Consider the following 144,179-nt stretch of genomic DNA (forward strand, 5'->3'; position numbering starts at 1 on the left):
TTTAAAAATTTATAATAAGATTTTGAAGTCCATGAAATTTAATGATTACAAAGTCATTGGAGATGTTCAAGAATAAATTTGGTTTCTGTAGCATAGTGGATAATAAACTAGTTTTGAAAGTTGTATGTGTGTTTGTAGTATGTCTTCACAGTAAAGAATTAGAAGGAGAAAGTGCACTTGAGAATTTTAATAGTAAAATGGAGAAAGATTAAAGACTGAGTTGATGGAGTTGTAGGTCAAGGGAATATTTTCACGTCATAAATCTATTAAGATATTGTTATATGTAGTAAGAGGAGAGATTGAAGAGACAAGCAGAAAAAATTACATGAGCACAAATAAGGAGCGTCTTCCCGAAGAGGTGATATGAAAGAAGGTCAAAAGAAAAAAACAAGAAGCATATACAAAGAGAAAGTCTTACTTTAATGCTTCTTTTCAAATTGCATTTTTGACAAAATACTGAAGACACAGGTTTCAAAATGAAAAATACAATAGCAGATGTTTTACAGATGCATCTTATATCCATTCACGAAATACTGATTAAGTGTCTGCTGTATGCTGGGCCCGGTTCACCATGAACTTACCTTCCTGGTAATGACTCTGTGAGGCAGTTATTTCAATCTTCACTTTTCCAGTTAGGAAACTGAGTCTCATAAGTATGTCATTTTCCGAAGGTCACACAGTTAATGTGAAATTCTCACCATGCCTTGGAGAAAGAGGCTGCATGGGGGGAAACGGGTTTTAGATTCTATTTTGCCTTCTCAGTGCAGTTCTTTCTGGAGCCACCATGTGGTATTGTTGTGCAATTAAAACAGCTGCTTCTTTAGCTGTCTGGCCTTGCCTTTTACTAGTTCTAATCTAAAGAGTATCTTTCCTGAATCTTATCTGCCAGTTCTGTAATAATTGCTTATATTCTCCCCCAGACGTGGGGCTTTTTAAATGTCTGTGTTCTCAAGTTTCTCTTGAAGCTGAGGACGACGGCTGGCCAAATGTGTTTGTTCGGAAAAAGCTGCCAGGGCACATCTGCTTGTGTCACTGCTTCAAGGAAGAGGAACAATTCTATTCTTATTGGCTGCCACTTTTTATCACAGGGCCACATGGAACAGCAGTGCCTGGCCCACAGGCCCCCAGGCTCCCAGGACCCCATCAAGAGAGACCCCATGGCCTGTGCCCAGATCGCACCACTCGGACACAATGGCCAGAGGTGGTTCTTTGATGCTCTCCAGCTCTTCCATCATGAGAGCCACATAAAAGCACATGAAAAATTAGGTCTCACTTTATAACTCCCTAAGGAAGAAATATTGCTGGGGGAAGTCAGTGCAGTAGAATGAGCACACTGAGCTTTGGAATTTGCATTAGAAGTCCTGGCATCTCCTTGAAAACCTGTGGGAAATTCGAGGTCTTTAATTTCCCATCTCTACTTGAAGGATTATTATTCTTGTTACCCATGACAAACATCATCATTACTAATTATTACACTTTAATTGACTTTTTTTTTGCCATCATATCTGGGCACCCTAAAGGACCATTGCTCAGATACCATCTAAGCTTGTTTTGAGGAGAGATAAAACCTCAAATCAATTGGAAAGGTACACTTAAGGCAAGTAGTCATAACCCTGACTAGTTTTGTATTATTTAGGAATTTTCACAGTGCTTTCTCATACATTATCTTATTCATTGTCACAGCAACTCTGTAAGGCAGGTATTGTTAACAAGAAATCAAGAAACAGAACTCCTGAGAGGTTCAGTGAGTTTCCTCAAATACAGAGGCAACTCAGTACATTGTGTTTCCGCTGCACCTCAGCTTCCTAAGCTAAGTGGCAGGATGTACCAAGCAAACGCATGTCCAGTTAATGGAGTTTGGGATAAAGGACAAGGACAAGGGACAGGGAACTGGGGAGACAGAGGACTTCCATGAACTGTGTGAGCTTTTAATAGTGAAAATGTAGTACATACTTTGAATCCTTTAAGCATAATTCTTAGAAAATTGTTTGGTAGGCGACAAGAAAGTCGATTCCATGGCTTAACAAAGAATCCATCTCTCATCAGCTAACATTTGTCATGATGTCTTTCATTTGAAAATGTGCTTTGCACATGTGAATACCCAATAACTGCTAGTTGCTAATGACACTTAGACTGATGAACTGAAATCACCTTTGGCACTGAACTTGTCAGCTTTCACGTGAGTAGCATACGACGAAGAATGCTGCATCCCATTAATAGCTTGCTGAGCATTTGTGTCTGTAATAGTAACTTTTTGAACCCACCGTGGTGGGGGTGTAACGGCTGATAACACTAGACCCTATATACACAATGCCAATCATTCCGATGAAAACTGAAAAATTCAGTCAATCATCTGGGGATTTATCCACATGACACCCAACATCTGGATGACTGAGTGTTTCCAGTTTTCACCAGAATGGTGCCATGTAGATGCTTAAGTCTACTCTTAAGAGACTGGTGATGCTCCAAGATAAACAAACTTTTACATAGCATGGCACATTTGGGGCCACAAGAGTATATTTCATTCATTTATTCCCCTGGAAAACACGTTTGTGAGAGAGAGTACTGTGTGTCACCAGTCCCTCTTTTGGTACAAGAGGCCAGGCATGCACAGAGTACTCACAGTCTAGTGGAGGAAAATAGTGATTACAATGCAAGATAGTAGAGATCATCAAAGAGGCATAAATAAAACTTTAAGGGAACACGAAGCAGAAATGAACTATCTGGGCCTAAGAGAGTTTACCAAGCTTCATAGACAAGGTAGCATTTGAACAAGGTCTTATGATACACAACAGAGTAGGTATAGATGTTCCATGTGAAAAAGACAGGCGGAGTGATGTGTGTGTGTGTGTATATATATGATACTTAAAAAACAATTTTTGGGGGAAAAGGGGAAATTAGGAAGAGGGTAAGAACACAGGGTGTATTGGCTATGCCTTCCTGAGGTCCTGTGTATTACAGGACCAGGCTTCAGCCCTTCTCCAGCTACACACCTTCCATGAAACGAGAAGTTCATGAAAGAGAAGGTACACCCACCCAGAGCCCGTACCGAGCTCCCATTACCCTCCTTTCCACCCTTGCCCTTTGCAGACCCCAATCTGGTTTCCAGGGATCCAGAATTTGTTGCCCAGATGGCCCCAAACCTGCTTGAGGACCTGCACAGACCTTTTCCTCAAATTCACCTTCCCAAAGGCAGATCACACTGCTGATATGAGCTTACTTACTCTGAGGTGAGAATTTATGTATGTGTGGATGTTTGGATATGTGAGCTGGTCCACATAGCATGCATCAGACTCCTCACACTGTTGGCTGGGGCTGGATACAGTAACAGAAGAGGGGCAGGCTGTGAGCTTGAGGCTGGGAGCCGGCTGTTCCCACTCCATCATGTTCACGAGTGGAACTCCCAGGAGTCCAGGAAATCTAAATTAGAACCTGGCCTTCCAGATCGTTATAAAGATAGGATAATCAAGGTAGGATAGTATTATTGAACAGTTTATTACCTTGCTTTAAAACTTGTAAACACATGGTATTTGAGCCTCCACTGATGCTCTTGACCTGAGTTTTATGAGTTTCTGGGACAGATCTGTATTGGGGGGAAATTGGTTAGAGAAGAAGCTGGAGAGAAAGGTTAGGACTAGACTGTGGAGGGTTCTACGTGAGTTTAGCATAGACATTTCTAAAAATAGATATGTGAGATGTTAAATGGCTCAAATCTTTCCCTTTAACATCTTCTCCAACTGCTCCTGCCTTGAGATTCCTTTCTTTGATAAGCTGTTATAATTATTATCCACAGTATATAATTTAGCCCTTAATTATGGAATATCTAATTGAATAATGAAGATCACCTTAACTCCCCAACCAGACTATAACCTCTAATGTAAAGTAATACATATCTTACATTTCTTTTTTATCTTCCTTGGATGTCTTGCAGAATTTTAGAGTGGTGATTTTTCTAATAACTACTTAATGATTCATTGCAAAAAGTTGTTGACGGAAGGCGAATTTCGGGGAGCTATGTCACAGCTGAGCTATGTTCTGATGCCAATCCTTTTGTAGTCCTGTATCCTTTTGGAACTAACTAGATAATTTGCAGCACCTGGTGCAAAATGAAAATGTGGGGCTTCTTGTTTAAAAATTGTTAAGAATTTTAGGAAGGTGACAATTGATCATTAAATGAAGCTTGGGACCCTTCTGAGCATGGGGTCCTGTGTGATTTCACAGGCCTGCTGTTTACTCATTTAAGACAAGATGCCTTTCCTTAGGCTTTGAAATGACCATGAAAATGGTCTTTAGAAGTCTTTCCCAAAGTGTGGTCCAGTGGTAGACAAGATGATCTTAAATAGTATACAGATGGACATTTTTTACTGTAATAGTTATGTACCAATGTGTTATAGTATATGTAATAGTTACACAAATGTGTTTTAGGGAAATATAATTTGCACATCAATCAATAATTTCATGTTTATTATTGTTTGGGACAAGGCTAAGTTAAAAGTGGACCAAATTAAAGAAAAAATATTAAAGAAATAAGAGTACAGATGGTATACAGATGTTATAGAAAATATAATATAGTACTTAAATGGTCGAGGTTGGAAACAGTGGAAAAACCAGATGGTTAAGGTGTCTTAATGACTTTAAATATTTGGATAGCATTCTTGGGCCACATTTGATCTTTGATTTTTTTGTTCTGGCTGATCCCATGTTTGTATCTTTCCATTAGGCTAGTAAAAGATTTTCCAATTTTGAAAAAGAAAGGCCCCTGAATCTGGAGCCTTGCTGAAGTTAGTCAGTAGAAATCTCCAGAATCTCAAAGTCCATCAGCCATTTACCATACCCATTCCTGATCCTATTCTGCAGATGGAGAAGACTCTTTACTAGGGACAGAATACTTGGAACTAGCCACAAAACTCTTACCAGTTTCCCAGTCAGAATTCCACCTCAGTTTTGGCTCTTCCCAATATTATACATGAGCACACAAAATAACTGGCAATATTATTTGAGGTAATTGCCTGAATTTATTCCTCTTACTTACCTAAAGTGTATAAAAGGGTACAAAGTGAAATTCCTAATCTCACTGGAGCTCATCAACAATTCAGTGAAATGCTAGCCTTTCCATACTGCCAGTGGCTCGCCCAAGGCTGTCTGGAGGGCACGTCTCTGAAGGAAGGTTCATATCTAGCTCTTGCCAATTTCCAAGTTCAAAACATGTTCACTGAGCTTTGCTAAGGCGCTGAACACTGGGAACCCAGACTTCCATTTATGAATGATGTTCCCTCCTAAGTTCACCAAGGACTACTGCTTTAAATTCCCAACAACTATTAATCTTAGGATTGGGGTACAAGAAATTAGAATTCCTGGGAATTCTTGTGAATTTCCAAAGTCATAAGTTATTCTTAAAAGACTTTCAACATTCTTTACACTCTTTATTTTTACTGTGGATACCTAAAACATGTTTGTTTGTAAATATATTTATTATTAATTATTATTTTATTAATGTTCATTATTAACAAATAGTAGATACTAAGTTTAATAGTACTAAAAAGAACTATAGGTTATAGCAAATATTCAAACACTAGAAAACATTATTGGGTGGGATTTAAAGAATGTAGGAAATAATGTAATAATAATAATAGTGTAATAATAAAAATAATGTAATTTAGATCTTCTAACAAGGTTAACCTCAGTATACAAAATCACACGTCAATTTAAGGACATATTTTGTTTCTAAAACCTGTTATTTCTAGAAACACTACTCATAGCAGTTGTATAGAATATTCCACGTGATTAAACTTGCCATATTTTATTTACAAGGAAGACTCACTTTTAACAGCACACAGGGCTATGAGCACACAGTTCTGCCGTGGTAACAGCTTCAGGGAAAACTGTTAGCTTGTGATCCCGCCTGTGTGCCCCTGTCCTGGTACCAAAGCTGCTGACCTTAAACTTCCACTCCATATGTCTCCTGAGGTTCCTTTAACTTGGCAACTTCTCTGTGTTGCTCATCAAGTTTAATTCTCTCAGGAGACAATATTTTTTCTTCTTATTTCCAGAGTTTGCTTGGGATTCAGAATTTAGAAAAGAATGTAAAGGTGAAAGAAACGCGGGGAGGAAATAGCCACGTGGAAACACTGCCTCGGACAGGCAGCGATCCGGGATCATGAGCACTTGGGTGGAAGAGTTAGGCCAAATTATCTGTGTTCCAAGAAAGAGAAGTGCAACAACTAAGTAAGGTTTTTAACAGCACTTCCTCCTTTTTGAAATAAAGAGCCTTTTAAACCTTACATTAGGTACTGAGTATTCTACATGGATTTAAAATCCACTGTCTTCCCAGGAAGAACTATTATTTAGGAGTTAATTGCTAGTTACTTGTTTAGTCTTTCTGTGGCTGTCAGATTATTGCTGAGTGGGGGCCTCGTAAACAAGAAGCTTCCTAGCATGTCCTCTCCAGACCAAATGGACATGTGTTTCCCATTTAAACATTTCATTGCCCCAACTGAAAACAAATCAGCTGTGTCTTTGGGATGTTAAGGGGAGAAGATTGGGATTTATTCCTGGACAAGCCTGAGGAAAACATTACCCTAATGGATGAAATATGTCTGTGCTAAAGACTTCTTAAAAGTGTTGAATTGGTCTTTCCCAACTTGATCCCTCCCTTGAAAAGAGAGAGTAATCCATCAGTATTATCCTGGCTTCATCATTAAATGAGGAGTGATGGATAAACCTTGCTTTGGTTTAGATAAGCATCAAAAGGACTAGTCACTGCCTCTAGAGATTTTCGCCCACCTTTGACAACGTGGTTGAGAAGTCCTTCTCTCTTGACCTCGTACAGCAATAGAAACCCACTTCCTGTTGTCTAAAGCCAAATTCCTTCTTCAATTCAATTTTTCTCAAAAAGGCGCTCACTGATTTCTCAATGTTCAGTGTGGTCAGCAAGAAAATTGGTTCTGGAAAAAATATTTGACTTTCTGCATTGAAAATAATGGTCTCCTTAAGACTGCAAGCCCACTGTGGAGGAATTTTGGCTTATTCTATGTTTTGTACCCTGTTGGAGCACAGGAAATAGGAAAACAGATTATTTTCCTTGGCAAACCTGGGATGTACTTGGTTTAGCAGTTGAACAATTTTTAGAGTTCAAGCTGGGCAGCACAACATGAAGTGACTATCAGAACTGCGTGTCAGGTTTCCAAGCATAATTAGGAGAATTCCTCAATACTAATGACTTTATTCTGAAATCTGTGTGATAGGACTGCCTAGCAAGCAGAATATGTGAGGGTTTTTTTTTTTTCTTTTTTGAGTTTAATTTTGCCACGAAAGGTTTGGAAACTCAGACTTGAGAGCTGGCATTCTCCGCAGTGTGCCCAGGGAACAGCTAGCTAACCAAAAGCTGGCATCTTGCTCATATTGGTGCCATGCCACTCAAGCATTGAAAATGCATCAGAACAGTGTAAAAAATGTATTTAAAAAGTATCCTCATATAGATACCTGGTTCAAAATCATGATGAAGTGTAGAACGCACTTTTCCATCACTCAATTTGGTGGGTCTCCATCTGGGGAGAGTGCAATATATAATTCTTCTCTTAGGCTGGCTCCTGGAACCAACCTGACTGTGTCTCAGCAGAGAAAATGTTAGCATGAGGGGTCAGTCTGTGGCTTTACCTAAATTACCATCCGGCTTTCATATACCATAGTTTGGGGTCCGTCTTTTTGAGTTTTGATTTTTTAAAGCAACATCCCAGGATTTCCTTATAATTGCCCTTCTGTGATATAAAATGAGGCCTTACTTGACAAAATGATTTACATTCATGTGAAATGTTAAGCACATTATCTCATATTGGAAAGCCATGTTCAGCCTGTATTTAGTTATCAACATTATTATCTTCCAATAATAGATTGTGTTTAAATTTCAGGAAACTTCATTGTGATCATACAGGTATATTACTCACCAAGAGAAGTACAAATATAATAAAAAGTAATAATTAAGATTTTAATAATGGTTATTATTACCTGTTTGCAGAGCCTAGTCCTTTAGGCCTTGAGGGCAATTCTGAATATATAATTTTCTCTGAGGTCATAGTGGAGTTTTTTTTTTTTTTTTTGGTACCAGTGCCCAATTCATTGAATTAACCAACACATACCAAAAGTTTATTCACTGTTTTGCAGCTCAAGCCATTGATTAACAACTGTTCCTAGATCCTACTTCCTACAACCTAAGCCTTTCACCACAGGTCATTCAAGGAGCTTCTGTTTCTACTAACTACATGCTTTATTGGTATCTCCAACTTCTTCTTGTTGTATAGTCATACAATGTTTTAATCTTTATTGAGGGATAATTTACATACAAGAAAATATACATATTTTATAAGTATGGTTTGATGAGTTTTAACAAATTTGTGCAGTCATGTAGCCATTACCCCGGTCAAGGTAGAGAACTGTTCCATCCCTCAGGAAGATCTCTTGTAACCTTGGCAATCAGCCCTCCCAAACCCAGCCCTAGGCAACCCGCTGAACTTCTGTTCCTATAGATTAGATGTTGTCTTTTCTAGAATTTCATGTAATGGAATCAAACATATATACTCTTTGTCTCTAATTTCTTGCACTCAACATAATGTTTTTGAGATTCATCCATGAATCAATAGTTTGTTTCTTCTCATTATGGAGTAGTGTTAATTGTATGAGTAGACCACACGTATGTTTATTTATTTATTCACCTACTGTGAGCACTTAAATTATTTCCACTTGGGGTTATTATGAATAAAATGGTTATAAACATTTGTGTATAGGTCTTTATAAATACAATTTTTTTTTCTCTTGGATAAATATGTAGGAGTGGAATTTCTTGGTCTTATGTCAACTATATTTCCAGCTTGATAAGAAACAAACTGTTCTCTAAAGAAGAGATCATATCATTTTTCACTTCCACCAGCAATGTGTAAGATTTCCAGTTGCTCCACAGCATATTTGCAGTATATTTTTTTTTCAGGGGAGAGCATGAACACACTCCTCAACTACCACAAGTTATGCAGCTGAGTTTCCCACATTTGGGGAAATCATAGGGTCAGCACATCCAGAGTGCAATGGATAAGCCTCGCCCAGGGAGAACCACCTTTGTGATCATGGTATCCTCCCTGCCAGTTAAGTACTGCAGTGTAGTTTTTTTTTTTTTGAGGGGGGACAGTAATTAGGTTCACTTATTTATTTACTTATTTTAATGGAGATACTGGGGATTGAACCCACGACCTTGTGCATGCTAAGCACATGCTCCACCACTTGAGCTATACCCTCCCGCTGCAGTATAGTTTTAATCCCACTTGATCGTCGGCAATTTATTTGGTGTTGGGGTGAAATGGAGAAGGAGGTGCATTCTTTCCCTGGGAGGCAGAGGCTGAGTTAGGCACCTAGTGACAGAGACAGCAGGGGCATGTGAGAGCTAGCCCAGACTTCAATGTTTTGAGGCTTGGAAAAGGACAACTTCATAATCATTCACAGGCCTCCGTGGGGGATGCTGCTTTCCTCACTGGCATGGAAACAGTTAACTTTAAGAACACTCACTGAGAAGGCACCAGGAGACAACAAGGGAAAGGTTGGGGGTCAGGAGAAATAAGGCGTGATGTCCAGGCTGAGGAAAGTTCTCCATAGCTAACTGGCGCAAAGCACGCCGTCCGGAACAAGAAGGGGCACTGCACACACAAGAAGCAGAAGCAGAAGCAAAACACTTTGGGGACTCTGTCTTTACTCAAAAATTCTCTCTGTGTGCTACCGCTTTGGGGCTGGTCTATTTTGTGTTAACGAAGAGGAAAAAGAAATTCATTGGAACGCTCCTCACTCTCACTGTTCTGTAGAATTTCCAAAGGGGTGGGGGAAAGGGGCTTCTAAACTTTGAGTTTCACTTTTGTATCCAAGTGTGTGTGTGTGGGGGGGGTGGGGGCGCTTCAATTTTAAGAGTAGCTAGGCAGCAGGAGAAACATCTTGTGTACACTTCCGGGAAGACCCGGGCTGTCGCACATGTTCTGTACACTGCCTCTTTTCCTTCCGCATTTCCCTCCTCCTCTCGCTGCCACACTTCCCTCATGTTTGAGTTCCTTCTGCTATGATGCCACACAGAGAGCCTGGGCCTCCTAACCTACCGCCCAAGACTCCCTCCACTGTATGTGAGCTACCCCTTGGAAGTATGGAAGGAACAGGAAATCTACAACATGATTCAGGTAGTTACATTAATCCTTTCGGTTTGTTGTCTCCTTTAATCCCTCCACCAACCTATGGCGTAGGCATCACTTTACAAAAGAAGAAAAAAAAGGCTCATTGGGAATAAGCAACTTTCCAAAGCAGGGACTGGAAACAAGGTCCATGCTTTTCCCATTACATCATGTTATCCACTAAAATTCCTCTCTGTAGAGTTCCCGTCAATGTTTGCTATTCTGCAGCAGGACTCCCGTACCCCACACACATGCTTCTCCTCTGCCCCCATCACATGCACCAGAGCTATGTCCTATGCCTTCAAGACCATGCAGGAGTGATAATGGCTAATAATAGCTTCAAGGTATGGGTTACTGCATACAGCCCAGATAATGGAAGACTCCTGGAAACCCAAACTGTGAAGGCAGGAATTTAGGTACAGTAGTAAACCAGGGGAGATGTTTTTGGTAGAAATCTTTCAGAGATATTGCCTCTTCCATGCCTAGAAGCTTGACTGGGTGAGTTAAGTTACACACAGGATTTTTTTTTTTTTAGTCTTCTTAAAAATGTATTATAACATCTTTCCTTTCACCTTGGCTAGAGCAAAGGCTAGGATTACACAGACACACTCACCACAATCTTGCATATCTCCCTGCTGAGGTTGTAAGATATACATGTGCATTCTTTTTTCCCCACATTTAACAAACTGTGAGATATAAGAAGCACAGAAAAGTACAGAGATCAGTATCTTGCACATGCTGTGCTTGCCATCCAGCTTTTGTCAAACTTCAATATTTGTCATATTTGCATCTCATATTTTTCAAGAAATGAAATATTTAAGATGCATTTGAAGCACCCATCACACCCTTCCCAACTCTGTCCCATACCACCTTACTCAGAAATTGCTTTTTTAGAAATTAGTATTCTGAAATTGTTTTTCATTTTATCTTTTTACCACATGTATATGTGTTTATAAACAATATATGATTTTAGTGTGCATTTTAATGTTCATATAAATAGCATCAACTTATTTATCCTTCTGCAACTTGTTTATTTTTTCCCCTCAAAATTATGTTTCTGAGAGGTGTCTAACTAGATATATGTACCCATGTTTTATTCATTTTTAATCTCTGAATAGTATTCCATTGTATGAATATAGCACAGTTTGTTTACTCTCCCTTTGATGGACATTTTATTTGTTTCCAACATTTTATTATTGCAAACCATGCTATAATGAACATTTCTGTTCCCGTCTTCCTGTGCACATGTGTGAGTTTCTCTGGCTGCCCAGGGTTGCTCGCCTTATTTTACCTCTGCTTAACTGAGTGACACTAAGTAAATAAATATGTGACTTTAAGGAATAGTTTTCAGATGTCTTCAATTTGTAGATGACCTAGCTATCTTACTTTCGGAATGCTGCCTTTTTATAACTAGAATAACATTTTGAGATATTTTCCAGGAACTGCAGAGTGTCAGGAACTAATCTACCGAAAGTGTTACTTAGTGTATTCATTTACAACAACATTTAGTTAATTAGGTATTATCCAAAGGGCACAAGAGGGCACAAGACTTTATAATATTCAAATGTCCAATATGGGAGAGTAAGAATGTTTGGTGTTGCAAAGCAGTAAGTCCATGAGTTACAAGGATCTTGAAATGCATGTGGTATTGAAGGAAGGAGAGAAGGAAAGGGAGCAAAAATGGAGAAGGAGGTATATTAGGTTGGGTTGCCTTGCAATTAACAGATAAACCTTGTCATGTAATGCGTTAACAGAATAGAACTTTGTTTCCCACCATATATCACACCAGAATGGTTCCAGGTGAGTGAGAGTTGCAGCTTTGCTTCCTGAAGTCACTTTTCTGGGCCGCAGGTTGACTGTTGCTTTACTATCCTTAAAATGTGGCTCCTAAAGTTGATCAGAGGCTGTCATATCATTCAGCCCGAGGGAAGAAAGAGCAAGGGAAAGCACAAATGGGAGATATGAGTCAGGATGGAGATTGTCAAATTCTTCTCACATTCCATTGACCAGAAATTAGTCACAAGACCACACCTCACTGTAAGAGATGCTGGGAAATGAAGTCTACTCAGGTGCCCAGAAAGAAGAGTAAATGGACTTTGCCGAGATGCTAGTGGCCTCTTCCACAGGGAAGAAGAAAGGAATTGGCACGGTTTTCACTGAAGTGCTTGCAGCGAACATTTGCCAACATTAGTGAGAACTAATAGTTAATACCAATTGAGATGGAAAACAATTTACAGCCAAAAGTGTTTTCTCACTGCTTCCTTGCTCTGGATAATGTGTTATTTTTATCTGCCTATGTTTCATTTCCTTCTCTGTCTTCCAGTAACAACAGATCTTCAGTATTCAATCCACATAGTTTTGGGGAGGATGTCCCTGGCAAAAGCAAACAGAGCTTTAGGTTAGTCAGGGCCCTCCCTTTCATCCCCTTGAAAGAAAAAAAATGCACAGATGGAGGTAATGGCTGACATGTAGTTAGTTTATTCGGAAAAATGATTCCAGGAGCAAGAATGAGGGGCCAAGTGAATAAAAAGGTAAAAAGGGGAAAACAACACATGGTTGCATTATCAAGGTGGCTGCCACTGCTGTGGGGACTGATGCTCAATAATTGTATGCCTGTAAATGAAAGCAGAGAGCATTTATACATTGGTTCATTGATGCTCTGGCTACAAGACTCTGGAAATATTCTGGGGACTGAGTGCTTCAGTAGTGACTAGAGCTAGAGGTGAGGACCAGAAGAGTTGCACTGATGCTCACATGGTGCCTGATAAAGGCAGACAACCTTTGTCTGGATGCTCAGTACATCCCTACACCTTTCACTCCAAGATACTGTGATTGGCTTATGAGTGTGTACAAACCAAGTCAGGACATCATAGTACTCTCCCAGGATGTTTATAAGAGGAGCTGGTTTCTCAGATATTTCTTCTAAAGCTGAAAGAATGTATGTCTGCCTCTGTCAGCAGCCACTTTCCCTACTCCGTGGAGAAAATTTTCCTGCAGAGACGAGAGAGAGAGTGTTCTGGTGGTGTCAAGTCTCAGGTCCAGCAGCTGAGGTTCTCAGAGCTACCCTGTCTCTTATAGCTCCTCCTTTCTTCTGGTGACCTACCTCCCATCCATCTAATAAACACCCTAATTAAACCACCTACCTCCCATCTATCTAATAAACACCCTAATTAAACCATCTCAACCTAATTTTGGTTGGGTTTCTGCCACTTGCAACTGAAATGTACCTGACAATACAGAAATTAATCGATGAAAAGAGGAGTGTTATTTATTATAGGACTTCAAATCTAGAACTGCATGACCTGAGGTATTTTGTGGAACTGGGGTGGAGCAGGGGAGGATCTCAACCCAGTGCCAGATCTCCAAGACTCCTGAGGGTCAGACAGTAGCCAATGGTGTGAGATGTAACAGAATTTCCCCCTTTTCAAGCAAAGTCAGGAAATTTGAAACACAGTGGAAAGTACTGGGGCTTAAGAAGAGCTAAATAAATAGCTAGAAGTTTCCCTTCTCAAGCCTCTCCGCTGTCCTCTCTCCCCACAGGCCTGATAGAAGTTATCGAGCCACATCATCCCCTGTAAAACAATAAATTGGGAGGCTGGCTGATAGGGGGCAGAATATCTCTGTTTAAAACTCTCCTGTCACCCTGTCCCAAGGAAGAAGGTTTGAAAGAAGCCTTTAAACTGAAGTCCTGCGGATGCACAGAGCTCCAAGTCCTGTTTTTAAGAGAGAGTAAACAAGAGGTCTGGGGTGGGATCAGATTCAAGATTTATGACTCAACAAGATTTCTGGCATTGATTTCTAGTTAATGGAATCTCCAGAAATTAACTCAAAAGGCAGCCAAGCCAGGTCTTTCAGGACTTTGAATATATCTTGCCCTTCCTTTCTGGTCTGTAATGTTTCTGTAGAGAAATCAGCTGTTAGCCTTATGGGGGTTCCCTTGTAACCAACTCTTTGTTTTTATCTCACTGCCTTTAGAATCCTCTTTATCTTTAACATTGGCCATTTTAATTATAAGGTCTGTTTGGGTTCATCTTGTTTGGAATCCTCTGTGCTTCCTGTACTTGGATATGTGTTTCCGTCTTTAGGTTTGGGAGGTTTTCAGGTGTAATTTCTTCAAATACATTTTGGATCCCCGTTTCTCTTTCTTCTCCTTCTGGGACCCCTCTTATATCCCCTCTTATGTATGGATTGGCATGCTTTATATTATCCCGTAGTTCTCTTATATTACTTTCTTTTTTTTTTTTTTTTCATTTGTGTTTCTGTCTGCTGTTCTGATTGGGTGATTTCCATTATTCTGTCTTCCAGATCACTTATTCGTTCTTCTGTATTATTTAGTCTGTTATTTATTGCCTTTAGCTCAGCTTTCATCTCAGAAATTTAGTTTTCTGATTTTAATTGGCTCCTCTTTATAGTTTCTAATTTCTTTTTACAGTAATCTGTATTTCTATCAATTCCTTAATTTCTTTGGTACTTTGTCATCTCCTTTTGGAACTCAAGTTCTGGTACACTGGAGAGATCCATTTCATGGTTTGTGCTTTCAGGGGATGTCTCTTGTTCTTTTAATTGAGAATTGTTCTTCTGCTTCTTCATTCTACTTATATTTCTCTGACTCTGTGTATTTAAGAGTAACAGTTGTCTACTGTGGTCCTTTTTTTATTGGGAACATCCTTGTGTAGACTGTGTGCATCTAGTATTTTTGTTGCAAGTGCTGTTTTTAGTATGTATGGCGGTCACATCTTTCCTCCATGTGTGCTGGCTATTATCCCCTTGATAGCGGGTGCAGTTGGTGTTGTGGTGACCACAGCCTGCACTGGATATTGAGCAGGCCTCCTCTTTGCTCTGTGGTTGTCTCAGCCCTGTTGGGGGCCAGGTCTGTTCTTCAGCTGTTGAAGTAGAAACCTCTAGATCTGTTTCTGAGCTGCTGTGTGAGGTAGGCAGGACGGGAGCACTTCTGCTGGGAGAGGAGCTGAGAGTTCCTCCGCAGGAGATGTCCACTGGGAAGTGCCCTCTGTGATATCGTACCGTAACCCATGGTGTGAGCTCACAAAGTACACTGTTGCTGGCACTGTCCTCAGCCCCACCTCAGCCATGGAAATGCAGGCAGCCTGCCCTGGTGTCCCTCGGGTGCTGTGCTCACAAAGCCACCAAGGCAGCTCCACTGAAGTCAGGCACTGGGGCCCGCAGTAGTTATGCAGACTCACACATCTGTATCCACTGAGGGCTGCGAGGTCAGCCCAGACCCCAGCCCCACCTCCACATGTGCACACTGCTCTTAATGCCAGCTCCTGGGGTTATGGGCAAATGGGCTCAAATTTCAGCCCTGCCTCTGCTGGGGGGCAACCTGCCAGTGATTGCGCCTTTCCAGAGCAAGCTGTAAAGGAGACTCCTATGGTAGAGTCCCACTCCTCCCTTCATGACAGCACGTTAACAAAGGGACTTTTTTGGCAGGGTCACATGTTGTGAGCTCACGGAGAAGGAGGTTGCTATGACAGTGTCCTGTCCCTCCCTTCATGTGCACCAACAATGGCGCCTTCTATGGCAGACCCAGGCTCCTTTGCACACACTGCCAGCCCCAGCATGTACAACACTCTGGCTGTCTCCACACAGTCAACCTCAGTTCTCTCCCCAGGTCTGTGCTTGAAAGCCCCAGCTTCGGCACTGAGTCCCAGCATGCACCTGCAGCCTAGTGTCTCGGGCTGGGGGCCACACAGACCCTCTGCGCTGGCTTCTCTCTGTGCTGTCTGCTGCAGGGTGGCTGCTGCGCTCTCCTCTGAGCCTCCCCTTCTGCCTCAGCTGACCCCCCTGCTTTCTGGGCTAAGGGTGCTTTCCGTATTTCACTGCTCCTTCCCTGGGAGCAGGTCCTGTCTCCTTTTTTTCCCTCCTACATGTTTATGTGGAGATTTTTCTTGTGGCTCCACTTGTGTAAGATCTTCTGCCAGAGTTCAGTAGGTATTCTGTGAGAATTGTTCCACATGTAGATGTATTTTGATTTTATTTGTGGGAGAGGATGAGATCCATGTCCTTCTATTCTGCCATCTTGAAGCCCTGCCCTCCACCAAGCCAGGCCTTAAAGGAGGCATGTGTCACTCACCCAGTGGGATGCTAGAGTGATACCCAGGCAACAGTAAAAATGAAGGTCCACATATTTGCATCCGTACATTTATGTTACAAATCAAGCTAACAAACTCGTAAACAAATTATATTCCACCTTCCTACATTGGTGATCCCTCTATAATGACCTAAAACACCAGGTTCACATTTAGAATTCTCAGACTGTTTTTTAGTTCCTTTCCAGAATGTGACAGTGTGGGGAGGGTCAGACCTGAGCCCCAAGCCAATGGCCTACCCACTTCTCTTCTCACCTCAGCCCCATTCCACACCAAAAGTTGATGTGCATACACAGGTGGCAACTGCAACACTCATATCCAAGGACCATCTACATACTCCAACCCCCACAAACAGTGGCTCCAGGAAAAGAGGCCTATGTAGACCCTGAAAATGGATTCCAGATCATTTGAACAGGAAATCCCAAGTCTTGAGTGCCTGAAGGATGATCTACAATGAAGGGTGCAGATTCCAAGCGGGAACATCCAGCTGGTTCTGTAGACTCTTTTCCCAGGGGAGGGGCACAGTCAGAAGAGTGATGGTGAGACCCAGGGCAGGATGTGTGGACCTTGCCTGGTCTAAGGCTATGAGCCTCATTCCAGGGTCTGGGATTCCCACAGCTGCTCTGGCTCCAGTGGGCAACCCTATGGTTCTTTAAATAAAGCCTCTTATGATTTGAACTAGTTTGAGAGGTTTTTGCCTTTGCCACCTGCAACTAAAAGAATCCTTATTAGTACGCTTTTAACATCAAAGTCTCAAGCAAGTGGTCCTTAGCCAACGCTTCCATTTTTTAAAGCACTTATTCTTACCATCACTTCCCAAAGGTACCTTCTTCTACCAACGCTCTAGTGCCCTGTACTCTAGAAAATTGCAAATCCAGTGTCCTTCTCTCCATCCCCAATTAACTAGTCTTCTTTACAGCATTTGAGTATACTAAATATACCCTTCTTTTTGAAAAATTCTCTTTTCTTAACTCAGGGATAACAAACAAGCTGACCTCTCTCCTATTTCTCCAACAGCTGTTTGTAAATTGCTTTCAGTAGCTCTCTCCTTAATTATAGATGTTCTTCAAAGTCCTATCCTTCTTTCTGGACTCAACTACTTGAAAAGCCATTTACTGAAGTAATCATTTGAGTCATAATGACACTCTCTCTTCTCAAAGAACTTATATACTTCTGTGCCTCAAGGTGTCACCTCTTTAAAGATGAATCCCAAGCTTCTGTCTCCATCCTTGACTTTGGCTTCCAGCCCTACTTTCATGTCTTTACTTACTGGACACTTAAATTTTGGTTTTCAAACAGTGTAACACATCTAAAACTGAAATCATCTTCTCCTGTACTTGGGTCTCTCCCATTTTTGTTCAGTTTTGTCAGCTTTTTGGTGATTCATTCTCCTAGTCCCCAGGTTTCAAATCAGTGTTATCTTTGACTCCATTCTCTTTCTCCTGCCATGCAGTCCTATTGACTCTCTCCTCCTTGCAAGATGTGTCCTATTCGTCCTTTGTTTTTTGTTCTCCTTCTATCTGTTCTAGTTTATCTTCATTCTTTTACAACAATAATCCTGCTAAAGTAGTATTTTTTGCATGGCACTTTTTGTTTTTCCTGCTGATAACTTTCAGTGGACCTCTATGGTCTGACACATAACACCCTGTGAGATGAAGACGCAGCTTCAATCTTCAGTGTTTTCTTCCACTCTGCTTCCAAGTAAGCTCTCATTCCCTCTGTGCCCAGCTTGCTGTGCTCCTGAAATACAAATTCCTCATTCCTGTATCTCTGCCTTCATCCCTTCTTCTTCATACTGCACCCCTCAACTTGAAAGCCATCACCTCCTCTTCTCCTGCCCAAATCCTTGCTGATGAAACTCAAGTCCCAGTTCCTCAGTGAAAACTTCTCCCACTCCAGCTCACAGTGTTTTCTTGCTGTCTCTTCTGAACTCCTGTTTGCTTGACATATTAATTTACTGACTTGAACTGTTGCATAAATCTGTTCCTGCTGCAGTTGACTTTTAAATCAGATTTTAATTTGTATGAAAAAGAACCCTTGGCTCCCAATTAGGTTTTTCTACCTCCCCTCCCCACATACCCAATTCTATAAAAATAGGTGCTTAAATTTTACTTTGTTAATTCTTTTTTCTACAAGAAAAAGTTATACTTCATATGAAGTCTGTTTTGTCCTATCGCTGTTATTGTGGATACTAAAGATGTGGGTAAAAAAATAGCAAAACTCTCCTAAAATTCCTGTCTATACTTACCTATTATACTAAAAAAGAAAAAATCCTCTCTTTCTCCTACCATAGTTTTGGTTTATGAGGAACAATAGATTTTCCTTTCTAGAAATGATTATTACACTCTGATAAAGGTTCTCTTGTTCATAAATCCCTCTTATCTTCACTTTTTTCTGAGTGCAGCCTTAGATTTTAGCAGACCTGCTTTTGAAGTTCAAAGAGAGAAAAGTCAGCAGCCTCCAGTGTATATAACAAAAGACAACGCAGTAGTATCCTTCTTTCTTTTTATTGAAAAGGAATCATTTCTATTCTAGCGCAAACAATGTATATTTTACATCATAAAGCAAGATATAATTTACATATTACATTTCTTACGAGATCTTTATATCCTAAATGTCATGTCATTCCCTTTTTTATCCGATCACCTCTTCTGGTTTGATTTAACCTGCCAAGTATCTTACAAGTCAGCATTTTGTTTGGGGAGGGACTGGGGACACAGATAGACAGTTCGTAAGTATTCATCTGTTATCTGGGTATAATGATGGTGATGAACAAGGACATGCCTCTGACCTTTGTGGCTCTGAGGCCCTCTATTGATACCTGGCTTAGGAGCCAGAAGGCTGCTCCTCCAAATCACATCTCAAACCCCTATTTTTTAAAGAATCAATAACGAGTGAACAAAATTGAGTGCTTGTACCCTGTGCGCACTTCTCCATCGGGTGCTTAGCTAACAGATGTTGTGGTATTGGTTGGCAGTAAAAGCTCCTGTGGCTGACAGCATTGGTTGCTCTGTGATATTCCCAGACAGCACTTGCCCAGGCACTGAGTTAAACTGCCTAGTTTCACCGAGCACTGGGGCTATGGAGTCAGACTTTTCTGTTCACCACTGAAAATGAGTATCAGGATGAAGTTCTCAAATGGTTTGGTTTTACATGACTCTTACTCCCTCTTCTAAGATTCCTCGCTTTTGACAAAATCCTTTCATGTATGATTTCTCTCCCCTGAACTATAACTCAAATTCCTCGTTTAGCTTTTCTCTCCAAATTCCAAAATCTCAGCAATTTCTTGGATTGCACTCTTTTCACAAAGAGTGTTTTAATCTGTTACAATACACTTTCCTTTGAAACGTGATAATATGCATCAGCTAGTGGGACAAAAGAACTAGTTGAAGAAAACTTTAGGGAGCAAGTGATGTGTGTTGTTCAGCCAGGCTACAGAAGCCATTCAGTAAGAAGTGTTCTAATAGTTGACTAAAAGATGAGGGAATCAGTTGATGAAAGCAAAATGCATACAATGGTCTTCCTTCTTATTAAGAGAAGTACGAAATCAACATTTGAAATACATTTTCAGATTGCTGGCTGTTTGACTGAAAAAAACACCGCCATTAGCTCAATCTGACATGCCGGGGGAAATAACAGACGTGTGCTGAGAGTGCATCTTAAATCCCAAATCCTCGTCTGTCACTTAGAGTTGCCATATTTGGCCAAAATCAGTCTAAAGCTTTTCAATCACTGATAACAGAAATTATTAGAACCCAAGTTGGTCAGGATGAAAATAAAAGTCAAATAAATGTCTTAAATTAATTTTTGATCAAATGATGTGATTTTTGAGAGGTCTGAAAATATAAACCTATTTCTCATTTCCAAATGTAAGTTTTTACAGCAAGGTAGCATTTCCTTGCTAGACAACAAGGCTTCTGGGTACCATATCCTTCTATTAACATTGTATACTTTTATAGTCCCTTTCCTCCCATGGCTACAAAGTGCTGGACATACAGAGAATACAGGAAAGGACAAAGTAGCGAATGATTAGAGCCTCACAACACCCCTGTGAGGTAGGTATATTGTTTAAACCCATTTTACAAAAAGGTAAACCAAGGCACAGCATGGTAATGTGTTTTGGTCAAGTCTACCTGACAAGTTACAAAAGCACGGCCAGAAACAAAGAGAAAGAAACAAAGAAAAGGTCAGTCCTGGCTCCCAGCCCTAGATACTAAACTTTATTTCAAAATATTAGGAAACAAAAACAGCCCACAGTTGGCTTTTAAAGGTTTAGAATTTAGGTAGACCTTTAAGAATTCCACTTAAACATGTGTCTTGCAGATTCCTGTTGAGTGGGAAAAGGGTAGATGACTACCCTCTTCTAAGTGTAGTTCCCGTGATAGATCAGGATGCATCAGCATTCCGCCAGAGCGTGGGCTTCAGGCTCAAGGACATTTTCATAGCCTCAAATAGTTTCTAATTTATTTAAAGCCCTAATGTGAAAATTAGACCTGTTCTCAAACAGTTGCCGTATCAATTGCTCTGTGTAGAGAAAGAAAGGAAACAGGATCCCTAATAAAAAGTCTCATCACTGTAGAGATAAGGATGCAGGTGATGGTGTGAAATTTGCTCTTTGTAGTGTTTGAAAGACTGCAAACTCAAGCTTGCAAAAATATTTTATATCTATATATAATATATAAATATATACAGTATATATATAAGTGTGCATCTGACTATCCTTAAGGCACCAAAGAGATGTAGGCCATGCCTTTCACAACTCAGTCTTTGTTTTCCTAGAAAAATGTCTCTTCCTCTCTCAAGTGAAAAATATTTCTTCTATCAAATAGCCCGTGACAGTAAATCCAGAAACAACAAATATCTTTAACTTAAGATGGCTAATTGTTTGGATAGGGGAGAAGGGTTGGTGGTGATGGTGATATTATCCTCTATAGCTTACAGCTTAAATCTAGAGCTTAGATCTAGAGCTTAGAGCTTAGAATTAGCCAGACACAGACAATGACACTGGATCAGACAGGCCAGCCACCAGATGTTGTACACAATTGTTTCCCAGTAGCTGATGGGAAAACCTTACCATGACCAACAGAGATGGAGGCAATGAGAAAGGGAATTATGTCTGGCACAGATTTTTCAGAAAGACTTTGGCTTTTCAGAAGTTCCTAGAGCTTCTATACAGAGAGCTGGGAAGAAGGCTAAGGTAAGGCACTGAGGTTCAGACAGGTCAATGAGGAGACTATAGGCAATTATTCTGGTTTCTTTGGCTGCTGTAGATTCTTTTAAAACCCATGTAATCATGGGGGTGGGTGGGCCGAACTTAACTGAAGAAGCTCAGAGTATATTAAGCAAAGCATATGAATAGAAAGAAAAACAAAATTAACACACACAGAAACAAGTGGTGGTGATATCCCAGAGGGAGGAGGAACATTTGTTAACTAATTTTCATTTTGCTCCTCTCCTGCTTTTCTCTGCCATGGTCCCAATAGTTTAGTTCTGTTTTTTGTTTGTTTGTTTTTATTTTTTTTTTTCCAGCAGATGAAGAAATGACAGAGCAGGATAGGTGTCTTATGGTTTTTGCTTTCTTCTTAGGCCTGTTTAATTATTTTTTTCCTCAGTTGACTGTTGGCACCTGGTTCCTCTGTAAACTATATTCCTTGGCCTTCAGTCTCAGGTTGGCAATGCTGTTGGCCATGTTGATGCCCTGTGCAGGGCTATTGTTGGCACATGTGGCAGAATAAGTAGCCATGGCGCTGTAGGGACAAAGGAGAGAGCAGGGAGAATAAAAGGCATTAGTTTCACAAAGCTGCAAGTCTGTGCCCCAGATGGCTGCAACTCTCAGGATGGGGGCAGGTCGGGGCAGGTGGGTTGGACTAAATGACCTCTGAGGTCCCTTACAGCCCCAGATTTCCATTAGTCTACGGCACTTGGAAAAGGGTGGCAGTGTTTTGAAGGGCAGGGAAAAGCAGTGGAGAGTGGAATAAGGCCAGGGAAGAAGTACTTTCTGTGTCGGATACAGTGAGTAATGATTTATTTCAGGGGTGAGAGAAGAAAGTTGCTTATGGTGGATAGCAGGTGTTTCATCAGCTGATCAATTAAAACAGTATTTAATCTCATCCTGCCTACGTCACCAGCTTGTGGGAGCAAAGAGGAGGAGAAGAGGGTATCTGAAAAGAAACTAAAGGGCATTTTGCCTTCCTCTCTCTAGGTAGCTGACTTTAATTCTAACACATTTTAGATAGTCAATAAATACCATATTGAATAGTGTACTTGGAGAACCAGTTAAACAGCCTAAGATGACTTTTCTACCTTTCTTGATCCACTGGTTGATAGTAGCAAGCATTGCCAAACCAAGAGTTTCCATCCTGATTGGCCTTGATTTTATAGCTTTTCTTCAAATGAACCTGAGTCGCTCACGCTGTCTTTTGGATCAGTTATTTTGGAAATGTTTAAATCTCCTAGATAAACTAGAGAAGGCTCCAGTTTCCGTGTTTCTGACCATTCTTATTGTTGAGAAAAACCCAGACTTGTTTTTCATTGTCAGAAATTGTAATTAAGACCTGGGACTACCACTGGGGAGAAATTGTAATTGGTGGTTTTCTGTTAATTGGATCCATGCATTTCGTTTAAAGGAAAAGTAATGGTTTCTTATACTTGGATGCAAATTATCCATTACTTTATACTAAACAGCTAAAAGGGAACTCATTTTAATTAAATGAAAATGTTTCTAGTCATTTCTAAGATTAGCAAAATACCTTTCAGCTAAGGGCGGGAATGAGATAGACTTATAAATGGAATGACATGAGCTCTTCTGGTGCCTGCATTCCTGTGCAATTTTGTCAGCCACACAGGAGTTTGTGGTTCTGGGGATCAAGTGACAGACCAGAAAGAGAAAAAACTAAAGCTACTCTACAAATAGAGAGATTATATCATTAATACTTATTTGGGACACCACCTAGTCAAGACTTAACAGTCAAGACTCACAATAGCCTATTTCAGCTCAATTACTAGCAATTAACCCAGGAAAATTGGGTTAAAGAAATATAATTAGTCCCACATCACTAGATCTTTCCAGAAATACAAATCCACAGTGTATTTGTGAGTGTGTGTGTGTGTGTGTGTGTGTGTTATGGAAGGAAAAAGACTCAGAAGTGTTCTAAAAGAATCCTATACTCTTTTCTGTTTCATTTTTGTGTGCTTCATGCTTACGCCCATACTCATTTCTGGATACGTGATCTTAATTGTCTGCACAAAGTTAGGTTCACCTATAGCACCCTGTACTTTTCCTTTTAGCTCTTATTTTAATTCCTCGGCTATAAACTCCATAGATACCATATCTGCCTTGTTCACTGCTGTGCCCCAGGAAGTGCTAACACCATATCTAGCCCATATTCAGCGTCCAAGAAAGTATTTAATGAATAGATAACAAACTGAGAAATATCTAGATTTAGTATGATTAAACCGATGGCTTTTCAATATCAAAGATCTCTGTCATCCTGCTGTGAGTAATGATTTACAAAAATATTTTACCAATATGCTTTTATTTTAAGGAACCAGTTCTTCCCATTAATTCTGCTATCTTAACAGAATGAGTAGAATCAGAAGAGACATGACAAAAGCAGCGGTTGATGATTGCATATTCTTAATTCATCACAAACAGCTTTTAACAATTAAAAAAAGAACAAATATTGATGCAGTTTAGATTTACCGAATACACTATTACTTCTACCACTGTCTATCAAAAGACAAAAGCAGAAAAAGAATCCCCAGTTCAGGTGAGTTTCAATTAGGAATGAGATAAATAATCAGAATAGCCTGTCAAAACAGGACAAGATTTTTTTTTTTACAATGTATCAAGAAGTCTCACTTATTTTCAAAAACCATGGACGTATTATCATTTATGTTGTATATGAATTACATGCTTCTATTCAAGATGTTACTAGAAATACATGGATATCCATAAATCTCATACTCAAGAAATTGCTAGGATATACTGAAACCTAAGATTTCAAAGAAAGCAAAGTTCTAAGTAGCTAAGAAAAGAGACAACTGGATTTGGGAAATGTACCTAAGTTATAGATCATGAAATCAACCAAACCAGCCGTTCTCAGCAAGGTTTCTGTGAGAAAATTAAGCCCTAAGGAATTAAGCCCTAAAATGGTACCATTTTAAATGCATAGAACAGAAGCTGGAAATTTGAATGATCTGTATCATTTGTTAAGTACTGAGAATAAAGTTGAATAGCTTCTGAAAATAGGAGGCTAAAACTTCATGAGAGAGAGAAAAGAAAGAAAATTCTCTGATGGCAAACTATAGATTGTCATGGAGTATTGTGCTTTTAAGTATTTGGCCCAATTTTTTGAGCGATATGTTTTCCATCCTTTGAGATTCTGGACAAGCCGAGTCCTGTTTGATAGAGATTCTCTCTTTCTCTCTCTCTCTTTTTTTTTTTTTTGAATGATCAGAGGTGTGGTCCATTTTCCTTAGCAGACAAAGGGAATTAGAACCTTGGGGAATTATTTTAGTTTACTGAAGGTACTGTTAACTGTTTTCTAGTAATGTCTACTATGGTTGTGATTCCATGGTTATTATATAACCATTTTTTGCTGTAGTTACTTCATAGTTTACTAATATCATCTGGTTTTCTAGTCTGAAGACTCAGGATGGCAACACATTTCTTGGAAATACTGAGATTCTCTAAGAAGACCAAATGTTAATATCCCAAATGAGATGAATATTGATCCATTTCCCATCGCAAAACCAAATTAATAAAATTAGAGCTCTATTTTATACAGAAGATTGGATTTTCACAGAGACATTTTTCCTTCAACGGCAGCCTGTGTTTGCAGAGTTGAGAACAGCATCCTTGTCTAATTGTACTGTGGTGCTGTTAGAAAGACACCACTGTGTTAGTGAGACCATGACAATGCCTTACAGGTAGCTCTCAAGTTAGGTGTGAGAATAAAAAAAGCAGTTGATGTTAAAGAGTGAGTTTTGCAGTTCTCTAGACACTTGATAAGTGATCATGTTTTCACTCAATAAATGTTTGGAAAAGTTATAAACTTTCAAAAATTGGTCTGACTTATTTCAGCATTGCAGAGCCACAAGAAATAGGATAAAAGCACAGAGACGGTCTTAATTCACAGCCTCTAAACACACGTGTAGAGTACATAACTCTGTAGGTAGAGATTACAGTGCTACTTTGTGCACATACTAAACAAAACAAATCTGCTTTCCCTCCTGTAGTTTGACATGAGTTTAGTTTCTCAACTAAAAGTGCCTCTTAGGCAAGTAGGGACCAGTCCTCTGACATACCAGTGACAAGAGAGACATGTTATGCATCAGAAAAGACAGAATTAATCTAAGAGCAGCTTAGTCATGCTTTAAAAAGGCATGAGAAGTAAAGTGGAGAGGACCCACTTCCAAAAGTGACAACAGATGCAAGAGAGACTTGAGTGGCTGCCAGTTTGAAAGATTGTTCATGACCACCTGTTTTCCATGTCATCAAAGCTGTTAGAGCTCTCTGTTAGGAAAAGAAAGAGAATCCTGAGATTTTTTTCACACAAGACAGAAACCAGTGAGGTTAGTAAGCTGTTGTCAACCACTTTTTTTTTTTTTATAGGGCCATTCAAACCATGTAGAATGACCACTCTTCCCAAACAGGATTAAGCTTCCTGGGATAAAAGGGTGAAGTTGAAACTAAGTAAGTTGTACAGAGTAGCACATGAAAACACGAAGAGCCTGCTTACCAACACCCAGAGACCCCGCCCATTGGTCTTGCCTTCTGAGTTAGAACCACCCATCCCTCTAACAGGAGGCAGACGTGAGATGAGCACAGCAACTGGGCTTACCGGGTTTGGCCACAGTAACATTTCTATTTCACTTTTAAGAATGTAAAGTTCTTTGTGTCCATGACCAAGAAACTGCATTGCTAAATAAAGGGTGTTAAGGAATTAAGAGATGAAAAAGAAATGCTTGTATCCCATCTGTTGATTCAGCAGATCTGCTCTGGGACTTGCACAGAGCTGACACATTTAAGTAAGCTTGAAATTTTTCCATCTCCTTATTTGGAGATCCCTAACAGATGGAGTTCAGACATACACAGCAGAATGCTAACCACTGGCAGGGTTAGAGTTCTGTTTTCACTGGGGACAAATCATTTTTGATAATTTCAACCTACCTTGAAAGGATGTCGAGAGGAAGAATGTGTTAAAATGACTGCCAAACACCAAGGAAGTATGGAAAATACTATACATGGGGTGGTTCTAAAGCCAAGAAACGCATGAACATCTACCCCTCGGCTTTCTAATCACCCAGAGTGCAAATCCCACAAATCACAAGATAATTGAGGAGAGCTGGGGGGAAAATAATACCTGACTCAGTTTTCAACTCTAACTTTGTTTTCTATTTGGCCCTTTTGGACAAATGATGACAAGCTGTTGAAAATTTCACCCCAAAGACAGATCTGTCAGCCCAAGAAGTCCGTGTGTCTTCCTGAGACCCCAGGGCTTCCCAGCTCGGTAGTTTTCCCAAGACTGCAGAGCCTGAGGTTTTCACGACCCTGTCCGTGATGTGTAGAGGTTGGCGATCATCTTTGGTTTGTTCTTTTGTCAGTGCAAGAACACTTTAGGTGTACTTGCTTCATGTAAGAAAATTCAACATGAGTATTCCTAGCAAAATTTACTTTCAGACAAAGACCTGATAAATCCTTTTAGAAGTGATCTTTTGTGATTTAAATAATTATTTTCAACTTCTATTTTTAAGATTCAGAAGTTGATTTTTTAAAGGTATATGTAGCTCTGAAAGTGGACACATTTGGACTATATTTCGTCAGAGAGCCTTCAGTTTGCACTGCACATTCAGTGATCCCTCTGCCATCCTGAACTTTTCTTCCTAGAGATGTTTTATGTATGAAGCCTTGCATCTTTCTGTTGTTTTAATGATTTTTGTATTTCTTTTTTTGAATTGCACATTGCTTACCCATTGGTTCCAAATACCCCTGGTGAGATATCAAATAAGGAAACTATCACTAGTTCAATCTTAGATACAAACCTACATAAGAGACTAATGATCCAACTGGCCTGGGGAGCAACAAGAGCCAGGACAAGAACATCGTTCTTCTGACCTCTGTCGCAAATCCTACAGTCACCTAAAGCCTCACGATTCAAAGTATGTGCCAAGTGTCAACAGCATGGGCATCACATGGGAGCATGTTAGAGGCACAGATCCCAGGTCCTGCCCAGACTTACTGAATCTGAGTCTGTGTTGTAACAGAATCCCGGTGATTCATATGCCCACTAATCTTTGAAGAGCCCTGCTTTAGGCTATCAGACTACCCTTAACTTTAAGGACATATTTTCTTGCAGCTCTGGTTTCCAATAGTATTCCCCACTCGAGGACCTCACTACTTTCATTTCTACTTTCTTGAACACACTTAATTCCCACTTAAACCCTACCCCCAGCAGCCACCCTCTTCCCCCTCTGACAAGTTACCTTTTCAGTGTCTTCCGTTAGAATCCGTTATGAAGCCCCTCGTGTAAACAACATCTTGGGAGGGACGAGGATCTATTTTTGAAAGTGTGAAAGGGAGAAATGAGCCAAATGCGTTCAGCAGATGTCAGGCAGCACCGTGACCACGATCAAATGAGGGGAGGAGAAGGAGGAGAAGGTTGGGGGAGGGAGATTGTGAATAAGGATCGCTGGCCTCTCTTTCTTTTGTCATTAGTTTTCTTTGAAGCCCAGCCCTCCCTCTGGAAATGGCACTCCAGACCAGTACTGCAGAGCCTGGTCGTTCTTTATCTTTCATAGGAAAGGATATCTCTGTGGAAAGATTTCTTGACTACTTCATCTAAAACAACAGTCAAAAGTCCAGGACTTGGTTAATCACTGCTACCCAAGAGGAAAAGCACTACAAGATAATGAATCTTAGTAACTCCGGTGCTTTTGTGCACTTTCATTTACCTAAAGGAACAATTCTGAGCTAAGCAGTGAGCATGGATGCCAAAGACAAGCTTCCTTCAGCTGGCTACGGGTAGATAAAAAAGACACCTGCCAGGACAGTAGTGTCCGTGTTAGAGGATGCTTTGCTCCTTCTGGTGACTCAGTCGCCTGCCTGACATCATCACTTCTAACATGCTCAAGGGAATGATGGAGGTCAGGACATGCTATAAATAGAGTGAACCATATGTCTCAGTTTGCCAGGGACAGTCCTGGTTTATGCCTGTTGTCCTAGTGTCATTATTAATAGCACTCCCCTTTTACTCTCAGAAGTGTCCCAGTTTAGATGATAAATTATACAGCCATCACTCTGGATATAAAAGACACCCAGAAAAAAAATGTGTTGGCTGTTTCCCATCCCGTAATTCTGACCATATGCACACTGTTGCTTTGAGTCTTGGTTTCCTCCTCTCTTCTTTCAGGGGAGAGCTGTGGAAGTCAATAAACTGTCCTCTCTGGCAAAACTGTCTGCTCAATGAACATGGATTGCATGACCAAGCCACATCACTCATCCCAGGGGGCAGCCCACACACCCCAGTACATGGACCTCAGGCACAGGCATGCTTGACGGATCTGAGACAGACCCTGAATCAAACAGGCATGTTTACGTAGTTTCCCAGTCTTATGAACTTTTTGCTATTTTCAATATCATGTAAAGTTTAATTTGAATGAAAACATAGTTATGTGGCCTAACATGTTGGACAGAGACAGGGATCATGAGCTCTGGCTCTAATTCTGCTTACTGAAGGCTTAAACTCGGGCAAGTGTTCAGTCTCTTTGGAACCAGATCAAGGACAGAGCTGCCACACAGGAGCATTAACCAAGGATTAACCAAGAGAAATGCCTTTTAATGAATGTCACATGTGAGATAACTAACTTGACATAATGGTACCAACAGAAATAGCGAGTTACTTTTCCATAACACAAAAGGTCTACCGTTTCCTTGGCTTTTCACCACTTGTTTTTTTTTTATAGTTCCTCAACAAGACTTGTATTTCCTACCTAGCTTCAAAATATGAAATGATAACGTATTTTGGTTCTAAACATAGCAGAAAACTCTCGAAGTAACAGAATAGCTTTTTGCCACTTTGAGAAATTAATCAAAATATAAACACTTCAGTCAACATTGGGTCAAAAACATTATTATTGATTAAATTACTGCTTAAACCACCATTTTTCTACTTAAAGCTGGAGATTAATTTATTCTTCATACAGAATATGAACAATCAGATTCTATGAACTTTTAATTATTTTTTACAAACTCTGTGTCTAAGAGAGAAATGATATAAAAGTATACCATAAAATGAGTAAGTACTAGGTTATATGATTTTAAGTGAAAAGAGCAGAATACAAAATAGTATATACACTAAATCTGTACTATAAAAAATACTGAACTCTAATTGCAAAAATAAACAAACTAATTATCTCAAGATGGTGGAATTATGAATGTTTTTGAAAAATGTACCTAGTATTTCTACATAATCTTTCAAATTAAAATAGAACACTTCCCCAAAAAGCACACATAAATTGCATGTTAATAGTTTCAGGTAGATGCCCATATACAAAGGATAAATGATGCAGGCACTGGGGCTTGAACTTGTGCTGAGGTCCAGGGAATCTAGCCAGTACTGATTCAGGAAGGATTTCATCCCTGCTTATGCAGTGTGTTGCCCTCCGCCTCTCATTGGTAAGAACCACATGACAGCTATCTGGGTTATTAGAGCTGGTACGGAAAGTTCCTCACTAGGACCCAGGAAGAAAAGTAAGCAAAACTTGCTGATTGTGACCAAATTCAAATCAGAGGCCTTGAAACATCAAGCTCCGAAGCATATCCATTTCCCAAGCCATTTAATGAGTCTGTGAACTATCCATATGTATCAGAGAAACAAAGCAGTCTTTCACGTATTTCAAAATTTAAAGATTACGTGATTTCACAGTGGTCTTCAAAATGTGTTTTTAGTAAATTCTATGGAAGAGGAGACTAAATTTTAAATAGGACATACAGATTGACTAATCTTTTTGAAATCAGCAAGGCATATTCTATCTGAGAGCAATAGAAATTTCCAATTTCCTTTGCATAGGGTTTCTATGTACAAAGACCAAAGTAATTCAGGCAAATTTTACAATAGGGGATTAAAAAAAAAGTTTCCAAATGCATTTATGGCGTTTCTTTCAAGGAACTTATTTGAAACAGAAAGAATATTTAGGTGAGGCTTCTTGGCTTTGATTAGAGCAATCAACTTTTGGAAAGTATTTACATTTCACAAATGTTGTGTTTCATAGCAGGAGTTCAGCCCCAGCTGAGAGATAATCTCCTACAATCAGTTTAAAACCTCTCTTTAAACCCTTAATTAACCTTAACAATAAAAAGGTAAACAGAAGCGTAATAAACGAATTTGTGAATAGTTGGCCTTCCACTGCAATGGGCCAGAGAGTTGAGCCTGGATCTGGTTTCTAAGAGTACTCAGGCTGAGGTTTAAAGAATGACACTTAAGGCTGATGACATTGCCCTAGGCACGTGTGTCTCAGCTTCCCTCTGGCATTAATCTGTGTGTTCTCAACAGCATAATAAATGGAGGTTAAAAGCCTTTCCAAGTGCTTTTTTTTTTTTTGAAATAGTCTTCTATTTGCTTTTTTAGTATTTTTCACCTTTTAAATATAAAAATTTAGTGTAAATTATACTTTGTTTTTATATATATTTTTTAAAAAACACACACAAACTAACTCCCAAAAAACTTCAGATAAGTAGGTAAGAATTAGCAACAGAATAGGAAGCATCTTGGATCATAAGACATCCCCACCTACTAACAAAGAATTGTGGCCAGGAACAGGATCTGAGTGACCTTGGACTTTTTTTTTTCCCTTCTCAATCTCTCTCTGTCTCTCTCCTTTTTTCCCTTTCTTCCTTTTTTCCTTTTCATTCAAAATCAGTTTTACTGTGAAGTTTGCCTTTGGTCATACACTTAGAACCTTGTGTGTTAGATTCCTACTTAAGCATAATAAAACAAATCTATCTTAAATTTAGAAATGGGGTAAAATTTTGTTCCAGAATGATTGCAAGAGGGACTCTGGGCAGAGCTTAATGATCTTTCCTTTTAGATTCTTCCCCATCTTTGAAACCTTTGCAAGAGTTCCTGAGTCCAAGAGGAGATGGCTGATGGCCTGTCCCTCTCTCTTCTGCCCCACACCCTGCTCCTGGGGCAACTAGCAATCTCCTGTGAAAATCTGGGGATGTCAGCAAGTTGAATGTCTCTGAAGAGGGTAACCCAGTGAGAAATGTCAGCCAGCTGCACAAGCAGCTTTGAACGTGACCGACCGCTGAGAAACGTGTGGAAGTGGAGCAAGGGAGAGTGGGCCAGTCATTCACCTGTACGGAGAGGCCGTGCCCCAGGAGAGATAGTCGGTGGGTCTCGGAGCAGGACGAGGTACGATGGGCTGCTCCACAGCAGTCACGTCTCCTGAGTACGATTTGAGGAGGGAAGCGTTTTTATTGGCCAGCATGGCTCTCTCATTCCTGCGGAATTTGGCTCTTCGGTTCTGAAACCACACCTGGAAGATCGTCGGGAGGAGAGAAGGGCATGAGGAGCGAGAGGAGAAACAAAGAAGAGGTTTCATGAATCAAGTCCTGGTTGGTTTTCCTATATCATGCCTTCCCGAGGGAAATATAGGCTAAGTATGGAATTCTTTCTAGAACCGTAGACATATGCCGTAATCTTTCCCTAGTGGGCCATGTGAGAGACCTGTTAAGGACAAAGACTGTTATGACAAGATCATGAGGTACTTCCCCACATCAAGCCATCTTGGAGATGGGCTCCATGGCTAACTCACGTGGTAGCAAAATACGGATTATAATCCCTGCTGGAATTGTAATTTAAAAAAGAAGAAGAAGAAGAAAAATCTCACTAGGTTTCTGCCACAGATACAATGACATTAATTTTTTTCGAAATTCTTCAAAATGCCATAACTTCATCTGTTTTCAAAATACTTATTAGATATTTAAGGAAAATTCTCCATCTTCCCCAAAGTAGACCCTGTGATAAGGATTGAAGAAGCAAATAGTTTATTTGGGAGGTGCAAGGAACACCAGTAGGAGAGTGAGGAAGTAGCAACGGAAGAGCAGCCTCTAGCTTGTGTGCTGCTCAGCCGGCTCCCTGGTAGCCCAGTCCTGCAGGGACTCAAAGGACGAATGCAGGACACACACCTCCCACCCGAGGGGGAGAGCGCTATGGATTTGTATGCTGGCTTCTGTCAGTCGTCGGTTATTAGTGTTCCAGCACTACTGGCATGTCTCCTGAAGTTCTAGAAAGAAATTTGTGAAACGGAAATGCAGATACTGAAGACGGGAAGTTGACTGGAGTATGTTTAATTTTAGGGTTCCAAGGAAATAGGTGGTGCTGACATCACTGGCTACAGCTCATGATAAACCTACCATTTATTAAGTGCTGTTAGGGCTAGGAACTTCTATGAGCACATTCCATACTATGTTGCTAGTTCTCAAGACAATTCTACAATTAGATTTTACTGTTTCTATTTCAAAGTTGAGGAAACAGTTTCAGTGAGATTAAGTAATCTGTTGACTTCACACAATTAATAAATGGCTGTTTCTGAGCTCAAGGACATCTGACTCATGATCATACAACTCATCCAGACTGCTGTGGAATTTTATTCATTCATTTACTCATTCAAGAAATCTTTATGGAGTGCCTGCTGTGTTCCAGACCCTGGCTTAAATACTAGGAAGGGAGCAATGAGACATTCTCAGTTTGTAAGCAGCTCACCATCTATTAAAAGAGGACAGACATATACATTTGAAAAATGGCAAAACAGGAACTAGGTGCAACTATGGGAAAGCATGGCAAGGTGTGGGGGAAAGAAACCCTATGGTGTGGAATGGGACAACTTCGCAGCTCTAGGGGGCAACATTCACATAAGATAACCATGGAAAGCACGTGGAAGGCAGGCCAGGGTGGAAATCAGTAGAGGCAGAACCTTGCCTGGCTTCACAGACTCTCTAACGTGTCTTCCACATTGCTATTAAGGTTATCATTTTAAATGCAAATATAATTGTATTAGTGCTTCGCTTTATGTCATCACTGACTCTCCATCACTCACAGAATTAAATCAAAACGTCTTACCATAGAACACAGACTGTTCAAGAATTAGCTCATTGTCCACCAATCCAGCCACATCCTGTGTCTCTTGGACCTCATGCACTGGCCCTTTATTATTCCAAATCCTACCCTAGGCCCAAGACTCCCAAAATGTATTCAGTTATTTTCCCCCTACGTATATTCACACCGAGTGGTCTCCCTGCCTGTGATAGTCTCCCACTCTGTCCAGGTGTCAAAGACATGTTTTCTCAAGGTTTAACTTTAACATCACCTTCTTTGTGAAATGTTGGAGCGGAAAGAACATGGCTTTAACAGAGTTGGATAAAAATACTGGCTCCACAATTTTAAGCATTTGCCCTTGGGTAGTTATTTAATTTCTCTGATCCTTTGTCTCCCAGTCAAATGAAGATAATAATACCTATTCATTATTGTTGTGAGAGTTTCACAGAATGGCTGCGTAATGCGTACGTATTCTCCCTCTTTTTCCCTGGACAGAATTAATCGTGCCTTCATCTGGGCTGTCACTAATTCTCGAACATTCCCTTAGTGTAGGAATCATTTTACTCTATATTAACAGTAGGATGTGCCCATCTGTCTTCTCTGCCCTTCAGAAGAGGGCCAGTGTCTTACTCATCCCCAGCAAAGCAAAAACAGCTCCAGGAGAATAATAGATGCTCGATAAATGTTTGAGGGGAAAAAAGGACAGGAGAGGAAAAAAAAGAAAAAGAATTTCTCAATGATGATAAGATGTGGCTTCCATCCAGGAGAACTTCACAGTCTAGTTGGGGAAGTTGGCCCACATACAGCTCAATATAATACATGTCATGTTGTGGTAAATGCCATAAATATAAAGAAGGCCAGAGTCAGGGTGAGGGGATAGCTCAGTAGTAGAGTGCACGCTTAGCATGCATGAGATCCTGGGTTCAACCCCTTGTACCTCCATTAAAAATTTTCTTTTAAATAAAGAAGTCCAGAGTCAGAGGGAGTGGTTCAGACTGGGAAAGGGTGAGACTTCACGAAGGGAGAAGAAAGGTCATGGAGGGAGAATTCTTTCCTGCTCACATAGGAAGTGCTCTCAACTCTAAAAGACTTTAGAACATAGTAGGATGGAAAAGGTGGAAGTTAAAATAGTTTCAACAGATAGGAAAGTCATCTGCTTATTGTTGTGATGGGGCTGAAATAGTTTCCCAACCCAAAATTGCTCTTCCACATCTTAAAAAAAAAAATTCCAGCATGGCCCTGTCCAGGTTTCTTTTTTTCAAATTCAGATCACCATGGCAAAAGTGGTACTTTCAGGGACTGTGGGTTATTGGCCTAAAATTATTTATTATACCACTGCAGGCCAAGCCTGAGGCATAAAAAAATATGGGGGTTTTGAAGGAGAGAGGGAGGGATTTAAGAGTAGAAAAAGAGTGTGTTTGGAGAGCTGTGGTAAGCAGCACGGGGGAAGAGGATGTGGGAAGGCAGACCTCAGTGTTCTGCTTGGGACGGCAGAGCGGAGAGAGCACGACTGAGCTTTGTGCCTGTGGACCACTGTCACCTGAGCCCTGAGGGACTGGAGAGCAGTGATGTACCACGTAACGTACACATAGTCGTGTACGCCTTCTCCTAACCTATCCTTGGAGGCACCACGGTGCCCAGGCAACTATCCCCTTTTGTCACTGACATTGTTTTCCTCCTACCTGACCTCTTCTGGGTGAGGACCCTGTTTCCCAGGGTGAAAACCCTCACACACCTTCTTTTCAGGCTAAAGAGACCTCGAGGACCCTGTCCCTCACGTTAACAAATGTCTCTCACAGTACAGGGTGTTGGATACAGTTCCTACCTTCCCAGCCCTCTGAGTCTAGCTCAAGCCCCCATCAGGAGGGTTAGTATCTTCAGAAAGAAATCCTTCAAGCCCAGACTGAACACAGGTATACAAACAATAATTTCGTGAGGAAGACAAGACAGATTTGACCCACCTCGCTTAGCGAAACAGCAGCCTACCACCAGCAATATGGAAGATAATAGAATCTTGACTCTCAACAGAGACAGCAAAGCACTACTTGGAAAAAGCATTTAGCCAGAAGACTCATTTATTTAAAGTCTACTATCGTGCTAAAAAGCACGAACTCTGGATCGGCATATCCATCTCCAAATCTTAGTTCAGCCACTTCCTAGCTATGTGACGTTGCGTGAAGCACTTTAACCTCTGTGTCTCAGTTTCTTCCTCTGAAGATGAGTAATACTGTCTACCTCGTTGAATTGGTGTGAGGATTAGACAGATTAGTTTATGTAGCTAAGAACACTCATTGGTGAACAAGGACCCAGCTCGTGTTACTGCATTGTTATCGTCATTGTTATTCCTCATCCCAGACGGCACTGTTTCTAGGTGTCTGACTTGGATTTGCTGAGTCATGGCATTCATGTTAGAGAGAACTGCTGTCCTCTCTTTACCCTGTCTTACGTGTCCCTACCCTTCTTCGCTTCGCAAAATCATCTACTCGAACGTGCTCTTTATGCAGTTCCTAAGTGGAAGGTCTTTGATGCGTTCATTTCCCACTCCCATCCATGTCCATGCCTGGTATGTGTATACTATGTTTCTTGAAGATTTGTACAGTCCCAGAGTCGGGGAGGAAACCTGAGGGAGGGGGACGGAGAGTCCATCCCTTTGGCCACCCTGCAGCTCAAGTTGAAAGCTCGTGGGAGAGGGGTGCAGAGTCACCTGCTCAGATGGACAATGTTTATAACATGAATCTGGAAGGGTGGGAAGCCCTGGGGAGGATGTGCAGCAAGGCACATTCTGCCCTACTTAAAGGCGTTCACTTTGATTTTTAAAAATACCGTGCTGCCAAGAGAAACACAGGTAGAAACGGATTCTGTTCTCAAGCTGCCCATTTATAATCCTTATTAGTACCTGCTCCAGTCTGAAACCTACAACTTGTGTTTTTTAACAGTCTTCAGAGATGTGTCTCTGAGGTGGGGAATACCCTGATTACCTGCACTCTGGCCTCAGTGAGGTTCACCCGGCGGGCCAGGTCTTCTCGCACAAAAGCATCTGGGTAGTGTGTCCTCTCAAAGACTCTCTCCAAAGCCTGCAGCTGGCTGCTGTTGAAGGTTGTCCTGTTCCTTCGCTGCTTTCTCTTCTTCTTTTCCTCTGAGTTCAGTTGGTCATCTGGAATAAAAGAAATTGATGATAAGGAGCTAAAGTCACGTTGGAGGTCCCAGATTCTACCATGAGATGGTTTCATTTGCTCATATGCTTATCAAAGTCTGTGGCTAAATGCCATTTTCACTGTGCAGATGTGGGCACTGGTGCTATCGCGTCTGTATGCCAAGAACCCGCAATGGTTCTGATGCTTCCTTGTTGTTCCTAAATCTGGGACCAGACCTGAACAATTAGAAAGACATTTCTTGCATGCTCCTTGAAGTTTGTTTTGTCAAAGAAGGCTAAAGGAAAATGTTACTCCTCCCCATATTCTCTGGACTTCTCCAGAGATGGGGGGAGAAAGGTAGGCTGCTTTGGACCTCATTTATTCCTACGCTGTCATAACCAAGAGGACCGACTATTCCCTGGTTACTTCACCTCAGCATAGCCATGTAGACACAAATACAGTTACAGAGGAAAGACCACGTTCACGCCAACTAGAGGGATGTCCACTTTGCCATGCATTTCCTGGAAAGAGCAAGTAATTGCTAACTCTGTTTGCTCAAGGCCTCATGCTGTTGCTGCAGGTTTCAGGGCCCTCAGCCAAGATCAGGGCTAGTCCTTCAACACCATCAGCCCAGCTGACACTGGCCTGGGACTCACCCTGTGAGAATTCAAGAAGCAGGAAACAGTCCTGAAAGATCTCTGAAATGGTTTCATGCAAAACTGGAGTTGTAGGGCCCTGAGGTCTTAGGAACCTTGGAGGAATCATGACCCCAAGTTTCTACCTGTCAAGATTCCTCCTTGGTTTTCTCTGAGTTCCCCCAAAGGCACCCTGGCGAGCTGATCCCCCAGCCTGCCTGTGGCAGTCGGGGAGTGGCGTGCTCCTGCCCTGCCAGCCCCACTCAGCCCAGGCGGGGATGAGGGCATGCGAAGCTGAGCAGAAGACCAGCTATGCCGCCACCACCACCAAGCTGTCCCCCTGTAGCCCAGCCACCGCAGAGCCCGCGCAGCGCTCAGAGATGTGCGGCTTGAGCTGCTGAGCCCAAGTCACATGCTCGGCTTGATGAACTGGATGAACACTTCCAATCACTCTCCCCTGATGAAGCTCAACACAAAGGGAAACACGACGAGTGAGATTGAGGCTGGAGAGAAAGAAGAGCGTGGTACTTGCCCCACATTCAGTGGAAAGTAGTTCTCAAATGTTTTTTCCAACACGGAAAGACCCCTGCTCCTCTCTGACTGACACAAAACAGTCAAGAAAACTGCTAGCAGGAATCCCGAGGTCCCAGGGAGAGTGGCACCCACCTGAGCTGTAGTATTATTATTGCAAATTGAGGGCATGTTCTAGATTTGGGTGAAGATTCAAAGTGTAGCTTAAATCCAGGGGTTCCCGGCCCACATCTCTCAGCACCTAATGGAGGCTCCAAGTCGTTCTGATGAGAAACCCCGTCTTCCTGAGTGCCCTGGGAGCTTGGAATACAGACGGCTGCCTCCCTCCTGACATTTAAAGCACCCAGTAAGTGCTTGTTGAATTTGTTCTTGGGGAAAATGTGAAACCTTTCTTGTCTTTAGAAAACTGTTTCTGTAGAATAAAACCCATAAAAACTCGACCGCAGTCCTCTAACTGAGAAGCTGCTGGCCCCCATCCTCTCAGCGTTGTGATCACCCATCTCTTCAGTTTTTTCCATCTGCGGCACCTCACTGAGGAGCCCTGCTTTGAAGGCACTGCTGTGACACTGTCAATAAGAATGTCAGGTCAGCGTTATCTTGAGAATGCAGCCAAATTACATTATCGTGATTTCTGGGATCTATCAAAGCCTGGAATGTTTCAACCAACATCCCTGATTTTACCATCCCTGATTTTAGCGATTAGAAAAATTAGTTCACAATCATGTCAACAGTGGAATTCAGACACCTAGGATCACACATTTTTCAGCTGTTGCCTTGTGTCTGCATTCTCCTTCCTATTTGAATGTTTGCAGGCGTTCCCATTGCTCCCATTCTCTTTCTGCAGTTCTGTATGGCTTGCACTTCAGGCCTCTCTAGGTCATGCAGGCCTTTCTGACAGCAGCACACCTGCATTGCATGCTCCCATTAAACACAGGTCTGCAAAGTCTTTAGCTTCCATCCCTACCCCAGAGTGAGACCAATGAGACCAACCCTAGGCTATTTTAATCATATAAAGGATATCTCTTACTAAGCCTATCCCATGATTTGCTTTCTTTCCTCAAAGAAAGTGCTTTCTCAGGTATAACCACAAATTCTAAATCCTTTATGCTGTTTGGGAAGCCTGTTTCTTCTTGTCCTGCCAGATTGTGATGGAGAACAAGAATATTTGATGTTTTGTTCTTTGTACTACAACCTGCTGCAGAACCTCTCTCGCTAGTTCTCTGAAATCTTCCACTGTTCACTCAAATTCCACTGACTGTCCACCATAAACCACCAGCTCCCCTGACGTGGGAGTAAGGGAAATGGAGAATTATAGTTTATGACAGAGAATAAATAGCTATGATGACCTGAAATGATTCCAGTGAAAGTTTCCCAGCAAATGTTCTTGTTGTTTTTAACAAATGAAAACACCAGTCCAGATCCTGCTGAAGGTGAGAAAAGACATGCAAATAACAGGGGTCCAAGGAGTCTGGGTCTGGCAAGTGTCCTGTGGAGCGCGAGTGTAATAGGAAACGACGGCGAAGGGGCAACAGAGACAGCCTGAGCGGCAGCCCTCGGCTCCTCTGTCTTTGCTCACTAATCACCACCTGTGAGCTTCCTGTTTTCCCCCCGGAACACAGAAGACTAGGACCCAGCACAGTCTCACCAGCAGCAGGAGAGGAAACCTGAACGTCGTAGAGGTTTACAAACGTGGGGCATCTGAAATACCTGGGATAAGGAATTTTATCAGATTCTGGACTCTGGTTGAATATGGGGGAGAGAACGCAGCGATGTTATATCATTGCTGAAAGCTCGTCTTTCTTGGAAAAACAGCTACTTGCAAAGGTGGATTTTGAAAGATGCTGTCCAAGGATACTGATGTCTGATGGGCATCAGAAAAGAGCTAATTCTTTGGAATTCTGAAATGGGTAGGATTCACCAAACTGCAGAATAACCACCAGGTACATGGATGCATTTTTATCAGAATGATGTTTCAAATCCAGAGTGTTTACACATTTTTACGGACGACTATGTACGTTGTGGACAACTGAGTAAATTGCAAGTATACAGTGATTGCCATGCTTTCTAATAAAAACAAGAGAAACGACCCTATTAACAGGTGAATTTTCACTTGGATTCATGAGTCATAAAATACTGGCAGCACATGAAGCCAGAGAAATTGTCTGACTTAATCCTCTTATTTTACATGCGGTAAATGAGGCCTCGAAGAATGAAGGGATTTGCCTCAAATCACAATACAAGCTGTGCCTGAGCCAGAGCTAGAAGCCAGGGCTTCTAATTCCACTCCACTTTTAAGTGCCAATGACAATACACTTGCTGTGCATGAGAGGGACGAGGATGCAGCAGGGATATACATAAAAACCCACCACCATGGGAGAGGTCTTCATGGCAAAGATAGGTTTACCCACACCAGCCATACAAAGAGGGTCTCAGGAAGGCGGTCCATGTGTATCACTGGTATCACAGGAGTATCACATGTCGTTACTCCTGCCAGAAGAGCCATTAAAAAATGCAGCCATGCTCATCCAGGAACGCTACTTTGATCCAGACGTTCTTGAATTTGCCTTTTCAGCGGCCTCTGTAAGTCTCTGTGTCATCAATTAAATATGCACAAGGTTACCTTCGCACAGTAGTGAACCCCCGGCTTCCATCTTCTCCCCACATCATATTAGGACTTCTCTTCATTTCAGGGCACAGTTCAAAACCTGTTTCCTATGACATGTCTCAATCCTACTTTCTCTAGAAAACTTTGCTGACGACGCCAATGCATACTGGTCTCCCCATACCTCAATTCCAATACATATATTAGTATAGAATCAAATACTTTTTTAAAATTATGGTTCAATTCTTTCTATGTAAATATCCTGTCACCTCTGTGCACTCAGGTATTTCTGTAAAAAAACTCATCGGGCCTTTTGATGAATTAAATGACAGTAAACTTTGAAAGAGTTCTAGTAGTGTTGTGGTACAGAAGCAGTCCCAGAAAATTAGAACCTTGGTGATGTACATGAAGTTTTCAAGGACTGAAGAATTCCCGAATTCCAATTAATTCTTTTTTAACAGTGTATAGCAAACAGTTAGGTTACCATTGTCTTTTGTCCCTGCATTATTTTACCTGTGGAGGAAAAAAATCCTTTTACCCTGTTGTTTTTTCAAGTAGGTTTGTCATCAGATTTGGAGGTGAGAGAAAGCTATGTGGTTCTCATTCCTTTGTAAATGAAGGAATGAACTCATCCTTCATTTTTGTTCCTTACCAGAAAAGCACATCTAAGATAAATGATTGAAACAAACAGGAACACACAGGAGGAAGAGACGCTAGGAGAATGGTGTTTCCAGTGGATCAGGATGGTAGAATACTTACGAAGCAGTTCTTCAGGAAAGGAAGCCCTAATTCCTGGGGAGAAGGAGACCCCGCGTGCTTTCAAATAGAAGTTGAACAGAACCATAGCTCTGTCCTTGGGTCTAGCTTGAAATTCACTCTGGACTTCACTTGCGGCTGCTCAAGTTGCACTGAAGACAGGTAGAGAAGACAGGATGGAGAGCCATCCTCCAGCGGGAGGCCCAGGCAGCGCGCCATGATCGCCTTGCACTCATCACACAGGCTCCGGTTAACTCCCCAAGACCCTGACCCTCTCCTGCTCTGTATCTTGTGGGAGAAGCCTTGGAGATTCCAAATCAGTCAGCCAAATGTAATTTAAAGGTACAGCCAAAACATATTTTAGGAATAAAATCTGAAGAAAAATCTGTTTCGTATGCCTGAGTCACATCAATTTGGGAAGAAATCTGATGCAAGAAGATAAAATGCCAGCTTCGGTAGCAGAAACCAACCACCACATCAAAGCTTGTCATCTGCCCCTTGGTTGAAAACATGGTAGGCAAACGGATCTAAAGAGCAGCCTGCTGATCATTTTATGGGCATTGAAGACTGTTTTCAAAAGAACTCACTGCACAACAACTACTTACTTTAATGGGATTTGTGTGGTTCGGGCCCTGTAACCTTTGGAAAATTGAGGGGAAGTATAATTGTAAAAGCCACTAAAAACTGTTTAGCTTTTATTGCAAGGCTTATGAAAGCAGTGAGATCCAGCTGTGGCATTCATTTGCGTTTCTTTGGTTACACTAAGCTCTGATTGTAATTAGGGCAGCGTCCTTTTAATAAGTGCTCCGATAACTGGGCACGTGAATTCCTTCATTGGGATGAGTGTACATGGCGCTTAGCACATCCCAGTGACCAAAGCCAAGTTCAGCAGCACATGCACATCTTCTCAGCAGCATGCCTCGTGTCCTGCACCACTGAATCCCAGCAACTGTCAAGAGTGACCAGGTCTCAGCCAGTACGGATGCCCAGCTGTGCAGCTGCCAGAATCTGAATGTAGCGTGATGGTCTTTCATGAGTATATTTTTTTCCTTTACCATCAACTTGGCATAGACATGGTTTATTTTCAGTCAAGCATTAGTCCTAAACCTTAGAAAACAGCATGAAGACACCTTACATGTAATATGGGGGATGTATGTTCTTTGGAGAATAAAATGCTCCACAAAGTGTGAAAGAACATTATTTTGAGTAGTTTTCACCCAAAAGATGGGTCAGTGGCTCTATGTAAAGCTACAGTGGTTTTATGCAGATACAGCTCAAACTTCAGCTCTCTCAGTATAGCCAATTCTCATTTAAAACAGAAAACACTTAAGAACATGTGGTATCATAATACAATTTGCACTGCTTTTGACTTCATCTCACACATTTCCTTTCACCTCTCTAGGACCAGTATATTTCCATAGAGTCAAAAACTTCAACACAATCTGTGTCACCTTATCTGCTTTAACTCTCTTAAGACATCTTTCTGAAGGGATTTCTGATCAGAACCTTAAGGATGTCTGACATAAAGCAAGCCTTCCCATGCCCTAGTTTTCTTCTGGGACTACCTTGATAATTTCCCCCATGTTGGCATTTTTCCATGTGACTCTGTGTCTATTTTAGATGGTAACTTCAGAGTACGAAGTTCACATGTGTGTTTCATTGAAGCTCTTATCAGTGCTCAGTAAATACAAATTAATGATCAGACATGAAATATTCATATATTGGAATTATTATTATAGGAGTTCATTACTGAACAAAACACCTCTTTGCTAAAGACATAAAATTCTGGCTTCAGATATGTAACCTACTCCCAATTTCTCTATGGATGAATCACTTAATTACTCATTTTTCAATTCATTTCTGGATGTTGAATAAAGAGGAAAATGAGAATGTTTTCATCGGAGCCAACTAAACTATAATGAGGAGGGACAGCAGGGGAGTAGAGTGGAAAGTTAACTGGCTTGACGGTCAGAATGACCTGCGTTCTCCTATAGGTCCTGCTACTTACTAGCCGTGTGCCTTGGGTAACACACTTCACTTCCCTGAGCCTCAGTGTTCAAAAAACTAAAGTAAAATAAAATGGAAGTAAGACTACCTACTTCCGGGGGATTGAGTGAACACAGAGCAGGCAGGTAGTCTGGCACACAGTAGTCGTTTTGTAAGTGTAGGCTTTACAGCTGCCACCGGCCTCTGCTGCGAGTTCTCCCTGGAGACGGACTAGTCAAAACCACGGCTGTTCTTCCTTTTTACTTCTGTTCGCTGCTTGTTGGAGTCTAACTAGTCAGTAAGATCCTTATCACAGCATAAGCGGGAGAAAGTGAGAAAGACATTCAGATATGTTGATACGGCTTAGTTAAGGTTTGATGGAGAGCATAATTAATGGGAGCTTGAAAAATGAATAAAAGCTTTTAAATTAAAAAAAAAAAACTGAAATGTGACAGTAGACTCAAAATTGCACATGGAAATCATGCATCGAAGTTTGTCCAAAAAAGCCCCATTTGGGACACTTTTCTGCTGCTAGTCAATTCCTGGCTTTCTAACAAGGCAATTTTCCTTTCTCAATTCAAATTTTGAAAAGAAACATTCAGAAAGCAGACAGATTCTAAGACTCGAAGATAGGTAAGCAACCTGTAGCTTTAAAAAGTAATCTCACTAGAATGAGTTTAAAAAAAAAAAAAGACAGGAAAAAGGAGGAAGACAGCCAAGGGCTAAACCCAGGCTATGAAAATTCAATGATTTCGCAGTCTGTTTGCCTTGGGTTGAATAATTTGGTTGCCACATGTCTAAAAACACAAAAGTTGGGTCATATTACTCAATATTTATTCAGTAACTTTTTTTTTTTTTGTAAAAGTCTGAGCGCTTTGGTGAATTCCAAAGAGATAAAAAGAAACCAAGGAAGGCAAAGTTCTCGGAAAAGAGTGAGTTCTGACTGAGATTTTAAAAGCTTTCTAAACTTGCAATATTCCAGGTGTGTGGTCCCCTTGGAAGCGCCTGGTATTTGAGTAGGATTACAAACAGAGCTCTAGAGGGGCCGTAAGCTCCTGCCTTCTTCAGGGAGCATTTTTCCTTTGTAGTGAGACTTGTTGTCATTTTGTAAAAGACACAACATTAGTCTCGACATCAGCAGTAGGAACTGGTGTCTTCAAGGGAGACAACAGCCATAAGTCATTTTTTTTTAATGATTCATTTTTGGGGTAATAAATTTTAATGTTCTCAAGAAAAGTGTGGTAAAAAAAAACAACAACCCAGGTTTAAAAAAAAAATAGCTGGAAGCAGATAGCAATGGAGGAGATGTACATAATTAATGAGTCAGCTCAGCTCTTGGAAGGACAGTAGTGGTGGAACGAGACTCTTTTACTTGGATGAAAAGACAGTTATGAGGCATTTGAAGGCTTGAGAATAGAAGCATGACTTGTGCTTCCTTATGCTTTTTCGTCTCAAGCTAACGAGACAGATGCCTCTAGAAGAGAAAGCCACAGAGAACACAGAATCAGCTTTTCATCACAATAAAGATGGAGACCAGGGTAATTGTACAGAGAAAATGAGGAGGGCTCAAGAGGTAACTGAAGCCCCTCTCAGGTGTTACTCTGGTCTCTGACATCAAACTCATATAAAGACTGAAATATGCCAAAATGGTCAACATAAGAAGCCTGGTATTTTTAAACAACCAAGAAAATTTTAAACAATTTTCAAGAATTAGAAAAGCCAAAGTATAAACAGTGGTTTAAAACTTGACATTTTTGGAGAAATAGATCATACTATAACATCTCTGGGTTTCAACTTTCTTGTCAGTAAAATGGTTCACTTAAGATATAAACAATGTATGTTTTTTTTTTAAATTGTAACAACTAGGTATACACATTTCCTTCCATTTTGCTTTAAATTCTGTTATGGAACAATTGTGGAAAGGGCTTTAGATTGGCAATCAGGAGGCTCAGACTAACTCAGTAGGATTACTGACAAAATCTGTGATGTTAGGCCTGAAGTTCTTTACTGGAAGAATTATAGGTTACATTAGGTAACTAAAGATCTCTTTCAAATCCAGCACCATGGGTTTTTAGGATTGTTTTTATATTTTCAGTATCTAGCCCAAGAGAAAACTTTCAATAATTGTTTGTTTAAGGCAATGACTGAATCATGTCATCTTGTTTGTGTTGCTGGTATGTTTTTGATTTTGCTTTGTTTTGTTCTTGTCTTTGATTTGGAAAACCTCTGGCTAGAGGATAAATTGGATGAAGACTATCCTGTAGTCACTCATGCCTGGAGGAAGTTTAGGTGATTGACCTGCTCCTTCATGCCCAGAGCACTCTGCAGAGATAAGTCTCCAATTCGAAATTAATGCGAACCTTTATTTTAAAAGAAATTAGTTCAACTATGAGCACTGTCTAGACAAAGAGGGAATCTGGTAGGGTTCTAAGAAACAGTTATTCTAGCCTTTAAATCTGCTAAACAGAAATGAGAACAATTGCTATTTCTTTCATTACCCCTACTAACTTTGACCTCCAATTAGGGTTTGCTGGATGACAGTGGACTTGAGGGACAGTTACATGGGTTGGGTGACAATGGACTTGCTTAAAACACTGTCTATATCAACCATTTTAGGCTAATTCAAAAATTGGTACCACTAACAATGGTCACACTTAACCTTGACCTTCACATCCTCTCACTATCACTGTAGTCATTTGTTTGAACATGTATTCATTGAGCATCTAATGCATGCCAGGCGAGTAGGTACCCTGAAAAATACACAAATATTATGTGTAGTCCACCTTCAAGTGTCTTTAAGACTGATTTGCATAATGACAGCACAAACACTTGAAAAGTAAAGTAACAATAGAAATAAGTTATTCCAGTAGATGGAGTGACTATCAGAGCCAGTAATGCGTGAGGAAGGAGGACAGAAACACCAAAGCAGGTGGTTAGTGAGAAGACACAGTCAGCATGAGCCTCTCTCTGCCATATGTGAACTTCAGCATCCTTTTCTCAGCTGCGTTATGACTAGTCACTCCATTTAGCCCATTCCAGTTGTGCAGCTGATGATAGTGACAAATCACGCCTTCCCCATTTTTTATTCATATTCGTCTTTGCCTTTGTCTCCCTTTGCCTAACAACATATCCTAGGCCTTTCCCCCATCCACTGACTCCTAATATTGACGGCTCCTTCTCCTCCTCCAAGTCTCTGTTAACCGTCAGCTCTTCATAGAGACTGTCTTGATTACCACAAGAAGTAGCGTACTTGTTCCCTTCCGGCATCTGAATGACCCATGTGTGTTATAACTTAGGACTATCTGTCATTATTGCTATCAGTTGGCTCACACGCTAGAATATGGGCTTCATGAGGGAAGGAACCTTTTATGACTTGTTAACTGTAGCATCCCAGCATCGAGCATGAGTTCCCAGCATACTTTAGGTTCTTTTCTTTGAGTGACTGAATGAACATGTTAACTGTGCTTGGTGAAAACGCCTATTCTATACCCAGGGTTGATTTACACTCAGTCACCAAACCTGACAGCCCTTTCAGGGGTGAGTTTCTATAAAGTCTCGGTACACAAATTTTCCTGTTTAATAACCTTAATAGGGTTACAAGGCACATGGCTTCCAGAAGCATGTGTTACACGCATCTTTCATGACTTTGCATCCGTAATTATCTCCCCAGTTAAAAGGAAGCCTTGAGGCAGGTGAGTAAGGTGTGTAGAACAGAGCCCTATACAGCTAAGCATTGGCAAATGTTAGACTTTGATAATGGTGACACATACGGAATTATTGACCATTTTAGACATGACCTGACACAGTTATTTCTGTTCCAAAATATATATATTTAGCTTTAGGTTGTATTCTCTTCTACTTCATCATTTCTAGTCACTGTGTTTTCTGTTCCCTGTCACCGGTAAAGGAACTTGGGCAAAAGCATGACTAATTCATTCTTCAACATACAAGAATGTTACTGTCTGTCAACGACACCTAAACCTTAATAATATGGTGATTTCCTCTCCAGGGATATGTGACTTTTGACTAGTAAGGAAGCTGATGCACTAAGGTCATATGAGAAAAAAAAAGAAAAGCTTTTGAGCAAAGCACTCAGAATCCACGTGGAATAATCTTATTCCACTGAATCATGTCCCCTGCTGTTGAACAGCCCTAAAGAATTCCTTGTTAATAGGTGATTCTGTCTGCCTGGAGTGGAAACCTATGAGTAATCTATGTGTCACTGTGACTCACGTCATGGCCACCACTTCCAACTCCCCATCAACTGAAAGTTGGCAAAAAGAATATATACTGCTCGACTCATGACAGGAAGGAGCCAGGATGGAGGAAAGACCTAATAACAACTTTTATTGATTAAAAAGAAGAAAGCTAGCAAAGGAGGATGACCAAGGGCAAGAACAATGGCTTTTTAGTCACCACCTAAATCATTCTCTTCCTTGACATCTGTTTCCAATGTGCTTTCAGTGCCAGCATGGCCATTCTTCCCTCCACATCCTTGGATCTTTTTACAGATTTTCCCTATTTTTAGATTTTTTTCCCCCAACTCTTAAATTACTTTCAAGAAAGGGCTTTGATAGCAATAAGTTGAACCAAGAGGAGGGACAAATCAGGACAAACTTGTGTTTAATTCCACTACAAAACCATTATTCAACCCGACAGAACTTTCGTTTGCTGGCTTTCTTCTTATTTTTTCTCTATTCCTCTGCAATTCTGATTAAAATGGCACAGCATTTGATGATGTGGTTAACTTACTGGGAAGCTGGCACCTTTAAAATAAAGTATCTCTGTGAACTCAGGGGACTCACAAAATATATATATATATGGATTAGGTGTGTAGGTAGGAGAAGAGATTTTTGAAAATCAGATTTTATAAACATGTTTGCTGTAAATCAGTTGAGGAGAGTGTGTGTATGGTAACCGATCTGGGCAAGAAAGACCATCCTGAGCTGCAGTTTTATGTTTTTTTTTAATCTAGCCAAAGAGGGAGTTACTTATAAGGAAATCTGTTCCCTTCCTGCTATTCAGTGTATTTTCTGGTCCTACTGGGCTCCTTCACTTTGTTCTATTTGGTTATTTTCATACTAAGGTTTTCTAGAGGTTGTGCTCACACCTCCCCTTGAGAGTATCATTAAACTTCTTTCTTTCTACAGATCTGTTAGTTTGGGAGCTAAGCTACTTGGCTAGAGGATTATCATGACTTTCTGTCCTGGAGACTTTCAGTCTTAGTACCAGTCCCAGCTCTTTCCAAAAGCCGGAGGGGCACTAGCTTTGTTTGCCACTAAGCCTCGGTGGTCACCATGTGACATCAGTGCAGTTAACTTCCTGATCTTAGAGAGCCTATTTTTTTTATATCAAAGTTTATCTCTAATTAGTCATACCCCAGACCAGATTTACACAATAGTGATTTTATACCCTTCCCCAGAAATCCAATATTTATAAGTTTTTCCATAGAATTTTATCATAAAGAGGGCTTCATCTACTTGGCAGGGGCTGGAGGAGGGAAGTACTCCAGTGGATTAGAAGTCAGACAACCTGGGTTCTCGACCTGTCTGGTCCTAAAAAGTCATGTGATTTTTTTTTTCCAGTTGCGTGATCGTAAGAATCTAACTTTGCCAACCTGGGTTTCCATTTCTATTGTTATCAAACAGGGAATGTTATTAGACTGTTTTTAATATCTTTTACTGATTTTAAATTATAAATTCTTCTTCAGATACTTGACCAGTGATTAAATTTGTGGCCTCAAAGAGGTATATCTTAAAGAATAATATATTTGTTCACTAATTATCTCCAATTTTGGAACCTGTGATTACCTAGATATCATGCAATTCCATGAATACACATTTTCGTAGTCAAATCTGCAGTGTTCTTGATGTTTTAAAGAACATTACTGATGATCTTTGTGGACATCAGGGTTATTTCAACATTGCATAGATGCTTGTTTTCTTTTAGATAAACTTTAAATAAAATGTTCACATATAGCAGGTATTCAAACAGTTGAGAAGAGAGCAAAGATGAAGAACCGTTTTATAAAGTTTTGGAATTTTAAAGTAATCTAACATTTAGAGATGGGGGACCTACTTATAAAACGTGTGCATGTGTGGGGGTGTGTGTGTCTGTCTGAGTGCTTGTGTAACTCAGTTCAGAGACTCTTGGGTTGAACTGTAGCCGTGCTATAAACATTAGAACCAGCAGCAGACCTAATTGCCCACAGTGGAAAGGACCAGCCTGTGGCACTGTGAAAGATTTTACTTGTTTGGGCTTTCCATGTAGCCCACTAAAACTGCTGAAACCCATCAACATTACCTAGTCTCACGCCAGCTACATCTGGTAACTCACTTTGACATATTAGTTTCTAGGTAGGAGCTCCCAGACAGTGGCTCATGTGATATCAGTGCCAGCTGGATTCAGCTGTAAACAACAAAAAAAAAGTATTTTAAATAGATACTTCATATGTTTAAATTTTAAATAAACCAAGGCAGAGTGCATACGTTTCCAAGTAAGTCAGTTGCCCAGTTGTGCTGGTTGGTACAACCAAGTCCTGTATCAGTGGGGTCTTCAACTGCTGCATCGTGCAGACAGGTAGGAAAAGTGGCATGAAAAGAGTGGGCGTGCACTAAAGATGAATCACGAAGGATGCTCTTCCATTAAGCTCTGAGAGTTTATACACTGATACCATCCCACTAGGACCCAAGTAATACGCAAGCCTTTGGAACCATTTGCAGTATATGCTTCAAAGTCCAGACCAAAGCCACTAGGTAAGTTTTATGAGTCCCTCTAGAAAAGCAGTTTCTTGTCAGGGCTGGAAAAATAATGTTACAAAGGATCCAGTAACAACAGAATTTGGGCCTGTTAGTTAGATTCCAAGTTGATGCCTGTTCCAAAAGGACAGCATCCAGAAAAACAATTTATCCCCTAGGCCAGGAGAGTGACTGTAACATTCAGGATTAAGAAGAGTTTGGTGTATAGTCTATTACACACAGGGTGCAGAGCTGTGGGGGCAAATCTGTCTACCATTTTATTTGTTTCAACAAAAACCATCATGATGGCAAGTTTCTCCAAGATCACCCCTTGTGGGGGCTCAGGACAGGAGACAGGAAGATGTATGGCACTGGCTTTCCAAAATCTAGCTTGCTTCTTGGAGTTCCTTTACGAATACGGTACAGCTGAGTGGGCAAGTTTGCATACGGTCCTATACAATGACTGCAGTGACCAATGGCCAATAAATCAACTACATCTTGTGTGCCCTATTTAACCTTTGGATATGATGAATATTTGGAGTGTGTTTTTTGTGGTCTCAAGCCAAAAGTTAACCACAGCCTAGAGATTTTTAAATCTCAGGAAAAGAACTAGAAATCTGTGTTCCCTGTTTTATTCTCAGTGCAGTTGGAGAGAACAGAATTCTGTTAAAGGGAGACAATGTAATTGTGTTCATAACGTCCGAGGGTTGAGAGGTTGCTTTTCCATGGTGCCTTTCTTCCAAAGATCATAAAACACTTCACATATGCTATTTCATTTATATTCCAAACGTCTTTATGGTGTAAGAAAAGAGCACTTAGTACAATTCTGGGAAAAAATTAATAATTTAATGCAGTTTAGCAAAACTAATCAAAGTAACATTTATTTAATTTAATACACAGGGGAAACCAATATTTAGTAACATTCAGAATGAAAAATGGTCAGTGAGTGAGTTCATTATTTTTATCTTTAGTTAAAATTTTTACTTTACTTTTCCCAACTTCTCTAGATCACATTGATTATTCTCTTTTCTTAACTCTAACTGTGTTGATGTGTTAAGTGCTTGATTCACACATTTTGTCCCATTGTTATACACTGTCATATTGCCTTCTTTGTTTTCTATGTATTGTTGTCTCAATAGCTACTCACAGGGAGAGACTGGTGTATACTGGAAATGACACCGACTGGAAGACAGAGCCCTGCTCGCCAGCCTTGTGTCTGCCCCTCACTGTCACTCAGCAAACTCACATCCTTCGTATGCTCCAGTTTTTTCATCAGCAAATGGGGGGGAAAACGTCCTCATAAATGAAACAAAATCTTAAAAAATTGTTGTGAGGTTCAAATAAGATGGGTTTTTTTTCCCCTAAAACTACTATGCATATATGTAAGACATTATGATGATTAACTCTGTGAAGGCAGAGACAATATTTTGTATCTTTCTTACCTATTTTCCAGGACCTAATGTGATGTTGTGTTAATATGATTAATCATGTCTCTTAATAACAATCACTGAATACTTACTACCTTCCAAGAACCATTGTTAGGTACTTTACAAGGAACATTTCACTTAAGAGGTTGCTACCTTAAGAGATCGTTTTGTTATTACCTTCACATTGTAGATGGTGAAACCGAGGCTTCTCCATCTGCGAGCGAGGCTAAGCGGCCTGACCAAGGGCACGCAGCTGACACTTGACTCCTGGCAGTTTGGCCACACCGACCAAGTTTTGAAACTCTTTACTCTGCGTGTCTTTCATAGAACCAGAGGTCCTGGAGGAATGCAGAGGTTACGAGACTTCCTTCTTAAAACTATTAAAAAGTGGAAGAATCTTTAAGACATGCATAGGCATTTGTGAGAGTGTGCTGGGTAAAACTGGAACTCAGAGTTTGAAATCGATAAACACACCAACTTCTTGATACATGTGTTTGGGTTGCAATCATATGATTTTCTTCAGAGGTGTTTAGTTCAGAGAAACACTTTAGAGCATTTGATTTGGCAAAATATTAAAAACTGAAGTTACAGCCTGTAAGATATTTCTATTCATCTCCTGGTCAGCTAGTTACAAATTCTTCTCAGAATCGTGGGAGCATAAATCCGATTATGCACAAGGCCAGTGGGAACAAGATAATTGCATAGATCTAGTACCCATCCATTACACTCAGCATCATAAATCACTGAACTGCCGCAGCCTCAGCTTTCTGGAATCCCTATGTTATTTGAAATACTCTACTATGGCCATTTATGGAAGAACCATATTATACTGTCTTTGCCTTAAGTGCTATCAAAATAAAATTTAAAATTCAAGTGTTTATCCTTCAGAGGGTGCTCATGGGGTAGAACAATGGAAAAGATGAGAAAACAAATCAAAATCTGATATCTTCTAACATGAATGGGGGCAAGCACCTCCGTCTAAGGAACTGGTTAGCCCCGTTAAGAAATTAAGTTGGGTAGTTCTCTTTTTAGTTCTTTCTGTGATGGAAATTAACATTTGTTAGCAGAAATATGCATCTGCTTTTCCCTCACACGCACTTCACGCACTTGCCAACTCCATAGTGGGGAGTCTGACAAATGTGTACTTCTTGAACAAAGCAAGCAAAGCATTTGGCCTGAGTAGAGATGAAATGATCAGTAGCCAACAAATTAAACTGAGTTCATGCCCAAGGCTTATGTGAGCCTTTAAACAATGGAATTAAAATTAAGTTGCAAGGATGAATCAATTCAGGTTTCCTATCTCGCATTTTCTTCTATTCAATGTAACGCGTTTATTGAACACCGTCTGGGTGGTGGGTATGAAAGAAAGGTCACTGGCCTCTACTCCCACAAGGAGCTCAGTTTAGTGGGAAAAAAAACAAAACAGATACACAAACAAGCAACTTTGCAAACATGAGCTAAGTAAAATAATGGAGGCATGCAATGTAAAGTTGTGGCACAAAGGAGAGATCAACTATATCTTAATAGATGAAAAAAGAGCCACAGAAAATGAGAAACTAATTGCACTGGTTTTTAAAGGAAAAAAATACATATTTTGACCAGGGGAGGAAATGGCTTGTTTTTGAATGGAGCAGAGTGATAGAAAGCAGTATTACTCATTCCTAATAGTGGATTTTCACTTCATTTGTTCCTCATGACAGCCCCATGGAGGAGCATGTCACTGTCCTAATTTTAGAGGTTCAGAAAAGTAGACATCTCAAGAATGCAGGGCTGATAAATGATATGATCTTGACTTTCCTGTGTTGCCAAAGCCGAGCACTGAGAGCTTTGAGAAGAGGAGAAAGATGAAGCTGAAGGGAAAGCAGGGCCAGCTGGTGGAGGGCCTCCCACGACATGCATTTGGACGGCATCCTTTAGTGCAGGGGAGTCAGTAATGAGTTCTTCAGCAGAGGAGTGGGTGACAGCAGCAGTTTTGCCTGAATTTCAGATAGCATCCTGGTAATGGCATAGAGCTTGGATTTGGCTGGGCGTGAGGCAAAACCCCAGTGCTTTATGGAGTGAAAGGTCAGTACTAATAACGGGACCCGTCCTCCTACTTTTTATGGTAAGGATGCTTCAGGCATCTCTGAGTCTTAGACTTCCACCCTAATATCTCTGTCCATCATCTCCCACTTTCTGTCTTGTTTGGACCTGTTTTTAACTCTCCCGCTCATCTTTCTTTCCATCTATGAAGTGTACGTGTATCTGAGTTACTAAAGATGCAAAGAACAAATTCACGACATGAAGAAGTACAATTTTTTAAAGTATGGCAGAGCTTTGAAGGACCTTCCAAATGGGCCAAATATATATGTCCAAAAAGTCCATGCATCCTACCGCTAGGAACCTGCAGTAACACAACCCATCAAAGGCTCTGTCTACACTACCTGGAAGTGCCCCCACCCTCCGACATTCCACTTGAGACCTACTGAGCCTCTCAGGCTCCCAGGAGCCTTACTTCAAACAACTTGATTTATAAAAAAATGAAAATTTTCAAAAGCATAGTATCAGATGATGAAATATTGACCTCAGGTATTTTAAAATTGCTAACTCTACTGGTACATTTGAAATATAATTAGATATTTATGAAAACCCCAGAAATGCATGCAATTGTACTTTGAGGCAAACTGGTATTTCTCATCGTGTTTTTTTGTGTTGCTTTGTTTCATTTTTAAAGGCAGTAATCCCAATTTAAATCCAAGCAAGGCTGTCTCCTTCTGGGCTGATAGGAACCCATTTCTCTTTTCCTTGCCATTCTCCAGCCCTTTTTGCTAACTTTCCCTTTAGTCTTGAAATGGGCAGACTCCTCAGGATCCTCTTCCCCAGTCCCATTGCTCACAACACAGTTTTCTGTGAACTGAGAACGTCACCCCCTTGCCATTTATCTGGAGGAGCTCTGTGCAAACCACAGCTCCAGGATGGAACAGAGAAAGAAGTGACACATTCAGAAACTCAAAGAATCCCTCTCTTTTCAAGGAACCCAACATTTACCTCTCTGAAAGAGTTGTATACAAGAATAAAATTCAAAAGTTAAAAAAATTAAAATAAAAGGCTTTATTAATGTTTGCTGGAGAAACAGAAAAGCTTTTTCCACAAGAAAAGTCCTTTCTGTACTGAAATTGGCAGCCAGACGGCCTGAGCATTTATCTCCTGCATAGAAAGTGCTCTGTCAGGCAAGCTGTGATTAACAATAAGCTGAAAAACACGCCCCAGACTTCCACTGTATTTTATTTGGCAGAGAGGAATTATTCCTCAGCACAAAGTATTTGCAACTGGCATCAGTTAAACAAGAAATTACAACCTTTAAAAGCCCTATTTATCATTAGCTGCAAAAGTGCAGATTTCACCGTCAATTACTCTGACAAAGGATTATAGACCATCAACACCACACACAGGGTAACACTGGCCTTGGCGGCCAGCAGGCCACTCTGAAGGGAGGATTAGAAAGTTAGCAGCCAAGAACCCTTTCTCCAGAGACCCCCCTCGACCCTTCCTTGCCCACCCTCTTCCCTTTTAAAGGCTGACTCTCCCATCTCTCGCACTCTTTCCCTTCACCTCGTCTAATAGAGGCTGGTTGACCAGCAAGCTTTCAGCAGCAAGATGTGATAGCTGTGAAAGGCATTGCTTAAGAATCCTTGGCCAAATCAAGTCAGCGGCAACTTTGCTCCAATTCTGCTCTGAATGTGTTCTGTTGATAAAAATGGAAATCACAAGATTGGTTTCTGAAAACCAAAGAAATAATATGGTCTTATTCCCCTCAGCTGCTTCATTTAGAGGCGAAATGGTCAGGAAAATAGTGAATTTTAATAAGCTAAAGGCATCTACAGTGATTCCAAAACACCCTCCCAAACCCTGAATGGTGCCTATGTATTCTTGGAAGAAGACTTTTTACATTTCACTGAGGCATTAAACCATCTTTAAATGATTTCATCCTTTAGGAAACAGAAAAACAAAGAGATGCTCTGTTTTCCAGACTTTAAAATTAAAACAAAATTTATTCTCGAGTGCATATATAAGTAAGTGGTAAGACATCTTTCTCAAGAAGCATATGTGTATATCCTTATTTAGATTTAACTTTCCAAAGAAGTGTGAGGACATTGTCAGTGTTACTGTTACTTTGTTGCACCTTAAGTTTACTTTAACTTAAAATTATAGATTAATATTATTAATTACAGATTCATATTATTATTCCCTTCAACATTTTACTTTTATTGGCTATATTTATCTTAGTATACAAACATTAGTATTTCATGAGAGTGAAGTAAAATCACATAATATATATAAACCACTTATATTTTGTTTGGTATATAGTGTTCAATAAAGGATGATGATGATGGTAGCAATAATGTTGATAAAGATGAGGAGGAGGGGGATATGCAGTATTAAAAGTTGTGTTTATAAAGGCCTTTTAATTTTATGAAAGAACACTCGTGAACATGTACATCCTTATATATATGAATGCAAGTTAGACATACGGTATATTCTTAACTATATAAAACAGTGCTCAGGGGAAAAAAAGGACTAGAGGAAATAAACCAAAATATTAAGAGTATTCACCCCTGAGTAATTAAATAATAAATATTTTTCTCTTATTATCTTTTCTATACTCTTCCCTAATTTTCTATGATGAGCTTGTCTTACATTTATTATGAGGAAAAAAATAGTAAAGATACAGGCAAGGAAAAAAATCGAAACTAGAATGTTCTATATGTAAGGTGATTGTGAATCTATATACTTTTCACATCCAATTTGATAACCCTTCAAGGGCGACAGTTGTTCCCATTTTTACAGTAAGTAACCGAGATCTAAAGAGATGAAGAGATTTGCCCAATAGAAACCAGTTAGGAGCCACAGCCAAAACTGAGACACACCTCATTTTACTTCTAGGCCTGCGTACTTTCCCTTTCTCCTGGCTGCCTCCTGGACAGGTGAGTGAGTGTGTGTGTGTGTGTGTTCACGTTCCATACCTTCTCCAGTTAACGTGCGTTTGAGAAGTGGGTCTCTTCACGTATGATGCTCCCGATCCCTCCAGATCAGAGCATGTTCCTTCACATTTGGTCTGCTGCATTCATAAAAACCATCACAAGGCTATCACTTGTGGGTGACCTCCTCCAAAAAATCACAGGAGTCTGGATGGCTTTATTTAGCTCTGTTAGGTTCAAAGAATGTGTCAGGCAGATTCTCAGTCCAAAAATAATCTCCTTTTATTGGTGCTCTAAATTAACTCACAGAGGAGCGAGCTGAGCTAAATTAAAGCTTTCATACAGCGAGGCCCCGGGATTTTTACTGAGTGGTAAACGTTTTCTCTCCCTGTGAGAACATTACTGCTTCCTTCCTCTAAGAGAGGCTGTGCTTAGATGCAAAGAAAGTAGCTCAAAGCAGATCTTGGAGAATTCGTTTTACGTGACAAAGACTCTTTAGTTTGAGTCCCCAGTGTGGAATATTTAAGATTTTATAGGTTTTCCTAGGTTTTAAGGTAACTTACATGTAAATAAAGCGATACTAATCCCTAACACAAATGGCAAAATGTGTTCTTTGCCCTTTTTCAACTGGAAAATTGCATCAGAAGAATCATTTGGTGAAGTATTTTTACTTATAAAGGACTTCAAATGGCTTGACAAATCTTAACCACATCCCTTCTGGACTGCCAGCTGTACCTTATGTTAGCTGTTAGAACACTGGGGCACATTCCTCTCTGAGAACTGCACACTAAGGAACAGGCAACATAAAACAAAAAATCTGATATTGAGATTCAAGGTTGCCTCTTTTTCTCTAGTACAGCCATGTCCCTGCTGGTCGTGACTAATGATGCATTTATCACCCTTCCTGCAGTGTGGGAGTAACACCCACTGCGTTTCCAAATAGCTCTAGACAAGCATGCCGGGCTCGTCTTACTGTCATGTGGCCCTGGGACTTTTCATGTGTCACTCTCTCCTTTGTTCCTGCCTACCTGGCACCTTGCATGAGTGACCAGTGCAGATGTGAGGTGTTGATCCTCTCTGTCTCTCTTTTGTGCTGGGTTTTGGACACACACACCACGACAGGGAGAGGAAACTGAAGCCCCAAGCCTTTTATGTTGGAAGCACCTCTCTATTTTATTTCTCCACACTGCACATCTAGAAGGTCCCAGAAAAGTCATCCTAAATTGCTCTAAGCCTGTGCTGTAATACTTTGACTGAGGTCCCAGCAAAGTTCCCAGAGAACAGAGCAAAAAAAGAGTATGTCCAGGAAGAGAAGTGAAAAGAGAAGATGCAGCTAGAATAGTTGGGGGAGAAGATGTGGATTCATATCTCTTACAGATTTCTTGTTGACTGGAGATTTGAATTTCTAATAGGAACTACTAGAAGGACTTTTTTTTCATCTTAACTATACAGAAATGTTACTTTTAAAAAATGAAATAAAATTAATTGTTTCAGGGCCTCAAGTACATCTAGTTTTATATTTTATTTTTTATTATTTATCAGTAACTATTGTTCTTATATCTAATACCAGTATGAGGCTATAAGTTTGTTCATAGAATAAAGACTTTAAAAATGATTCCTCACTAAAATGAGCAAAAAAGCACATCCACAATTATTAGTCACTATTAACTGTTAATCAAATCACTGGTTATATGTGTTGAAGATTTTATATTTAAAATAATGAACCAGCAGTAATTCAGTTGCTCTTTTATTTTAGCACAACCCAGTATCCACTGAAATGAAAAGCTGTGTGGTAAAAAAAAAAAAAAAAGAAAAGAAAAGAAAAGATAGATGAACTTATATACAAAACAGAAACAGACTCACAGACATAGAAAACAAAATGAAGGTTACCCAGGAGGGGAGGAGGCGAGAAGGGATAAATTTGGAGATTGAGATTTATAGATACTAACTACTACATCTATTTTTTAAAAATAGATAAATAACAAGTTCATACTGTATAACACAGGGAACTATATTCACTATCTTGTAGTAACTTGTGAAAAAGAATATGAAAACAAATATATGCATGTTCATGTATGACTGAAGCATTATGCTGTACACTAGAAATTGACACAACATTGTAAACTGACTATACTTCAATAAAATATATATATATATACAAAAAATCAACACTGAAAAATAAATAAATAAACTTCGTTTTGGCCAAAAAAAAAAAAAAATTCTTTGATGTTTGACTCTAGCCAGCATACAAATCCAAAAATGTTGGTGGTGATAGTCTCCACTTTCCTTTTTGAGTTTTTTATTTTTATTTATCTTCATATTGAAGTATAGTTGATTTACAATATTGTGACAGGAAGTGAATTGAACAGGAAACAGAATTGGCTGGGAGTTGGTACCTCCAAGTAAAAAGAGCTCCAGCACAGCAGGCAGTAGAAACACTTTTGGTCCTGACTCTGAAGAAGAAAATACTCTCCTCTATCGAATTCTGTTTAAGACTCTCACACGTGTACATATTCCCAGCGTGGAAGAAGGACCTTTCCACCCAAGGACACATACTCCTTCCCCAAGCGTGTGCCAACAGACAGATGACGCGAACATCGAATATATTCCAGAACAGTTTTACTAAAAGCGGGGAGGGACAATTGATGGAATGTGTAGGTATGCAGTAGTTACACAGCATGTTATTTTGAGTGGTACAGCCAGAAGGGAGCTATGGAAAAGCCACCGGTGGAACATAATGCGGATTAAACAGGAGCTCCGGTTGCCGGCATAGTTCTGCGACTAGCTAGCTGCTCTTGGGCAGATCACCTCATATTTCTAATTTTGCAAAGAAGAGGATTGGAAGGACACCCTCCCCAGGCCCTTCTAGCTCCCATAGTCCATGGGGGTAGAGTTATTGCATTTAGCCCTTCTAATATCAGGCCTCCAAAGACACCCCTTGCGTTGCCAGGCCTTGCCACTACGTGCCAAGTCAGCCGGCCTCGGCACCTCTCCCAACGCACTGGCGTGTGAGACGCGGCCAGTTCCCTGGTTTACCGTGCGGAGAGGCTGAATGACGAATTAGAAGAACTGATGCCTTTAGCCACCTCTTAGTTCCTGCATCTATTGTTATTCTAACAACAACAAAGAATCCTTAGATGTTATCGTTCTTAAAATTTTTTATCGATAGAGACACTTCAAGCACAGCTGTTACTCATTAGACTTCAGTGGCTGAAAGCATTTGGTTACTACAGGAACAGGGAAGAAGAAAAATCAGTAACATTTTACTTACAGTCTGCTTTTATTGTGAAATAATAGAAGTTCTTGAGTCAATAAAAGGATGTGCTTGGTACTAAAAACCTAAGTGTGCTTTCTTAAGAGTGGTAAACACTACGCACACATTTCCCCGATTTTAAGCACTATTCCAATTCTCTTATTTTCCCCATAAGTATGGTTACACTTCTCGGTTCATGTGACTAGTTTTTAAATAAGGAAATGAAGTTACATGGGGACTGTGCCTCTTCTAAATATATTATTATACATGCACACAGGCATACACGTGCACTAAATTTGCATACAAATTTTAGAAAGATAATTTCCACCCTACAAAGGAAACAGCTGTTCTGTGAGATAGTGCACTCCCTAGCTGAGAAAATCTTTAAGCAAGCCCTGGATTCTGTCTGCCAGGAATAGCAGAGAAGGAATTCCAGATCCCAGAATAGGTTTGATTCCATCACTTATAAGCTCTCTTTCAACCTTGAGTTTGAAGATTCTGTAAGTAACTATTTTTCCCTAAATTCATTTAAAAATTTGATCCAAGCTTTCTAGTGTGTTTCGTGTGACGGATGGTTCTACAACAAACATCAGTGAGAAACTAAAACCTTATGGTGCTGAAATTTGTATACATTCGCAGCCAGCATTCTGGACACATTTCCACCTAGAAACCAAAGTATGTGGTAATAAAACACTTTGTGGCAGCAACCTTCCTCCAAGAAAATTGCGAAGTGCTATAGAAAACTAAAACTGTATTTGCCTCATGGAATCTGTGTGTGGTGAACAATACTGTTCCCGCTTCTCACAGGCAGAAAACGTGGAAATTAGGAATCAAATGCTTGTAAATAAAATGGAATCATTGCCCCCAACCATTTCACTTTGTAGGCAAAGACTCATTAGCAATTTCCACTCTGTAGACTCCTTGCTTTCCTATTACCTCTCACTCTCCTCCAATCAGATCAAATTTCTGAGAGGATAAATTTTCCTCGATCCCTTGTTTCGTCTCAAAATTAAACCCAATTCGTGAGCTGCTCTTCTCATCTTTTTAATTCAACTTCCAAGAAATTGCAAGTAATAAATTCCTCCATCAACCCCATTACCCATCCTCCATCATACCAACCACACTATCAAATGTCTTATTCCTAAAAGTTCTCCTTTTAAGAGTCTGGCTGAGCAAGTTGTACCTGGCAATACCAATTTTCAAGTTGTTTACAACGGTGATTGTTTAGTGAAGGTCGTGGATGGGGGACGAGGGGGATCCCAGCCCAGCAAGAAAATCAACTGTTGTTCTTTCCTGGTCCCCTTCATAAGTAAGGCAGTGCTGCCATATCAAATATCCTGTTTCCTGAAAACATGACTCAGAGATTGGTATGTGCAGGAAATTACATCACAGCAGAATTCAGCCACATTGACCTCAAGTGCACCCATATTCCAGCTTTTGCCCTCTGACCTCACCTCCTTAATCACATTTGCATGCTGTCTCCACTCTTTATAGTAATTTAGAACCTTTCTACAGCATATTCTATCTTGCAAGCCATTTATCAATGCTAATTCATCTTTTCTCACCCTCATTCCTTTGAGGTAGAGCCCTGTGATTAGTAAGAATAACAAGACCATGGTATTTGGCTTCTCTATAGCTTCTGTCTCCTGAGAACTCTACAAATATTAACAGCACGCACAGCGGTCTCCCAGAATGGCTCAGGTCACATAAGGAGCGGAGAAGAATGCTATGACTAGCCTAAGTGGACTAAATTGAAGGTTGGATTGGAACTGAATCAAGATGCCGGTGTTAATATGCCCAACTATTTAGGAAAAGTTCCAGGATCACTTAATGATGAAAAGCAATAAGGCTGTCAAAATTTGCCTGGAATATATATAGGATTAGGCCAGCTCCTAAAATTTCCCAAGGTACCTCAAGGTCAAGGGCTTTCTGCAGAAGGTAAGCCTTTCTGATGATATAAAAATTCCAAAAGCCCCAGATGAAGAGAAGTGTAAGAGAGGTAGGGGTGCGTGTGCGTGTGTGAATGTGTGTGTGTGTGTGTGTGTGTGTGAGAAAGAGAAAGAGAGAGAGAGAGAGAGAGGGAGAGGGAGAGAGAAAGAGAATTAGTTATGTAGTCAAAGATTTCTTTAACTTATTGCCATGAAGTTTCTCTACTGGATCCATTTCAATCCTCAATACTTGTAATTTCTTATCTTGAAGAAAAAGATTCTACAACTAGGGCAAATATAATTCTTGAATAACAAGAGAATAATGCTAGTGACTTGAAATAAAAACAGCTTTAAATTTTCATCAAATATATGTAATGCAGAACTGAATAATATAAAGTTATAATGCTTATAATAATGTAGGGCTATAATAATATAAGGTTATCTTTTAACTACATTCTAGACGGTTAGCTACATTCCAGTGTTTAATTCAATAGTGACTCACAGAAGGATATTCCAACAGGCTTACTAACCCCTTTTCTTGGGATTTTTAAGGCTCTTCTTTTGAGTTAAACCTTTCAAGTTAAGAATTTAATCAAAAGGTTTGGAACTATGGAAGAATAATTAGATCGTTAACCCATAAGGATTAATGTCAGTCATTAGGAAGGACTTCCTGATCTTGGATGATTGTTAATATAAATGCATTATATTATAATGTAATATAAATGCATATTCTTTTCTGGAAATGTAAACCTGAATAAATCCGACTCCAATTTTGGATTTCTAAGGTTAAAAATGGCTCCTGTATCAAGTTGTTCCTCTCATCCATCACTTTTCATTTGATATATTTATTTGTGTGTTTATCTAATCTAGTGTCTAGATCCTAGACGTAGCCATCAACTCAAGTTTCTTGAAGGACAAGGAACTTTGTATTCTCAGAGTGCTTAACACAGTATCATGTACACAGTTGTGCATTAAACATGTCTTGAATTAATGTTGTAATAAGGCAGGTTTGAGTGTTACAATAAGGCATTGCTCCTCTGACCCCAATGAAATGTCACATCGTCTCCGGAAACTTGCTGCTAAGACTCTGTCAGCCACCAGAGCAGCAGGGTTAAAAACTGCCCACTTTATGTTAAACCCTTGTGACTGTGCCACATTATTTTATTTATTTTCAATTCTGTATTTGTCACTCACATAAGAACAGGGGAGGAAAAAAGAGAGAGGGGGAGGAGGAGAAAAGAAAAGGTGAGGGAGGAGAGAAAAAGAAGAAAAGGAGGGAAAAAGAAAAAGAGGAAGAAAAGATGGGAACTGGGTGAAAACTACATAATCCAATGTACCTGAAATAAAAGCAAAAACATGAGAAAGAAACAAAAAAAGAGAGGGAGGGAAGGAGGAAGGAAGGCAGACTCTTACATTTTCTGAAATTTCCATCTCTCTGAAGAGTTTCTAAGCTTTATTTATACTTTTCTCAGAATCACACTTCCAGATCTCTCTGACAAAAAATCCAGGTGACCCGTATTTAATCCATCCTGATTGCATAAAAATATCTGAATGTTTAAAGCCCAATTTCTCTTATAATTACTGTTACCTCATATATAGGAGGAGGTGGGGAGTGTTGCCAAATGTGTAGTCTCTCATACTTTCAAAGTCAAAACTAGGCTACTCATGGTAACTACCGATTTTGCTTTTGGGTACGACTGTGACTAAATGCTAAGACCCACCCAGCTTTTCTCATACCCACCACACATACCTGAACTGTTCACAGTGGCAAGATGGACTATTACGTATAATAATTTCTCTCCCCTAATCTGTTCTAAGTGATTAACATCGATTCATCTTTCGTTATGCAACTCAACTTTCGTATCTTCCACGAAGTTCTTCCTTAGCCATTGGGCTGACAGCTTCATCCTTTGTAACTCTTCTTTATCCTGCCTTGATTCTGGCTCTATCCTAGAATCCATAACATGTCGTTGATTTAGGGTTCGCATGTCTGCCTCTTCTAAACTGCGAGGTCCTAGGGGGCACCAGACTTTACATAATACAGTATTTCTAATGCATAAAACAGTGCGTGCAACATTGTAGTGCTCTGTGAATGTTGAATGAAAAGGAGAGAAGGGAGGAGGAGGGCCTTATATAGAAAGAAGTACTAATCAAAAATGGGTAACAGGAGCTACAGACCTTCTGGTAGCGCCTGTATTTTCCAAGTGAAATACTGTATGGAATCTGATGAGAAAACTGTTTCATACAGATGATAAATGCCAACCTAGTCTCTCTCAACAAAATGTAACAAAATCATTAAAACATTTTCCTTTTTTTATCTGCCTGCCTTAGACACACACACAGTATTGAACCTGTTCAGTTTGCTCTCCAGACACCTATCCTCTTTCCCTATGACATAATCCAACCTCAGTGCCCCAAACTCCCCGCATCTCACCGCATATCGCCACCTGGTGTCTGAAAGCCAGAAAAATACCTAAGAAATGAAAAGGATTTTTTTCAAGCTAATTCAGGACCCTAGAATCATATACTGAAAGTTTAAAAAAAAAATCACACGCTTCTTGGCATAGAATTCTGGTCACAAACCAAGATTAAGTGCACAAAACTCCCTCAAAGCACAGCCTTGTTTCTACTCACATCTACACACACACATACACACACACACACACACACACAGACTCAAATGCTCTCAATCTTTTCAGCTCCGTGGACCACCTACCCCATAGATTCCATGTTTTAAAAAATTTACCAGAAAATAAATTATAACTTGTTCTTTGCATTAAATAAGCTCAAAATTGTCGGTCTATGGTTCCGGTAGCCTGTGATAGCCAGGAATATCATCGTTCATTTTGTGTTCAATGAGCATTTTAATGAGTCCCTACTGTGTTCTAAGAGCGATACAAGGCTCCACAGAGTTACAGTAAACTAGTATCAGTCAAATCAAGAAATGTGAAAAATTGTTTTGTCTGTAGAGAGTTAACATATATTTTCATTAGGTGTTTCAAAATAACAAAATTAGTAAAGTTTTCTTATTACTGCCCCTAAGAAGTTGGGGAATCTGAGACTGGGTACCAGTGGATAAGGAAAAAGTGTATCCTGATGGATTCAGTACAACTTCAAATCAACAGTTCCTGAAAGAAAGTCTCAAATGTCTACTTCTAACTCAGATTATCTTTCATCTGATTTTAAATATGCAATTGGTTGTTAATGCACATTGATGACAATTTTATTGTCATAGAACTAAGAACTGAAAAATGCATAACTAAAGAACAATATGAATTTTCCTTGAACTTGAGTCATCACAAAATCATCACAGGAGTTTCAATAGTGAAATCAGCAATTATATAATAAATGCAGGAAGCAAAAAACTCCTCAATCAGAGATTCTCAGTCAACAGTCCTCAGAACAAGGACAAAGCTTTCAAGTTTCCAATACAAAATGGAGAGGGGGGGAAATAAGTACAAAGCAGTGAGTTTCTTCATAAATCATATGCACTCATCAGTTTTATTCTGAGATTACAGTCATTTTATTATTTTGATGCAATAATATGCTTTCCTTTATGAAAGATAGAGTCAGAAACGAGTAGGAGGTTTACATCAATGTCCTTACTTGGCTAAATAAGTAAGGGTACTCAGAATTTTTTTAAATAAAATTTTACAAATAAATAAAATTTCTGAAGTCTGGATGATCCTGATCGTGAATCTGAAATTAATTCTGAAGGTTTAAAAGTTGGAAACCCTTAAAACCTGACTTGATGTTATCTTTAATAGCAAATTTTAAAAATCCACTTGCTTTTTTCAAATGGACTGGTTAAATAAGAGCAATTTCTAAGAAAGACAGAAAAAAATCAAATACTTCAATTTTGGCAAGTATAGCCCCATTCCACAGATCCCTCTTAACACTATGTGACATTACATTTTCCTCACCCGCATCGCACTCTGTGTGTTAGTGTTTCCTTCAGTTATTTTACAGTGTTTACTGGGTCCAAATTCAGCTGGCAGTTCTAGGCTTTATCTCCCAAGAGCTCTAGGTTAATAGACATCATCATCATCATCATCATCATCATCATCATAAAATTTTTAGAGCTATGGCACTGTATGTAGAGGTAACTCAGCAAGTAAATGGATACATAGCCTAGATGTTTTGCCTTTTTAAAGTCACAGAATAAGCAACATATTGCTTCTCAGACAAAACATGCTTGATGCTTAGCTTCCAGCAAAATCTATTTCTCTCCCGCCCCTTCTGTCTCTCCCTCTTTCTCTCTCCTTCTCTCTCACCACAAAGCTTTCCGGAGTGAGGAGAAGTATTTGGTCACTTGCTCTTTGACCCCAGAGTCTCCCGAGAATATATATTCATTTTAAGAATGAGTCCCTTTAGTTACCTAAAGTGTCCTCGGACTGAATTGTTTCCAGATGTTTACAAATATTTCAAGGAAATACTCACACAGTTTTTATGGCTGAGTGATAAAGGACTCCGCAGTGTCTGCTCAATTGTAAAATCAGGATCGAGCGCTTACTACGAAATAACTTCCATTCGGCAAGTATTTGCTGCACTCCCGGCACACGGCTGGCCACGCTCAGCACAGCCCCTCACTGGACGCTCAGCACAGCCCTACGTGGAGGTGTTGTAATCCTCATTTCAGCGAAAAGGAAGGTGAGGAAATGGGCTACTATGCCAAGTCCAGTTCTTGGTCGGTGGGTCCTGCCTCTCTCTCAGAACAAAGCTCTTCTCCTGTTGGCTTAGCCACAGAAAAGAAAGGAAAAGAATTCACAAAAGTTGTGGAGGGTCCCTGAACATCCAAAGAAATTTCCTTTAAGAGGGTAGAGAGGGAAATTTGTAGACCAAGAGCCCTTGCTTAATCTCCATGAGTATCTCCCATGGACTTGTTCACCAAATATAACTTGAACAGACTGTAAATGTACCACACCAATCTTTTCTCATTATTTAAAAACCAGCTGTCACATGTGGGGTTTGAAATTTGCCTGTTTAGTGTTTCTATTGTTCTTCACTCACAATATTCTGACCTGTAAAAAAAAAACTCCTAAATGGTCAAGGTGACCTTTTTAAAAAAAGCTCTTAATATCATAAACACCATGCTTTGTGTTTAATTTTGTGTTACTCTGAAAAGAGGCTAGTGTTAATTAGAAAGCTTAAATAATTTGCATTTGGGGTGGGGCTGAAGAATTGTCCAATCAATTCTTTTGTTTTTGATGTATTACAATCAATTCTTGATTGTTCTAACTAACAGCAAGGCATGACCATTTACAAGGTACTCAATGCATGTTAGTTCTACTCCCCAAAACAAAAGGTAGTCCAAAAGCCTTCTGTATTTATGCTTGAAAAAATAAATACTAGTGTCTTTGTTTTCATTTACCCAGGAGGTAGACACTTCTAAGGAGTTCTGCCTAGGTTTAGTTTCCAGATGATTTGGGGTTCTCAATGTGTAGTCTGTGGGATAAGGAAATGAAATGACTCTGGCGTGTACATGTCAGAGGCGGCAACTGTAGATTCTGAAAGAATCCACCAAGTGGGAAATCCAAATGCATATGCAGGCAATTAAGAGGTGACTCTGTTTGTTCTGGAAATGTCTCTCCTGGAATTGAGCGCACAAGCTCCTGCAGCTGCCTGTCTCCTGCTGATGTTAAATGTCACCCCTCATGCCACCTCTTTCCTCTGTCCTCATCAAACAGCTACCCCCCTAAGGCTAGAATCTGAATGAGTGTCAGAAATTCCTGACCTTGGCAAGTCACATTTTCCTTAGTCCCACTCCCCAAGGCACCACAGAACTCTCAGACTTTTGACCTTGCTGAACACCCTGGGATTATTTGAATGAGAAATTCTCTTCCCCACTTCTCTCCTTCCCCTTCTGTTCCCCCTTTTCCAGGGCTGCCAGTGGCTCCTTTTAAAGAAAAGCTGGATTATAAAACGCAGAGCTGCCCGCTTTTGCCCTCTTAGGTTTTCAGTCCTCAAAGCCAGCGTTTTTTCCAAGCTGCTGCATTCTCCACTCACCAGACCATATTTTTAAAAACTATCTGGAATACAAACAGCAACTTGTTTTTTGTACCCTTGACTAAAAATCTACCAGGCTTTTTTTAAAGTGTAATGTTGTTACAAATCATTTTTAAGTGAGTTTAATGCTGGTGAAAGGTGCCCAGATTGACAGCCTGGAGGCGGAGGGTCTGTATTTTTAACTCTAACGGAGTGAAGCAGTGTTAGCTCCTGCCAAGGAAATTCACAGGCCTCACCCTTAGGCTCGGAAGGGTTCTTGTGGGATTGAACAGGTACAAGTCCATTTGAAATGTGCTTGCTCAGTATTTATATTGTTCTTAACTTACAATATTCTGACTCGAAAAGAAAATTATATATCCAAGTCCTGTTCAAATGCTGCCCCTTCCAGGAAGCCTTTCCTCATATATCCTTGCTAGTTTGAAAAATCTACCTTCTGCCTATTACCCTCCTGTATAATAGACTTTTATAGTAGTGTTGATCAGACCTCAAACCGTATACATCTTTTCTGCCATGCTGTGCCCCTCAAGACCTCATGATAAAAAAGAGAAAAATCAGGCATTCTCATTCCATTTTATAGGTGGGTAATAGAGGCAGAATTGATCTACTGATATCTAGATATTCTGATCCCAAATTCTTCTATTCTTCATCTACTAAAACAAGTATTTTTTTAAACTTCCTAGTCTGGACGAAAGCACCGTCATTCCCCAGTCATCTTCCCGCTAAATGTGTCTTGCAGATTGCCTTCATAAATCCTGTGGCTTGGAGTCAGCCTTCTGAGGGCTGCTGAGCCATGCTCTAGTCAGCTACTTGTCCAGACCTGACTCACTCTTTGACAGGACTATCCCAAGCCTGCGCTGACTCTGAACGACCTTCCCAGGCTGCAGGCTGCCCTCCGTGTCCCCTTACACCGGGAGATGCGCAGGGCTGCTTATTCTAGCCACAATAATTTATCCTGACCCAGTTTCTTCTGCTCCTTTTTTCAAATCATTAATAAAGATATTAGTAGAAGCTCAGAAGAAGAGTGAAGCCTAATAAAACCTCAAGTAAGCCCTGTTGTAAAGCCAGTATCTCAGCCTCAGGAAAAAGATTGTTTAAACTCCCTGTGCTAAGAAATTAATAAACTGTACCTGAATCCTAGTCTCGAAGTCAGGGGACTGTCATCTTGTTTCAAAGTTCGGTTTATATGAAATCCAGTTTTTCTTTTCAAATACTGAACTTCTCTGCGTGGCCTGCTTAATCGATTACATACTTGTAAGTTTATGCTGACTGTGACTTTATCACATTTGCCAAACAACTTGAAACATCATGAGAAGTGTTAGAAGGTTTAGAAGGCTGAGGAAGATGAGATCATGAGGCATTTCTTAACTCTCACGGTGCTCCAAGCTGCCCAGTGCTTGAAGTATTGGGGGTTCAAAATCATCTTGAAAAGCAAGCTGTGTCTATTCCCAGTTTCTTCTGAGAGTTCTCCAACAGCTTCTTACAGATTTGAAATTCTTCCTCCAATCTGGAATCACTTCTGAGTCAGAGAAAATTCTGTCTGTAAAAATCTACAAGGAAAGATCTGATCAAACCCGGGTGAGACAAATGTCTGCCCCGAGAAACAGGCATGTAGGATGGAAGACAGGAAGGGGCTACGGTTGCTGCTGAAATTTTGAGCTGCTTGCACCTGGTAGCTGAGGTGCCATTGAGTGATGAGGAAAAGAGGAGGAACAGGTATGCAGGATTGGTGATCTCAGGATTGATCATGTTACAATTACACTGAAGGTGAGCTGGGGTGGGGGCCAGGGTTAGATTCATCTCACCAATTAGATGGTTGGCTCTTTCAGCAAAAGCCCGGGTCATGTGTTTCTCTAGTATCCTCCAAAGTGCTTGGCACAGCGCTGAACACAGTGAATACTTATTAGACCAATGGCCGTGGTAGGTAAAATGCTCTGACTTCAGCTCATCTGAACGATGCGTACTGTTTCACTGTTTGGAGACAAGACCTCAAGGACTTCTGACCTTTGGTTGCGTTAAAGCATACACACCGAAGGGGCGTGACTCCAGCCTAGAGAATACCGGTAACTGCCCAAGGCACTTCAGTTACACGAGTCCTCACGTAACTGAATTGTGGTCGTTAGCAGTACCGCCTTCTGGTGTTTTGCTAAATTACAAAGAGGTTGCTTTTGTAGAACTTAAAACGGAACCCTTCCTTTCTGGGAAAATTACAGGCAGTACCTGAATTACAGGCTCTAACTTTTCAAATAACAAACTCAAGAAAAAAAAAATTGCTCCTATTTCACACCCCACTGCACCCAACCACCCCCTGTTGTTTGTCAACTGCTTCTAGGGAGCCCTCTGTGAAAAGGTTCGCAAGTTTGAGAGAAAACCTAGGTAAAGAAATACAGAAAAGATGAGGCTGAGAAAAGGACTACCTGGGGTCAGTCCTCCAGGTGAGGCCTCTTCTATCTACTAAGCCAGCCGGCTCCCGTCAGCCTCCCGGGCCCCTAGAAGAAGGACAGTCTGGGTGCCCACCACCACTGCTCAGCTTGTCATGCAGATGGCTGGTTCCAAACGCCATCATTTCTCATCTGGCCCAATGCTTCTCCTTTCTCCTCTAATACCTATTTTCCATATAGAAGTCATGTTGTTCTTGTAAATACATCAATCAGATTACAACCCCCCCCAGCTCAAACCTCGCCAGTGGCTTCCCACTGCCATCACACTTAGAATATAAGCCCAGCTCTTCCCTATGACCTACAAGGTCACTATCACCTGGCACCTACCTGTGTCTGTGATCTCATCTGCCAAACTCCCATCGCTTGCTATCTTACAGTCACACTGACTTTCTTTCTGTTCCTTGGATCTATCAAGCTTGTTCCTGCCACAGGGCCTTTGCACTTGCGGTTCATTCCCACTGCCTGAGAGGCTCTTTACTCTGATCTCCTCAAGGTTAGCTCCTTCTTTTAATTTACATCCTTGCTTAATAATCCTGTTTCATTTCCTTTATAGGACTTATCTTTATTTATAATTGAATCATTTATCTAGTTGTTTGTTTAATTACATATTTATTGCCTTTCTTTCCAAGGAGAATGTAAGGTTTATGAGGAGAAACAATTTGTCTTTTTCACTGCTGAATCCCCAAAACCTAGAATAGTGGTGGGCACACAGCAGGTATTCAATACACAGTTGTCAAACATGGGAAAATGAGTGAGAGAAAGAGAAAAACAGTGGAAGGGAAGTCTGTTGTGCAGTCATGACAGACTTAAACCTAGGCCTCCAACCTTGTCTTATTGGCAAATCTCAGAAGATGGGGCCTTGGGATGCTCAGGGTTTACTGAGCGTTTGCCCAGATGATGAAAATTCAGTATATTATTCACCACTAAACTTCTCTTCTATGTGTTTATCTTCCTCAGTAAGAACTGTAGAGAAGAGGGGTGAGCAGGATGATCGGGGCACACAAAACCTCAGTGGTATTCTTAAAGAAATTGGGCAATGTGCCCATGCCATAAATGATGTGAGTGCACCAGGAGAGAAGTGCTGAGTTCAGACCTTGGTGGGGTGGCAGGTGTTCAAGAAGGCTGCCCAGAGATTAAATTCATCCAGTTCTAATTTTGCCCAGCACTGGTCCTATACCAGCGAAGAGGGAAAGGCATCCCTTTCCTCCTTACAGTTGAGTCACTAAGACCCTTCTTTCCAGCTGCCTCCATGGTCACTACTGTTCATCTGTGTCATACATTTACTACTCTTTTGGAGGCTTCCCGGGAACCTAACCACCACTTATAACATTGCATCTGGAAAAATGAATTTCTGATTCCAAACAACCAAATCAGACTGACTCTTTCAAGTAAAATCCTATTCTTCACTATAATAAAATCATTTTCAGTGGGAGAGGGCATAGCTCAGTGGTAGAGTGCATGCCTAGCATGCATGAGGTCCTGGGTTCCACCCCCAGTACCTCCATTGAATAAATAAATAAGTAAACCTAATTACCTGCATCCTCAAAAAAACAAAAATCATTTCCATAGCAGGAATGAATATAACCCAACATTTTGAGCCTGTTTTGTTTCAATATATTTTGTTTTTGGCTGGGGGAGGTAATTAGGCTTATTTATTTATTTTTAGAGGAAGTTCTGGGGATTGAACCGAGGACCTTGTGCTTGCTAAGCATGTGCTTTACCACTTGAGCTATAACCTCCTTGCTTTGTTTCAGTATTTTAATCCAGTGTTAGACTTGATACAGTCTTCAATGGACTTGTAAGAAATATATTGCTATTTTTCCCACAGCTCAGAGGGGCTGGGTGCCACGTTCAAGGTCAGAGCCATGATCAAAATCAACTCCTCATCTTCAGGAAAGCTCTCTGGCTCACCTAATCTCTTCTCTAGTGCTGTCTGCCTACTCACCCCTTTAGTCAAGTTCACTGAGCCCTGTAATTAACCTCAACTTTGCTGCTTAACTGTCATTGAATTATCCAGTGCCATGAGGGGTTTTCTTTGCAAAGATGTAATTTTCTGAAAGACTATTTACTTTTTTTTTTTTATTTGTAAGCCTAATACACAGTCCAATACCACAGTTACAGGAGTCCTGTGTTCCACTGATTAAACGTCACAGAAAAGCCATTCAACTCAATCGTCTTCTTTCCAATTTTCTAGCCACTGGAGGATAAGTGATAGGATAATAGAGTATGGGGTGCCCCGGGGGTCAAAACAAGTTCTGGTTTTGTCAGGATTAACTTTGAGGCTTCAGGCAAGCTGCTCAGCCCTCTCTGAGCCTCAAAGCCCTATTTGTAAATTAGGCATGACAATATCTACCACTCAGCATTACTGTGAAAATTAAATGTAAATCACCCAGTACAGTACCTCGTCATGGTGCGTGCTCAATAAATCTTCATTTCTTTCCCTCAACTCCCTTCCTCCATTGAAAGACTCAAAGGCACTAGATGAGTGGGGTCATCTCTGAGCCCAAACACAAAGTAACATGGAAACTAATCCAAATTCCCTCTGCTAGCCAAGGAACCTTCTTTGTTATCTCATTGATACATTTTACATCCTTATGGGTTAATCAGAATAGAACCGCATTTTACAGTTACACTACAGAGGTCAGTATCACGTAGATGATTATTTTTCTATGGAAGCATTATGCTTGCTGCTTAGAAAACTGTACTTAAACCAAAAGCCCAGATGTCTTTGGTAACTGTTTCCCCCAAAGGAAAACTCATTGAGAAGGTGAGTCAGCAGGGATAACCTTCAGGACAATCACAACCAAGGCGAGCATCTGCAAGATCTGAAATATGGGATGTTATGACACTTGGTGAATTGCTTCTGACGTACTTAATTATGCAACAATGAGATCTGCAGGAGCATAACCACACAGTTCCCCTGAGGATGCCGCCAGTGTGCTCCACAAGTGATTCAGTATAAAATAAACAACAGCTAACTGTGAATTATGAAGTTGTAATTCCACTACGGGGGTTCCAGTGATGGCATCAACCACCAGAACAAAGTTTATGTCACCAAAGGATCCCAGATGGACTTAGGGGCCTGTAACTCAGCCGTGGTCTCTGCTTCAGACAGAGCTCCAGGACAGCCTTTCCCCTGGGTTTCTGCCCTTCCTCGTCTCTGCAAAGGCCCTCCTTTATTGTTCTCTTCCTCGGAGCTTTCTAAAGTCAGGCTAAGCCTGCTTTTCTAAATGTAGCTCTTTTTTAATTAAATGGTCTGTCATCTAAGAGGCTATCCACATCTCCCCACACACTCTGTGGACAGCAATCTATGAATTAGATACTTCATTAGAAAAAAGCAAAGCCTGATATTTAACAGAAAAAATCCATTTAGGGCAAAAGCCCTGGAGCGCACCTTAAAAGGAGATATTTGAGATGAAACTTTAGTACGTGCCAAGCGAATGTATGTGCCCACTAATGGAATAAATTTGTCTCTAAACACGGAAAACTTAAAAAAGTTAGGCTGAAATTTCAAAATACAACCTTCCCAAAGTCAACGTCTGAGAAAAAAAACTGGTTTATTAAACCTTAGCTTTTCTCAGATCATGTAGAAGATAAGTACACAAAACTGCATCAATATTAGAAAAACTGTATCAACCATCAGAAGGAAAGACAATACAAAACACTGAACTGTAACTTCCCAAATTTACCTAAAACTAAAGTGAAATTGCAAATCTCAGTATCTGTGTGCTAGACGGCCCCTTCTTTAATTCATGCTTTTTCTTCTAGAGGAGCTGAGATAATAATCACCGAAAATTCATCATAGCGAGGATTTTTACAACCCCCCCCCCAAATTGCCTTAAACTGTTTTTGTTTTGTGTGAAACACTAAAAACAGTGCCAGGCACCCAGGGAGTGCTTTCTGTGTGCTTTTTTTTTTTTTTTAAATCTCCCACTTGTTCTTTCGTGCATTCATTTATTCAATAACAGCTTTTTTATTAAGCCACGTACAATATGAAAAGCACCGTGATAAACGCTCTGAAGTTACACAATTTCTGCCTCTCTGCCCTTGCCTTCAAACTTCAGACACCTGGTTGAAAAGATAAGCTTGACCCTTAGGGAGACTTAAATAACAATGGAACGCGTGAGACACGGTGGATGCCACAAAGAGACACGTCATTCAGTTCCGATTACTGTGAGAGAAAGTGGTGCACATCAGTGTTTTCAAATCTTGCGGCACATAAACATCATCTGGGATACCTAAAGTGCACATATTTAGGAGATTCAGATTCCCTTGGTGTGGGTGGGGCTCTGGAAGCTGCATTTGAAGACACCGCTGTTCTTTCTGATGCAGGTGAGCCAGGCATCCCGCTTTAAGATATTCTGGATGAGGCTGTAAGCAGCTCAGAGAAAGAATCAGATTATCTGTTATTTCTCTTTATCCTTTTTTCTCTAAATCATTGGGAATGAACTGCATGTGGGAGAACATATACAGAAGAAAGAAAGGAAGAATATAAGGACCAAGGGAAAATTTTCCTAGATGAGGAAGAACTCCATGCTCTCTAAAGGAACACAGTAACCCAGTTATCTACACCCCCAGTTAGAGACTCTACATTACACTGTAAAGTGCACACAGCATTTGTAGCAAACACACACTCTTCCATACATCAGAACTGATACTCCCCACAGAGCTGTGCTCCTAACCTCTGACCAATGCCCACCAAGCATATTTAGGAGATGGTCTGTCTCTCATCTACCACGTGCATAAACTGCTTCTCCAGACTGCAGGCACACTAGTCCTGCAATAAACTGCTGTCAAAGTGCCTCAGCCACAGTGACCCGTTTTCTCCATGTGCACCACAAGCGTTAGCCATGCTGATCTGTTACCAAAGAATGCCAGAGAGACCTAATTGTTAACTGCTTGGCAAAAAAAATTAAAGAGTCGTGGATGCTTCATGATACAGAAATGCAGTCTGTATGTCTTCCAGGCTTATCAGATTTCAAAGCCATACATACAAAAGCAGGTCACATATCAAACTGAAAACAGCATGTTTATCTTACTCAACTGGTTAGGAAATCTAAGTTGGCAAAAGAATGGCAACTTTATGTATAATCATAGTTAACATGGTAAGTATTATTCCTGTAAAAAAAAATTAAATAAACTCCACAGAAATCTCAGAGGAGTGGTAAGACAGTGCTATGTTAGAGACATTGTACCACAGAGAAAATTTAATGTGTCTGATCTCCTGGAAACTTACAGGCTATGTCAGGTCTGGGATTAGAAGTCTTGACACCTGGTATCTTAAGCGTATGTCGTATATTCTTCTTTAAATTTGGTGTTAAAATTAGGGGAGGGTGTTTGTATTCTTCAGTCTCTGTAAAGTCCGCAGTGATGGATGAAGCACATGGAAATGTGAAAGGTTGGTGCCATTCCAAAGTTTTAAAAGATTTGCAATCTACTTCTTACTAAAGAAGGGGAGGGTGGCCTGAAGGAGAGGACCATAGTCAGGAATGTCTGAGCCAGACTCCTGGCTCTGCTGGGCACTGAGGGTGTGGTCTTAGGAGTGCCACCAAAAATTGTAAGGTATCAGTTCCTAACTGTAGAGCAAAAACGGATGTCTCCTTAGTCACTCCGTAAGCGACATGCTGTTACGACTGTGATTTTAGAGTATGGGAATATTCCTAATTTCAGGGACATTAAATGGCCTTAGCAATGGATTGGGAAACCACACTGAGTATGTAACTGAGCCTGAACTTGTCAGAGATGCTGTCGCAGTGGAGAACAGGGAAAGGGCGAGCATCCAGTGGGAAGGGAAGTAAGGTGTTGGGGTCTTTGTTTACATCATATCTTTATTCCAAAGAACAAACCTGTGTGACAGATACTAATGCACCAGAATTTTTACATGAGAAAATCAAGACCCAGAGGTTTGTCTAAAGTAAATTATAGAACAGCCATTGAACGTGGAATTGTCCAAAAACAAAGTAAATCGCTTCGAAGCTCCTAAGGTCCCTAAATCTAAATTAAATATTCATGCTTTTGAGAGCTGGGTATAAGTTTATTGAAATGCATTTTTGTTTTTGATCTTTATTTGATAATTTAATTTAGAAGAGTCTCCATTTGATTTCCGTTACGTGCTGTTAACGTGCCCGGTTTATAACAAAGAGCGAGAGCCAGAGGAATGAGAAGAGATTTGTGCAGAATGTCAGTGTGTCAGGAAGTGGCGTTCTGGTGTCCCTATTCCTAACTCAGTGTTGATTCACTGGAAATCATGTATATAAAAGAATCTGGTTGACATCAAAGGTGATAGGATACAGTGAAAAAAATTAAAATGGAATCAGGAGAGAAAGATTTGAGTCCCTCATCAGCAGCACACTAAAATACTCCGAGCCGCAGTTTTCTCATCTGTAAAATAAAAATAGTTATGCTATCCCCACCTTCTCCTTAGAATTGGCTTTGTGAAACGTAATAGCATTGGCAAGTGTTCTTAGAGCTTGTGCAGCAGTTTCATTGTTCTATCTCGCTTTATTGTTCACATTATTAATATTATTAATCCTTTAAGACAACGTAAGTCATCAATTTATACAAGTAATAAGGGAAAAGAATTAAGCAAACCAGCAGTCTGAGTATATTAATTCAGTTCAGTTAAAACGATTGTACTTTTAAAGCCTACCCAAACACAGCTGGAACTTCCTAACTGTTCAAGGCAGCCCTGAATCTCCAAACCAAAAACATCCAAAGCAGTGCAGACAAAAGGTATTCTTCCCACCCTGAGAAAGGAGAATGTTGGGGTAAAGCAAAAAAGATATAAATTTAAAGAACACTCCATATATTCTGAGTAAAAATGATCACACGCGGAAAAATCTCTTCCTCCCTGAGGGCAGCTGAGAACAGACTCGTAACAGTCAAACACGCAGAGACATTATTTTCTGTTTCTCTTGTCAGAAGGCATTCAGCCTTTGAAATATGCAAAGCGAAACTGCAGATTTCAGTTTCGTGATTAATGAACCAAATTGGGTTTTATTTCTAAAATGTGTTGAGGATTCATCCTGTGGTCTTCCCTCGAACTTGAGGATTAGAGCTGCTGAACAGCACATCTGGTTGTAGGCAAAGAGCTCTCTGGGTGGTTCCCTGTCTGTCCGCCCTGAGATGAGGCAACGTGGGGGAACTGCAGAAACTTTTATTGGGCAAGCGTGGCTTTGCATCCTCAAAAATGATGATTATGCTGTCCGTTCCCTCTTTCTCATGAGAAGGGGAAAGATTGTTTGGCTGTATCTAATTCATAATTTTAAAATTTTGTTCAGCATGATTTTATATCACTTGCTAATACTTTCCCTAAGGAAAATATTTGCATTCCTCAGGCAAATGTTTTCACGTCAGCTTGCTGAGGAATGATTTTTACATAGACTTCATAATAACAATTTATATTTTCTCTGTAATTATCACTTTAAATAAGGGCTAGGGGCCTGTGGACTTTCATATCTGGATAAGTGCATTATCTTTGATTTTTCTAAGTGCTTCTTCCTCTGTCAAAATACATGACAGTGTCCTGGAATATGTCACTGTCCGACCTGATCATCGTTCTACAAGGTATAGAGAAAGAAACGTCGTTTTTCTCCTCCTTTTTCTACAAAAGCACATGTGAGTCTTGAAACATTTAACAAAAAAAAATTCAAGATCCAGAGATCTACAATAGTAGAAAATTTTCAGTCCATTCCCTTAAGAAAGTTTCTCCCCCACTTGCTTTGTGGCGCTTTTCCTTACTAAATTATGTAAAAACAAATTTTTTGAGCAGTAGCTCTCTCCAACTGTGGTCTCGGAACGTCCTTTAGGTATTATGCAGGCTTTTCCAATTTTCAAAAGGAGACATGTGCTCATGTCTAGGGAAGGTTCCCAGCTAAGAACAAGCAGAAAAGAAAAAGAAACTGTTTACTCTGAAGGCCTTTACTGCTGGAAGTGTACCCACTGGAACTTGAGAACACTGGGAAATAGCTGTGATGTCACAGCTCTCATCATCCTGGGGGAACTTTTGTTTGTTTGTTGTTTGTGTGTTTAATTTTCTGATGAGAGCAAGTGGGTTCAATGTGTATATGTTTTCTTAATGTGGGGGAAACACAGTCTTTGAAAAATTAAAGAAAAATCAGTCATCAAGAATGTTAATAGAAACTGTGAAAAAAAAAAAAAAAAGAAAGAAATGCTTTAAGACCAGACCATTCAGGGTGGTGAAATATAGGTGGCTTGACTGTCCCACTTAAATTTTTAAAATGTAAAATAATGCATTTTCTAAAATGAGCACTTATTACACTTTGGTATTACTCTTATATTTAAAAAATCACTTGCACTAGAGATTGCATAAACAGTGGGACCACACAATAACCCACCCCCCCATTATCTATTTAATTTCTTTGCTTACTGCTACTGTGGAATATGCTACGCTCCCCCCCACCAAAGTATCTAATCTTAAGAAAATTCTCAAAGTAAATTAACAATGATAAAATATTTAGAAAATCATTCAGCAATACTTGTAGAGGCACTGATTATTTCTACAGTAAGCATGAGAAAAGGCATTTGCTTGGTCTGAAAGAAGCAGTCAAGGAAGGCATCACGAGGAAGTGAGAGAGGAGCAGAACTTGGAAGGTAGCATGAGTGGGTCTGCGGAAAGTGCCACGGAGCAAGGACACTGCAGGGCAGAAGGCAGAGAAGTGGAGGAGAGACTGGTGGGTGCACGGGTACTTGCCTAAGTAGCACACTGGGGAGAGGTGGGGAAACAGCTCAAATCTGCACATGTGTGTGAACGAGCTGACTCCTGGGGTAGGGGTGGAAATATAGAGTATAAAGAATGGCTTTTTTTAAAAAGAGGACAAAAAATTGGTCTTGGGATGGAAAAGAATGAAAAGCAACCGTGAGTTCTAAAGAAAGGGAGAGCCATGATTTTTTTAAAAAAATGTGTTTCTAAAAGAATGCACTAGCATTTACTCATTCATTTGGCAAATATTCCTTGAAGCTGTATTATATCCACTCTGCCATCACCTCCGCAGAGAGGAGGACAAGCATGGATGCAATTAGACCCAATTAGTTAGGAGGCTGGCTTCGCGGTGCAGGTGAGATACCATAGAGATTTATAAAGGAGATGAATTCAAGTGATTTTAGAAGGTCAACTTGTTGGGATTTGGAGATGAATTGAACAGCGGCATAAAGGAAAGAGTCAAGGATGCGTCTGAAATTTCTGAGTTTTGCACCCACATGTTGTGATATGGGAAAACAGAGAAAGCTAAAAGAGACATATGGAGGAAAAGGAACTCATTAAAGCTATGTTTTGACTGGTTTTGAGGTTGAGGCACTTTTGTGATGTTCGAATAGAAGTGTTGAGTAGGTAGCTACATAAATGAACCTGCAGCTCCAAGCGGGAGCCTTGAAGCTACATCCTGAGAATCAGTATAGAGATGGCTCTAAAATGGTGAGCCTAGAGGATCTCTCCAAGGCAAAGGGTTGAAAGTGAGAAGGGGAGGTGAGGGGGCCTAGTACTGGCACTAGGTTGTAAAGGGGATCCACAAAAATCGGGGAGCTCATTCTATCACTCATTAAGCACTTACTGAGCACAGGCAATGGTTTGGCAGCTGTGCCAGTGGTACATGCCTGCTGTCACCCAGACAAGTACTGAGGGAAGTAGCGCTGGTAGAAAATGGAAAGAAAAGTGACAATGTATTTAATTATTTAGTGTCCCCTCCCAGTCTGGATTAATGGTGATGAATGTCAGTGCCCAGGTATAAAGATTTAGATTCAATGCCTACTTCCATTGAAACTTTCAACGTCATCTGTTTATGATTACTTGAAAGAGAAACAGAATAGTAACCAGTTCCCCAAAACTCAATCCCTAAGAAGCCTCTAACTGGGCTATTATAAAATGAATTATCACAGAGGACGAATACATGAAAATACCTAGTACATTACATATCATTTTGCTCAACAGCACTCCCTCTTCTGAGGATTCTAGAACAGCATTTAGGAGGCTTCTGTGGCCTCCAGGCACCAGTTTTCCCTGCAGCTCCCAGGTCTTGGACACAGGGGCACAGGGAATGAATGCAAAGAAGGAAAAGTATGGCAGACGAGGTCAGGCCGAGACCCTGAATCCCCACCACCCATCAGGCCTGAGCCAATTCTACCAAGCCCTCTGTAGACTAGCATGAATGTGTGTGGATAAATACAACAGAAACTTGAGAAAAACCTGGTTCTCTGTATATATCCAAAGTGCTGGCTCGGCCTTTCACTTTGCCCATAGTCAAGCTGATTGAACTTAGCATATCCTGGCTCAAATTTTGATTGAGGTGGGCCTCTTGGCCTTTAAGTTGTATATCTCAATCGTCTTTGAAAAGGTTTGGCCTCCCCATGTGTATGCAGAGTACTGGATGTGCACCCGTCTGTTTTTATGCTTATTTATACTCTACTAACTTCCAGCGCTGTGAGGTCCTTTAAAATATAACGACATGACTGATGATGAAAAAGTAAGTGAATGGAGTGAATATTCTTACTCTCAGACAAACGTTTGTGGGAAAGCAACTTCCCTTACAGTTCTGGCTTCATGCTCCTGTTTTAAGTGAACACCCAAGCTCAGATGATCTTGGAAGGTATGTATTAACCACCATCAATGCTAAGACAACAAAATATTTGTTCTGTCAGTTTGTTGCTCCCAGTATCGCCTTGTGCTGTTGACCCTCTAAGGTCAGGGTGTGAAATAGACCAGGAGAGAAATAGAAAATCCCAAGATTTTCAAGGCACAGGGCAGAGGGAGGATTAACAATGTAGCCTCATCTGTCCTGTAAGTCTCTGTAAGTCCCAGGTTTCAGGCACACACAAGACTGTGGGGGCAACTACTGTTCTTCCTTTGAGAGATAGAAGCTTACCCTAACCCCAGGGCCTAACTCTAAGGTGGCCGATGTTTTGCCCTATCTAATGGTTCCGGGTACTAATGAGGGTTTCTGGAGCACTTCTGCAGCATCTCACTACTACCGCCAGCTCTCCATCTCTAAATCTGCCCTTCCTTCTTTAAATACCTGGAGATCATACACGTAAATGTCTCACACCGAACTCCACAGGGACAAACTGTCTCCTTCCCCATGGAACCCAGACACCAGCCCTAGCACCCAGTGACTCAGGGTCATCTAGTCCCACTCTCCTCCTGTCCCTTCCTACTAACCCTGGAATCCTGACCACTCTCATTTCACACAAAGCTATGTGGCATTATGTGGTCCCTGGCGTGACTTCACGCTATTGACATTTGCCAATTTTTGCTGCTTGTGTAGAGGGATCTTCCTGCATGTCTCCCTCTCCTGCCTGAGTCCAGGGGTTTTTGAAGGCAGGCTTAATTAAGCCCCCTGCCTGGGAGGGGAATGCGCCCCCTTTCGGCGGGAGAAGGCAAGGAGAGGCGCGTCGGGCAAGACTCGTGGGTACGTTCCAGACTCCGCCCGGGAGCTGCGTCCCAGCGCCCTGGGACCTGGGAGGACCAGGGCAGAGGTGGTGTGAGGCTGTTTGCATCTTTGTCCCGGCGGCAGAGATGGAGAACACTAAAATCTAAGATACTGTGGGGTCTGTTTTACAAATTAAAATTCTTCACTGAATTACTGAAAAAATTCTCCCTCGAACTATTTACTCCTTCCTCCAGGCCCCCCCGCCCCCGCAAAAAGAGGTAAGATTCAAAAAAAAAGAGGTAAGATTCAAAGACAGCCTGTAGTTCAGGCCAGTGCGATCACCATTCCTGTATGAGGGTTTCGGTATAGTCGCTCCTCGCTCAGCCATTAAGAACATTTCCAGTTGCTTGCAAATTAACTCCATGAAAGCAGACAAAATAGGAACCAGAGGACCTGTCCTTGTCCTTTCTCATAACTCGGATCTTGGAGATTCTAATTAATACACCCTTTTCAAATGCAGTCCTCATTTTGAGCTGAGTCTGGAAAAATCAATAATGGCAAAAATAAGGCCCAAAGTCAAAGTCCTTGGGAATTAGAGCTCCCTCATTACGTGGTACAGCAAAGGGGCTGGGACATCCAGTGCTCCAGGACCGCATTCTGGTCATAACTCCGACCGATATAAATTCCTGTATTTGAGAACTGCGGGTACAGCAGAATCCTTGATTCTGATTGTCCTCAGACTCTTCTGAGAAGTCGCTTGTGTATGTGATTGATTTGTTCTGACATGTTTTTTTAATTTTCTTTCACAAAATTTCCTTAACCTACCACCATTTGTGCCTTCGTGCCCCTCCCATCCCCTCAAGTGGCTATTGCCCCTGTAATCGGCTTCCCAGATATTTTTTCATCAAGGAAAGTGGTTCCAGGACAAGTGAAACGTAGTGATTTTTTGTTGTTGTTCTTAAACCTAAAATTGATAGCCCGTAATTCTCTGTAGAACTACTTCCTTGGGACTGCCTCACTAAATTAGACAAATGATGATGCCAAGAATCTACTAATATTCAGACCACGGTGGAAACTCCTTACTCAAAAGCTTACATACGTGGAAAACAAACCCCTCGAGCCTGAAACACCGACGATTGTCCCTCCTCAGATGTCTCGGCTATATATCTCCACATTGTTTGGTTTAATAACAAACAGCATTTAGGGAAAAGGAGGTTGTGGCAGTTTGTTGATATTATTGTTACCGTTGGAGATAGTTGGTTTTTAATTGAGTGTTGTTAGCCTGCTCACCAAGCTATTTGATTTTCAAGAATCCAAATTCTTGTGGATAGATAATAATGCTGTTGACAGATGCACCTTCTTTGGATTGTTGAAAAGGGCGTTGAAGGAAACCAAAACAATGGCAGTGGTACTGGCCCCGCATCGAATTAAAATGCAGAATTTGACAAAGAGCGTCCAATTGGATTACATTAGCATGCAATCCCAGGTAGTTATGTAAATGTGTGGACACCCAGTGGCAACAGAGACTTGGCTCCTTATCCAAATATTTCCTGTAAATATCGGATCTCTAGCTCGGAGCAGCACTCCGAGGATCCTGTTGGTTGAATTTAGAAATGGCTTGGATGGTGGATGCTGAATACCTATGTATTTTCTTCGGGAGGATTCTTCCCCCCAAAACTCTTCTACCCACTGCAAGAGAAAGAAAAAGCAAGCAAAACGCAAGCCTTATCTCCTCTGTATATACACTCCCCTGATACCTAAAAGTTGTACTTCCTATGGCTTCTGCTGACTCCATTTACCTTCTAAAGGGTAAAAAATAAATACATATTCTCAGAGCCATTGAAAGCTCGAACCGCCAGGAGCGAAAGGTGCTCAGGAGTGTCCGGGAACGTACAGGCGCGCACAATTCTGCAACTTCCCTGTTCCTGAGGCCCCAGGGCCCCTGAGAAGGAGAGAGGTTCTCCAGGAGCAAGAAGAGGTCTGCTTTGATGGGTTGCCCTGACGAAGGAGGGAGCGGGTAAACAGGATATAGGAGAGGAACTGCAAAAGAAACACATCTTCTAAAATAAAAATCAAATTGGTGTAGGGCTCCTCACCGTTGAAAATCTATAGATGCCATTTAAAAGTGAATAAGCACCCGGAGGTGGCTGCTGGCCAGAAACGAAGTTCAAAATTCGGATCTGACCGGATCTGAGCCAGTGGACTAGGAAGATATCTTTGGCTCCGAAATTGCTGGGGTTTTTTTCGCAGGGGGCGGGAGGGAGGTGACATCTTGTTGGTTTGGAGATGATTTATTTACTCATGTTGTAAAATCTAAAGCGACGTTCCTGGGAAGACCAAGGAACTGCCGGGACCCGTGTGACCTCCTGCTGCCCGCCTGACGCCCCTAGGCTCTGACTTGAGCTTGCCGGGGAGAAGGTTAAGGTCGCCGAGCAGAAATGCCGGGTTGCGCGACACCTAAGGTGCGGGAAAGGCGCTCCGGAGGCTTGGGAAGGGTGTCCCGGCGAAATGAACGGTAAAGCCAGTAACTCACTGTCTTCTAGAGTTGGGGGATCTGGAGGCCCAGCGCGTATTGGCAGTCAGGGCCTCGGACTTTAGAGGCTTACCTCCCGGACGCTTAAAACTCCAAGCGCCTTTCGCTCCTAATCGGGAGGGAGTCACCAGACTGTAAATTTCTCCAAAATATTAAGAGAAGGAAGCCATTCAACCCCTTGCTTCTGTATGTTAAGATAAACAGGATTCACAGCCTCTTCCCTGGACTTGACATTCGACCTTGAGGACTCAGTGGCCTCCCATGATCCTAGATTTCACTGCCTCCTCTAAAAAGAAGAAAGAAAAAGCAAAAAAACCCTCCAGGCTACGCTTTAAACGGTATATTTCGTTAGCTCCCCTTTGAATCGTGGTAATTGAGGCCCAAATTCAGAGTGGCGGCACCGGCTCCAAGGCCCCAGGGGGTGGTGCCGCATAAGAAAATTTCTGGTGCCGTAAGGACTGCAAATGCTGAGACGCCAGCAGAATTGATGTTCCCGTGCGAGTTCCACTCGGGAGCGCCCTGGAGAACGTTCCCCGCTCTCCTGAGCGTTTCTCTGGCCTAGAGAAGCCGGCGGAGATGGGCCCTGGGGAGTGTGGCAGGCGGCTGGGGCGGGTGAGTCCTTCGCGCCGCGTTCACACCTCTCCCTTTGTGACAAATCGATTTCCCGCGACGCTGTTCTGTATTTGCATCCCGCCGCGGCCCGGGGCCCAGCTGCGCCCGGTCCACACTTAGCACCGCCTTGTGAATGTGTGTGCGTGTGTGCGCGCGTGTCTAATTGACTTTCCGTCTACCTTTTTATGACTACATGTGTTTCCAACAAAAGGTCTTATTAGGACAATCTGGTTTCACTAATTTAGAGGTTGGGAACATGGAAGGCAGGCTTTTTTTTTTTTTTAAGAGTTTGCAGAAGTTCAGATTAAGAAATGACAGCGGATGCACCATCCTCCCAGGAGTGGGTCTGCCTATTTTTTATGAGTTGTTTCTCCTCCCTCTCCTGACTACCCCTGTTCTGCCACCACCCCACTTCACACTCCACATCCCCCCATTAGCCATTGCATTCCTAACCGTGTTTAAGGACCGTTTCTTTAAACACTTAAGGTATTTGAACCCAGAAGTTTGAGAAATATACTAGGCTGGGAGTATCAGTAAAAGGAGAAAGAAATCGTTCAACAGAGAGGAAAGTGGAGTGGATGAAAATCAAGGGGGAAACAGGGGAGTGGGGGGACCATCCAGAAGCCTTCACTTTGGACAGTGCTTAGCTCCTCTCGGCTACACTGGACCCAGTTTGTAACAAAAATTTGCAATATGAATGATTAATATTGCCAGTGTAAATAGAGTCTGTTTTTCTTATTTCAGCTGAACAGAAATCTTAGGAAGGATGTGTTTCTGTATAGCTCTAAGAGGAAAGGGTGTCTGTTAAATGTCCCCCATCTCTCCAAAGGAGGTTATGGTTTCTCACTCTGGAGTAGTAGACTCCCAGGAGGCTGCAAGGGGCGCCTGACTCCCAATGCCCTCCTCTGTCCCATGCAGCTCGAAGCCCAGCTCTAGTCCTCTGCCTGGAGACTCCTTTCTTCCCTAATCCACAGCCTGAGCCATTCTGTCCACTGCAGACAGGGAGGCCTAGCGCCACCCCACCGGTCCTGAATTCCACGTAGCTCATGACAGCCCTCTTGGCAACTTCTGGTGGGGGCCCAAGACTCAGGACAGGTGTCCTCTTGGACACTTGCTGTTACCCATCTTACCCTGCCCTCTTAGTCTCATCCCAGAGATGGGGAAGGAAGTTGAGGAAACATTGCTTTGAAAAGCAACTACTACTTGTTAGAATAGGCCCTGGCTGTCTTTACAAAGCAAGGCCTGTGGCCTGGCTTTGGGTGTGTTTGGGTGTGTGTGTTTTCTCAGCTACTTTCCCAGCCCCAGACGTCCATGACAGAGTCCCCATTACATCGCTCGGCATTCTGCGACCTTCTTACAAAATTGCCTATCATTCTTACTCAAGCATCCTCTCTCTCTGAACCTCAGTTTCCCTCTGGGGTTCACTCCACACTAGGCCTTAGGTTACCACTTGAAACTTCAAGATGTGTTCATGTATCTAACAGGCAGGTTCCCGCAGATCTCAACCCTTTCCCTTGGGACACAGGTCCCAACTCCAACCGCCGCCCTTACGTGTCCCCTCATGCCCCGCAGATGCCACGTGATCATTGCGGCCTCTCCTGCACCAGGTCTGGGTCTTGCAGGAACCATCCCTAGGCCACATCTCCTGGCCTCCGTTTCAGCTTGCGGGTGCTTCCCAGCCAGCCTCCCCGGCCTAGCCTCGCTCTCTACCCACTAGGAGGCCACCAAGAACCCGAGCTTCCTTCTCGTAGTGTCCGCCCAAAGTCAAACGCCAGGAATGTCAGCATCCCTCCAGCCCTGTAGTACGTGGGGCCCAACTCCCGGCTGCCTGGACCCCGGGCTTGCTGTGGCCACCGACCCCGGGCCTGCTTTTCACATTTCCTCCTCTTGCTCTTGAGGCAAAGCAACCCTGGCTGGTCTCTCCTGCCCCACCCTGGTCCTCTATGCAGCAGTTTCTTCACGACCCTGTTTTTCTGTCGTGGGTGCAGCCTCTAGTTCTCTGAACAGTGATAAATGTTATGATTAATAATTAGTCATGGAGAAACAAGAACGGCAGAATTTGCAGAATTAGTGAAGCTGGATGATAGGTACATGGAGATACATAATACTAGTCTCCGTGCTCTTGTATGTGTAAATATTCCCTGGTAAAATGTTTTAAAATAATCATATTATTTCGCAGTGCATTTACTGTAACTAAAAATGTCTACGCGAAAGATTAATTCACGCTGCCGGCGTGTGCTGTGCGAGCAGCAAACCGCTGCTACCCACCCCTGCCCTCGGACCAATAACTTCAACAAGGACGCCTCTGCCTCTGTACCTAGCCATTACCCCGGACTTGGGGACATCGGGTCTTCATTCCTCAGAGTTGGCCAGTCTTTCCCTAGTGACTGGCCAGGCCAGACTCCCCGTCGCCCTCTGCCTCTACAGAAGTAGAGTGGATTGGCCCCAGTTGACTTTTGGCTAAAAACACTGAGGGGAGCCCAGGCCTGGACCAAGGAAGCAGGGCAATGGGCAGGCGGCCTGCAGGAGAGAGAGGCCCTCCCTGCGGCCTGTTTCAGCGCAGCCCTCGGCGCTCCCACCAATTTGCACAGGCCTTGTTTCCAGCTGCTTCTGAGTCCAGTTTGCTTCGCTGTTTTCTGAGAGTCTAATCTTGGAAATGTTTTTGTTTTTGTTTTTGTTTTTGAAATCATAGAATGCCAGCGGGACCCCTGGTTTCACACCTTCCAAGTTCCAAAACAAAATAGCAGTCAGCAAATAAAGGCATAGAAAGAGATCCGCTTCACTTTAAAACTTCCAGCCACATTCTGACTCTTGCAACCTCAAGGAGGAAATATCCAATCCTATGTCACCAGGGATGAGCCAGGTGACAGGTCTGTCACAGACTCCAGGATGTATGGATACATTTGGAGTCACTTTTTTAAAGACACCGCTAATAACGCGAGGCGAGATTTCCATAAGGGCACGATACCAATCAGGGAGGGTGCAGAAGGGAGACTGTGCATGGACTTTTCTGGAAATCTTGGGGCCAATAGGGAGAGCTCCTCCAGTGTGACACCGGGCTCGGCTTCGGAGCCCGCGCTTCCCCAGCGCATCTCTGCTGTGCGGGATCATGCCGGGCGGTAGCTTGGGTTTCACCCTTAAAGGACACTCCCTTTGCTTCGCGAGAGTCTTCTCGTGTCACTCAGGCCTTTGATTCTACCGGGCGTCTCAGACCCGTTTGCAGGTGGCTGCAACACCCTGAGACAGAGAGCGGCTCGGGCGCTCCAGCCCGGCGCACCAGCGCCGCCCCTCCGGCACGCCTGGCCTCGGGAGCCTGCGCGCGGTGCGCCGCCGGAGCAGCGCGGGTCTCGCTCTCTGTGCGCGGTGCCCTCCGCCACCTCTGTCCCATAAGCCCTCGAACTCGCTTACGCCACCCGGGAGAAACCTTTCCGACCCGACTCTGCATCTTTAGCCCACCGCCTTCCCAAACAGGCGGGCTCCCGGAGTCTGCCCCGCTCTGGGACTCTTTTCCAGCCCAGCCCTGTCGCCCTGCAAGTGGGAAGATCTGGCAGCCCCGCTCGGCCGGGACAGAGAGGCAGCACAGTCGGCTTTGGGGCGAGAGTCCGCGGCGGGCAGGGTCCCTGACCCCAACCGCAGGGCCTCGGAGCCTCCCTCCAGCGTCCGCCTGGCTACGTCCTCCGCAGAGTCCTTTTCTCATCCTTTTCTCTCGTCTGCGATCGGCCCTTCCTCCGGCCGCTGCCACCGACCTCTCCCTGTTCCTGACTTTCTCCCCCTGGCCCCAGGCGGGCTCCAGCCGCCCAGCCCGGACCCCCGCCCTCGGTCGGGGACCCCCCCCCCGCGGGCATGCGCCCCTTCACTCACTGTCCTGTTGCGGGGTGTCGCTGCCGCTGGTGAGTCCCGGCGACTCCAGCAGGCTCCGGCCCGCCTCGCCCACGCTCTCGTCCGCCTGCGCCGCCACCATGTCCCCGGCTTCCTCCAGGTCTAGCAGGTGACTGACGGAGAAGTTCTTTTTCGCCTGCAGGGTGTCGAGGTTGCCCGGGCTGTCCAAGCGGCCGCCCAGCGCCGGTTGCCGCTCCAGAACGTGCCCGTAGCTGGAGGTCATGGTCTCCCCCTCCGATCCCACCCACCCCCCTCTTCCCGCTCGAATCAACACCAAACGCTGTGGGCGCGAGGGGGGAGAGGAGCCGAGTGGGGAAGAGAGAGGGGGGAGTGGAGAGAGAGAGAGAGGAGGAGAGAGGAGAGAGAGAGAGAGAGAGAAGGAAGGAGGGGAAGAACAACAGCAAAAAAGTGGAAAGAGGGCGGGGGACCCCCTTCTGTAGCAGAGCGTTCTGCACCAGCAGCCTTCGACAGCCTCGGTTGCTTTCCTGAGGCCAAGTCCGGCGCCGTCCAAAGAGATAATCCACACCAAAAAATAAAATTAAAAGTCACCCTATGTTCAAGTCAGGAGAAAAAAAAATCCCTTCCAGCTCTCCAAAGCGTCCACACGCACACACTAAAAATAATAATAAGGGGGAGAGAGGAAAGGGGAGGCCAGCAGGGGGGGGGAGTTAGGCAAACAGAAGAAGAGAGAAGACGGGGTGGGAGAGAAGAATCAAAGTGGGTTTTTTTTTAAGGTTAAAAAAGTTATTCCCAGGCAAGAGTTCAAGCACCAACAGAAGAAGGCTTGTTCCAGCTTTAAAACATCTTCAAGAAAACGTGTTCCCCCTCTCCGCACTCCTGTGGATTCTCAGGAGTGACTAAAGTTTCAGGAGGAGAGGGTGATGTCTTGCAGATGTATTGGAGAGCAGGATTCTCACTTTACTTTTCGTAAGAAGGAAAAAAAAAGGGCTTCAGGAGTCCGAAGGAGGGTGGTGGTGGGTTTCCCCCGTTCCCTTCGCTTTCTCCCCCTCTTCTTGCTGAGCTCCTTTTTCCTTCTCAGTTGGATCAAGAAGCTCTCTGGCACTTCAAAAGGCACAAACTGGCATGCAGAGGAGGCTTTGTAGGGAATACAAGAAAATTGGAGACCCCTGGGAGGGCAGATCTCGACTTAATAGGAGCCTGTAATTACGTGGCAAAGCCTTTGTGCGGTGCCTGACGTTTTACAGACCCCTTTCTCCATCACAATCTCCTTCTTCCTCCTTTCCCTCGGACCAAAAAACAGTCTGATTAAGAAAACCCCCTTTGCCAACTTCTGAGCAAGAGAGAAAGAGAGAGGGAGGGAGCGCGAGAGGGAGAGAGGGAGGAGGGGAAGAAAAGGGAGGGAAGAGAAAGCGAGAGAGCCCCTTCGGATTTTTTTTTTTAAGTAAAGGTCTAATTATCATTCCCCTGCAATAGTATCACGGGGAGAAAAGACAAACTGAAACCCACAGTCACTTCAAATGAGTTGATTATTTTGCTTCGGCATTAACTCCTCCAGATTTGTTTAAGATCCTGTTGGAAAATCTCATTTGCATGTTTTGATAACAGCTGCGGGGAAACTTGCTGGAAAAAATCCACAACTATCTCAATCAAATTTTCTTCTCCCTCTGCCTTTTTTTTTCTTTTAACGTTTCCTGCTGTTCCAACAATTTTGGGGTGGGTGGGGATGAAGGAGGGTCGGAAAAACGAGGAGAGAGCAAGCGTATTAAGGCTACATTTGGCCCTGTAGAGACAGCGTACTAAATAATGTAATAAAATAACAGGACTGATTATAATGGAAGGCTCTCCCACGCTTCTTCCATGGATTAAAGGCAGCTTGGGGGAGATCCAGAAGGCGCCGAATCGGTTCGAATCTCCCCGCCGCTAGGAATCCCGGGGCCAAGGCAGTAGAAAATTTACATACTTATTTAGCTGGAAGAAAGTACTCTTAAGAGTTTGTCACAATTGCTCCCCTTCCCCCACCCTGGCCAATTTCGTAACCTCTTTGGTGCAGCCAAGGTCGCTTCCCCAGGCTACGACGCTTAGACCAGAGGGTTGCGCTGCCCAGATGCGGAGGAAACAGGGGCACTCGCAGAGCCAGCGGTCGCCGTGGCTCCTGCGCGGTTCAGGGTCCAGACCGGGTGCCGAGGGGGCAGGGGGAGGGGGGGGAGGAAGGACCGAGAGGGGTGGAGGAGCCCCCATCTAAGTCTATGGATAATGCTCTGTCGTCCGTCTGCGGAGCCCGAACTTGACGGAGGACAGAGGGGTGCTGAGCGATTTTTTCATGACCTGTCGGAATTTGGTAACAGCTTTAATAGTCTCATTAGAAATGAGTTACTATATGACGAGTAAGTAAAATATTAAGTGCTTATTTGTGGCGTTTTATGTTATTTAAACACACAAACACATACTCCCTCATTCCCCTGATTACTAAACTTTTTTTTTTTTTTTTCTCCTATAACCCAGAGGCTCAACTGGAGGGCAAGAAGGGTCCGAGTGTGTGTAAATGGTTTCTGGGCTCCAAACGGCCATAGTTAGCCCAGAACTTCCAGCCCTGATCTAGGAAAAGAACATTTGATGCCATCAAAGGGCTGCAGATTGAAACCAGATGTGCTCGCCTCGGTTCTTTCCATGCATTTAATTAAGGAGCCGGGATGGAGGAGACTTTTTCATCATTAGTCCACCCACTCCCTCCTCCTCTTTCCATCCCCTCGCCCTCCCGCCGGCCCACTCGCACCCCCGACCGGGAGCCCAGAGCCCCGCCAGCGCCGGGCGGTGCGCGGAGCCGGTCGCTCCGTCTCCCCAGCGGTCGGGGCTCAAAGCAGTAAACATCTGTCCGTGTCTGGGCCGCGGCGAACTGCGCGGAGGAGCTAGCGGGATACTGGTGGGAGACCGACGCCCCCGGGTGGGCCCGCAGCCAGAGGGAGAGTTGGAAGGGGGTGCTCGGCGCAGAGATTTCCAACACCGCTGCCTCTGCGCGCCCAAGCAGAGCGCCACACGCGTCAGTGCCACTGGCTGGAATGGACGCGACTTAATTGCGCAGAGAGGTTTTCACCCGGCGTCCCGCTGCAGGAGCTTAGGTGAAAGGGCCTTTCCTGCCTCCGCTCCACACCCCTCGAGGCACTGCTCGTTTTGTCCCCGTAGCCGGGTCGGCCCTTTCGAATCTTCCCAGAACTGGAGCAGGCCCTAGCTTTTCCCTCCTCCTCCATCCTCATTTACACAGTTGTAATTTAATGTTTCTTTTCGTCTCTGCTACCGACCGAATTGCCCTTTGTGACTAAAGTCTGGATAAGGAACCCCTTGGACTTGCTGCTTCCCCGGAAGACCCATTGATCTCTTGTCATTTGAGGGGAGATAGCCCTGCAGAGAAAGTTGCCTTGTCCCCGGGTGTGCCGTCGGCCTGGCTGGTGACCGAGAGGTAGCGACAGGGAAATTATGGGCAGTTGGAAACAAAGTCGGACGTCTCCACTTGTGTTGCACGGTGTTTTCCAGAGAAATCAGGCGCTCCCTTAACATCATCCACTTGTCATACATTAAATAGTATCAACGAATCCCATCAGTACCAACCAGGATGCTAACGGTTTCAACAAAAACACCAGACACATTTGCTTAACATTTGTCGACCAAATACACATATACATATAAATTTCTATGCACAATGTTTTCCCAAAATGTCTTCCGGACCGAGAGCTCAAATACCAGACGACTGTGCGGGGACGGTTGTGCTTCCGCAGCGCGGCTCCCGCGGCTGCGCTGGAATCCTGAGGCCGGGAGTCCCGCTCCAGTAATTCGGGTTGTATCTGAGGACTGCGTAGGGGGAAGAGGGCGGACAGAGTGTCCTCCGAGACCAGAAGAGGCTGAAACTCGGGTGCAGACTCCAAGGGTGTCCAAGGGAAGGGAGATGCCAGGCTGGGACAGAGTCTGGAGACAGGCGGCAGGGCCCTTTGCAGACCTGGAGCGCTATTTTTGGAATCTTGTGCGAAAAGCTCTCAGGACTCTCCACCACTCCAGAGGGTGGCTCCTACCAGGGTACCCCGCAGGCCTCAGCTGCAGGGATCAAGCCCCGAAGTTCTCAGTCCCTGCGCAGAGCTCACCTCAGAGACCCGGGACAGCAGGGTGGGCTGAGAGGATGCTCTGGGAGGGTCCCCAAGAAAGCAAATCCTAGAGGCATACACCCTGCAGAATTGATTTTTTTTCTTGTTTAGGTCTTTATGTTTTTTTTTTACTATTAGCAATTAATTTTGTTTTTTTTTCTATTAGCAATTATTCGTGGATTGGATCCACACCCTTATTATGTTTACACAAATCGTTTGTAATTTGTTGAGATTCTGGATTGTAATTAAACACCATCGGGATAACCCTACGGGGAGATTCATGAGCAAGCAGAGAGCACATTCACCCGGTAAATGGTGAAAGGTGTCGGTTCCTGCTGCCACCTGGCCAGGTGGGAGAAGGCTGTCTCGAGAACCCTGGGAGCTGATGCTCTGCCCCGGCACGAAGGGGCGGGCCAGGGAACTCCTTCTCAGAGCACCAAGGGTCGCTGCGCCTGGCCTCTCCTTGCGTCCAGGCGCCAGGCCCTGCTCGCCAGAGGGGTGGAGGGAGGGGAAAATTGGTGGATCAAAGTTCTCTGGACTCAGGTTGCAGGAACCAGGAGGGCTGAGCACCTCTAGAATTCGAGAACGACCATCTGGCAGAAAGATGTCAGGAGAGGAGAAGCTGTGGCTGGGAGCACATGCTCAACTCCCAGGCAGGCAGCAGGCCTGGCCTGGGAACTTAGAAGGCCCCAGAGAGCGCTGTGGCCTGTTTAGTTCCCTAATCACTACTTTGCTTTCCCCATGTGACTTCCTTCTGGGAAGAGTTGGAAGGAGAGCATTTCTTACTTAAAATCTCTGAACATGTGTAGATCTTTTCTTGGCTTTTGCTTTGACTTCCATCCATCAATCAATGTTTATTAAAAATGTGACACCCTGGATGATGTAATTAACCAGAACCCTCTTCCTCATGATCCTTCCAGTATCTGAGAGTGGCTTTCCAACCCTTCCTTCTGCCCTACTCTCTTTAAAATAACTCCTGTTTCTGGATTCTTCCCCAAGTAAGTGGGAGCAAAGCTGGGACTAGCAAGGAAACTTGCCAAGAGATCAGACCAAGGTAGGAAGGAGGTTTGGGTCCCCGCCATGTTCCCTTGGGTGGTCCTAGTCATAGTTAGGTTTGGTACTGATTATTGTCCAGGGTTTCCCTGGCACAGGAGGCTGGCAGAACGCTGCCTCATCTGGCTCACAGAATATCCCCACCCGAAGCAGTCTCCCCTCTGAGGTGGAAGCCAGGACTTGTACTCTCTGACATACTCATAAGCTGACATGGTAATCTCATGTGACAGGTCACAGGTTCCATGCCACACAAACAAGACACCACCATCCTCATGCAAATAACATGCTGTAGGGGTGGAAATGCTCTCCTGCTCATGGTTGACATTTTAGTATGTATTCATTAACAAAAAAACAAAGAAAAAGAGTGGAATGCAAGATAAATTCTGCAGAGTTCCCATATTTTAATGTTTCCTAGAAAGAGACTTTATGCAAGCGTTGAAAAAAATGCTCCTTTGCTCTTCCAATTCTGGTTCTTGTAATCATAAGTGGCATTTCAGGAACATTCCTCTTATGCCCGAGTAAATGCTCTCTGTACATCCTTACCTCCATCCAATAGCCCTATTAAGTTGTTTTGGAATTTTGCAATCATCAAAGGACATAGGGCTAAAAACACATTTCCAAGTAGCAAGCTGGTAATAGGTTCATTTTGTCAGAGGCTGGGAGGCCCAGCGTATTCAGTTGGGACCTAGTGCAGTTTTACTGGAGCTATCTGCCCCTCAAACCACCGGACACTGACTTCGCATGTGCCACTGAGCCAGCTTTAGCTAAAGACATCAGTGACCAGCACATTAGCACATGTAATGAGTGCTCTCAGACTTCATTTGCCAAATGCCTCTCCTGTAATTGAGTTTTGAGTGCTCTCTTTTTGAAAATTCTGATTCTCTACGTCCCTGACCACTTTTTCTTGATCTTCATAGAATATTCCCTTTCCTCAGTTCATTCCTTAAATACTGATATTCTCCAGAGTCCTATCCTTCATCCTCACTGTCTTTTCCAATAAATGGTTGTTACTAGTAGGTCTCATATATTTTCATGGGTTAACTACCACTTGTTTGTCAATGAGTCTAATATCTAAATCTTAAACTTTGCCAATTACTCACTGTCACCTTGGTCAAACTGGGCAAGTTACATACCTCTCTAAGCCTTAGTTTACTCATCATTTCAATAAGGCAACCCTTGAATCCTATCACATATATTCATGAGAATGAAATGAGAATGCGTGCAAGTCATTTAACACAGTACTTATCATATAGTAAGTCCTGAAAAAAAAATAGCTATTTTCTAGCTGGACATGCACATTGATTAAGAAACCTTAAACTCACATGTGCAAAGCTGAACTCAGCTTAATCTCCCAGTGCTTCTCCTCTCCCCACTAAGAAACTTAGGAGTTACCCAAATTCCTCCTTCTTTGACACTACCTCCAGCTTATCCGGGTAATCACTAAGGCTTGCTTATTTTATCAACTAGTGTCAGTCCTGTCACTAAGTAATCAGTGAGTGCTTGTCCAATTGGAACTGAAGATTAAGTAACACTGGAGCAAATGAATAGGTAACGTTACCTGTGAGTGTGTAGCTATGATATTGTAGTGTATTCACATTATATAAACATACGAACAATTAGCAGTCAGGATGACTTGCCAAATGCCCTCAGAGGAAATATAAATGTACCTTCTCTGACCTGAGGAACTCAAACCTTACTCACCAGGCAGATTCAGAAGTACTATGAATGGATGCTGGGAGGCTTAAGAAAGAAAAAAACAAAAAACAAAATTATTTAACAAATACTATTTCCCTTCCCCTGCTCTGTTAATCACCTTCTTCAGATGGCCCAGGTTACAGGTTCCTTTGGGCTCCATGGAAAAATAGGAGGCTAAATCCTTGCTATCTTCCTATTTTAGAAAAATCCTTTAAGGATGGGCAGATGCATGTGAATAAGAAGCTTAAAACTGGGAGTGGTTCTGGGCAAGCAGCAGTATGCAGAGCTGCCAGGGAGACCATTGCTGACCCTCCAACCTTGCACCGGAAGAGCTCAAGCCTGGAGGATTATTGATCACACTCTGATCATTAGAGAACCGGCCTGCTCACTGGATTCTTGGCCTTACAGAAGGCATCTGAGCTGAGGTCCCAGACTTGCTTGCTGCCTCTGCAAGCTTCCCAACCTTTGGGCCCTAGAGCTCTGTTTCTAAGCCAAGCAAAAGTGGGGTGGAATCGTACAGGATAGGCACAAAATGCTTTGGGCCTGGGTAAATTTGGCCAATTTAAAACTCAATGCTCTTCAGCTGACTTAGCGCTTATTTACAGCACACCCAGTGGGGGCGCCACTTTGGATGACCTTCTGGGGCTTGCTGCTCTCGTAAATCTGGAGCCACGCACAGCCCATTCTCCACCTGCTTTCCTCTCCTGAATCCTCCCATAAATCGCTGATTTTCTAAACAGATCTCTCTCTCTCTTTTCTTCTCTCAGGCCTCCCTTTTGCTGGTTGCATCTTCTGCTGTCCAGTTACACTTGTTTGGTTCGGTATACATATCTGACCCTCCTTTAAAATTATTTTTTCCACATTAAACACACTCAGATCTGCCTTACTTCAAGCTTTGCTCCACAGTAAATAGTGGTAACAAACTTCAGTGACATGCTTTTCTTGCGTGCCTCAAAAGGGTGCTGTGGGATAACGTGTATGTGAGACACTTATATAAAAGGCAAGACTGTATATAATACCCGCGGTTGTCATTACTCCAAGTTGTCATGTTTTTCTGCCATTCTTTCCTTGCTTTTCATCACTACAGATACGAAGGAAGAATTTACATAATGGAATTTAGAAACCTGATTTTTTAAGTCTAAAATAATGTATTATTTCAACACTTTGCAGATCATGAACCTACTACTTCAACACTTTGTTAAGTCACTATTCCTTTGCTTTTCATAAGCCTGGTATCCAGCTCTGCATTTAAAATACCAGAGCCACTTCTCCCCAACATAATGTGGCTTAAAAAAAAAAAGAACTTCCTGTTACTCATCTTCTTATCCTTTCCTCTTTCTGAATTTTTTCTGTTGAGCATCTTATGCTCCTTTAAGCCAGAAGTATGAATTATTTCCTTCAAAATTTGAAGGGTGAGATTTAGTGACCTCTCTCATTTTTATTACTGTTGAGTGTCTCAGTTTCTTTATTAAAATTATTGTAGAAGATTTTAGATATCCCAAATTTATGTTATTTTGGATCAAATGACATAAAGTCAGAGTTTACCATTAATCTGTAGCCATTACCAGATATTCTTATGTTCCATATTGAACTCAGTATGATGGAAAGTGTAGAGGCTTTAAAAGCCTTGTAAGTATATTTCTTTCCTTTTTTTCTTTTTTTTGGAGGTACATTTCTTGATTCTGCCTATTAAAAACTTTGAGCAAGTTACTTACTCCCTCTGAGCCTTAATCTATGAGTCTCTGCATCTCAAAATCCTGCCGGGAGAAAAAAAAAGGTAAAATAATACAGTAAGGATCTAACAGAGTGCCTGGCAAATAGTAAATACTCAATAAAAGTTCAAAATTTCCACTTTCAATGTAGAAGCTTATAGCAGACCAACAGTACTCCCTCCAAGAGCAACTAGAAAATCTGAAATAATTACATTCTTCTCACCCCCAAGTATCAACGAGTGTCCAAGGCAACCAGAACTTGAAAATCATGTTCCAGACAAGGATGCTTTTTAAAGTAAACCAGACTTTCTCAATTCTTCCTTTATTCTTGGGCTATCTGCCACATTTTGGAATAGAGCAAGAGACTGTAAAAAGTAAATGTACCTGCTAAGAAGTAGATAATCCAGCAAAGCTTCGTACATTTGTGATGGCCTTGGAAGAAGACAAATTAGAATTGGAGATTGCTGAGATTTCATTGAGAAGGGAGACCGAGACAAGTAAGACCGCTATTAACATCAGTTTTCCCTCAAAGTGTTTGCTAATGAAGCTGCACAGATCAAAAGGCTGAAAAGTGTAGCATACTGCGGATAAAAAGACCAGTGATTTTGAAAACCTGACGGGGCCAAGAAAACCAAAATTGAAGGTCGTGACATATCAAGGAGGAGAATCCACAAGAAACACTTCAAACTCTCTGTTAGGAAAATAGAAAGCTACACTCTAAGAATGGAAGCAACTTAGATGTAGATGGAAACTTACCAAGACTGAATTCAACCTCCGACTGAATTAAACTGATTTGCTTCTCTGTTGGCTTCAAAGGTTGAATCTGCTCTGGAGGATTATGACATCAAGAGTCACCATAATTTTCGTACAAATTGTCCAGCACTTGATTCAAACAAAACAGACACATGAAACAAGACCAAGAGAAATGATACACAACAAGAAATAGGTAGCCCGGATGTTGGAGGCAGCAGACATGGACTTAAAAATAACAAAAATCAATATAACCAAAGTAATATATAATAAATGGGTCCACCATTGAAGCTATAAAAATCCAATGGAATTTACAGAACTAAAAAATACAGCAACTGAACTTAAGGATGGAGTACATGAGTTTAACTGGATATTTGACACAGCTCAAGAAGGAGTTAGTGAGCTGAAAAATAGATCAGAAGAAAATATCCAGATGAAAGCATGGAAGAAAAAAATAATGGGAAGTATAGAGAATTCTGGGACAATGGAGGAGTAGGAAGAACCAGGAAGCTATCTCCTCACTGAGACAATTTTGCTAGCAGAATCTGTCTAATGTAATTAATTTAAAACTCTGGAGAACATTGAAGGCTTGTAACTTTCAAGGGAATTCTTGGACAGTAAATTGAGGTTAATTTAGGTCAATTTTAGCTCTTAGCACAGTAGCAACTACCCACCCCCCACCCTAAGCCCCATGGCAGGCAGCTGTGCACATACGGCTGGAGCAGCTATTCACAGCTTATGGAAGTCAGGGTAGGTAAAAAGGACTTTACTCTCCAAATATCAGGACTCTATGCTGTAGTTGCTGATTACTGCTTCTGATCACAGAGGTTCAAAGAGGAGGGTGACAATTGTTACATTTCCCCTATTGTTGCAAGCTCCTCCCCTCAAACTGAAGTGATTTCCAAGGGATTTAAATGGCTTGTGCCCCTCCTCCCCCTACATTTTCCTCTTTTTTCCCCACTTTTGGGAGACACAATTAAAGCCTAGGACATTCAAAAGCAACTGCATATACAGGGGAAATTAGAAAGTGACCATGCATGCCCAGGGACAGGTGAAGCCTCAGAAAACACCTGAGAAGATTTTAAGTGTGCACCTCTGGCTGATCCTTGGAACAGAGGTCGTCTACAACAATCAAAAAACCAAAAATAATAAATAAAATAACAATGAAAACCAGCAAACCGTGGGGAAAGGGGAGAATCTGATTTTCAGAGTTATCATATTATTAGATTCAAACATTAAGTTTTCAACAAAAAAAAATCACAAGGCATTAAAAAAAAACAAGAAAGTATCACTTATTGAAAGTAAAATAAATAAGCAGAAAATGTTCCCCAAAAGACCTAATGGAATATTTAATAGATAAAGACATTAAAACAACTGTCTTAAAGGTCTCAAGAAAATGATGTATAAACAAAATGGAAATGTCAACAAACAGATAGAAAACATAAAAAGAAACCAAAAAGAAATTCTGGAGCTGAAAAGTGAAATAACTGAAATGAAAAATTCACTAAGATTCAAAGGCAGATTTGAGCTGGCAGAAAAAGAATCAGCAAACTTAAAGATAGGACAATGGAAAGTATGAAATGTGAGGAACAAAAAGAAAAAGATGGATGAAAACTGAACAGAGCCTAGGTGACCTGTGGGACACTATCAAGCAGACCATGTATATATTGTGAGTCCCAGAAGGAGAAGAGAAAGAAAATGGAGCAGGTAGAATATTGAAGAAATAGTGGCAGAAAACTGTCCAAATTTGATGAAAGACATGAATATAAACATCCAAGAGTTCAACAAGCTCCAAGTAAGATGAATTCAGACCCATACAAAGACACATTATAATCAAACTCTTGAAAGCCAGAGATGACCAGAGAATCTTGAAAGCAGCAAGAGAGAGCAGGCTTATCACATAGAAGAGATACTCAATAAGATGATCAGAGATACTCAATAAGATACTCAATTAAGATTTTCTCATAAAAAATTTTGGTGGTCAGAAGGAAATGGCCAATATATTCAAAGTGCTCAAAAGAAAGAACTGTCAACCAAGAAACCTATATCCAGCAAAACTGTCTTTGAGAGTGAGAGAGAAATTAAGACATTCCCAGATGAATAAGAAGTCAGAGACTTCATTACCACTGGAGTGTCCCTGTAAGAAATGCTCAAAGGAAGGGTGAAATGAAAGGCAATTAGACAATAAATTGAAACCAAATAAAGAAACAAAGATCTCAATAAAGTTAAATACACGGGCAATTATAAAAGCCAGTATCATAACAAAGGTTTGTAACTTTAATCTCAATTCCACATAATTTAAGAGACTAATGTATTTTTAAAATTATTGTCTAAAAGCTGGTATTTCTGTAACTTTGGTTTATACATCTACATGTTGTCTTCTACATAATTTAAGAGATTAATCCATTCAAAAGAATTATTGGCTTATGTTTTGGGGCACACAACAAGAAAGATGTAACTTTGTGACATCAATAACTAGAACAGATAGTGACAGATCTGTGAAGAAGCAGAGTTTTTGTATGTTATCAAAATTAAGCTGGTATAAATTCAAATTAAGGTGTTACAACTTTAGGATGTTAAATTTAATCCCCGTGGTCATCACAAATAAAATAGCTATAGAATATACACAAAAGGAAATGAGAGATAAATATAAATGTTTCACTACAATAAATCAACAAACACAAAACAAGACAGTAATGCAGGAAATGAGGAACAAAAAAGTCTATAAACAAATAGCAAAGTGACAGAAATAAATCCCTCTTTGTCAGTAATTACTTTAAATGTAAATATATTGAAACTCTAATTAACAGATAGAGATTGTGAAAAGAATAAAACCACATGATCCAACTATATGTCATCTATAAGAAACTCACTTTAGATCCAAGGATGCAAATAGATTGAAAGTGAAAGGATAGAAAAAGATATCCCATGCAAATAGTAACCAAAGGATAGCAAGGGTGGCTATACTAATATCAGGAGAAATAGGCTTTAAGCCAAAATAGGCTAAAAGAGATAAAGAAGAACACTATATATTAATCAAATTTCAATACATCAAGACTATGTAACAATTATAAACATTTACATACCTAATGACAGACCAGGAAAACATGAAGCAAAAGACAGAATTGAAGGGAGAAACAGACAGCTCTACAATAATAGTAGAAGACTTCAATACTCTACTCTCAATAATCAACAGAACAACCTGGAGGGGGAGTGGTATAGCTCAGTGGTAGAGCTGCATGCTTAGCATACACGAGGTCCTAGGTTCAATCCTCAGTACCTCCATTAAAAAAAAAAAAAAAAAAAACCACCAGACAGAAGATAAGAAAGGAAATAAAGGACTTACCACAATAAACCAATAAGATCTAACAGACATACAGAACACTCTGCTTAATTATAAAAGCATATGCATTCTTCTCAAGTGCACCTGGGGCATTTTTCAGGTTAAATTGTATGTTAGGTACCAGTTAAGTCTCACTAGATTTTAAAAGACAAATATGATTCAAATTATCTTCTCTAACCACTACAGGATGACCTAAACAGCAGAAGTAAAACTTGAAAGTCCACAAATTTGTGGAATTTAAACACACCAACAAATAATGGATCAAAGACCAAATCACAAGGGAAATTAGAAAATACTTAGAGATGAATGAGAATGAAAACATAACATACCAAAAGCCAGACAAAGACACTACAAGAAGAGAAAACTACAGACCAATATATCTTAAGACTATCAATGCAAAAATCCTCAACAAAATACTAGCAAACCAAATTCAGCAGCATATCCAAAGGATTATATGTGAGGACCAAGTGGAATTTATTCCTTGAATGCAAGGATGGTTTGATACATGAAGCATGTGCTGAAAAAAATGTTTAAAAATTATAACAATACTATTTATAACAGACTGAAAGTGCAAATAACCTAAATATTCAATGACAGTATTATGGATAAATAAATTGTGTTGTATTTATATAATTAAATAATATCTGCTGCTACATGCCACAATATGGATGTGTCTCACAAAGATAATATTGATGGGAAAATGCCAGACACAAATTGTTTGTTCCATTTATTTTTCACAAAACTGGTTTCCTCCATGTGCCACTTCACAAACTGAAGACATCTCATATTACATTTCTTGCAGAAACTACAATTCAAACAGGAAATTGGAGGCCCATTTCTCACTGCTTATTTACCATTTGTTTTCCACAGAGAATTTCTGTAAGAATAAGTAGAAGTGTGTGAAAAAAATGCTTTGAATGTCACTTGGTTTAAGCAGCATCAGATATTTTCAAAAATTGCCTTCTGATATTTAGCAGAATCTTGACTATGCTCTTGTGTGTTCAGTTAAATGATATACTAAATATACAGCACTGAAAACAGATGTCTGAAATACCTAAGGACATGACAGTTTTCTCCTAGCTATACAGGTGTTCATACTGATCTTACTTTCATAACCCTGGAGCTGTAATAATAGTGATAACTGCTACTGTTTGATGAGTATTTACTATGTGCCAAACACTGTGCTAAGTGTTGTATACCGATTATCTCATTTAATCTTCACAATAACCCGAGGAGGTAGGTTTTACTATCCTCTTTTACAGGTAAGGAAACCAAGGTTAAGTAATTTTCCCAGAGGAGTCACCCAGTCATGATTAGAATCTGGTTCTCTCTGACAATCAGGCATGTGCGCTTAACTATCCTGCTATATGGCTTGTGGTGTTGGTGTGCATCAGTGATTTAAAGAAATGCCAGTTCAAGAAACTATCTTTACTCAATTGTATATTCTTGCCTCCTTTGTCAAAGATTAATTGACCAAAAGTCTGTGGATTTATTTCTAGGCTCTCTATTCTGTTTCATTGATCCATATGTCTGTTTTTGTACCAATACCATGTTGTTTTGATTACTGTAGCTCTGTAGTATTGTCTGAAATCTGGCAGAGTAATTACCCCAGCTTCGATACAATGTTGTAAACTGAGTATATGTCAATAAAGTGTGTGTGTGTGCGTGTGTGCATATATATATATATATATATATATAAAATATGTATGTATATACATATACACACACAAAAACAAACAAACAAAAGAAATCCAGTTCAATGGTCTGAAGCTATAAATGTAAGATTTAGTATAAATTGATCTGCAAGAATCCCTCTTTTTCCCTACCTGTAGCCTCCAGTTTACCCTCACTTGACCAACCTGAGTCACTCTAACTCTAGCAGCAATTGAAAACCTGGAAATATCATGAGGGGGAAGAGAATGTTCGTCTCTTTGCTTGTCTCATCAAAGAGTCCATCTCCCCAGATAGGGTTTCCATTGAATGTTTGGGACCTGTCTTTGCTTTCTTATTCTAGTCATGGAGCACGGAAGGAAGTTGTATCATGGCATTCAGACTTACTATTTCTCTTGGTAGAACAACAGAAAAGAAGGAATTATAAAGTGTATGCTTAGATATCTTATAAATCAGAGGATATCTGTATGTAGATTATTTTCTCTCTTTACCTTCATACCCACCCTATTTTTGAAAGGTGCCATTTTTCTGTTTGCAATGAAAGATTCCTTTTCCATGTCCCATTGTGATGCATATCGTTATAGCATGTTCCTCAGTTGTCAGGAGCCTGATTCCTGTTCTTAAACCATAAGGAAGACTTGTTGTCATGACTCTGCCCTTGGATTGTGTTGGTAAAATATGTTCTTTCTGGAGACACCAGCCTCCCTCAATTGAAAAATGATTCTGTACTCATTCAGGTTGAAGAATTTCAGCTACTGCACCCTGCTGCAGCAAGAGGACTAATAAAAACCTTGAACCCATTACTCATGTATGAGAACAAAGGGAGCTTTATTGAAGATCAAATAAAAAGTATAAATAGTGCGTCAGACAGCACACGAAGTGAAGATTCCAACATTCTTCTTTGCTCGTGTTGCTTTTAACGGCATTTGAGATTGAAGGTCAAACAGAATTCAGCACAGTAACATTTGTAAGGCTTGATTTTCTGCATTGAAGGCCCTAACTATCCACCTCTTCACTCAGAACTTCACTTCACCACAAGATATCTGTCTTCATGGCACTCTTCATGCCTGTTGACCTCAAATCCTAACTAGCAAAATGGGTACTTTCAAAACAATCCTGCAGGCCTTTCTGTGTTAGATACTCATTCATTTACTCATTCACTCATTCACTCACTCACTGTGTGCTGCCCGCTTACGAACCCTGAGGATTCACAACAACCACCACCACCGCCAGGTCTCCCACAACACGCTCACTAAGAAGGAGATAAACTGGTGTTTAGAAAATGACTTGTGTGGGTACCCTGTTGCTTTGTCATCCTTAAAGTCAACACAAATCAAATAGTATTACTGGCATTGGATACTTTGGAATAAATTTGGAAGGCCACACGCACACAAACACTCACACGCAGGCCGAGCGAAGAAAGATGCAGGCTGATGCTCCCAGGAGGGCTTAGTGACCCCTTCAGTCATTCGTGCCCTGTACATCTCACCCTATGCCCAGCTGACACTGTTCGCCCTTTACCCCCATGAGCAGCAGCTCAACTACACCATGCTGAAAGAAGTCTGACTAATCAAATTGGCTGGTAAAACATCGTTGCATGAATAGGGTCAGGTTATAATTCTCAATTCTCTTTGATGCTGGTGATAAAACTTCGAGTATGCAAGAGACACGGCTACTGAAATGTACAGACAATTTGAAGGCAGCATAATGTTGCCTGACGTTTTATCATTTGAGTTTAGTTGCCTCTGTATCTCAGGCAGGAGTGAACTTACTTGTTAGTCAGTGTGTAACATCACATATGCCTTAATAGAAGATGGTAAGTCTTAGTCAAAGATTGGCTTCTGCGATTGAACAAAGGAGAGCTGAACTGATTGTGGCTATCACAGTCAAGTGCCACTTATCACTACAGTTTATGACAAAAAGCCACAGAAAAGCAGAAATGAAACAGGTCTTTTCTGATCATAAGCCAATAAGGTTAGAAGTTACCTTTTTTAAAAAGTATGAAAATAAACTACAACTAATAGAAAATAAAAATGTTTAATTTGTAAAAATATATAACCCTAGGTGTAATTAGAACTAGAGTTATGAAATATTTAGAAAATTACATAGACTTCTGACAAACGTGTGGCAGGCTGAATAGGCATACCCCAAACCAAGGAGAAAGAATCCTTAGAGTCGGAAGGGAGGCCTTAAGGAAGTCTGATGGAGAATAACTTCCAGAGTTTTCTTTTGGAATTTGATCTTCTCTTTGCCTTAAATTTTCTTAACTTCCCTACTATTTGAATAAATGTGGGCTTGTTTTATGCACCGTCTAAGGATGTGGTGTGCCCCTTTTCATGTCCTTTTTCGGTTCTGGGAAATTCTGTGTGTTTATCTCTAGCATCATTGTCTTTCCCCTATTCTGTCTGTGTCCTCATTCTTCAATTTTTAAAAAACATATAGCACCATACCTCAGAGACATTGCAGGTCCAGTTCCTGACCACAGCAATAAAGTGAGTATCACAGTAAAGTGCGTCACATGGATGTTTTGGTTTCCAAGTGTTAAGTTTTGTTTACACTATACTGTAGTTTATTAAGTGTGCAATAGCATTATGTCTAAAAATATGTACATGCCTTAATTCAAAATATTTTATTGCTAAAAAATGCTATCACCTGAGCCAAAAAGTGGTAATCTTCCTGCACAAGTAACATCAAAGATCACTCACCACAGATCACCATAACAAAATAATAATAATTGCAAAGTTTGAAATATTATGAGAATTATCCAAATGTGACACAGGAACGCAAACGCTCTTGGAACAACTATGCTGATAGACTTTTTTGGAGGCAGGTTTGCCATAAAACCTTCGACTTGTGAAAAAACACAACATCCGTGAAGTATAATAAAGTGAAGCTCAATAAAAAAAGTTATGCCTGTTTTGGAATCGGGCATTCCAAAATTCCTCATGTTTCCTAACTTCTCTGTTATATATTCTGTCTTTTTATCTCCCTGTGTTGTTTTGAATGACTTCCTCAGACCTCTTTTCCAGTTTAGTTGTTCTCTTTTCCACAGGATCTGGTCTATTGTTCAACCCATCTGTTGAGTTATTTTATTTCAATGACCATCTACATTAATTGATTCTTTTTCACTCTCAACTGTACTTGCCTAATGATTTCTATCACCTTTTTTAAATATTTAAAAAATATTTTGAACATATTTATTTAATCTCTTTCAGATTACTTTACTTTTTTTTTTTTTGTAGTGATGGCATCTGCTTCCTTCCATTAACGAGATTAACCTTACCTCCCACCTTTCTTTTCACATATGAGGACCTCTGCCATTTACTTGTCTATCATGGTCATCACACCTACTTTGCTTAAGATTAGTTTTTGCTCTTTCTTCGTGTGTCACTTTAAAAGTCACCTCTCACAAGAGCACTTCCTAGACTTTAAAGAGTATTTCTGTCCCTCCTCATGTCCTTTTCTCCTTTCTCTATCTTAGCCCTCACTTCTTTTCTTTATAAAACACTTAAAATTTGTAATTATCTCCTATGTTTATTTATATATTACTTAGAAAATCTGCCTCACGGGGGGAGGGTTTATCTCAGTGGTAGAGTGCGTGCTTAGACTGAACACATTTTGTTCACTATTCGAAGGAATTTGTTTAATAAATGAAAATATGAATGAACCCTTATTCCAAATGGAGTGAGCTTCACCAATCTGCACGTATCAAGCTATTTCAACCTTTACCTTCACATTTTCAATTTCCTCTGTCTGGAGCACTTGTCATTCTCTTGAAAGTCTGGGGAGAATTTCATGACTCAGCTCAAGCATTACTTCCTTTCGAAAGCCTGGTAGAGTTGATCAGTCTTATCTTTGGGCCCTGCTGAATCAGAATTCACCCTCTTATCATAAAACTGATCATATTCTGTTGCTTTTATTAGTTCGCATGTCTGTTTCCCCCCATTGGAGTGAAAGCTCCCACTAGGTAGGGGTTAATCCTTATTCATCTCTAGTCTCCCAGGGTTTAGCACAAAACTTCCTTCCATTAACTGGATTAACTTTACCTTCCACTCTCCTCTCCACATACCAGGACCTGTGCCATTTACTTGTCTATAATGGTCATCCCGTCTACTTTGCTTAAGGTTATCTTTTCCTCATCCTTCAGGTGTCAGTTTCAAAATCACCTCAGCAATCAGTCGAAGCTGCTTGAATGGATGAAAAATGAGCGTTTCTGAAGTGCTTCATAGCACGTGTGATTGATATCTTCATTTTATGCCAAGTGATTCTTATTAAAAATCACCACAAGATTATTTAATTTATGGTAGGAAGAAGAGGCAAGAGTTTTCCAAAGGAAACTTTGAAGGACACCATCTCCCTATAATCAATGGGATTTTAAACAGTAACATCTATGGTCCTTGACCAATACCACCAATGACATCAAGAAATAATAGTAGAAATAAAGATTAAATTCACTGACATCACCAACCTCATCCAAGCACCATACTGTATTGCAGCTGCACGGACCTTTGAAGAGATTTAAACTGGGCACAGGTCTTTGGTTTATAAAATATAAAAAATCAAATATATATTTTTAAAAACTACACTGACAATCTCTACTCACGACCTCTCAACTGGAGGCACTCTTGGCCTTGATGGGACTAAACCTCTGGAAACTGGCTTTATCTCAGTGGGACTGGTCAATTTCCTCCTTTGGTTTTGAGATCATCATTGTGCTTTCCATCTCCAGGCCCACAGTACCGATATTATTTTCTCAGCTTCAAACTGACACAGCTATGCATGGACAGCTTCTGGTGCACAAATGGGCATAAAACGGCCATCGCTGCCAGTGCAGAGATGCTTTTATAATGAGTTACTGCCTCCGTACTGGGAACCAGGAGAGCCCTGCTGCGTTTGTCACTTTTTAGCTATTAGGCAATGTCTGCAGGCGCTCATGATTTCTATTCCATCCTTATCCTCCTCTAGAGCAGAAAGCAAGAGCTATAACAGCTGTGTGTGTGTTTGTTTTCTTTGGGGGCAGACAGAAGCCAAAGAAACCACACAACAGCCTAAATCACAGCTCTTCCTTCACTTATGTAAGGATTACAGGAGCAGGTGCAAAGAGTTCATCTCTTCTGGGTGTACAGGAAGGCTTCTGAGCTTTCACATTAATAATTTATAAGCAGCCCGTGATTGCTGCTATGTGTACAGTTTGAGTGCTGTCTCGGCTACTCTACAGAGCTACTTTGAAAGACACATGTGATTGGTACCTTGGTCCTGTTCGCCAGATTCATATCAGCATTATTATTCGTACTCTCATATCTGAGATCTACAAAGAGAAGGGGCACAGCTACGTGGCATGAGTGAGATCTATGTAGAACCGAAACCCTCATTCTAAACATTCCAAATCCCAAGGATCCAAGAGGGACAAACAGAAAGTGTTTGATGTTTTAGGGATGTTTCTCACTCCACTGTATTCTGCTCTGGATTGTTCACTAAGGTGAAGAGCAGACTGTCTCAGAAAGACTCGCATCTTGAAGCATCTAAAGAAGAAGGCTGGCCTTGCTGATCTTCAAGGGCTCCAAGCTTGCATCCACCTTATGGGCCATGTGGAATCGCTTGGTCGTAGATTATCATTACATCTCTAATTTTCATAGATTTTGCCAAATTATGAAACACTGAATTTCACAAGAAATTCTTCATGCAGGATTCCATGTAGGGATATGGGTAATGTGGTGAACATCTTTAACAATGCAGGCTAGTAAATATAATAGTGAATCATGTGTTCTGAAAGAGATTAATCATAATTATTACTCGCACATTGACCTAAGCAAAAGTGCCTTTGAAACCCAAAGTGTAGCTATGCAGTTTACGTCTTCTGATAAGTGGCAACGTAAGGAATACTGTTTTGCTGCTGTGTTTCTGGGTGAGACATCCTGCATTTTTTTTCTGTGCCTGGAATCGAGGAACAGATGCTGAAGCAGCATCCCAAGGTGATGTCAGATAAGGATCAGTGTATTAGGGTTGCTGTAACAAAGTATCACAAATTGGGTGGTTTAAGCAACAGATATTTGTCATCTCACAGTTCTGGAGGCTAAAAGTCTGAAATCAACATGTCATCAGAGTTGATTCCTTCTGAAGGCTGTGAGGAAGGATCTGTTCCAGGCCTTTCTCCTTGGCTTATAGATGGCCATCTTCTCCCTGCGTCTCTTCACATCATCTTCCCCCTGCACAATTCTGTCTCTGTGTCCAGATATCCTTTTTTTTAATGGAGACACCAGTTATAGTGAACATGAGTATTTTTGACTTGATTACCTCTATTAAGACTTTATCTCCAAATAAAGTCATAGTCTAAGGTACTAGGGGATGGGACTCCAAATTATGGGGAGGCAATGTGGAGAGACAGACACAATTCAACACATAACAACCAGGATGGTCTGAGGTTAGGTTGCCAACAGATGAGCAATCCAAGATCCAAAGACAAGGGAGACTGGAGATTTAAGGGAACCAATTTGTGAGGGAGTTCAAAGAGTCCAGAGTGACTTAAAACACTTGGAATAATTCCTAGGCTGAAACGTCAATGATTGCAGCAACTTTTTATGTGATGCCCATAGCAGCTGTAATGTTTGGGTCAAGAGCATCTGAAAGCGGAGAAGCACTGGACGGGAAGAGGTACTGCAGTAGTAATGATGCAAAACAGGCCAAGTTATGACACTGCTAATAATTAGGATCTCATGATATTGTTCAATATCGGCATGTTTGACCCTTCTGAATTTCTTATTTGTTGCAATTTTGTTGTTTCATCTTGTTCCTTTTAAGTTCCTGTAGTTTTATACCAAATTAATTTAGGTTGGGTTTAATCCAAAGTGGTCTTTGCAGCAATAAAGTCTAGCTTGCTAAAGTCTACTGGGTTCCATATTTATTAATTTTCTGATGATAATGAATCCTATTAAAGGACAATTGGAGAGATTTTTTTTTTTTTGGACATAGAAAACAAGCCACGGTTACTAAAGGGGAAAGGGTGGGGAAGGATAAACTAGGGGTTGGGGATTAACAGACACACATTACTATATATATAAAATAGATAAACAATAAGGACCTACTGTATAGCACAGGGAACTCTATTCAGTTTCTTGTGATAACATATAATGGAAAAGAATCTAAAAAGAAAAAAATATGTATATACATACATGTATAGCTGAATCACTTTGCTGTACACCTGAAACTAACATTATAAATCAACTACACTTCAATAAGATTTTTTTAAAAAAAGAATTGAAGAAACAGTGTTCTGAAATTGTTTAAGTATAGATATGTACCCTTTGTTTTAAGGACGATAACAGGGATCTAATAAAAATGTGAATGTGTTTACAAACTCAGGTCAGAAAGAAGTGTTGCAACTTCCTTTTCCTCATCATAATTTAATTTAATTAGTATTTTAAGCCTTCAACTCATGAGGCAGAAAACATAAGCATTAGTCCTTCCTGGACTTCTGCGTCCCGGGTTAAATCATAGCTCTTAGATTTTTACACAGGGTGAAGATATCGGGTAGGGAGCATCTTTCGTCTTCTTGCCACATTAATAGCCACTTAGATGTCTGCTGCCCACATGACCTTTTCAGTACCAATGGATTCCTACTACTTCTATACATATTTGGGATAAAGAACACTTTCTTGGTAAGATTGCCTATGCCTCTATCTGCCTGGGCACCACTCAGCCATTTCTTCTTGGACTTATCAGCTTATTCCCTGTAGTTCTACTGAGAAACAGGACATAGGTCTCTTTTTTTCCAAGGGCTCACAAATCTCTATCTTCCCTTTCCACCCCTTAGCTTGGGGTGGGGGATGGGAAATTGATTTTTGGTCTGACAGAAATCATTTTCCATTTTGTCTCCACTATTGAATTTCCTTCTTTCTACCTCCTCAGCAAACTCCGCAACCAATCAATTATCTTAAAGCATAGACTTTCAGAAAACAACAGGCAGGATTCTTTGGGGTTTATTTTTCTTCCTTCCCTGCTCAGAATCATCTCTCCTGAGATCATGAAAACAGGACTAGAAGCTTTGAATGTGGAGAAGGGAGGGTGGAAAATAAAAAGAAGAAAAGATTAGTTAATATCACAGAATAATATTCCAGGCACACAATTAAGGCACAGGTGTTCTCAAACCAGTTACGTTGCCATACACACCGAGTGACGACCAAGACTAATGCCGAAGCTAATACCAAGCAGGGAGACCACATCCAGTACTAGGGTCCCCCAGATTGGAGAGTCAAATGAAAACAGGTTAGAAGCCTAGGAGCATAAAGCCTCTGCGAGAACAAGGACCAGGTAAGAAACTTGAAACAGTAATTGACAAATTGCTGGAAGCACAGAGTGGTTGAGGTCGCCAGTTAAAAACTCCAAGGCAAGGGTCCCAATTTCAGGGGACCCCCCCATAATTTTGTGGAGCCCCAGCAGGTGTGAAGATCCTACGCAGTGAAAATTTAGTGAAAATCTCCTTGCTTTTTTCCAGTAGGGGGAGGAGAATTTTGACCATTTTGAAATTTGCCCAGAGTATTCCATTCTTCTCAACAAGGCCTGACTTCAGGAGAAAATCTTTTACTAGAACCTAATTAGTTGGGGTTTTATCAGAGCCTAACTAACATGGGAAAAGGGAAATACACCAACTTCAGCCCCCTCTAGTCTTCGTTACTCACCGAAGAGGGTGTTGATTGAGAAGCATTTATGAAGGTCAAAGCCCAAGGGCAAGGCTCCCTAAAAGACTGAGGCTTAATCACAAGCATGTCGAACACTTCGTCTCTTCCCACACCTTCTCATCACATCGGTAGGGACCCAGTATTATAACTGAGGATGCAACTGAAAGAACTGTATGCCTCAGACTTTTTAAAAGACGGTATCTCTAAGGAAACCCAAGGAGGACAAATATAAGGACACCAGAGGAAATTTTAGCCTCTGACATCTAGAGCAACAGCAAAGAGTAAACACAGCCTAACTCCTAGTAAGATAAACAGAAAACCTCACACAAAAAGCCTACTTCCCTTAGTTCCTGTATAGCTTTCAATAAAATATTATAAAGCATACCAAAATACAAAATGTGCAGTTTAAAGAGACAGAGCAAGCATCAGAACCAGAGTCATGTATGGCATGAATGATGGAATTATTAAGCTGAAAATTTAAAAGAACTATGATCAAAATTCTGAGAGCCCTAAAGAAAAAGGTGAATGGCATGCAAGAACAGATGGGTGATGCAGGCAGGGAGATAGGAATTCTAGGAAAGAATCAAAAAGAAATACTGGAAATCAAATACACTGTAGCAGGAATGAAAGATGCCCTTTGATGGGCTCCTCAATCGACTGGACACAGCCGAGAAAAGAAGCAAAACACCAACAGAAACATTAAAACCGAAATACAAAAAGGAAAAAGAACGAGAAAAACAGAGTGACGTTGAACAGAATTTCCAAGAACTTTGGGACAACTACAAAAAGTGTAACGTATATATAATGAGAATATCACATGGAAAGTAAAAAGAAAGGAACAGAAGAAACATCTGAAGCAATAATGACTGGGAATTTTCTAAAATTCATGATAGATGCTAAACACAGACTTAGAAAGCTCATAAAACACCAAGCAGGATAAAATAAAAACCTACTCATAAGTATATAATATTGAGACTGCAGAAAATCAAAGGCAAGAAGAAAATCTCAAAAGAAACCAGAGTTTAAACACCTTACTTACAGAAGAGCAAGGACAGGAATTATACCAGACTTACCTTCAAAAGCCCCATAAGCAAGAAGGGAGTAGGTGAAATACTATATTTTGAAGGAAACCCCACTAATCCAGAATTCTTTTTTTTTTAACATTTTTTATTGAGTTCTAGTCATTTTACAATGTTGTGTCAAATTCCAATCCAGAACTCTTTATGCAGTGAAATTATCCTTCAAAAGTGAAAGAGAAATAAAGATTTTCTCAGACAAATACAAATTGAGGGGATTTGTTGTCAGGACACCTTCTTTGCAAGAAATACTCAAGGAAATTCTTCAGAAAGAAGGAAAATGATATAGGACAGAAACTTGGATCTACACAAAGAAAAGAGTGTTAGAGAAGGACTATATGAAGGAAAAAAAATAGATCATAAGCTATGAGATTCTTCAAAGCATGAGCTTACATCCTTAAATTGCTAACTGTTGCGAATTGGAGTTTTTCTCAGCAGAGAGTCATGAATAATAATGGCGTGATTTTCCTTTATTTGAAATATTATTCCCCTATCTATAATATAGGTCCTTCTGGGTGATTTATATATCTGTTCAATGACTAGTTATTGAATATATACTAGATGTCAGATCCTAGTACTAGGAAAAAGGAAAAAAAAGATAAAGGAAAGAATTTCTGCCCCAAAGAAGTATACAATTTACTGCAGATACAGAAATACTACTTAAAAGTTAATAATACAGTAAGATAATAACTATAAGTGGCATATGCACAAGGTTAAGTGGCACTTTCAGGAAAGCACTTGACTTTGTCTAGAGATGTCCAGCAAGGTTCATCAGAGGACACAGCATTAAAGCTGAGACTTAAATGGTAAGAGAAGTTTGCAAAGGGATGAAACCAGTGTGTGCAAAGTTATAAAGAAGCATGGTATGTACAGAGAATGCAAAGTAATTTGATATTAGATCTAGAATTTAGAGTGAGGAAAGTGGGTGTGAGGACACATCAGTGGACAGAGTCAAATAGGAAAGGTCTTGCATGCCTGGCAAAAAGGTTGTTTTGCGTTGTGACAAATTTTTCTTTTTCTGTGAAGCAATGCAATTTCATTGAAGAATATTGAGTTCTAATCACAAAAATACTAAGTAACATTTATTGACTGTTACCATTTCCCAGACTCTGTTCTAGGTGGCTTACGTATATTAATTCATTTAAGCCCCACAACAGTCCTCTGTAAGGCACTGCATTGTTAAGTTACTTGCCCAAGGTCATGCAGCTCAGGGGCAGAGCTGGGTAGGAGTGTGACCCAGTAGCACTTGTGTTTAGAATTATTCCCCTGACAGCCACATGGAAGATAAACTGGGTGGCAATAAACTAGGGCAATGGTGATGGAGATGGAGAGGAAGGGCAGATATTCAGAAAGTATCGATAGAATTGATGACCAATTTGGTATGCTAGAGCAAGAAGAAGAGGAAGATTTAGGATGACTCTGAAGTTCTTGGACTGGGAAAATGAAAGAAGAGGATGACTCCATTCTGAAAATAGGGAATATTGGGAGGAAAACAGTTTTGAGATTACTTCAGTCGGTCATCTAGTCATTTATTCATCTATTCAGTCAATATAGACTGTCTACCCTGGATCAGGAATTTTGTTAAGTGCCTGGATATACAATGTTGGGTAAATTAGACTAAATTTTCATATAGCTTACAGTCTAAAATCAAATTCGATGTTTGGAAGGGCTGAGTCACCTATAGATCATGAAAGGAGACATATTTAGGAAGAAATTTATACATAGCTTTGTTTTCCCCTTGATGATTATTTAAAATTTACTGGAGACTCAATCTCTTTCTGGAACCCCAACCATGTCCAGTCCAGAAACAAAGCCTGAAACATACCTTGGTCTCCATTCACCTTTGCTCTGGTCTGGGCAAGTCCACACATGCACAGGCAGAAGTGGGCTGGACCTCAAGCTCTGGTCCCTGACCAGTAAGCCTACAGCAAGCCATCTTAGAAACCGTCATTATAGAAATGAGATTCTGTCCCTAGAAGAATAGCCCAGAAGCAGGCTACATATCTAGCTTAAGAAGAAATCTGAGGTGGAAGTAGACGTGAGAAGGTTGTCAGCACATAGAGGGCAGATTAAGACACTCATGTGAATGAAATTGGGATGAACAGAAGGCTTAGGATGGTGCTTGGAGTGGCCAGTAGGAGGAGGAGTCCCAGGGAACACTTAGAAGAAAAGGCCAGATAGGTAGCAAAAAAAAAAAGTGGATATTGGTTCATTTGTACTGACTCTGTAGCTATTTATATATTGAGTCTTTGCTTAGAAATTTGGTGTTGATAAACAGTGAGTTTCTATCGCTATAATGAGGTCTTGGGCCTACACTCTGCAAGCTGCGGAGTGCTTTGGGACCAGAGGGCACTGTCGTGTTGGTCAAATTGACATGGTGCTTTTCCAGGATGGTTTGTTTTAATCAGAAATCTTAGAAGCATACCTAGGTCTTCTATCATTTATTTTTCTTCTATACCTTCATATGATAATTGCCAAAAAGTATAGAAAGCAATATTTATTCTTTGGATAGTTGATCTATTGGTGTAGAGTTTTAATTTGTGGTAAATCTAGATGATCATCAGCTTGGTTGGAAATCTTAAGATGACGTTTATCTGATCTATTCACTCTAAATACCAGACTCTTGACTTCAAGAATTAATTTGTCATCCCTTTTATCTGGGTGTCCTTTGACATTCAGGCAGAGCACAGTGTGTATGGCCTGTCTCTGCTCCTTGATATATGTGGCTTCAGCTGGAAAAACTCAGACTGCTGGGAGTGACTCGAATGGCTAGGGGATAAAACCATCTAGAGGCTTCTGACACGTCTGGCCACTCATTCGGGACAACTTGAAGGCTGGACCCAGTTGAGGCTGCCAACTGGAACTCCTACATGTGTCCCTACAGCTTGGATTTCCTCACAGCATGGAGGCCTCAGGGTCGTTGGGCTTCCAACCTGATGATTCAAAACTCCACGAGCAAGGTGGAGAGTGCTGCCCGTTTATCATCTAGTTTCAGAAGTTGAATGCTTCACAAGTTTACCCAAATCAAGGAGATGGGACATAGCTCTCACCTCTTTATGGGAGAAGTTATGGAAGAATTTGCAGCCATGTTTCAAAAACTTCCATAGTTATTAAAGTTGCCGTGAGAATGAAATAATAACAGGAATGGTTAACTAAGATTGACTAGTTGTATATTATGCTGTGAGAATGGTACAGAACTTCATTTAGGAAGACTTGTGCTAAAATTAGCTTTCTTTTCCAAAGTTCAGAGGTCGTACAAAAAACAAACACCTGGATTCATTCATTCATTTCAAAAATATTGGGAATACTATGGTGAAAGGATGAAATCCTTGATCTCATGAAGCTTCCTTAGTGACAAGAGGGTAGAAAGTATGAAACAGATAATAAAGAAACAAAGGGATACATGGACAAGATGACTGAAGATAGTGATATATGCCTGAAGAAAACAAATCAGATTGATACAGATTTAGCATATATTAAGAAAATTAATGCTAGAACAAATGGTCGACAATCATGAGAACATGGTACAAGAATTATATAAATCCAGGACATTTGCATATGGAGGGAAAGAGCTGAGATGATAAAGGCTGAGTGCTTGGCAACATTTTCATCATAGAACATCAAAACATCCAAGTTCAAAATTATACAAAAGATCAGATTTGGGGCCAATGAAAGGAAATGGAGCCAAAGGTCAGAAGCAGGTTGTATCTGGAATTGAACAAGAATAGGGTTGATAGAAAAGCAAAGTGAAGTTGGTGTAAGTTTTCTTTTGGGTCGTTAACTTTACATGGTGAATGAGGCTGACAAAGAACAGAAATGGGCATGATATTAAATACAGCAAAATGTTAATAACTTTTAAAAGAGGCATAATAGAGAGAAGTTACTTGCAAGGCTTATAATTATCAAAGAATTAGTATCTATGATATATTAAGAACTCTTACAAATTAATTTAAAAAAATCAAAGAACCCAGTGAGAAAATAAGCAAAGGTTTTATATGAACAGGAATATTACAGAAAAGGAAATGAATCTCACTATAATCAAGGAATGAAAAAATAAAACTGCAAAATAAAATGTAGAATAAAAATAAAAATCAATAAAGTAAACTGTTCTTAAATATTATTCGCCCCCACTCACACACAAGTAGACCAGTTTTAAGGGTTATAATGATTAAACTAGATGTGTGTGTGTTTACACCAACTTCAGTAAATGTTGCAGAGAATGTGGAAAAGTGAAAACAAGTAGAAAAAACTGAGTAACATTTTACCATCTGGGTAAGTTTTACATGTGCAAGTGTTACTACATAATAGTTTTTGCTACACCTACGTGTAATACAGTATGAAAACAGCAACCACCACAAATTTCTCACGCCAATTTCTCATTACTGATGCAGAGAGAGGAGAGGAAATTAAATGCAGGGGTCAGGGTGGAGCCTTCAAATGTATCTGTTTTGTCTCTTTTCTTGTAGGAAATCAGATCTAAAGCGAATATGACAAGATGCTAAGGTTTGTAAAATGTAGCTGGTGATAATATACATTTCCTATGTACTGTTTGAAATATTCAATAATTTTTAAAAAGTATTAGAAACACAAACTATATAGAATATTAATATTTAGTTTCTCTTTGTGACATAATTGGGGAAATCCACTTGTTCGGGATGGTGGTGGGAGGTGTGTCTGTCCTCGTGCAGTTTGGCTCCTTGGGTCATATCCTCCTTTTGTAGGGTTTCCGTGTCCAGTGAAGTTTTTTCCTTTTACCTTATGATTTAAGTGTTTACTTCTGTACATCAGAATTTCAATATTAATTACAGAAAATTCTCGCTTTCTTCACTTCAAATATATTTCAAAGTGCACACAGTAAGTGCAGTGTTTTTTAAACAACTGTGGAAGGATTTTTATTTCCCTCGCAACGGGTACTTCCTGAAAAATACTGATTATAACACTCTGTGTTTCTCTCATTGGAGTTTTCAGTCTTACTCTCTTCTATGCTATGGTGGGAGATGGGTTTTTTTTAAATTCTTTAACTCTGGTTGGAAAAGAATAGCTATCAGTGTGGGTAAGATCTGAAAAAAAGACTCATTCATTTGTTCAGAAATTACAAACTTCATGATATTTCATTTCTAAAATTATTTAAACACCTAGTTTTTACTACAAAGCAGCATCCGAGGATAGAAGTGTTGTTTCATCCCATTGCTATGTGGACTATGCAAGACTGTGCAGAACACAAGGAAGTACATGAATTAATAGAAAGCTCTTGCAAAGGATATGTTGTTAGCTAAGGGCAGATTTTGTGGCAATTTAAATGCCACATCAAATGCCCCGGTGTTAAAGGGAAGTTCATCCTTTCCCTGCCTTACTCCGAATGCTGTCAATAGTAACAGCACTTTTGGAAATTGCTTCCGATGAGATTTTGCTCAACTTATTACCAGTAAGGTTTGATTTCTTCTTCTCGGTGACATCACGTCCATATCAAGCATTCATGTTTCTGAATAAGCTCAAGGCTTTGGCTGGGGCAACCCGAGCCTTGCTTTCTACCAGGCACACTGGAATGCACAGCTCACAATGGTTTCCAGATATGTCAGATCCCGCCTGTCCAGGACATTGCATTGCCACATGACCTTTGCCAAGTCACTTCTTTCTGCTCTCCCGTAACATAAGGTTGTAATTATGATGATCTCCCTCATAGAAATGTGATGAGAAGCTATTCATAACAAAGACTGTAAAAATTGCAAACATGATGAGAGAGGCAGATATTAAATGTATGAAAAAGTTCTAAATTGAGTATCAATTTCCTCTCTGGCTCAATGTCCTCTTAAAATTTATTTGCAGGGACAACAGTAGCAAGAGTGTCTCATCAAGGCCTTCTGTTAATGATACCCATGAAATGTCTATTCTTCTGACTTTAAATGTGGCCTTGATTTTCAGACAAATGATCTGTGTGTGTGTGTGTGTGTGTGTGTGTGTTTATTGTTCTCTCATCAGCCACACGGACTCTCTTTTCTTTCCCCCCAAAACTGAGGTCATTGAGTTACTTTTAAATTGGCAATGCGATCTTGTTTGGTGCCAGACACATGACATGTTCTAGTAGCTGTCTGGACCCGGGGCTGGGATCATATTCCCCTCCATCCCCAATATATGTTCCAAACACTTGTGAGCACCCTGGAGGGCAGAGGCTTAAAGAGGTGAGATCAGGCCAGGCTGGCATCCACTCTGTAGGATTCAGGGACAGAGTCATACTTCAAAGTGGTGCAGGGGAGTGATTGACATTGCACCAGGGCTGCTCATGGTAGGTGGAAGGACAACCGGAGAAAAATAAGCTGCCCCAGTGCGTTTTTTCAGGTTTCTGTTTATCTTCCATCTGTGGGCCCTTTAAGCTGCCTTCATATTTGGACGTGGACGTTGAAGTATTGCTGACCAACGCCAGAGTCACAGGAATATCCTGCCGTGCTTTTGATCTTCCCATATGACTGGATTTCCTGAATCATCATGTTACTGTGTGTGTGCACACATGTGCACATGTGAATCTTCTGGCACATCTCCCAGAAGTGTTAGTCCTGGGACAAAGGGTCCATTGGTGCTTTCAGAATGTAATATTGATCACTTTGGCTTTCCTTGGCTGAGAGCCAGACACTCTGTCTGTCACTGCGCAAGATGGCTGCCGACCCCGAAGGCTTGTCTCCTTGTGACAGGGCTCAGCTGTGCTTCCCGAAGAGCAGAATAACTTCTTAGAAGCTTTGAACAAAGTTAAAAATGGAACTTTGTGTCTTTGTCAACTATGGGCAGTACTTGGAGTTCAGCTTTTGTCTTTTAACCCTTCCTGTCTGTGGTACAGTCTATATTTAGCTACATTCTACTTTCCAATATTCAGTTGAGCAGGAAAGTCAATGAGACAGAATAACTCACTACATTTTTTTTTCCCCTATGATTGTGCACAATTTGCTGCCTGGGACCAGCCTTAGTCAAATCCATAATCTGAGATTCAAATTTAACGATAATCGAAGGTCAAATTCACACAGATGGAGGGAGAATTCTCCTCCAAAGTTTTCAAGGTGGACCTTTCATGTATTATGGATTATGAAAACTATAAAAGTAAGCCATTCAGAAAAGACCTTGATGCCAATTATTGACCTTTAACATGAAACAAAACATTGGTGATCACTAGAGTAGAATAAAAATTTATGATTATCTTCAGGCAGACTTTCCTCATGACAAGAACACGGTTACAAATTTCAGATCATTGCAAGCTTCTAGATGGCCTGAGAAAGATACTCTAGAATCTTATTTTTTTCATTTTCCCCTAAGTGCTATGTCTAGGATTTGACCTAAGAAGGAGATAAACTAGGCAGTGTCCTCTCATTTCCAGATTTTCAGCCCTATTGCCTTCTGTGCACCGAAAATGTATTGACTACCTTTTCTCTCCTCTCATAAGAAGACGTATCTGATTAGTCACAAAATGTCTGGATGTGAATTTGTTTCATGCATAAGCTTTTCTTGCCTTCCAGAGAGATCTTTTCTTTTCTTTTTTTTTTTTTTTAAAGAAGGCATAAGGACGGAACACTCATAGTAGACTTTTAGCTACCATGGCATCTATGAGAGGGGGTGGCTGAGGAGCGGGCTTTCAGTCTTGCCATGATTCTCTTCCTACGGTGAGACCCCGTCCCCTTGCTACTGCAGTGGGTTATGCTTTATTAGGAGATAAATCAGCTGTTGTCATTAGCCTCTGTTTCATTTGACTCCTGAGAGGTGCCACAGAGCAGATCTTTAATCCAGGCCAAAAATGGAATTTCTTCTGAATTCCAAACATTCCAGCTGTAATGGAAAGAGCACATGCGTTGGAATCAGGTAGACATGAGTAAACCTCATTCTGCCACTTACCAGCTGTTTGATCTTGGAAAGATATTTAACCTCTTCAAACTTTGTTACTGATGTACAGAATAAGAATAATGATAATACGTAATTAATGAGGTTATATGAGATAATGGATGTGGAAGGCTTAGCATAGCACTCAATACAACTGGTCCTTTAATAAAGTGAATTTCCTTCATTGTGTATCCTTTAACATCAATAGTCTCCATCAAACTCAGTGGAACTCATTTCTTAATGACAACTTCTGTAATCCAAAAATTCAGCTGTGATATTTTTAAGAAATTATTTTCCATGGTTATGATATCACCAGTGTTGAATTTAAACTTGTGATGACAGCACAGCTGTGAACTCTTTGGGTGTCATATCCTTTGGAAGTAGGGCAATGTGACAGTCCTGGAGAAAATTTCCATATTTGGCATTCTTTGGGTACACTGAGATTCTCAAATTCCCAGACAGAAAGGGTTGATTAAATCTCTTTCATTTACTCTGAGTAGCACACCTCAAATCTTTTCTTTGAAAGTACACAGATTATAAATAAATGTAGTATTATTATACACATTATATTCCTATCATGTGTAAGTGGACCCAATACTCTTTGAGGTTAATAATAGCATGTTTTGAAACTCATGTTTCAAACTCTCTGAGAGAGAAACAAAGACATTTAAAATCAGAGAGTAAAATGAGATGGGTTCAATGATAAATCTAGGATAGTCTATTGACTCCATAGAATGGTGCTTTTTTTTTTCTCAGAATAATAAAAGCAGCTTTGACAGTCTAGACATTAATATTTTGACCCAGGAAATCCCTCTCTCTCCATGCTCTTGAGGAAGCACGGTGTTTTGCCACAATTGTTATGCAGTTTGCCGCTCTTGCTGTCATCCAGGAGCACCAAAAGCAGGTTGTAATTAGGAATAAGGCTTAGGTTAATAGAGGCAGCACGGCGCTGAACAGCCTATCAGAGCCCAAAGATTAAGCAGGTTTACAATTCAAAACTTGGATTTTTGGCCTTTCTCCCTCAAATTTTGAAATCATGTTTGAGTTCTCATCTCAGACAATCATTTCTTCAGCATTACAATATTCAGACTCCATGCTTGTAAAATATAAGACAATGATTGTACTGATTTCCTTTCCTTACAAAAGTCTCAGAGAAAAGCATGGCAAATAGAAAAAAAGAAAAAGAAAAAAGAAAGAAAATCCATTGTTCTGAGTTCATGCTCAGACTATCTTACTAAAAGTAAGCTTTGCATTAAGGTAGCTGTATGAAATCTTCAACTCCACGTGGTTAGAGCAAAACTTCCTGTCTTCCGATTAAGCAGTATTCATTACTCAGCTAACTCTTTGTCCAAGAAAAGCTGGACAGTTGAGATTTTGAAAGTACTCTGGTCTTGTAGAAAACTCATAATTATACATTCAACTTACCTTTGCTAAAAGGAATTTCAGGGAATTTGTTTCTCATGACACCGTGCCTCATCCCTCTTACGTTTTCAGTGGTCACATTAGCAGCCTCCCTTACTGCAGTACTGTTTATTTTCGCAAAAGCCAGACCAATGATCCATTAGTCTCTGACAATGGCACCAAGAGTTGTCTTTCTTCATTCCATGAATATATATGAAATGTCCTGTGCATACCTTATGCTACGCTTGGAACCTTGGGGAATACAAAACTAAGTAGAGAATGTGGATCTGCCTCCAAGAAGCTTGCTTAAAGAGAAAGTGTGATAGTTTCCCTCCATGATGCAGAGCGTAAAAGTCAGAGATATCCATCTCTCATCTAAGTACCATCTACTCCAGAAATCCTAAGCCAGGAGCCTGTAGGTTAAATTCACCTTACAGACATACTTGTTTTGGTTCACAAAGTATTTACAAAAAAAAAAAAAATTAACAAGTCATTGATGTTTTGAAATGGGAAGATTCTACATAAAATTCTGGATTTATGGCTTCTTTTGAAAAAATGGGAAGATGTGACCACACCAGGTCTTTGTGGCAATAACTGAATGGAGTGCCCAGTTTTTCATAGTTCTCATCACTCTGTTATTGTGTTCTCTCAATTTCAATAATTTCTATAGAAAATAGTGGGATATTTCTAGGAAAGTGGTAACCCAAATGTATCTTTTTCCCCTTTCCTTTCAACTTGAGTCTATTCTGTTTTCTGAGCCTCCATACCGCTGAAGCTGATTGGTCCACACTCATGTTCTGGTGAAACTCAAGCCCTGTGGGACATCCAGAGGAGAAATGTTGTATAGGGTGTTTTTCTATGTGGTCTAGGAGAGCTTGGAGATCCCCAAGGTGAAGACTGAGAAGCAGTGGATCCTGGAAATTTCCTAGTTCTAAGTATGGATCCTGGGAAGCAGTTTGGCATTGGTTCCATTGAAGGTCTTTTGGCCTTCAAGAGCTACGAAGAAGTGAAGCAGGTTGGGTGAGCTCTCATTGTACTAGAGATTAGAAGAGAAAGAGGACAGCTGGGAGTAAGAAGGCTTTCACATAGTCCCTCAACAAGACTCAGCCTTTTGTTCCTAAAGTCGGCTTCACCTTCCCCAGTTCAAGAGCCTGGAGTCACTCGAGATATTCCAATAATTAGACAAAGAGCTCATAAGGAAAAGTAATCAGCTGAGGAAAGCCGAACGGTCTGCAAAAAGAAAATAAGTCCTAATGCACAGAACACTCCACGCAGCTGCTGAAGGAGACAAATGACAATTCATGAAGATTCAAATGCAGCTTTAAAATACCTCCTGAATGTAAAAATCATAATTTCCAATCTAAGCAATTCAGTAAATGAGTTGATGGAATCCTTAGCTACCACTGAGACTCAAATTAGTGGCTTGAAATATCAAATATAAGTAATATCTCAAAGCACAGAATAGTATATTAAAAATATGGAACACATAAACACACAGACATGGAGGATAGAGCGGGAACCCCACATGTGAATGATGGAAGTTCTGAAATAAAAAAGGCACAAAAGGAGGTGAAGTAATGAAAAAATGTTCGATTTCCCTCAAGTTCAAATAAAGATCTAATCTTCAATTAAAGGGATTGATGAGAAGAAACATAAACCTGATACAGTTTTGAAAAAGAAAAAGAAAAGTAATGTGATTAAATTTTCTCACAAAACTGCAGAAATTTAAAAAGAACATTGTATGTTCGTAAAAGATGAAAAAAGTTATGAAAGAGTATTACATAAAACTCTTAATAAATTTGGAGAAGTCTAGAAAAGAATCTGGCAAAATAAAATTACCAAAAATGACCCAGGAAAACTTCAATGAAATTAGTTACCACAGAATAGATCCTCAAAAGATTAGCCATTAAAAACAGTACCAGGAACAGAATGATTCATAACTTCTATCTAACCGTTTAAAAATAGATAATGCCAAATTTGGTTTTTACTATTCCAGGCCATCGAAAAAGACAGAAAAATTATCCAACTTATTTTTCAAAGTCTACATGGATTTCCTAGGAAAATCTAATAATGATTGTGCAAAAGAGAAAAAATAAAGGCCAAACTCACTTATAATGATGCAAGAAATCCATATAAAATATAAGCAAATATAATCTTGTGATGTAAGAAAAGAATGAACACTTATTGTTACAGGTATAGTTTATTGCAGGGATGAAATGATATTTCCTTAATCATCAAGATAGCCATCATATCAAAAATTAAAAGATAAAACCCTTTTTGGAGATAATTTTTTAAAGGAACAAAATCTATATGAAGAAAACATAAAATCAATTGAAAGATATAAAATAAAATCTTTACAAATGAAGTCTTTCCACATTCTTTGATGAAAATATCTAATATAATAAACACATCAAATTTTCCAAAAATTATTGTTCAAATTTAAAGTAATCTCAGTTTCAGTCTTTACAGAGGTTTAGGGGAAATGGCTAAAAAGATTTCCAAGTTTACAAGGAAGCAAATATTTTTGAGAATAGCCAAATTTTGATAAAAATGAATAGTGAATAGGGACTTGCCTTCCCATGAGGATGTGCTAGCCAACAATCGAAATTAAATTCATATGGTTATAAGCATAAGGAGAAACAAATAGATCAGTAGAACAGAATAAGGAATCCTGGAAATCACATGATTTGATATATGAAAAGAAGGAAAACTAGGGATTATTTAATAAATAATTCTGGCATTAAAAACTACCCATCTGGAAAAAACAAAATTGAACCCCATTTTAAAGAAAAAAATTAATTTTATATGGATTAAAACCCTTAAATAAGTAATAAATAAATAAAATATGGCAAGGACATCTAGTACATAATAAGTACAGTCCAGGGACAGGAGAGACACAGCCACATAAAAGACATTTTGATAATACAAAAATTAAACTTTTATTTGTAATTAAAATTTTTAACTTTAAATTAAACTTTAAATATTTCGAATGACCAAATATCATATATATTATCTTAATAGTAAATATTTTGTATTTTGCAAATATATGCACATTATATAGTTGATTTTGAAAAAACTTGCAGCTCAGAAGATTACCAGATGTTTACTAACAATGGCAATAAAAGGCTCTAATTTACAAAAATAGGATTTAAATCCCAATAGCAAAGGATATGAAGAGGCGACCAAAAGGCCAACCAATACATGAAGATATTCTTACTTTAATCTGCATTTCTTAATTCTCTTTACTCCCCGTTAAACTGACAAAACTGAAGCATTGAAACATCTGTTGTCACATTCATGGAGACATGGGTTCTCTTATATATTGCTGGTGAAAATGTGAGTATTTTCAGCCTTTATGGGCAACAATCTGGCAAAATACTAAAATTAACAAAACATGTACAGTTTAACCGAGTAAATGCCACTCCTGACTGTCTCATAGAGGGGAAAAGCCATTAATTTTTAGAAATGAATTTCATTTGATTAGACATATATCAAAGCACAGTTGATACTGAAAAAAATAGACTAATAAGGTAAATATACCTCAGCATAGAAACAGTAAATTATGGTATAACTACACCAGGTAATATTATGGAGTCATTAAAAAGAATGAACTAAAGGTTTAGAAGTTAATTTGGTGAGATTTCCAGTAGATGTTTCTAAAATTAAAAGAAAGATATAAAATAGTATAAATACGATTCAATTTTTAGAAAACAATCATAAGATTATATATATCAAATTAATATATATAAAATATTATATATGTATATCGAGGTTATATATGTTATTAGCATGCTATGGAAGAGTTGGTTAATCATTATGTCTCCCTTGTTTCTCTCAATTACTTCCTTGTGTTTCCCAATATTTCCTAACTATCTTTGTAGTGAGGTTGGGGCCACATAACACACTCTGAACAACGGACAGAGAGTATAAATGAGGCAGTTAAGAGATGGTGTGTTTCCTGCATTTCGCTCTTCCACTGCCTTGGAAAAGTTGGAGGCCACATGTGCCAGGTGGTATAGCTACAAGACTGAGGAAGACTGCCAATCTACATTAAACTTTGCGTGAGGAAAATTAAGCTTACTTTGTTAAGCCTTTGAGATGTGGGCATTTTTCTCTTATGACAGCTACATTAATTATCCTAATCCAGAGATTAATATTTTGAAATGAGATACTGCTGGAATTAAAAATCTAAAATACATGCTTTGTATTAGTGTGAAGCAGGCAGTGAGAAAATTGACATCAGAGGAAAGAAGGATAGAAACTGACGTTATTCAGTGCCCCACTCCCCCGGCCCCAAGGAAAAAAAAAGAAAAGGTAAAAAGCATCACTTGCGGCATTGGGCCAGCCCACAGGCACAGCGGAAGAGATTAGAAAAGACAACAATTAGTAGTAAATAGTGGCTATTGCTGATTGCTTTCATCAAAATCTTGTAAGAAGGTGATGAACTCAGAAAAAAAATTGGCCAGTTTTCAAGCAGAAGTTAGAAGGATTACAGAGATGAAAAATTTGGGATCATACAGGATTGGAAAAACCGACTGCTTATCAATCTCAAAGAGTATAAAATAGTAACAAAAAATTAAGGGTAAATGTCCCATAAAACCTTCTTATTGGCAAAAGTGATCACAATTAGATTTCTCACTTTCAAGCCTGAAAGCCTTCAGGTGGCTGTTACTAAGAGGAAGACAAGTGTAGAGATAAGACAGCAAAGACATAAAGCAGATCTGAAAACTATGCCTCAAAAAGATTTAGGGTGTGGTTACTGGCACATGGAACTGAGCAAGTAGATGAGAAGCCTATTACATTTTTTCAGTGTTAAGCCAACCAAGATTTTCAGGAACTACATTGCCAAAGAAACCAGTAGCTTAGGCCTCTGTGAGGTTTTGTTCAAGGTACAGAGACTTCTACTTCCCATCAAAATAAATTACCATCTCTCATAAAATAGATAAGAAACCAAGAAAATAAATGAAAAATTGATTTTCAAGACATCAGGCATGAGGCAACGAAGAAAAATTATCTCTGAGAGATGGGAGACTAAAGAAGGTGAGCCCTACAATTGTTCTAGTTTACAGCCCAGAAAAGGTTCCCATTCAGGGCACAGATGGGGGGGTACAGATGCAGCATGGCAGAATTCCCTGAGTTGGGGAGACAGAGATGAGAGCCTGACTGGTGAAACATGGCCAGATTTTGCAGGCAGAGTACCAGAGAGAAGAGAGTGGCACAGAGAGAAAATTCTAGGCATCTGCAGAGAGTTCTTCTCAAATAGTCAACTAAGTAATGGTCAGCACATGCATGTAATGAAATACCCAAGACTGAAGGAGAAAAGCACTGAAAGGATTAGAGGGAACAATCCGGCCAGCCAGAGTGCAAAAACTTCTAATGTCTGGGGCTTTGATTAGAGTACTGAGAAGGATTTTTGCCTCAGAGAAAGGAAAAATTAGTCCCTGACTCAATGCTGCTATGTCCTAATCTAACAAAGTTTAATAGCAAGATCCAGAGGATCAAACTGTTCCCAAATAATTTAACAATGTCCTAGAATAAAGCTCAAAAATATTTACAGGAAAACAAACAAACAAAAAACTCCCCAGGCATCAACAAAGTCATATAATGTCTGGCATCCAATCAAAAGTTATCAAGCATGCAACCAATAACGGCTTATAATACGAAAAAACCAACTAATCAGAATCAAATCATAAGTAATACAGATGACAGAATTAGTAGGCAAGACTATGAAAGCAGTTAGGAAAAGATTTATTACATATAACATCAAAAGCCTGATCCACAAAAGAAAAAAACTGATAAATTAGACTCCATCAAAATTAAGAATTTCTGCTCTTTGAAAGATACTATTAAGAACATAAAAAGACAAGCCTCTGGTGAGTGAAAATGACTGAAAATCATATATCTGATAAAGGATTTATATTCAGGATATAGAAAGAACTCTCAAAATTCAATAAATAAACAAACACCCCAATCAAAAAAGGCCAGTTATTTGGTGAAATAATTCACATTTCACCAAAGGAGAGATGCTAATGGCAAATAAGTACACAAAACAAAGTCCAGAGTCATTAGTATTAGTGAACTGTAAGTCCAAACCACAAGAAGATAATGCTACACACCTATCAGAATGCTTGAAGTAGAAAGACTGACCATACCAAGGGTTGTGGATGAGGGGAAATAGTAACTCTCATACACTGATGGTGAAAATGTACAGTGGTACAATTACATTGGAAAACAGTTTGGTGAGATTTTTAAAACTTAAAATACAGCAACCATACGACCTAGCCATTCTATCCCCAGGTATTTAAGTAGGACAAATAAATTCATATTCTCATACAAAGACTTATTCTTGAGTATCATAGCAGCAGCATTGGTGGTATTTGAAAACTAGCAACAACCCAAATATCTATTAATAGGTGAATAGATAAACAAATTGTGGCATATTCATATAATGAAATACTACCTAGCAATAATAAGAATGAGGTGTCCGTGCATGCTATACAGCATGGATGAATCTCAAAATCATCACGCTGAGAGAAAGAAGCCAGACTAAAAAAAAAGAAAACACACTCTGTATGAGTCCATGTATTTAAAATTCTAGAAAATGAAACGATCCAGAAAGCAAATCAGTTATGCCTAAGGATGAGGTGGGCAGAAAGGGGATGTGGAGAAGTATCTTAAGGAGCTTAAGGAAGTTTTTATCTGTGATGGATATGTTTTCTGACTATGATGGTTTCTCAGTGAATACATATGCCAAAACCTATCAAATTATATGTTAAATATGGGCAACTTATATAGCAATAAATCTGTTTTTAAAAAAAAAGAAAAGAACTTGGAGCCTCAAACTACTGCAATCAGAAAGTGGACTGAGAAAGGTGTATAGTTCCAAAGACAGTATATTCCCTAAATGACTTTTTCAGATGTGCACAAGGAGGATGTTCAAAAAAGAACTTCCAGATGGGACGACAAAGTTTATTGAGAACAGTGGACAGAAAAGATTCTTTCAGAGAGCAGAACTGGGGACAGATCAAGGTGCTGTCCCATACACATCCCCATGCCAGCTACAAGGCCTCTATGTTGCCTGCCCAGAGGACTTCAGAATTGTTATGGACTGGAAACTGTTATGTATCTTGCATTCTTCCCCTTCAGAATGGGTGTGCTTACTGTTTTGTTCCAGCACTATTTATTGAGATCTGGGGCAGGGGGTGGGAGTGGAGGAGGTGTAAAGATAACTTGGGCATTTAGTTCCAAGTTTTCCAGTCTTGATGAAGGTACTAATCTACACCTTGGACTCTGAGATGGAGACAGCACCTGCATAGGACTTTGGGTTGTCTCTTTTGGGAAGACATTGCCTGTGAGAAGGAAGGAGAAAGGGGGCGATTTGTCACTATGACAGTGCCCACTATATACTCCATGAGCTGCCTTTAATTCTGCAGCCTCTTTTACACTTTAGCTGGGGCTATGTGACTAATTCAGCGAATGGTCTGTGCGTAGAATTTGTGTGTCACTTTTAGGCCAAAATAGTTTTAAAAACTTTTCTTGTATAGTGATCTTGAAAGTCATGTGTTCCAGATGGTATAGCTACAAGTTGGAAGAGGCCCACCTTACTTTCATCAGATTTGAAATAAGTGACAAATTTTTATTGTATTAAGTCACTGGGATTTCAGTGGTGGATACTTTTTAGATTATTGGGGTGGGGAAGAGAAGAGGGCAGAAGAAAGCGGAGGAAGGAGTCAAGAAAAAGAGGAAACTAAGAAGACCACTTTAAAATGTATAAACATGATCAATTTTTTAATTTCTATACATACACATTCATTTACATAAATTAAATGTCCTTTGAAAATAATGGAGCTATTTTTCTACAGAGAAAAATCCCAAATGTTCCTATGCACATAACTGCTTGTCACCATGGATGTATGATAAATAGATTATTGTTTATTATACTGTATGTAATGTATTGTATAGCAATGCTATAGAAGCTCTGGACAACTGTGGGAAAAAATTTCTAACCCAATACTCCTGTTAAAGTAATTTTGAAAGTTTCTATGCATTTTTTCCTGTCTTTATTTGTCTGCATATACATCTTACCTGGAGCAGAAATAATGTAATGACACTTACAATTTATCCACTTTATATTATCATTTTTAGTAGTTGTAATAATATTTCACAGTGTGCATGTCAACATTTAATTATTTATTTTCCCAATTTGGGCTAGCTCCAATTTTTTGAAAATGTTACTATTGTGACTACCTTCCTGTACATAAATTTTCCCTCATACTCTTTTTTTCCCCTAGGCTAGAGTCCAAGAAATGTGTTTACTGGGTCATTTTTATATCTTAGCTTCCTAGACTCTGTCATTCCACCACTTTATTCTCCATTTTTTCGATCAAATACATGAAAGCTGACTACCACCTTGACCTGTCTACCCTCCTCTGTGTCCCTGCTTCAACCTGAACTCCAGACTATCTAGTATTTTAACACAGCTGACACCCACTTTCCTATCTTAGAGCCTCTATCTGAAGGCATAGAACAAGCTTTATTTTTTTTTTAAAACTTCTAGTCTCTCCACCAGTTAAAGAAAAGTGTATCACTTTCTTTAAGAAGACATACTATATGTAACCAAGTAAAATATATAGAATTTAAAAGAAAGTTAGACTCCACTGAGAAAAGGAAGGGTGAGAAATAGATTTATCAAGTAGAGAGTATGCTAGTTTACTCGGGAAGTTTTCATGAAAGAAATATCCTTGAGTTGTGGCTGAATATATATTCTGGACTCAACACACTGAGTAAAATAAGACAAGCAACCAAATGTACATTTGCTTGTGTCTGAGCTCTTCTCTTTCTGTACTCTGGGTCTCAGCAAAGTTGATTCAGAGATGCTGCTTAAGGAGTGAATTAGGTGGAACTCAAATGCAGAAGGTCAGATTGTTCAAGATGACATTCCTGACACTATGACTTACTGGTTACGGGAACTTGGGCAATCATCTAACTTCTCTAAGCCCTGGTTTCCTCATCTACAAACTGGGAATAATTATATTAACTGCATACAGTTGTAGTAAGAAGGAAAGTATTTACATGTGGAAATCGCCAAGCCTAGCAGATATGCAGTCAACAGCAATGTATCAAACTCTTCTCCAGGTGTCATGCGGGCTGCATGTAAAAAATAAAAAATGGTTCCTGAATGTCATTGGTTATCAGATTTATCATTTGCTATGAAGAATTTCTGAGTGAATTAAATTAGACGAAGACTGAAATAAATGAAGCATAACTCAACAGTTCTTTCTAGGTATTGACAAAGTCACCAGCTTCCACTGACAGTATCTTTGAGGAAATGCTTGACTTTTGTGTAGTGACTACATGAAAAGTACAAACAGGTGAAACGGACCATTTCTGGTCTATAGTAGAGTTGGATTCACGGTTATTTTGTATTTCTTGGTTTGAACAAAAGGGAAAATAATGAAATGCATTTTCTAAGAGTTAAAAAAAAATTCATGAACAATGGAAATGATTTCAAGAGTAACTATCACAAATCACTTTTTAATCACAAGATGCCAATTAAATAGTCATTAATGATTCACTTTGGGCCCTTGATTTTACCTTACTAAGGACTCTAGCTAGTGTGAAAATGACCAAAGCTATATAGACTATGGCAGTATTGAAAACCTGCCCGGCAATTTGGGAACCTGCCATCTGGACATGAGGAGTCAAGGGCTCTGAGTAGAGTCTGGACCTGATCCACCTTCAGTGTCACTGAAATGGGAACCTGAGCCCTAGGAAAAGTGTATGCTTCTGCCTCCATGGACCTCCACTGCACTTGGCCAGGCAGCTGCCAGAGGCTGACTGTGTGTGTCAGATCTTTGTCCCACTGTCCGCAAGGCAACAGGGAGCACCTTACCTCCAGAACTGGAAGAGATGGTCTTCTCTCAGCAAAATTCCAGACTGTATCCACCCACTCTGACTCAAGGATGAGGACCAACCTTACCGATTTATTTTCAGATTTTGCACATGAGAATGAAATTGAAAACACTTTTTATTTCCAAATGCTCAATTGGATTTGATACACACACACACACACACACACACACACACATTCAGTTTTAGTACCAGAGAAAGCCCAAGGCTTGGTAGGTTTCGCTTCCCAACCACACCATTCTCCTTTCAGATGCTGAGCTCTCTGGCCTCTCCAACAAGCACCGCGTGCCTTATTCCTGCCGCAGAAATTCCAGCCAGGCAGGACTGCGAGTATTATAGATTTTGCCTCCCTTCAGCTGCCCAGGAAAATAAACAGCTAAACTGAGCCTAACTGTAAGTTGGTTTCTCCTGAGCCATGTAAATATAATAATAAAATATTTTTACCTCGACGTAGTAAATACATAAATATACAAAGACTTCTGACCACCTTGTGTTGCTTCCAGAAGCTGAGTAAATGTTTTCCTGGGATCTGTCTTAGGAGTATGTTGTTTCCAGAGATGCCTGATGCTGTTGGTGTTGGTGTTGGTGTTGGTGATGCTTGCCTTCCACCTTGTAAGCTATTTCAGTGTTGCAACATGATTTTAAGGGAAAAGAAAGAAAGAAAGAGAAAGAAAGAAAGAAAGAAAGAAAGAAAGAAAGAAAGAAAGAAAGAAAGAAAGAAAGAAAGTAAGTTTTTAATTTTTTTCCTCTTCCCTTATGTTTCTGCTTCTCCATGTCCTACCTACACTAGTGTTAAGTTGATTTCCTCCAGCACCCTTGCGAGCATCTGTCTTCATTCTAAGATTTTCCCTCTCCTCTGCCGGACGGCTCCTTGGTATTGACAAAGTCTGTGTTCAAGCCTTCTCTGCCTACCTCGGTTTGCTTGTTTGTACTTTCCCTGCCTGAGGTTGGACTGACTGTGGGGCTTTCCACAGAAGAGGTAGGAGTTTGGATAAGCCAGCAGTTTAAGCAGGTTTTATGACCAGCCAGTGTAATAAAATGCATTCAGGGGTCACCCGAGAAACTTTAATCAGCACCAGGGGTCACTGGATAGCACTTCTAGACAGGGGAGGCAGAAATGAGGAACAGAGATTCAAAAGAGGGGATGAAGGGCTGGGGGAGGGGGGGAGGGATCGAAGTTTCTCAAGTCACAAGAAATAACTTAAAAAAAAAATCTCAATGTGTTTTGCAATCAGAAATGGTAAGAAGAGCCATAATTGCCCAGCGGAAACTAGGGATCTGGTGCAAATTTAGATGAGAATTTTACCCAAAGACTTAATTTTTTTCCCTTGTGCAGTTTTGCATGAAAGTTTGGCCTTATGATTGGTCTCAGGATGGATATCAGATATCTCACCCTGAAGGGAGAAACATTCCCACCAAATCCTTCTCCCCTGAAAGAAAAAAAAAAAAATTCTGCATCCAATAATCAGAGCCTGGGCAGACAAATTGGCACCACTTTTTTTTTTTTGCTCTCCAGCCTCCCTTTTATTTTCTGCTAGAAATAAGACGGCAGACTTGAGTCACAATTCACAAATATTTGGTAGTATTATGTTGCAAGGAACTGGAGGGAAAAACCCAGAAGAAGGTAATTCTTAAAAGCTTTGCCTTCACTCATGCAAACAAACTTTATGCTTCTCAATAAATCTCCTGTTTTGTAAGTGGCCATTAAAATAACAGATCATTTGATTAAAATTCTGTTTTCTTTTCACAACGGTCATTTGGAATTTTGGGGAACCTCCAAATGTGGTCTTGGCCATGATGTCATTAGCATTTTATTAATGCATTCAAAAGGTTAAAAGCTCTTACTTTTTATAGGGCTTTTAAAAGCAAACATTTGATTGTCTCTTGCATAAACTGACTCTGAACCCATTAAAATGTGACAACAACTTCAGAACTGACCCTGTTTAAGGGTAAAAAATTGATCAAGGATTTGCCACATTTTTAATTGCTTTGAATGAAATGGAAACTGAACGGAGGCCAATATTTGGGAATGGAAAGAATTAAATCCAGTCCAACACCTTTTGATATAATAATGATATTTTTTAAATTAGGGTTTTACCCTTTTAGACTTGAATGATTCTTTATGGCACAAAAATAGTTTATAGTCTGAAAGGTTTATTTTTTTTTTCCTCTGTGAGTCCAGTCACAATGCAGTCAGTTTGTCATTAAAAATAAGATGGAAATTTTTTTTAAAAATATGTTTCAGGTGTCCTTGCCTTAAAAAAAAAATGCTCAGGGCAGCAACTGTAAATCTGCCTTTGTTGTTTATTTGGATGAAAAAGCGTGTGTGTCTAGCAGGCTTGAAATGATGTTATCGAGAGTTTAGACTCTTACTTGTAAATTAGTCACTTTGGGGAAATATGTAATAAATCCACAATAAAATAATAAAACCAGTGATGCTGGGATCTATTGTAGCCATTTATTGTTATCTTCCATTTTGTTTCATTCTCATCACATATATTTTCAGGCTAGAATACCCCATTTCATTGAATGGCATTCTGTATGCAAAAGGGAAAATTTCTGCTCCCCTCTCAGTGTCTCCTCTAAATGAAAATGTACTCGTTCCATTCTTGTCTTTCCTGATTCTTACATCCCTGAATGTGAAGAGTTTTCAACTTACCTTTACTGTTTTATCCATTTATTTTTAAGTGACTGATCACATTTCCCACTCTAGTACATTCTGTTTGTTTCAGAGTACATTGGGTCTTAATATTTTTTTCCCTCCTTCACAAACGAACTACTGAAAAACCATCTCCTTGAGCCTTTCTTTTTTAATTGCTTCTGTGTTCTGAGTCGTTGGGGGAGCTACGAAGCTAGCAGCAGCTGATCAGCAGATAAGCTAGCATAACACGCACTTAATTATACAAACAAGTCTTTCTGGAGAAAGTCTTCTGACAATTACCTCCCGAAATAAATATACCTCAGTGACTGTCAATAGTAATAAAACCCGCCCAACCATTTCTTAAAGCTTTTATTGTTTGCCTGTAATTAGCATGTTGATGTGATTAAAGCTACATTTGACTTTTGATAAACCCCAGACTCCTATAGATAACATTTCCAGCAGTTCAAAGCTGCTTTCATTAGAAGCGATATTTATCTGATTTGTAACCAATCAATTGGAAATAAAACTTTCCTGTGGCATGCCGTTAAAACAGCCAGCAGCAGCGCTGGTTTCCCGAAGCCCCTCTCCTCGTCCATGTCCTTGAATGAGATGGATTCCATATGGTTTGGGCGCAGGAGAGCGGGGCAGGGATTGAAAAGGTAGGGACCGCGGCTCTGTGGAGAGCCCCTCCAGACGGCCTGCCTTATTTCTACTTGCTGCTGTTCGAAGGCGCGGTAACTGCTGTAACCAATTTTCTCAAAAAATACACTTTTGTGTGGCAGCTGAAAACCCTGCAGAACTGGGGTTTGTTAAGGGCATTTTGCGATATTTACTCTGCTTCTCTATTTTTAGGTTTATGTTCTGTTCTTTTACCAGACCCTTTCAATTCCGATGTTAACTTTGTCCTCTCTGTTCTCCCCCCAAATGATTTCTCCCTCTGTTTCCATCCTATTATTCTCATTTTATATCTCCTTCCTTTCTTCCTCTCTGGCTGACTTTGTTTTTCACATGTTTGTTTTCTATAATAATATTTGGTTTGCAATCCCTTTAAATTTCCTTGTTCAAAATTACAGAGCACTAAAATTTGAAGGTTTGAAAAATAGACAATGATTTTCAAAAGTGTCCCTGACCCAGCAAATATGCTCAGGACATTCTAAATGTCCAAAAGCAATAGAGGAACACAGAGCTAACAGTGTCTACACATTATCACTGCAGCGACATTACATCCTACATCTCAGTTTCTGTAAAATTTCTCCTCTAATCTGCTCATCTATTTAATTCTTGTTCTCAATAGGAAGAAAGAAAAGAAAAGAAGAAAGAAAGAACACCCTCAGATTCCATGTATTTATTTAAGACACTTCTTCCCTCTTATCCTCCACACTGTCCAAACATTTCGCATTTTTAGACATGAAATAGAGAAAGGAAAATATTTTCTATAATAGGACCAGTGTTGACATGGAAACCTCTGTGGATTTCCAGCCATGACTCATTAAAATCTGTCTTTAAATACATGGTAAACATGTGCATAAATGCCATATATGCCATGCTTTTTAAGTTGGGTTTTAAAGTGAATGTACATAAACAAAATATCTTATTGCTACTAAAGTGAAAACACGGAATCTGTGTCTGTGAAGCCATTTACACTAATCTGGACATGTTCAAAGGCTTCCCGTTTTTATTTAATTATACGGTTTCTCAGTGCCCATTTCAAGTGTTTTCTCAAACACTGTCATTTATAACTTTATAGACAACCCTCTACATCTCCAACCCTATTTAAGCACTTGGGTGTCTTTGCACAGATCATTCAACTGCATTGTCTCAAAAACACTGATTCTTTCTAATCTAAAAATCACCCAAGTTGTGACATTTAATATCTTGGAAACAAATATCACTATGTATATATTACATAGAGGCAGTTGCATTTACAGATTGAGGAAATGAGAAGAGGAATTATTCCTGTAAAATGAATAATTAAGAAGACAACAAAATTGGATGTGACAAATATGTCTCTGTTGCTCCAGGGTTTACGAATATGCCTTATAGTCAGGAGAATTTCCAAAGAACACCAGGCTCGGGGAAAATGTCAATAGCATGCTATATGCCTTTTGAAAGCAGCTTCTGTCAAATAGTTTAAACATTTTCTTTTCCATTTATTTTTGAAAATATTTTCAAAATCATTAAAAATCCATATTAAGTAAGTCAACTGTAAAGTGCTTCGTCACCTTCCACACATTTCCTTATTTTCCGTCTCTTAATTAATAGACATTAAGGTAAGCCTGACGGCAAAAATATTATGCTACCAAAGCACAAAATAGTTATTATCATCTTGATTTTGGATCCATTAATTTAAGAGGATTAATCTCACGTTCTTTGCATACAATTTTTATTTCTGCGGAGAAACCGTTAAGTATATTTTAGAAACTGAAGCTGAGATTTTTTTTTTTTTTTGGCACATAAACTGTCTTGGATTTCGGCAACCATATGATCACTAAAATAACAGAAAGGCTCAGAGCATTCTGGCCTTGAGCAGTGCCTTTAAAATATACTCTGCACATAACTGAAACCACAGTGACAATATTTCAAGTGATAGAAAGAAAAATGGTTTGCAGATTTACAAAAGGAAGTCATGGACTTCTGCAAACTTTTATTCTCGTAGGAGTTGTCTGGTGTATGTATGGTTAAGACTGAGATAATATCACATCAAATAACAAAAGGCAGAGGGGAAATCTGGCTTAATTGGATTTTTAAAAATTGGTGCTCGAGTATGTGTTTGCATGTGTGTGTGTTATGTGTTTGTGTAAAGTAAGAACACATAGGTGACCATGGCCCCGTGAGTTAGCTGTTTATTTTGTGTATCTTCTCTATAATTTACTTCTTTTGAATTCCCTACATATTTATAAATTTTTTTGACTTTTTTGGGGTAGTGAAAACATGCACTTATCTAGCCATTGACCATAGCTACACAATGACAAATATCAGAATGAAAACTGAAAAATCTGAGTTGATTCCCTTTACAATGCCAAAGAGCTGAGTGTCTGAAAATCATCAAGGCACTGGCATAATGGTTTCAGTTTTTACCCAAGTGTTTGGCATCATGCAGACACAGCCACAGGCTCTGTTCTCGTTCTGATGTGGGTGCTTGTCATCTGGAGATACAGGATATTTCAGAAGTATTCAGTAGAGCAGCTGCAGAAGTGATTGGATTGACATTCTCCAGGCTGCATATTTAAAGAGGGTAAAGTTTGAACATTTTTTCTTTCTAGTAGCTAAGCCAAGTCATTTCAATACATATCTTTCATTTTATATCTCAGATGATCCTCTCCCACATCAGTCTTTGCACTTGTGTGTGTGTTGATTCCTTTATTTTTGTCTCCTGAAATTAACATGACTATTTTAAAAAATTCTATACACAGTGGAGATTTAGATTTTGTTCATAAGTCCTATGGACGTCTTCAGCAAATGACTCTGTGTTTCTATGTCTCTTTGGAAAAAAAGTGTTAGGGAAAAAATCTCATTTCAAGTTTTACCTGAAGACAGAATGGGTTTCATGCTTCACATGAAGTCTTTCAAAGAAGCAGAATGTTCATGAACTTGGGAAGCGTTAGACAGGAATAGTCCTGCTTCTCTTGTCCTATTAGCCTATAGGGCAGATTCAAGTTTAAGTAACTCTCAATTTGTAAAAGACACTTATTTGTCTTTTTTCTTTCTTTTATTTTTTTTATCTTCTTGATCTGAAACACACTTATGAGTGTCCTTTCCAGAGTCTGATCCCACATTGCTAGAAACAATAATACCAGCTAAATCCATTCCAGCTTCCCAAGCAGAAAGAATGAGCACAAAGATGTGCCCTGATGGTGTGTTTCATTTTCTATTCCGTGGATTCATGATGCTTTAAAAAAAAACTTACTCCATATGCATACAAAATTTGTTTGCTTAAATTTACAGAAAAACAACCACCTTCTTTTCAGGTCTAAGTGTGGCTGCATGGCTCCTGTGATTCTGTTTCATTTTTCTACAACTTGAAACATATTGTGACAAAGCCAGTTAAAAACAAGATCCCATAAAATGTAATGGAGTTCTGTAAATAAAGGAATGTAGTAACCTCTACTCTCTGGGTCTCAAAAAAAAAAATAGTTCTTAAAAGCAAATGCCACCTGGAGGACTCTTGGGCAGGAAGTCCTCGACACAAAATGGCGACACCGGGAAGTCTGCCCACAAGGGGAGCTTTTGGGGAGCTGCAGACTCTTGCAGAGAAGTGAGTCAGGGGCAGCATGTGTTTGCATTCGTGACTCTTATCTCTGCCCCTCCTGGAACAGCTCTTTACAAGTTGTTTTGGACCTGATGGAGGTGGACACAGTGGGCTCCCGAGACACGCCTTCTGTTTGCTCTGGTCTTGGCAATTAGAGCAGAGTCACTGCAGAGCCCAGAAGAACGAACGCTAAAAGAGAAGTTTTAAAAGGAAAGGAAAGAAAAAGAAGAGGGTGGGGGGAAGAGAAGAAGAAAGAACAAGCACTCCGGGCTCCAACAGAAGCTATGCCAAGAAGCAACTAACTGAAAACAGACAGAACAGAGAGGAGAAATGAGGAAAGAATAAAACGGTTTGGAGTCAGGCTGACAAACGCACGAGAGAAAAATTCACATGGTTTCGGAGCAGTACTTGGCATCTAGCTCAGAAATTCATGTGTGTGTGTAGTTTTTCATTTTTATTTCTGCAAGAATATTTTGCAATTTCTTTTTACTGAAAAAGATGAGTTATTTTCCTTCTTGTAGAGGAGTGGAGAGAACACCCGTATCTTCCCCTCAAAGATCTTCCTCTTCCAACTTAATGCAGTTTTTAAAAATGTGTTTTTGTGTGCTGAATAAGTCTATGACTTCCTACTGCCTCTTACCAAATAAAGTGCTAAACCCCAAATGTCTGGACCCACTGTCTTTCAGCTAGTGCCCTAACACCCCCTCATGAGGAGATAGAGGACCATTGACTTGTTTCAAAAGAGGGGAGGACGGAACGGGGGCGCATTTGACTCTGTGTTACTTTGAATAGTCCAAGCAGCCCCAGGGCTGAGGTCTGCAAGTATTTGGCTTATTAGATCTAATCCACTGATGGCTTGCGTGGTAATGAATGTCTGAAATGCTTGCCTATGGTTAGGAATTTTTAATGCTGTCCTCATGAGCTCTGCTGAGCTTTCCTGCTTGTAAACGGAGGCTTAACACACTCAAATCATCCGTGGAAATGGGCGAGCTGGCGACACCCAGAAAGAAAACTTGCCATTGTGATGCTAATTTCCCTGTCACCTTTGACCGGGACTGGGTAATTATCCACCATTTGTAGAAACAGTTCTTCTGGAATGAGAAAACGTAAGGCAAACACAGAAGTGTGTTTAAACTAAATTGAATACCCTTTAGATAAGAAATGCAAATGCATTGAGCCGGATTATTCCTTTCTGTCCCAGAATCAAAGCTGGGGAATTTTGACCACTCTGAAAACCAGGGCCACAGTACGGACACTCGTTTGGACCTCTCTCTGCAAGGCTACAAAGATTCGACTCGATGAAGCAAAGATCTTCAGAACAGCTGCCAGGGGCTTTTGTTCTTTTGTTTATTCCTTGGAAGACATGTTCTAAAGATGCTGACAGTGACCAATCATAAATGATTGTCCAAAAGAGTAGCGTTCAAGTATTTACTTTCCGTTCTTCTTCCTTGACACTCCACCCCTCCGCCCCTTTCTCGCCATCAACCTTAAACTAGTTGTATCGGGGTAGACATACCTGGAAAGTCACTGGAGAAGCGTGTGGATGGCTTCCACCTCTAGGGTGGGCACCAACGTTGCCCTGAGAACATTGGTGTAGCATCCTCTGAGAGAAGTCTCTTGAATATCTGTTTCATCTTATGTGTACCAGTTTCCAGTATTGTTTCCATCAGGAGTTAGATCCTCAAGGAGTGAAAGTTTACTCACACATTAACTGCACTACATATTCACCACGTTCCCTGGACTTCCCTGATCCTCAGTATGAACACCACCCGAAGGGATTTTTAAGAAAAGATGGAGAAAGTGCTTGGTACACTTAAAAAACAAAGTGTTAAAACAGGGTGAAGAAACAAAAACAAAACCCTCAACACTCAGTGAAAGTTAGTTCTTTCTTCTCTCTCCAAAATAAAACAAAACACCAATTTTCATCTATTTATTTGGGGGAGGGGGTAACTAGGTTTATTTATTTTAATGGAGATACTGGGAATTGAACCCAGGACCTTGTGCATGCTAAGCACTCGCTCTACCACTGTGCTATACTCTCCCTCTCAATAAAACATCAAGTTTTGAAGTGAGTCATTTTTGTTGCAAATCATTGTGAAGACGATTTGATATCCCTTTTAACAACTGATGACCTTGCCATACCAAGGTGGATTAGAGTAGGTGTAGAAGTTAAGGGAGACATGAGCAACAATGTCTTAAATGCTCAATATGCTGTGTCATCTGTCTTAAGTACCAAATATCTGTAGGCGGTTTTCTTATGCTATACTAATCATAATCATGATAGCTTTTTGAACACTGGGTAAGAGTGATAGATACATCCTTTCATTTATTTCACAGACTTTGATGAAGTAGTTATTCCTGTTTTACAAATGAGAGAATTGAGTCTCAAAATGGTAAAACTGTCATCCACACAGTAGAGATGAGATATAATCTCAGATCCACTTGGCTGTAAATTCCAAACTCTTAACTGCTGTGTGTACTGCCTTATGCCATTCAACCACATGGTTCACAGCGTTACACCATAGCAACACTACAGATGATGGCTTAGATGCTGCTCAAATACTCTGTGAAATTCACTCTTCCGTCTAGGTAACTCATTCCACTTTTTCATAGTGCAGTTTTTCTACAGTTATTTACTTGAATCCGATGAATATCACTGTGAAATAGAGAGGGATGTTCAAACAACTTCATGAAACAAAATGTGTTGTAAGACAGGGTGAAAAAGAAAAGAAGCTGGTGAATTCTCTACAGGTTCCCTGGCCGTTGTCCAATTTCTGGTAATATTCCCCAGGGTCATTAAATGTTATTTTTCATTCATTGGAACATTTTCGTGACCAACGTTTTAGAATTGCACTTGCTACCTGTGGGTATTAAGAACTTGAAATGTGGTTAATGTGGCTAGTCCAAACTGAGATGTACTGTGAGTGCAGAATATACACTGGATTTCAAAGGCTTTGTACCAAAAAAAAGATATATATTTATGTGTATATATATATATAAAATATATAAATAAAATTTATATATATATATAATTTCTCATTAATTACACATTGAAGTGCTAATATTTTGGATATTGGTTAAATAAATATTAAAATTATTTTACCTGTTTATTTTTACTTTTTAAAATGTGACTACTAGAAAATTTTAAATTACATAGGCATAGACTTAATGTTTGCAGCTTGCATTGCATTTCTGTTGGATAGCATTGTTCTGTAGCCTCAGGAGTGGAATGTACCAGATGTTTGAAATGTATCACATCCACACCTTGCTCCACAGAGTCTCAGAGAACAATAAAAGCACACGCGTATTTATCTTCTGCTCTATGCTGCTTTAGTGCTCTGAGTACAAGGTGCTTTTCGAATGCAAAGAGAGATCATTTATCTTTTGGCACGTGACTAGTGCTAAGGTGAATATCCTTCAATCATCCTTGTTTCAGGCTGATGAGAACTATTTCTTTCTTTACACCAGAAATATTGCTCTTTGTTTCATAGGGGAATACATGGCCTTAGTCCTTAAAAACCATGCAGTTAGGTTTGGAAAACTTCGGGAATTTGTCCTCCGTTCTGCTGGGTGTGGGTAGATGGGTATGGAGGGAAGGTGTGGAGCAGAGAACAGATGGACAGCTCTTCTCGCAGACTCCACGATGGACATAAAGGCCTTTCCAAATCCTGAGTCCTCCATTAAACACAACAGAATGTTTTCCAGAGTAACCAACCATGCTGAAGACCTGCGTTGGCTATGATAACGGTTCCCCGGGAAATCAAATGGTATTTCGTATTTCCAATCGCCCCACCTAGAAATGGTTTGTTCAGGTCGCAGAGAGGAGGCTACAGCTGATTTCCATCTTGGAGGAAGGAACGGTTCCCGTCCGCCTTCCTGCCTCCCGCCCGTATGCCTGCCTGGGGTTGCAGCTGAGCCATATTTAGCCTCTAAAGCTAGATGTTTTAGTGCCTGGCTCTTTTTAACTGGCATATGTTAAGAGCTTTGAATTAACAGGTGCATAAAAACTGTCAAAAAACACTTAAATCTGAAGACAGACTGTCAGTTGTATTAAAAAATATGGTGTTACATAACCATGCACTCTCAACACGTCCAGCGTGTAACAGCTTGGAAACTCCTTTCTCCCTCTGAGCGGCCCAGCAATGTTAATCCATCCCATGAAACAAAAGGCCATGGTTCTTTAACCTCTGGATGGAAGATGGGTGTGTTGTGTGTGTGTGTGTGTGTGTGTGTGTGTGTGTGTGTGTGTGTGTGTGTGCACGCACACACTCCCATGTGCGCATACTGGGGGAAGAGCAGAATCATGAAAGGGAAAATTTTCCCTTCTGCAACTGCATCTTCTTTCAGTTTCCATCATCCCCATTTATAAACTAAGCTAATTGAAGGAAAAAGAGAACTCCCAGGGCTCTGGAAGGCGCACTTGAAGTTGTTCCTTTTAAGGAGAATAAACAATTTATCATGTAATAGGCTGAAATTTAAAATTAGCACAGGATGGCAGAGAGAGAATGCATAGCTTCAAGCTGTGTGAATTATGTCTAACAGACACTACTTGGCTAAAATAGAATCAAGTAAGATCCACTTAAAGTAGGGGTTACTGTTTGCTTCCATGGGATTGAGTTGCTTTATTACATTTTTAAAGACGATCGTTGTGTATCACTAACTCTAAAATTGGGATGAAAGAGCCTAGCATTCCTAAGTTAAGTACTTCTTGCACCTAATATATAAAATAAAAGCATTTTAATTAATCAAATTAAAGTTAAATATGACGTTGGCTCTGTGTTTCATAGTGATGTCTTAGATTCAACACAAGGTCCTGATCTACCCAATAGCTGGGGTGATTACTTTTTCAAAGCCTCATTTATTTTTTAAATTATAATATGAAGATGGATGGAAATAAGATGAAAGAGATAGACTCCTTAACATTCACTTGGGTTCTGAAGAGAGTAAAATCCTCTGATTTATGAAATTCTTCCTGGAACAAGAACATTACTTCTAGATACGCCTTCACGGAACACTCATGCCACTGTATTGACATGATGAGGCGGGGTTTTCTTTGTTTGTTTATCTTTTTGTTTTTTCCTGTGTCCTGGCATTTAAATTGCTTTTGGTTTTGTTTTTTTTCACTTTAATGCGCATTCCAGAAGGCTGTCATAGGTCAGACTCTGGGATGGAGATGTGTGTGGAAAAGTTTATTGGAGAATATGTTTGAGGACAAGAACTGCACGTGGTCCAGGAAGCAGGACTGGGCAGACCGAGGGGTTAGGTTGTGATCCAAACACAATAGAGGCCTCGGTCAACCCTGCAGGGAGTTGAGGGCCAGTTTTTTGTACCCCACAACTCTTGGTCTTTGGTTGTAGGCTGCCTCCCAGGAAGGGGGTACAACCTTTGGCAAAGCCACTCCCTTTAGCCTCGGGCAACTCCTGGAGAGAGAATCTCCAGTAAGCCATTAGCAGCCGTCACTTTCCACAGCTGGAGGAAGGGGTTCCTCAGTCCTGAACAATCATCCGGGCAGTGCACCACAGCGTCCATTACAGAGACATATCTAGGGTTTGTTCTCATGGTTCTTATTATAGTTTCTCTCTTACCTGAGACAAGATGCTTAATTTTTGTGCTTCTTAATCCATACTTTGCTCATTTCCAAATTGTGGATAATAACAGAACCGGACAAAGTTATCACAAAGACTAAAGGAAAGAAAATTTGAAAGCATCTTGCTGAGTCCCTGACACATAATGAATTCTCTTTAAAAGTGAGGTCCACCTTCCTCTCTTATCAAATGATAATCCTTCTTCATCTCTAAGGATAGTTCCTTCCAAGAAGGAAGATGTAACAAATATCAGCTCATTCTGGAGGTGGGGCC

The 144,179-nt window shown here is 40.5% G+C and overlaps 1 protein-coding gene and 1 non-coding gene across 3 annotated transcripts; both read right to left on the reverse strand.

Annotated features, from left to right (window-relative positions):
• Positions 1–8,977: 8,977 nt before the first annotated feature.
• LOC116284850 (U1 spliceosomal RNA) lies at positions 8,978–9,140 on the reverse strand. The gene has a single exon (XR_004194510.1). It is a non-coding gene; the product is annotated as a U1 spliceosomal RNA (small nuclear RNA).
• Positions 9,141–18,791: 9,651 nt separating this feature from the next.
• Positions 18,792–89,473, reverse strand: PRRX1 (paired related homeobox 1). Of its 2 annotated transcripts, XM_031688752.2 has the most exons (5): positions 88,181–89,473; positions 36,381–36,556; positions 31,659–31,840; positions 27,788–27,859; positions 21,900–22,047 (listed from the first exon to the last, which is right to left on the reverse strand). In XM_031688752.2, exons 1-4 carry the CDS (start codon positions 88,419–88,421, stop codon positions 27,805–27,807), a joined length of 654 nt encoding a protein of 217 aa, XP_031544612.1. In that variant the 5' UTR covers positions 88,422–89,473; the 3' UTR covers positions 21,900–22,047; positions 27,788–27,804. The 2 variants fall into 2 exon arrangements, with proteins under 2 accessions (XP_031544611.1, XP_031544612.1); XM_031688751.2 differs by lacking the exon at positions 27,788–27,859 and having other exon boundaries at positions 18,792–22,047.
• Positions 89,474–144,179: the final 54,706 nt, after the last annotated feature.

The sequence above is a fragment of the Vicugna pacos genome, chromosome 21, assembly GCF_048564905.1.
Source record: "Vicugna pacos chromosome 21, VicPac4, whole genome shotgun sequence".
Classification (NCBI taxonomy): Eukaryota; Metazoa; Chordata; class Mammalia; order Artiodactyla; family Camelidae; genus Vicugna; species Vicugna pacos.

What these genes read in the sequence shown, in the direction of transcription:
- PRRX1 (XM_031688751.2), bottom strand. Translation starts at nt 88,421, where the DNA reads ATGACCTCCAGCTACGGGCACGTTCTGGAGCGGCAACCGGCGCTGGGC. An exon ending in CGACACCCCGCAACAGGACA is followed by an intron (nt 36,557 to 88,180) that starts GTGAGTGAAGGG and finishes CTTTTATTCCAG; the next exon opens with ATGACCAACTGAACTCAGAG. An exon ending in GGCACGGCCTCTCCGTACAG is followed by an intron (nt 22,048 to 31,658) that starts GTGAATGACTGG and finishes TTGTCCCTACAG; the next exon opens with CGCCATGGCTACTTATTCTG.